The following is a 144,179-nucleotide window of genomic DNA, read 5'->3' as shown; positions in this document are numbered from 1 at the left end:
AGATTTAGAAAACATGACCTAGGACAGTGGTGGGCAACCTGCAGCCCATCTGAGTAATCCACTGTCTGGCCACAAGACAGTTTGTTTACATTGGCCGTCCGCAGGCATGACTGCCCGCACTCCCCAGTGGCCGTGGTTCACTGTTCCTGGCCAATGGGAGCTGTGGGAAGCGGTGGCCAGCATGTCCCTGCTGCCCGCGCTGCTTCTTGCGGCTCCCATTGGCCAGGAATGGCGAACTGCGGCCACTGGGAGCTGCGAGTGGCTGTGCCTGTTGGCGGTCAATGTAAACAAACTGTCTCGTGGCCCGCCAGCGGATTACCCTGACGGGCCGCAGGTTGCCTACCATTGAGGAAAGATTGAAAAAATTGAGATTGTTTAGTTGGGAGAAGAGAAGACTGAGGAGGGACATGATAACAGTTTTCAAATAAGTAAAAGTTTGTTAGAAAGAGAAGGGTGATAAATTATTCTCCTTAACTGATGAGGACATGACAGGAAGTAATGAGATTAAAGCCTGGTCTACACTAGGCGTTTAAACCGGTTTTAGGAGCGTAAAACTGATTTAACGCCACACCCGTCCACATTGAGAGGCCCTTTATATCGGTATAAAGGGCTCTTTAAACCGGTTTCTGTACTCCTCCCTAACGAGAGGAGTAGCGCTAATATCGGTATTACCATATCGGATTAGGGTTAGTGTGGCCGCAGATCGACGGTATTGGTCTCCGGGCGGTATCCCACAGTGCACCACTGACCGCTCTGGACAGCAATCTGAACTCGGATGCAGTGTCCAGGTAGACAGGAAAAGCCCCGCGAACTTTTGAATATTTCCTGTTTGCCAAGTGTGGAGCTCCGATCAGCACGGGTGGCGATGCAGTTAAAAATCAAAATAAAGAAAGAGCTCCCGCATGGACCATGTGGATGTGATCGCTGTAAGGGCAGGCAAATCTGTTCTATCAGCGCTCCGTTACAGAAGACGAAATTCAAAATCATTTTAAAAAAATCTCCAGACAGACGCCATAGCAGGGGCTCAGCGCACTGCTGCGTGACAGGCGTAACGGAAAGCCAAAGAATCAAATGGACGCTCATGGACTGGAGGACTCCAGCTATCCCACAGTTCCTGCAGTCTCCGAAAAGTATTTGCATTCTTGGCTGAGCTCCAAATGCTTCTAGGGTGAAAAACAGTGTCCGCGGTGGGTCAGGGCATAGCTCGGCAATCTATGCACCCCCCCACCCACCCCCAGAAGTGAAAGGGAAAACAATCCTCTCTTGACTCTTTTACATGTCACCCTATCTTTACTGAATACTGCAGATAGATGCGATGCTGCAGCACTCAACGCCAATATCCTTGCTCCCCCCCCCCCCCGCCATGGGTGGCTGATGGTACAAAACGACTGGTACCCATCCTCATCATCAGCCTATTGGCACATGGGGCAGTGCAAAAGGACTGGTAACCATGCCGACTAGCATCGGTAAGGTCAATCAAGTGTGCCTGGTCCTAATTTTTCCTGGTAGATGGTACAGTATGGCTGATAACCATCGTCATCATAGCAACAGGGGGCTGAGCTCCATCAGCCCCCACCCTTCATGTGTAAAGAAAAGATTCAATTGCCCCTGGACTAGCAGAGGGATGCTGGGCTCCTCTCCTCCACACTCCTTACTGTCCTGTCTGGACTATCATAGCAGCTGGAGGCTGCCTTCCACTCATTTCTCACTAACAAGTCACTGTGTCTTCTTCCTGCATTCTTTATTACTTCATCACACAATTGGGGGGACAATGCTACCGTAGCCCAGGAAGGCTGGGGGAAGAACGGAATCAACAGGTGGGGTTGTTGCAGGAGCACCCCCTGTGAATAGCATACAGCTCATAATTTCTGCTGGATCTGACATAGAGCAGCTGTGCTCTCTGGTTCTATGATACAGTGGTTCTCTAGTACTCTTGCCCAAATTCTAGACAGGACTGATTCTATTTTTAGATACCAAAAAGGAGGGATTGACTCAGGGAGTCATTCCCAATTTTGGCTTTTGCGCCCCTGGCTAAGAGCAGCCAGGGGCACTTATGACAGCAACAGATGGTGCAGTGCAAAAGGACTGGTAACCATGATCATCTTTTTACCAATTTATGGATTGGTAGATGGTACAGTACGGCTGGTAACCATCTCTGCTGTCATGCAAAAGCAAAAGCAAAAGCATGCTGCTGTGTAGCGCTGCTGAATCGCCTCTGTCAGCGGCATCTAGTACACATACGGTGACAGTGACAAAAGGCAAAACAGGCTCCATGATTGCCATGCTATGGTATCTGCCAGGGCAATCCAGGGAAAAAAGCTGCGAAATGCTTGTCTGCCGTTGCTTTCCCAGAGGAAGGAGTGACTGACGACATTTACCCAGAACCACCCGCGACAATGATTTTTGCCCCATCAGGCACTGGGATCTCAACCCGGAAATTCCAAGGGGCGGGGGAGGCTGCGGGAACTATGGGATAGCTACGGAATAGCTACCCACAGTGCAATGCTCCAGAAATCGACGCTAGCCTCGGACCGTGGACGCACACCACCAATTTAATGTGTTTAGTGTGGCCGCGTGCACTCGATTTTATACAATCTGTTTTACAAAACCAGTTTATGCAAATTCGGAATAGTCCCGTAGTGTAGACGTACCCTAAATTGCACCAAGGGAGATTTAGGTTAGATGTTAGGAAAATCTTCCCAACTGTCAGGGTAGTTAAGCACTGGAACAAATTGCCTAGGGAGGTTGTGGAATCTCTATCACTGGATGTTTTTAAGAGCAGGTTAGACAAACACCTGTCAGGAATAGTCTAGATAATACTTAGTTCTGACACGGCACAGGGGACTGGATTAGATGACCTATTGAGGTCCCTTCCAGACCTACATTTCTATGTTTCTATAATTCATTGTAATTGTACAGCTGGAACAGAAGCCAGAATTGGACACTAGTGTGTCAGTCTAGCTGTCAGTTAGACCTGATCCAAAATCAACTAAAGGCAATGGGAGTCTTTCCAATGATTCCAATGGACTTCCAATAATTGCCTTATACATTAGTACAAATCTGGAGTGACTGTTGTGAAGTTACATCAGATTGACATCAGTGTAACCGAGTGCAGAATTTGGCCCAGTGGGCTCCATTGTGGAGTTACTCTGGATTTATCCAATGCCCCTGCCGTGTGGGAGTCCCTAAGTGTGTGTGTTGTAGAACGAGCCCACCCCACACTCATGCCTCCCTCAGCTCCTGTCCCCAGTTCCCCACTCCATACACTGTGATCTGGCACACAGGATCACAGCGCCAGCCAGGTTTGGCAGAGGAGTGGCTGGGCCAAACCTGAGGTGTGCTGCAACTCTGTGTGCCAAGTCACAACAACTGAAGTGGGGAGCCGACCACCACCCCATGAGACAGGAGCTGCGGGAGCCACCGCTTGGTGAATTTTTCTTTATGGTTTTTTTTAGAACTGTCATTTCATATTTTTTCACATTTGTGAAAAAACAAAAAAGAAAACGGAGCTCTACCAACATCCCACAGTAGGGTTTTCTAGTCTGGTAGTTTGCAAGATGTGAAACCTAAAATAATTTTACGCAGTGTTGTTGTAGCCATGTTACTTCCAGGATATTAAAGAGATAAGATGGGTCAGATAATATCTTTTATTGGACCAGCTTCTGCTGGTGAGAGAGACATGCTTTCAAGCTACACAGAGCTCTTCCTCAGGTCTGGGAAAAGTACTCTGAGTGTCATAGTTAAATACGAGGTCAAACGGATAGTTTAGCATAAGTAGTTAGCACATATTCTAAGGGATGGCCTGTTAACACCCCTGTAGTCATAGGACAAAAAGAGGAGGGTTAGTAAGTTACAGATAGTTGTAATAAGCCATAAATCCAGTGTATTTATTAAGACCATGATTTTCAATGCATTCAAACAACACCCCCAACCTCTCCAAGCTCATTATCAGAAGCAAACTCCGCACAGATCAGGACATACCAACTCAAAGAGGCAGCAGACCTTGCCAGAAAAACAGATGCAAAACCTGCAGCCCATATTTCCACTGCTACAATGATCAACACCCCCCAAAATACATCTTTCAAGATCCATAGGTCCTACACATGCCTATCACAACAGGTGGTGTACCTCATCCATGCACTAAATGCCCCAACAACAACAATGTGGGTGAACTGACATGGGAAAATGATAAAAGACAAAACCACCACATCACCTGTGGGTGAACACTTTTCTCAAAACAATCATTCTATATCTGACCTGTCAGTCCTCATTCTCGGAGGAAACCTGCACAACACTTTTAAAAGATGAGTCTGGGAGCTTAAATTCATAACTTTGCAAAACACTAAAAATCACGTGACATTCCGAGACCTGAAGAAGAAGTCTATGTAGCTGAAAAGCTTGTCTCTCTTGCCAACTAACGTCGATCCAGTAAAAGAGATTACCCAACTCACCTTGTCTTCCTAAACTTAAAATATTATTCTGATTACACTCTTTGCTTTTACTCCCTTAGGTAAAATTCTAAAGTCTAGCGGCCACAGTCTCCCTTCCTGTAGATCAAGAGCCAATGATGTACATCATCTGAGAACTAATAATCACAGTTTTCAAACATTATAATACATTAATCTCTAAGAATATTGGCTGCTAAAAATCTTTCTGGCAGTGTGGATGGGAAAGCAATCACAATGACTTGACTTTAAAGAGTGGATGTCATCTAATTTACTCCATTATGTTGTTTCTGAATTTTAATTACATAAAACTTCACAGTACTTAAAAATATATAGAGAAATTATTAGTAGTTGCACCTTAGCCTATATTCTCTCTTTCAGCAGTCTGCTTGTGTTCCATCATAAGAATTTCCTACCTTTTTATCTGACAACTGCCCAGTGAAATAAAAATCTAAATCTGGATCATACCCAAACAGTGGACTAGATCCTCAGCTGGTATGAGCTGGCGCAGCTCCATTGAAATCAATGCCAATTTAAATCCGCAGAAGATCTGACATAGTATCTTCTTATCCAACTTTACCAGTATCTGCTACCACTTTCAGTATATTTGGGCAAGACAAGCAAACTCCTGTTTAAATTCTGAAATATATTTATTTGCCAAATTATTTACTTGCTCATGCAAAAACTGTAGGATTATCAGACAATGGTGTAAATTTGTAGTTCTGCACATTGTAAACAACTGTGGATCAATTTGACTAATGAATTTAACTGATGTGGAATAAGAAGCTGCTTTGCATTGTGAGCTGGAACTATACCAACTCATTTACTTAATAAGCAGCCTTAATTTTGACGAAATGCCACAGGTTGTATGAAATTACCAGTAACACACACACAAAATCGGTTGTGTAGTTTGTTCCTTCGTCTGCCGTGTTGTTGCATCCTTTAATACAGGCAAGGCAAAAGGCAAAGCAAAAGAAAGAAAACATTGAGGATGGCACACTAATGCTAAAGCAAAAATAAGCACCACAGTCTCACAGGATTTCTAGGCTACATTACAGGGAATAACTACATTATTAAAATTTTCTGGGCATCTATCAAATATATGTCTGAACACCATCTTTATGTACTATGTAGTCTGTGTCTGTTCAGAGAAGGTAAAGCTTATGGGTAAAACAAAACAGTAAATACTGGAAATCCTTGTTATTAATTCAATCCTAATCTTCAGCAGTTTTGTGCTCTGCCTGATTCTGGCCAGCCGTGTGCCAGTCATGTCCTGTAACTCAGGTCAAAACAGCCTAAGGGTTGCAGCATCAGGGTTACACTGACTTATGAGGAGAGGCTGAGGGAACTGGGATTGTTTAGTCTGCAGAAGATAAGAATGAGGGGGGATTTGATAGCTGCTTTCAACTACCTGAAAGGGGGTTCCAAAGAGGATGGATCTAGACTGTTCTCAGTGGTAGAAGATGACAGAACAAGGAGTAATGGTCTCAAGTTGCAGAGGGGGAGGTTTAGGTTGGATATTAGGAAAAACTTTTTCACTAGTAGGGTGGTGAAGAACTGGAATGGGTTACCTAGGGAGGTGGTGGAATCTCCTTCCTTAGAGGTTTTTAAGGTCAGGCTTGACAAAGCCCTGGCTGGGATGATTTAGTTGGGTTTGGTCCTGCTTTGAGCAGGGGGTTGGACTAGATGACCTCCTGAGGTCCCTTCCAACCCTGAGATTCTATGATTCTATGGTTGCTAATGGCCCCAAAGGTTCATAGGGCAGCTGGAGATTGCCAGGATTTAGAGAGGATCTGGTCATACCCCCTTTTTCAAAACCACACCTCATATGCCATTTGCAAGGAAGGGCTGGCATAGAAACCATAATGCTGGCCTTCTACCATCTACTATCATCACACTAAACTGGAGTGGTTCTTCTGCTGCTGACTATGCCAGCACTAGGAGCAATTTGTTTCAGCAGAACAGGACATGGGAGAATCTGGACCTTAGTACAGAGGAATTCTTGTTTGTATAACTTACTTTATTTCTAAAGTGTCCCCTTCCCACCACCACCTGACAAACCACTGGGAGTGCCAAACAACATCACAAAGGCAAATTAAAATACAGGGAAACACTCTGTATGAGTCAAACAGTTACAATCAAATAAGAGGGACCAATATGGAAAAATGCTGCAAAAAGTTAGCCACAATAAAAAACATATTGAATTTTAAAGTCTTTGGTGTTCTTTAAAGGTGGGGAGAGATGGACAGAGATGGAGTTTTGGGGGATGAAGAGGAAAGAATTCCTACCACAACAAAGGAAAGTCACCTGCCAATTTTCTGAGCATTCAAGTTGCATGAATGCTTGGAAATAGCATAAAAAGCGTGAAAACTGGCCTTCACCACAGTAACTTTTTAAAAGAGCCTTCATGGGGTTCTTTACTATGCATAACATGTTATCATGTACCCTAAATTAATTTCATGAGAAGCCAGCTGGTTCCTTCCATCTTCAGACCCAATCTGACTTCTACATAAATACTGAGAATTCTAAGTGCTTATTTAACCAGAAGGCGCTGCATGAGACATTCTGGGAAACCATAGTATAAAATACTGTATTTTTACTATTCTAAAAAACTTGATTAAGTCCTAACTAAATAACACCAGAACACCACCACCACTCCTCTTGAAAAAAAGGAACATCCTTGCTCTATTATACCGGCTACATAATATGTTTTTAAAATATTGCATTATTATTATGATTATATAAATTGAGTTAGAATCTAGGAGCCCTAGTTGTGCTAGGTGCTGTACAAATACAAAAGAAAAAGGCAGACCCTGCCCCAGAAAGCTTACAATCTAGTACACATATTCAATCAAAGAATCTATTTCATTATCTGAGATGGCTGAATGTTTATAAAGAACCATCCTGGATGTTTGGCAAATAGTAAACATGGTATCATCTTGAACACATTTTCTTCAATTCACTGCAAATACATTAAACACCTAAAACCTAGGAAATTCAAAGATTTCAGAGCAGGTTTAAAAAAGTTGCTTCCAATTTTGAAAAATTGGTATAATTTAACTTGGAATTACAATAAGTGCCAAGAAGACAAAAAGGTTGCATCTTGAGGGACAATAGAGAGAGTACTGAAATTCAACAACGGTGAAGTCGTAGAACAAAGTAAAATCTTTTGTGTACCTAGGAAGCTTGATCAGTGCCAATGGCTCCATCAAGGATGAGGTATAAAAAAGATGTGCGTTAGCTACAAAGGCTGCAGAGAAGTTGATGAAATTAGGGATTAATAAAAACATTACATTTGGCAGCAAAGTGAAAATTTATGAAACCCCCTACTAACACTATTACTCTGTGGTCTGGAAACAGTTGCAGTAAACGAAACAGACATCAGAAGGCTGGAGGCAGTAGAGATGAGAGTTCTTTGGAAGATGGCAGGTGTAAAGTGGAATAATATTAAAGCAAATGAAAAAGCTAGTAGGATGTGGGTACCGGATTGGCTTCAACTGAAAAGATTGTGACAGTGTAGATACAACAGAAGACAGCTGATAGCATGGTAAAGAAAATAATGTGACCACAACCAAGGTCAATCAGACTTAGAGGCCGGCCACTGATTAAGTGTCAGGATGTTGTATGCAGGGACATGACCAAGCAGGACTTAATGGAAGAACAAGCCATGGACATAAATGAATGGTGACCACCTACCGTATCCCATATCTGTAAAGGTGCTTTGTAATGAGAAATGATTCCCCTATTACATACAACTCTATGAATACCTTAATATAGTTCACTGTATATTATTGTTACAACAGCAGATTTAACACAGGTATTTGTGATCCTTAATTGGTTTTATGAGCTGTAAGATCACAACAAAGTATGCAGTACATACTGTACCGGAAAACCCGTTGACCCACAAATAGCCAACTGGCTCTTAATATGATATATGCATTGCACTATTTAGCTCTAGCAGTTTTGACTGGAGTGTAACTTAAATGCAACTCTTGTAGCCTGAAAATATGTCCATGTCCATCGGGGCAAATGTGGAAATACAATTGACCTATTTCAAAGCTTTTATTCCAAAGACAGGTGAGAAATGATGAAGTCCGCTGAGAACAATGTTACACTCTGCTGGGCTCTGTAATTAAGGGAATTTATAGAGCTTACTTTGTTGATATAGTGGAATGTAGCACTGTCATATGTATTAGTAAATTCTCTCTGTTTGTGTAGATAGATGCAGTGAGGAACTATACTTACTGTGGTGTAGTTCTAGGCCACAAGATGGCTCCAAGCACATGCATTCAGGGTTAATAAATTTTCAGCATGTGCACTTGACATAATTTAATTAAATGAGGAGTAGTGAAATACACCGATACTTTAATGTTCAGAATAACTGTCTAATTAGGCATAATCATGAGACAACTATAGGCAGTAACTAAAGAGAAATGTTAACAATTTTCTTGCATAGAGGTTTAAATATGATATTCATACAAGATAATTATATGATTACATCAAAAGACTGTTTGTAATTCTTTTGAGCTGTATTCTTCGAAGTTTCTTTTGCCCATTAGAGCCCTCTTTAAGGTAAGAAACCATCACCAATGGACTGACTAGTAGTTCTTTAGGCACCAAACCCTCAATAGTTGCACTCAGCATATCCAGACCAAAAGCCAAATTCGAGCTGCCATGTGCATCAAAACATTTTCTACCTTGATTCTGGTTCCCTGTACAAAAGTCCTTCATGACCAGAGTAATAGAGGAGATGTTCAAAGATTATGTCTAAGGTTAAGGATTATGTAGTATATATACACTTGTGCCTGTGCAATGCAATATATAGACTCTATGATCCAGCAGTGGCAATTAAGTGGCTCTACCTCCACAGGATATTCTTATTCCTAGCAGGAAAAAACTGTGTGTGTGGTTGTGGTAGATTTACAGCCAGAATAGAGGTGTTTTTTCAGTGATGTGGCCATTTAAAAACCATTTCCATAAGGAGACAGCTGTCCTGAACTATGCGAAAATGTATATACTGCAAGAACATGCAGCCCAAGAAACAGGTTTTCTTGGCAAAATTTTGCGTGTTTTATGCAAAATTAATTTGCTAGATACATAAATAAACTTGTATGCACAGCAGACAAAATCACTTGATAGTGTCTTAAAAAGTTCTGTCCCATGGGAAATTCTGTAACTACATAGAAGTCTTTAGCTAATTCAGTAGGATAAATCCCTCAGTAAAGTAAACTGCGAAAGTCTGAGGTACAACTTGTTTGCTGCCATTTCTCCTAGAATAGATCCCTAGGGATCCTTCTGTCCTGATTGCCACATATGTCAATCAGCACTGGAGGGAGTGATGTCAGGATGTCAGGGAATCCTAAATATGAGGTGGGGGGGATGTGAGTAAGAGTGAGGTTTCCCACAGTGGCTGCTCAGATCGATTGGTCAGGCAGCCATACAGAAGAGAGTGAGGGACAGTAGTCCCAAAGTTAAAGAATGAATAGCTCCAGTATCACTGAAGGCAAGAAGCCCAGGGAGAGAAGGATTGCAAAATAATGCAGTTGAAAGACATGAGTTTGGTTCAACTGGCCATTTTCTTTGTTTCTAACCTGTCAGGGCTCACCCCAGCAATTTTTTTGCTTTGTGCCACATTCAAACAGACCTAATGCCCAAAGAAGAACTCATTTTGCATCAAAACTGTTAAGTTTTGTTTGATTCAAATGAAAAGCTTGGCCCAAGTTCACTGAAAATATTCTCAAATTTTAGCAAATTATTTGACAAACTTGGGCTGAATGAAAAATCAAACCAGGTGAGACTTTGGTTTCAGATTTCATTCCAAACATCTTGCATGATTTTGATGGAGAATTGATATTCTTGTCTTCTGACATTTTTTTGCTCTGAAGTATACAGGTCACTTATAAGTAGCAGCAAATAGGGCTGTATGGCAGGCCTTCTTAACAATGGGCCCATTTTTCCCTTTGTGAAAGTACAGTTTCCATAGCCTTTAATAACAGTTGCACCAGTGTAAACAAATATAGAATAAATTCAGCTCTGTTATGCCTATATATAACGAGAGCAGTTTAAATAAAGTAACTTTCATTTGGTGGCTTCAGTCGAGTGAAGTAATTAAATGGAAAGGCTTAGTGAAATGATGCCACATTTACGTAAGTGCAAGATACAGCAAAGTATGTCCCATAGGGAGCAAGATTGTCTCAGGTATTCTAGTTGTATTTGCCAAGTCTCTCAATATCTAGGCTTGGCTTTCCACTCTGGAGGACCTCTTTGATATGCTCACATATGCTCACAACTAAGTTATACTTGCAAATATTGTATTGGTCACTTTTTTCTGTTAATTAACAGGTGGTGCTGGCTCTGGCCCACTTCCTATGATATAAATGTATAACCATATAGTTTCTCTTCACAACCATCTGAAACCATACCTCAGTAAGTATGCTTCCTCTCTATGACCTTATATAAGCAAAAATACAAGTTAGTTCATTCTAGAGTGAATTTTAGTAACTAAGGAATGACTTATATAGGTCTGAAAGTTCTCCCGTGAGATATTTGTCCATAAACATAAGGATTTAGCCAGAAATAAATGACATGAAGAAACGTATTCCACATTTTCCATAATTTTCACTGCTTATAGTTCTGGTTTTGATAAATAACTTGAACTAATAGATGGTACATTGTGTTAGCCGTGTTTCATCTACAAGGCTATGCACAAAGTTCATTCCCAGGCTACAGTGACAAAATTGTTCTAGGATGCATGTGAAATGAGTTGGTGGTGGCATTCCAGTTCCTAATGCCTGGGTATTCACATCACTTAACATCACCATCTCAGATCCTGGTCTTGCACTGAGAAGGTGTGGGTGGATTCCTGTGGCCAGACCTTGACTTCAAGGCTCTGGGTGGACACAGGGGTCTGCCTGCACAGTTCTCAAGGCAGGGCCAAGGTCTCAATTTGCATTTATTGGTACCCTTGTTGGCAAGCTCACATTAGAGGCCTAGGGCCAGGTTATGAAATCCCTCTTACCCCTCAAGATGGTCCCTTAACTCTAGGTTCAATCACATTAGCAGGGCAGTGTAAGGAAATTTACACTGCTCCTGCCCAAGCGGTACATGTTCTGTGCATAAACTGGCCTTGAATTTCTAGTGCTATCAATCCCTTTCACCCTCATTAAAATCACTAACTATATAATGGGAGAGGAAAGGCCAGAAAGTAGACTGGAAAAATGCTCAACCTTCAGACTACAGAATTTTTCAACAAATAGTTTTTCTGTTAAAAAAATGCTGGTTCAATGAAAGCAAAACTTGGAATAGTAAAAGGACAGTTTTTGATTTTTTTTCTAAAAATTTTCATTGAAAAGTTTTGAAGTTGTTAAAGTGTGACATTTTAATGTTTGCAAAGGGGAAAGTTTTCTTGGTTCAAAATGACTCTTTGTTTTAAAAATCTAAGTTAATTTACAGTTAAAAAATTGTGTTTCATAAGAAAAAAAGGTCAACATAAAAATGAATACTTCAATTGACCCAAACCTATCTGTGTTTTTTGGAGATTTTTAGTTTGAGAAAATTTTTGAGATTTTATATTTTTGTTCCATTTTGGGATAGGATTTTTTTTTTTCAAAATCTTGAACATTTTCCCAGAACAGGAAAATAGTTTCCCATCTAAATCTACTTAGGACTCAGTTCCTCAGATGAAAAAGTTTTCACAGTTATGACCTCCCATGTTTATAGCCATGCAGTGTGGACAAGGAGATAGTAATTTCTGTTTAGTGGTAGGATATTAGCAGAAACCACAGGGTCAAATACAGGAACAATGCAATTGAAATCAATGAAATCTCCTTAAAGCAGGGCTGAATTTGATATATGAACTTTAATGACAAACTTGCGTTGTTACCCAAAAATCAATGCTAGTGGAATCTGACAAACTTTTGGCATTATAATGAAAAATATCAAGTATGTTTAAATCTTCATCACATAAAACCACCATACTGTTAAAGAACTTCTGTTCATGGTGCTTCCAATTTAGAAGAAGTCAATTTACTGAGAAACAACACCTTGTCAGTTGCAGAGACGTGAAGAGAGAGAGAGAGAGAGAAAAAATGGAAATTAGAGTATTTGTATAGCCCTCAATTGTAAACAAGAGTATCCTTTTCATTTTATTTTATTTATGTATCTGTTTATTGTTATTGATTTGACCGTTTTTGATTCTGCTCTAAGACTCGGGAAGATAAGACAAATCCTCCCCTGAATTAACCCAAATACTGATACCTCAAATCTCCCTCTCCTGTAGATAGATTTGGTGAAACCACAAAGAACTGCTGGGAGCACAGCACTGAGGCAACAATACTAAAGCAAAAACTGAAAGAGCTGTTTGATTCTGATTCCCTGTATCACTTACAGCAGTTAGTGTTTCATTAAGGTTGAACTACTTTATTCTTGCTTTCTACTCAAAGGTGATTTTTTTTAAAGTCATTTACTATTTACATTGCAGTCATGGATCAGGACTGCATTAAGCTAGGTGCACATAGAAAAAAAATGGTTCCTGCCCCAAAGAGCTTTGAATCTAAATATAATCAAAATCCACAAAACTGCTTTAAATTATTCAAGCATGAAGAAACAAGTCACATTTAGGGTGACCAGAGAGCAAATGTTAAAAATCGGTCAGGGGATGGGGGGGAGGGGAAAATAGGAACCTATATAAGAAAAAGACCCCAAAATTGGGACTGTCCCTATAAAATTAGGACATCTGGTCACCCTAGTCACATTTCACAGCATAAGATATTTTCATTTATTTACCACCCCTTCCTTTTCCAACCCCATTCTGAAACTACCAAATGTGTAATCCCCATTCATTTTATTAGCCATCCTTTGTTTTCAGTACAATAATCCTAATAATGAGTCACACTGTGGCATAAGTTTTTAAGCAGAAACCTTTGGGCAGGCACAATGACAAGGAAAATACATTACTCAAGATACCACTGATAATGTGGATGCCTGTTCATTCTACAGCAATGTGTAAGGTCCTGATGCAAAGCCCGTGTTGATTCCAGCCACTGGAAAGATTCCCATTGACTTCAATGGGCTTTAATTCAGGCTCTCACTCTTTTGCAATGATGTGGAGATGAGAGTAGCTTTGAAATAATAAACTTCATTCAGAATTCTGGGTGCTCTTATCTATGATTCACCATTACCCTTCTTGCCTCCAGAGACAGAAAGATTCGCTTGCGCTTGATTGGATGTCAGCTCCCTGACATCACCAGTCTGTTAGCCACCCCAACAATCTCCTCTGCCAGCCTTTACTTTGCCTTGCAGGTTAACAGTAGATGAACTTTAGCCCCTGAATTCTTCTGAAAGCAGCCCCTTGTAGTATCCATCCCCTGTCAATGGACATTCACAGAAATTACCAGGTTTGCTGTCCCCAAGAGACCAGTATATGCACAACTTGGGTGGTACAACTCAGGATCAGGCCCTTTAAAACATCATAGCACTGAGATATAGTTATAGTGAAAACAATCATAAGTTTATTATCAAAGGCTAAGATTTAAGAGATAGTAAATAAGAATAGAATCAGAAATTGTTATATATAAAACAAAAACATAAAATGCAAACCTGAGTCTACATTTATCATTAGTTATCTTTCCTATATTATAAAGTAGATTTCCCCCCCCAAGGATTCAGTCTTTCATGGAGTTAGCTGGTTTTCAGTTAGCCAAGATTCATGAATATCAGTGAATGGATAACAAAATGGTTTTTTTTTTTGCTTCTCCTTTTTGTCCACAGAATCAGCATGGCCTTCCCTCCCTCCCTACTCCATGGTGCCCTTCCTGGTGTGCTGGCTCCAAGGTGCCTTTCACATTTTCATGTTGAGTCCATATGCAAAACAGGGCTTTGATTGTGTTGGCTTACTATGAACCAAGGCAGACAGGCGATTCTACATTCCTTTGTCGGGCAAAACCTGCTTGTCCTCCATGCCTAGGACACAGATTTTAAAAAATCTTTTTGGTACTGTAGAGAGCGGACTCACCCCTGCGGCGCCTCCTGCTGGTCTCTCAGTGAATTAGCTCATTCCAGCATCCAGAGCGCCCTCTGCAGGCCAGTGATCTGCCAGTCCTCTGGCTCCTATGTCCTTCCCTGGACCCTGGTGCCCTTTTAACTGGGGTGCTGCCCCCTGGCAGTACCCCACCAATCTGGGTCTCCCCTCCCTGGGGAACCCCCAACCCACTATCCCCACTTTGCCTCAGTTTTGGTTACTGCCCAGTCTCTATCTAGCCCCTGTTCACTGGGTTAGACTGCAATATCAGCCACTCATCATAGGAAAAGGTCCTCATCATAGGACCTACTGCCTTTTCCTACCCATGGGCTGCCCCCTGCAACCCCCAGTACCTCTTGGCCTTATGCTAGGCCACAGCCTGGGGCTTTCCAGGCAGGAGCTCCCCAGCTCCTCTGCCTTTCCCCAGCCCTGCTTCACTCAGGTACCCTGTGTCTAGCTCCTTGCAGCCAAGCCCTTCTCCCTTCTACAAGCAGAGGGAGACTGTTTGCTCCTGGCTTCCCTGGCCTTCTTATAAGGCCCTGTTGCTCAGTTTGGGGCGTGGCCCCAGCTGCAGCCACTTCCCCCAATCAGCCAGGGTTTTACCTTGCCCTCTGCAGGGCTTTTCCAACCCCTTCCAGGCTGGAGCGGGTGGTCATCCCACTACAGGTACATATACACAACTCCTTAAATATCATCCGTACATACATCTTAATAATTGAATTGGTACCTCACATGATATTTTTTACAGATAAATACTAGGGAAAGTGGTGTGCTAGGTGCAGTGAGTTTGTCAGGCCTGTTAGGAGTTGCTGACACAGAGTAGTGAACCCTTTACCAGCTGGCACCAATGGGCCTTTGTCTCATAAATTCCTTTGGGAATTGGGAATTGCTCAACTGTGAGAATGTAGCTTCCAGTTCTTCATGGAAGACAAACTCTGATTTTTATCTTTCAAAGAAATATAAAAACATTTATATTGATTATCCTGCAGACTGGATACTTCTTCTTGCTTCTCGTTAGTTATTGTACATGGCAGCGGTTTAATTCTCCTCTGGCACAGAAAGTTTCAAAATATGTAGGATGGCGATGGTGTTGTCATTAACTAATCCAGGCATGGTAGGTCTATGGTTTGCTTCCTGACCTACATAACTACCAATGTGTAATTATCTGCCCATATAAGAGCAGAAAAGTTAGATTTTCTACAACCTTTTCAAAGGCTCTCGAATTTCTCTGGGCTACATTATGAAAGAGATACACCTTCTAGCCATCAGTCCATGAAACCTCTAAGGGATGCAGAGCTACTGCAGGGCCTAGGAATGAGCCAGGCTATATTGTACTACTTTGAAATGTTTACTTCTTTAGAAGCCCAGGCATGTTGCGCCCACTTGTCATGGTCAGCAAAATGACTCTGCCAAATTAGGATCTAGATGGGCCATGTTAAGGGCTGAACAGTGATGGGCCTTGGTGCAGGTGCACAGTTGTGAGAAAGGCACCAGGATCCTCCACCTTTGTGCCCCCAAGCAGGAGCCACGTACAATTAGAAACTGTGACCATTCCTGAGCAAAGGGACCAAGTGGGGTGTGCCCCGTTAAGAGCACCGGTAACATGAGAGCCACTCTAAAAGAAGAAGAGAGAAATTGAGATCTTGACCTCATTCCTCCACCATACTAGCTAGCTGAACAGGGCAGCCATTGAGAAAAGCACCAGCTGCACCCCTTTTTAGGGGTAGGGCAATGGCCAAGCTCCCACAGCAAGCTGAGGCACTCCAACAATGCCTTTCAGAGGCTCCATGCCTGTAGGAAAATCCTGCTAGTGTAGGGGGGCTTTGCACCACACCTAATTCCAAGCTGTGGCTTAATGACTCAATGCGGACTTTATTATATTCCCACCAATTGTCCCTATATCTAATTTGCATGATTGAAAAGTTGAAAAGTCAGAACAAGTTATATCCAGATTCTAGCACTGCAAGTTCAACTTGGTATCAGAAAACCAATCTAAGATATTTAGCTGTAAAAATTTTGGAATCAGACCTTAACGAACAGATAACTGCAGTAGGACAACTTTTATTTAATTTAAAAATTGTTATTTTATGTTCAAATAAAGGTTGACTAACACCAAATGAAGACATATAGATAATATGCTGGTGAGTAAAAAGAACCCCTGTGCTATACACAGAACACCCCCAGGCAGCAACAAAGGTAAGGACAGGAAGTAGCTGCAGGTGAATGAGATAAAAATGTTTAGTTCCAAATATTACAAAGGGGGTGAGGGGGAAGAAAGAAAGAAAAGAAGAGGAAAAATAAACTTTTCTTCTGCCCACAAATCCTATATACTTTGGGCCAGATCCTCAGCTGGTTTAAATTGGGGTGACGCTCCCCAGAAGTACCCAGGGTTGTGAGACACCTCACCCCACCAGTCCTTAGGGTGAGGAAGTCATGTCTGTGCCTGCTGTGGATCAGTTTCCTGAAAGAACCAGCCTCTGGCAGCATAAGCACTGCCTTCCAGGCATGGTTCTCTCTGTACAAGCCGTGATAAGCACACACCAACCCTTGAATCCTCAGAGCTTTCCATGCAGTGTTCAGCCCCTTTTCGACTGAACAGTCACAGAATTACAAGCCTGCTGTTACCAAAGGAAAATTAGCTTGTAAGATTCAACTCAGAATCACCACTTAGCACTAGAGGACTTTGACATATTTACAGTGAAAACAAGACCAAATGTATTATCAAAAACAGAGATTCAAGTGATAGTGAATAAGAATAGTGGAAACAACTGGTTGCACATAAAACAAAATCATAACATACTTTTTTAGATGCTAAACTAACAGGAGTTACCTTTGTATCTAAAGAAGCTCATCTCACCAAAGTTCTCTCCAGCATTTTCAACCAATCCTGGTTGAGTGCCCTCTTTCATGAAGAAAACGTAATATCTGTTCACTTCCTAGGTGAAGGATGACAGGGTATCTTCTTTGTGCCCCTGATATATTAGAGCAAACCTTTGACATGCATCTCAAGATAGGATTCTCTTCCCCCCTCCCCATTGTTTGCTTCTTCCTTACTTTTCTCTTTTTGAAGTTTTTCACAATCCTTCATTAGCGTTCAGTTCAGTTCAGATGGGTTGGAAGAGACCCATTGTGAAATAATACAATACTTAACTGACACATAAACAACCAGACAGATAAACATGTCTTGTCTGACAGAAGACCTTCTTTTCACTTCTGCTGGTGACCAGTTCCTAACAAAGACTTTAACAAAAATAATTTTCAATGTATATACACATGACTCCTTAACCAACATACACACGAGTTTCGCAATGATAATGATGACCAGAGCAACACCAGTTTTTAGTCATGACACTCTTTGGTGAACTAGAATGTACATGACAGACTAAGAGATCCCTGTAACTCCTCTGCACCCCCTTGTCAATTGGCATTAAGAAGTTATTGTGTCACAATTAGCTTAGCTTTGTTGAAGTCAATGGAGCTGTCCGACTCCCATCACTACAGTTTGTGTGGAATTGTAGCATAGTCAGGAAGTATTACATTGCAATCCTGCAATCTCTTGCTTATCTGAGCAGCCTCATTGGAGTTGATGAAACTATTCACATAAGTAAGGATTAGTATAGTATGCCCATCAAGATCTTGACGGATGAAAGGAAACACGATGAAACCAGTCAGTCAGTGGTGCACCAGTCTTAACCCAGCTTCTCTTTCTTGAGACCTTGCTTGACTTTGTCACTGTATCGAAGCTTTAGCCTTCCTCTGCATCACAGGCAGTTCTTGAGTTGGCCATAGAGCACAGCCTCCAGCAGATGATCTTGAGACATATGCTCCACATGGCCCTGTCAGGGAAGCGCATGAGCATCCAGCATAGCCTACATAGACTGTAGGTGGGTTCTCTCAAGGATCTCGTTGTTAGTGATCCATTGATCCCAAGTGACTCAAAGGATTTTTCTGAGACAGTGAAGGTGGAAGCTGTTCAATCTCTGCTCCTACTTGGAGTACCTGACCCAGCTTTCACAGCCGTAAAGGAGGCTACTGAGGACACAAGCCTGATAAATGGACACTTTTATGTTCAGGGTTAGCAGCTTGTTGCTCCAGATACATGAGGTAAGTTTGCCAAAGGTGACAGCTTTGCCGATTCTCACATCAAGTTCTCTATCAAGGCTAAGAGAGCTGGTTAAAGTTGAGCCAAGATAGAAGAAGTGATCGACGTTGTCTAGCACTTCATTATTGACATAGATTTAAGGTGGGATGTTGGTGCCCTGTGACATGACTTCTGTTTTCTTGATACTGATTACCATGCCGAACTTGATACATTCATCAGAGAACTTATTCATCATGATCTGTAATTCATCAGCTGAGTTAAGAGGCAAATGCAGCAGCATCTGTGAAGAGCAGATCTCAAACAGTGAGTTGGGTGACAAACCTTTTGATATGAAATTGTCTGGTGTTGAACAAGCTGATGTTTGTCCTCGATTCAATTAATGCTCCAGATTGAACGTTTCTAAAAGCATACTTAAAAAGAATAGAGAAAAAGATGCCAAAGCCATTAGGAATGAAGTCACAGTCTTGCTTTATGCCAGTATCAATGCTAAACTCATTGCAAACAGTGCTAATCATGTTGAAGGCCTTTTTGAAGGTTGACAAATGCTACATAGAAAAGTGCCTGTTGTTCACAGCTTTTTTCTTGCAACAAGTGCATTGTGAAGGACATGTCAGTCATGGAGTGTCCAGCTCTGAACCCGCACTGGCTCTCGGGATAAACTCTCTCAGCAAGGACTTGAAGTCTTTTCAGCAAAACCCTTGCAAGCACCTTGCTGACCACACTGAGCAAAGATATCCATCGGGAGATGTTTCCCCTTTATTTTTGTATAAAGTAATTATAAAGCTCTTTCTCCTTTATTTTTGTATAAAGTAATTGTGTTTGCATGTGGCTTTCTTCCCAGAAGGTGCAGAGAAGTGCAAGGATGTCACTCACAAGCTTTCTCCTCCCCTGCCTTTAGGAGTTCCAGAGATATGTGACCAGATATGAGTAAGGATTACTCACATGAATAAGGATTATTCATATATTCCACCAGCAGTGATGCACCTACACAACAAGTATGTTATCTACATCAGTCATCTAGGAGCGAGGTTAGACAAGGCACAAATGTTTGACAGTGGAAGACATATCAGTTGAGACTTTTCAATGGAGAGGGAGATGAGCTTTATTTAAAAGGACAATCAGGTAAAGAGGCCTTATTGGGGCTACTCATATACTCATATAATTACGCACGTTTAAATATCTTGCTGAACTGGGTCATAATTATTCAAAATTACAGGGAATGTGGAAGGCAGGCCACCAGACCCGATTTCCCATCTGTGACCATGCAGGGGACACGTTCTATCCTTAAGGTAGACCACATGCTTCTGAAACTTATTTTATGGCCCTAGTTGCAGCCTCTCTCAAAGATCTGCACAGCTCACTTGTTTAGGCACAGGGAGCATATTATTAGTTTGTGCAAGGACCAAAGATAGAAATGTGAGTATAGTGGAAGTCTAACGACATTATCTCCACCCAAAGCAACTCTGATTGTTATTGAAAATCAGTGCAAGTCACAAATAGACAATAATAAAACATGAGATGGATCTTAGCTAAGTAATAGAAATCTCTTTTCAGTAGCTATGCACAAAAGTGATTTATCCAAGTGGGTCCATGTTCTAAATCAGGACGGCCACATGCACTGTGCTTCAAGTAGAAGTATAGTTGTTGTGCATTTAATCAAGTACATATCAAATTACTACCTAGAATATGCTAACTTGGTAATTTATGTCTCTCTTAGGCCTGATCCTCCACAACTATAGATCAATGGGAGTTTGACTATATGGTAGCTCATACATAGAGCAGTCACCCGAAATGTGGAGGCACTAGGAAGAGGGACATATGTAGTATACATGGACCTGCTAGGGTAAAGATCACAACACAGATATGAATAATCCAGAGCATACAGTTAGTTATCTAAATATGAATATATTGAAGTGAGTTGGTGCCCACATGTTGCAATGATGTTTACTTTGTAACTGTGTGCAGTAATCATAACCATGTACACTTTCCAAAGAACACATTTTTCAAAAGACCACATGAAAGTAGGTTGGGAGTTTATGTAACTAAATGTGAATTACTCTTTTGCATTAAGTGTGGTGATCCCGAACTTTCCGCACAATAAATATGCTAAAAATAATTCAAGTTCCAAGTACATCCAGGAGAGGGGAACCTAAGTGAGGTGTGTGTTTGCCAGTCTGCACAAAGACTTTGAGCCAAATACGCATGCATAAATCTAATCTCAGATATTAGTTGGACACTGTCCACATGAAGAAATGCAAGTCTGGGAACACACCCCATCCCCGAAGCTACAAGAGAAGAATTCAGACTAACTCTCTGCCTTGGGTGTACACAGAGATCCATAGGCAATAGGGAAGTTTCCCTTGGATCAATTTACAAGGAGGATTTCCTCAGTGATTAGGGGTCAAAGGAAAACTGCTGGGTCTAGATTATCACAAACTGAGATGTGGAACAATAATTTCATTGCTCAAAACGCAGAACTACTGGTCTGAAAAATGACCACGCATTACCAGCTGCTTTATGGAACTGAAATACACATAATACTCTATTAATATCACTGACGTTACAATGGACATAATGGAATACATAGTGGAAACAGCCTCATGTTGCATCTCTTTGTTTGTTCATTGCCTATTTGGGGCCAGATTCTGCCATGCTTGCTCTACAAATCCACTGAAGTCAATGGGGCTACTCACTGAGCAAAGGTGACACAATTTAATAGGCAGCAGGTTTAAAACAAATAAAAGGAAGTTCTTCTTCACGCAGCGCAGTCAACTTGTGGAACTCCTTACCTGAGGAGATTGTGAAGGCTAGGACTATAACAGCGTTTAAAAGAGAACTGGATAAATTCATGGTGGTTAAGTCCATAAATGGCTATTAGCCAGGATGGGTAAGGAATGGTGTCCCTAGCCTCTGTTTGTCAGAGGGTGGAGATGGATGGCAGGAGAGAGATCACTTGATCATTGCCTGTTAGGTTCATTCCCTCTGGGGCACCTGGCATTGGCCTCTGTCAGTAGACAGATACTGGGCTAGATGGACCTTTGGTCTGACCCGGTGCGGCCGTTCTTATGTTATGTTCTTATGTTCTTAGCACTTAGATTATAAATACAGAAGTTGTCTTTTTACATGTCTGTAAAGTATCTAACACAATTTCTAGTGCTATATTAAATAATAAATAATAATATACACATGATCAGAGATTAAGATGTTACTTGCACTGAGGGCAATAAATGCAGTTTAGAAAAAATATCAGTGCCTAAGCTTGGTAGAAAACCTACTATACACACACAATATGGTGAAGAAAATATCCAAACACTGTTAACCCATTAGGCAAATATTATCCCATAATGTTGCCAAGCACAGTATCAACATGAGTTGTTTGGCCTGTAACTGCCAGCTGCACAGGTTACCAGCAACAATATCCTCTGCTCTCTCTCCCCCTGCCCCTTTTTGGGGGGTGTGTGTGCTCCATTTCATAGTGCAAACTCCTTTATGAGCCAGTTACAAGCAATGAAAGTCAACCTCCTGAATCCTGATCTTAGATACTATTTGTTTAAATTACACAGTATCAGAGGGGTATGTCGTGTGAGTCAGCCTCCTGCAGCCTGTTCCATGAGTAGATTCCCCAAGGATTAAATGGACAATTGTTAATTTCTTTCTCACTGAGGATGCAGATTTAAATTGAGATGTCAGAAGTATTATAGCTTCACTCACTTAACTTCAGTGCAGCACGACTATGCGGGAACATTCTTTCCGAGCGTTACCCAAATAAGTCAATCCAACTAGGGGGTCGTTCCATGATTTTGAACAATCTTCACTGAGCCAGTCGCACTCCTAGCAGGGGCGGGGGATTTGTGCTAGCGTCCTCACCTAATATTCATTTTGATTTAGACCTAACAGCCCAGTGTGGAATCCCGTGCGAACGGGAAAGCCCCTAGGCCCTCCCTTCGCAGAGCTGTCCCAATCCACCGAAATGAGCTGCTGCTCCGAAAATCTTTCCAGACCGCAGCGGAGAGTCCTAAGCACAGCGCCTGGTGCATGCATCCAGGTGGGTCCAAAGGAACGAGGCTTTGCAGGTGTCTGTCTGGGAGCTGGGATCCCCGTTTCCAAGGAGCGTGGGAATTTCCCAGTTCACCGAACCAGCGGGAGAGTCTGAGCGAGGGAATCTAGTCTGTCGGGGACGGTAACCCCCTCCCGGGGGAGGGGGGCTGTCTGGGGAGGCAGCGGGGCGTGGGCTGTGAAATTCCTGCACATCAGAGACCGGGGGAAACCACCGGCAAGCCTGGGAGCTGCAAGCTGAAGGGTGGGGTGGACAGTGAGCAAATGATCTGCGAAGCACCCAGCGAGCTGGAGGCGGCGGGAGTTCCCGGGGGCTGCGGGGCGGAGCTTGAAGAGCCAGAGGCAGGCAACAGCTGGGTACCGAGCAGGAGGGCAGGGAAGGGGAGTGGAGATCCCCAGGATTCTCCCCCGCCCCCGTCTGGAAGTTAGTCCCGGGGACCCTCCCCGTCTCTGCGCTTGGGCACCGGCGGAGCAGTAGCAGCAGCCGCCGCCGCTCGGGTGGAGGTGTCAGTCTGGCGGCGCGGGCTGGCAGTCAGCACAGCCCAGCGCCAGGTGCCCGCAGCCCGGCCCCGTTGCTCTGCGGGGAGAACATTGTCTGCGTCCAGCAGCTGCGGGAAGAGAGCCGGGCCCCGCTGCTGACCCTCCGCCCGGGCGGGGCGGGAATGGACAGGGCGGGTCTGGGGCTTGCTCGGGGCCGCAGATTTCCCCAGCGCGTTGTTCCCGGCGGGGGTGGGGACGGAGCGGGCTCCTGGCCGATCGGAAGCAGCTGATTCCCCCCACCCCGCTCCTCCCGGTTTTGCGGATGGAATTGAAGGCGGGGTGCTGAAGTTGCCGAAGCCTGCCTGGATCCTCCCCTCCGCCCCTCGGACAAACCATGCGGGATCTAGCGATCGAGATCGGGATACGAGTGCTGCTCTTCGGTGTCTTCGTGTAAGTACCCGGCCGAGGGAGAACTCGCTCCTGGCCCTCCCAGCTGGGGCTTCCGCCCGCCCGAACTTTTCTCTGCCTCCCCTTTGAGTTACCTGGCTCTTGACTTTCTTTAGTATCGCCTCCATTGCTTTGATACATAGCCGCCCCCCCCCTCCATCCTTTACACACACACACACACACCCCATTTCTAGATATGAATACATACACGCTCCGTGCCGATGGCAGGTTTAATGGCTTATCATGTCTGGGCTGCGTGTTTCTTGCTAAATTTCCCTCTCTGCCCCCTCGCCCCATTTGATTTTTAAAGCACAGACGGTTTTGGTCAACTGCGGCAGCTGGGATTGGAATGGCACTAAGGAAACCAGGGCTTGAGGAGCGGGGACTGCAGGAGTTGGACATGCATGCCAAGCGTCTGTCAGTCCCCCTGTCCGTCTGTCCTCCCTCCGACCTTTGTCCAGCTTCTTTCTTAATAAGCTTCTGGCTTTAGCTGAATGATGAAGGTAGGAGGGGCGGGGGGACTGCAAATAGAAGAGTTAATCACCCCTGTCAAAATCGATGCATGCTCCTAACAACTATTTCCTCACAGCCTTACTAGCCTGTGACTGAGATCTGTAGTTTTGTGCTTGTAATAGGGAAGCATTCCGTCTAGCTGTGCACAGTCCTTTCCAGCAGTGTTTTCTGTTTCAGTGGCACACACCGTAGCTGTAAGGAGATGGATAACTGTTGCTATTCCCCGAGCTAAGAAAATAGGAACGCAGGATAGTAGGGACGGATGGTTCGTATCCCTTTCTTGTCACAGACGTTTTTAAAGGCTCCAAAGCTGCTGCAGTGAATTTCATTTTGTCCCCAGGATAATCTTCTATAAAGAACATGAATAATGCCCAGTCTATGCTGGGACAACAATGATGTGTCAAGGACCTTTAAAAGATTGCTGTAAACAAATTCCCAATTTGTGTCCGAGGGGGTGTGTGTGTGTGTGTAATTCCAGCAGGTATAATCTTTTAGAGCAGTGTTATTTTCAGTTGCATAACTAATATATCACTGCCTTGAAACAACTAGCTGGGTGTTAGAATGTCATGTTTCTTTCAGAATCTTCAGTGTGTGCTCAACATTCCAAGGAGAGGCAGTCATGAGTAAAGAGCAATATAATGTCATGATTCCTAAGACAGACATGAATATCAAAATATTGTAGTTTAGATTGTGAATCATGTGTATATATATTTGTATAAAGAAAGCTAAGGAGTTGGAAAACTGACTTTTAAAGATTCTGAAAGAAGTACAAGTACTTCTATACCTACACTATTTCTTTAATTCGTACTCCTTGTCAAATAGTGCTACTCTAGTAGAAACAGTCATGCAGTAATTTTCTCTGTTTATGTTATGCATCAAACATCAACCCAATAAAATTTAATCCTTTTTTCCCTTTATGGTAGAATCCTTCAATCCTTCAATGAAAACCTTAGGTATTTTAAATGAGTTCATATTTTAGCTGCTAAAGATTTACAGATTTGTCTTCTCAAACTTTGTGATCTCTCTATGCTGCATTAGAAACTGCAGCGGTTTCTTCGATCAAATAAAGGTTACAGCCACCGGATGGAATTTTTAAAAGCCCTGTTTACTTCTTACCTCCTTAACTATGGATCTAGTTTGACACAAACACATACAGAAATAGTACAGGGTATTCATTAAGCCATGACACTGCCTTACAGCTAGTAATATTTGAATCCTTTGATTTTTATTTCTATCTGTGCCTGTCATTGCTAATGAGTCATTTGCCTAATATATTTCTCGCCAACATAGTCTTCAAAGCTCTTCTTTTTTTACTTTTTAAATATTGAGGCAGATCTTTTATTAGAAATGCAGCATGTTTGATAAATGTGACATCTTCATTTTGATCTAAATTCTGATACTTTTCATAGACTCATAGAAGTGTAGGGCTGGAAGGCACCTTGAAAGGCCATCAAGTACAGACCCCTGCACTGAGGCAGGGCCAGGTAGACCTAGACCATCCTGGGCAAATGTTTGTCCAACCTATTATTACCAATTCTCCAGTGATGGAGATTCCACAACCTTCTTTGGAATCCTATTGCAGAGCTTAAACTACCTTTATAGTTAGAAAGTTTTTCCTGCTATGTAACCTATATCTCCCTTGTTGCAGATTAAGACCATTACTTCTTGTCCTACTTTCAGCTGACATGGAGAGCAATTGATCACTGTCCTCTTTATAACAGTCCTTAACATATTTTAATACTGTGAGCCCCCCTCCCCCCGAGTCTTCTTTTCTCAAGACTAAAAATTGCCTTTTTTTTTTAAATCTTTCCCCATCAGTCAAGTTGTCTAAACCTTTTATCATTTTTGTTTGCTCTCCTCTGGACTTTCTCTATTTTTTTCATATCTTTTCTAAAGTGTGGTGCCCAGAATTGGACAGAGTACCCCAGATGAGGCCTCACCAGTGCTGAATATGGTGTGACAATTACCTCCTGTGTCTTATATATGACAGACCTGTTAATGCACCCCAGAATATTAGCTTTTTTTGTAACTGCATCACATTGCTGACCTATATTTCATTTGTGATCCATTATAACCCTGAGATCCTTTTCAGCAGTACTATCACCTAGCCAGTTATTCCCCCTTTGTAGCTGTGAAGTTGATTTTTCCTTCCTAAGTGAAGTACTTTTCACTTGTCTTTACTGAATTTCATCTTGTTGACTTCAGACCAGTTCTCTACTTGATCAAGGTCATTTTGAATTCTAATCTTGTCCTCTAACATGCTTGTAACACCTTCGAGCTTGGTATCATTTGCAAATGTTATAAGCATACTTTCCACTCCATTATCCATGACATTAATGAAAATATTGAATAGTACTGGACCCAGGACTGACACCTGTGGAACCCATTGGATACGTCCTCTCAGTTTAACATCAAATCATTAATAACTACTCTGAGTGTCTTTCAATCAGTTGTATATCCACCTTATCGTAATTTTATCTAGACCACATTTCCCTAGTTTGCTTATGAGAATATCATGTGGGACTGTGTCAAAGCTTTACTAAGATCAAGATATATCACACATACTGCTTCCCCCCATGCACTAGTCCAGTAACCCTGTTAAAGATATAAATGATTTGTTTTTGACAAATCCATGCTGGCTATTCCTTAAAACCGGCTATTATCCTCTAGGTGCTGACAAATTTATTGTTTATTAATTTATTTGTCTCCTTTGGGTTATTGAAGATATGCTAACTGTTCTATAATTCCCCAGGTCCTCTTTTTAAAGATAGGCATTGTGTTTGCCCTTCTCCAGTCCTCTGGGACCTCACCCATCCTCGGTGAGCTCTCAAAGATAATTGCTAACGGTTCCGAGACTGCATCAGCTAGTTCCTAGGATGAATTTCATCTGGCTCTGCCAACTTGAATACATCTAATTTAGCAAAATAGTCTTGAACCTGTACTTTCTCTAGTTTGGCTTCCATTCCTTTTCTTTTGTTATTAATATTAATTGTGTTGAGAGTCTGGTCACCATTTACTTTTCTAGTGAAGACTGAAGCAAAATTGGAGTTAAACACCTCAGCTTTCTTGATGTCATCAGTTATTGGCTCTCCTTTCTTGCTAAATAGACAACCTACACTCTCCTTTCTCTTTCTCTTGCTCCTAATATACACCTGTACTCTGCTATAACTCGATCGTGGGGAGCGAAAAATCCCTACCGTGTTATAGCTGAAACCCCGTTATATCGGGGTAGGGGCAGCAGGGCTCCGGCGGTGATTTAAAGAGCTCCGGGCTCCAGCCACTGTGGGGAGCCTCAGGCCCTTTAAATCGCCAGTGGAGCCCCGCTGCCACAGCCTCGCAGCAGCCGGAGCCCCAGGCCCTTTAAATTGCCGGCAAGCCCTGCTGCCATAGCCCCAGGATCAGGGCCGGCTCCAGACCCCAGCGCTCCAAGCACGCGCTTGGGGCGGCATTTTGCCGGCAGGGCGTCAGGCGGCTTCGGCGGACCTTCCGCAGTCATGCCTACGGGAGGTCCACCAGAGCCACGGACCAGCAGAACCTCCGCAGGCATGACTGCGGAGGGTGCGCTGGTCCCGCAGCTCCGGTGGACCTCCCGCAGGCATGACTGCGGATGGTTCGCTGGTCCCGCGGCTTGGGTGGACCTCCCGCAGGCATGCCTGCGGATGCTCCACCGGAGCTGCGGGACCAGCGCACCCTCCGCAGGCACGTCTGCAAGAGGTCCCCCGGAGCTGCAGGACCGGCGACCGGCAGCGCGCCCCCCGCGGCATGCCGGCGTGCTTGGGGCGGCCAAATTCCTAGAGCCGCCCCTGCCCAGGATAGCGGCGGCAGGGCTCTGACGGTGATTTAAAGAGCTCTGGGCTCTGGCCTCTGCGGGGAGCCTGGGCCCTTTAAATTGCCGGCGAGCCCCGGTGCTGCAGCCCCGGGGTAGCAGCAGCAGGGCTCCAGCGGTGATTTAAAGCGCTCGGGGCGCTGGACCCTTTAAAGCACCGCCAGAGCCCCGCTACTACCGCATGATACGCGAACCTGTTTGTGTTATATCGGGTCGTGTTATAGTGGGGTAGAGGTGTATTTAAAGCCTTATAGCCTTTTATGTTCTGTGCATTTGTACTTTAGCCTTTAAGATTTTATCTTTACATGCTTATGTTACTCTTTTATAGTCCTCCTTAGCAATTCATCCATGTTTCCACTTTTTAGAGGATTTCTGTTTGATTTTCAGATCTTTAAAGAACTCCTGATGGAGCCATATTGGCCTCTTATTATTCTTCCTATCTTTCTGTCACAACTGAATAGTTAGCAGTTGTACATTTTTTACTGTCTGCTTGAAAAACTGCCAGCGGTCCTGAACTCATTCATCCCTTATCATTTTCTTCCCAGAGAACATGGCACCTTACCTATTCTCTGAGTTTGTTAAAGTCCGCTTTTTCAAAGCCCATTCTCCTTACTCGGCTGCTCTCACTTCTTCCTTTTCTTAGAATCATGACATTATCATCTCATGATCACTACCAGCCAAATTGCCTTCCATCACCTTAAGATTTGCTATCCTGTTGGTCAGAATAATAGACTCCTACCATGATGTCACTCCATTCCCCCCACTCTTATCTTTTACCCAGTGACTTTCAACTAGTCTGCCTCGCACTTGCTTCTGGACCTCAGAATAAGTATGGATATATATATTCTTGATGTATAATGCAACACCTCCTCCCTTTTTCCTTGCCTGTCCTTCCTGAACAAGCTATACCCCTCTATACCATTATTCCAGTCATGAGATTTATCCAACCAAGTCTCTGTAATGTCAGTTAAGTAACAATTTAGCTTGTGTTAATACTTACAGTTCTTCCTGTTTATTCCCCATTGTCCTTGCATTTGTGTATAGACGTCTAAGATGTCGAGCAGCTTTTCCTCTGATTTCATTCTTCCAGCTCCTATGACTCTATTGTAATTTTCCATGTCCCTCCTCTGCCCCCCAACATTTAGCTTTCTGTCAAGGTCCCCTTTTTTAATGCTTATCTGTGGGCTTTCGTCACCTGTCCCCTTTGATGAGTCACTGCACGAAGTGTTCTTCCCCTTCTTGGTTCGGCGGACCTCATCTCTTCCCAGCAGATCTCCTTCCCACAACAGCATCCCATGATCTTCTTGATTCAATAGCTCACAGCTTTCAATGGTGGAAAGAAATGCTTTATGTAAAGTCACCAAAACTCCAGATGCATAATAACTTATCAAACAAGTCTAGCTCTTTCATACGGCTAGTCTTCCGCTCTTGCCTTCTGGAAGTTGTGGAGATATATACATTATGAAACTTTAGTAGGTAATTTTCGGCATCCGTTTGGCAAAGAAGAGATCTTGACTTCTAAAAGTACAGAAGATTTATCATTTGCAATTCACATCTGGGTAGATATTTTGTTTTATGAACGATTGTACATCAGATCGTAATAGTTATAAGGATACAATCCCTGGGTAGAATGAGAATATACTGACTTTGTATTCTGGTAATCTTAGCCTCAAGCAGCTCTCTGCTGCTATGATGATATATCGTGTTTTCCAATCTCTGTTTTTCCTTTCTAAGTTTAATTTTTTTGCAGTGAGAGGAGAAGGGGGAATTCTGCTTCTGAAACTTCTTTGGTTCATACATCTTTTTTTTTTATGTTACATCTTCTTTTGTAACACAATGGTGGTGTTATGGGGAGGAGAGATCTTTGAGATATATTTTTTTTAAACCAATAATTATTATTCTATCAGTGTTAGTGAAATCTGGCAAATTGACAGTTCCTGGAGTCTGAAGCCCTCTATCTATCCAGCCAGCCGCAATTCAAATTATCCTATGCTGTCCCACAATCCTGGCATGGAATAACCATCTAGGATTGAGAACTCTAGGACTGAGAGGGCTGTGTGGTCTCCATCCTTCATTAGGGAAAGACTCCTATGTGCATTCCGTTTATGAAGATGCTGTTGATTTTGGGTCACTACTAATTTTCACAGAATTAGAATGTTGACTTTAGGAGAATGGTTCCATAGGTTAGTACCAATCTTCTGAGAGCTGTTTGTTCCCCCCCAGGTGGCTTTTTAGCTTCAACCTTCTGACTAACTCAAAATAATATACTGGAGCATTTTTCACTATGAGACACAAAAGAGAAAGATGCACTTTCTGTACCATAACATTGGCTGGTGATGAATGTCACATTTCATAAAGTGCTGAAATATGTATAAGTGGAATATTTAATTTAGTTGTTCAGGTAACTTTGCTGACAGTTGTTGAAATCCACTATATTTCCAGTTTGAAAATACACTGTGACAACTGTCTCTCCTGTACTTAAAAGACTCTGTGCAACTTTTTCTTTTTGCAGTGGTGGTAATCACCATCTTTGATGCTTCTGATGATGGCAAAAAATTTTACTCTTAAAGGTTTTGAAAGTTCTTTTTGATCAAATGAATACCACAAACTACCATAATTTTGCACCTGGTTGAAAGTTATGTATTAGCATGGAATAGGAATAATTCTCAAGTCCAAACTAAAAAAATAATAATGATGAGGCAGTCTGAGAAATCATTTAAGTTGGTATCTTTATCTATGCTTGGTAAATAGATAAGGAACACCTTAGTTATTAAAATCCAAGTAACAAACTCCTGTGCCTTTATAAGGACCATGCGCTGAAGGTTATTTTACTCCTCAGGGTTTATTGCTACTGAAGGAGAGATGAGTTCAATAATAGTTATTTGAAGATCTCTGCCTGCCTACAGTTCTGAACCACAACTTGCTAAATTGTTTAAAAGGAAAAATGTAGGATGATGCACGCTTTCCAGGAAGCAAAGAGAGATTTTCTTTGAGTGCATTCAGTGAAACAGCTCTCGAGCCATAACTGCAAACAGAAGAAAGTGTAGTGTTGTTTTGTTATTCCATACAGCTTTTCCTGGATCTCATCTGATTAACTAAATCACTTTCCTTTTTGAAAAATATTCAGCATCATAAAATGGGCTGTTTGAACCCATCCTTCTGTGAATGGATGTGATGACTTGTAGGCAAAGAAATGCTTTTAACTGTAGGAGTTCATCAGCTTTATAACTTAAGTGTAGGCAAATTTTATATATGGTTCTACAAAATCAAATACCTTTTAAAATCAATTCAACCAATTTAATAATTAATTTGAACTTCATGATGCTTTTTTAAGTTACTCTGCATTAAAAATAAATACCATATTGTGTTTACTAGGCAAGATTTTTAGGGTAGTGGTAGGACCATTGTTTGATATAACAATCGTAAGAGTTTAATCTCTTATTCTTTCAAGAATTAAAAAAATAGTTTGGACAGATCCATGATCTGAACATATTTTTGTGCCTCTTGCATTTTGCAGTTATTCCTATGACTAAGAGTATTTTTGATAGTGCCTGATTGATGCTAAAGCATGTTAAATTTAACCTTTCAGCCACTACACAGTGACTGACTTTTGCCAGTCATTGGAGATTGACCTGACTGACTTGACAATTAGAGGAAACTACAGAAACATCTCAGGGTATATTTGGTCTTTTTCATTAAAAAAGGAAGTGGTCCTGGCAATGAAATATGCATGGAGTGTGGCTATTATATGTTAAGGATGATTGCAGATAGGCATTACCTAGTAGGCTAGTTGACAAGGTCAATCTTCAGTCTAAGCTATATCTTGAAAGGGGGTCCTTTTTAACCATTTCTTGGACATTTCAGAACATCACAACATTGGCTTAGAGTGATGATATGAGTACTGGTCTCTACTGTTGAAGGTTTAGCATGGTGACTATTAGTATCAACAACATATCTCCAATGATTCTAGAGCTGCTTCTAACTGATTAAAAAGAAAGTTTTCAGGACTGCTTCATCAAACCTTGAGCTCTTCAATGAATGTGATGTAATTACAGTATAAATGCTGCTAGGGATCAGATATTTTTCCAACAGCACAATCTTGTTAATAACATCCCTTGAAGATAAATGTTTACACAAATGCTTCCCAAACTATTGGTTGTGATCCACTTATGAGTCATAAAGGTTTACAGTGGAAAGTGTCGGTGTATTCTACATAATGTTAGAGCAACTGCTTCAAAAATGATCTGAATGCAATTGTCTTCATTGGAGCAGACAAAATGACCAAGTCTTTTGTGGCACTTGTATTTTCAATAGGTTTTCAGGATTTTTACATTCATGTTTTGGGTTTTTGTGCAATTAAATAGCATATCAGTAATAACAGCACTAGGTATGCAGCCTTCTTTTTTTGACTCATTCCTGTTCAGGAGATTTTACAGATCTGGATAATATTTCTAATGTCTCTAAATAAATAGGATGTTTTCTGGTTGTGAATCAGACTGTAACATTTATTATGTATATTGTATTTTACTGTCTGTGATGGGTTGGACCCTTCTGTCCAGGATGCCACCTGATGTGCTGGGGTCCCACATCACAGTTCTGCCTGTTCTACTACCCTGGGTTTCCTCACCCTATCTTAGCTGTCCCAGGTCCTCGAGACTTCTCTGGCACACACAGAGGTAGGGAAACACCCAGCTGCAAATGGACAGAGGGATCAGCTCTGTGATTCACCCAGCACACACTTGCACACCTCCTTTGGGGTATAAATCCAAAACAATATTGCCCTGCATAGTACAGAAATCTATACAATGTAAGCTCATAAATTCACCCCCTCCCTCAATGTGGAGAGAGATATGCATAACTTCTTCCCCCTTCCCCTTCCTTCCCCCTCAGTTATACATTGTACACACTGGGCTTTATATTAAACAAAAACAAGTTTATTAACTACAAAAGGCAGATTTTAAGTGATTATAAGGGATAGCAAACAGAACATAGCAGATTACTAAGCAAATAAAACAAAACACGCATACTACGCTTAAGATCTTAAAGAAATTGGTTACAAGAAGTAATTTCTCACCCTAAATGTTGCAGAAATTCTTGAAGGTTAGCTACCCTGACTGCAGCTTAAATCTTCAGACACCATATTCACAGACCAGATCCCTTTTCCAGACTGGGCTCAACTCTTCCCCAACCAGGTCTTTGTTTCTCAGATCCTTCCAGCTGTCATCCTGGGTGGGGCTTCAGTGAAGAGTGAACCTAGACCAACTTACTCCCTAGACTTAAATATAATTTACATAAGGCGGGAACCTTTTGTTTCCCAGTCTTGACCTCCCCCTCCTTTTAGTGGAAAATCACTAGAAGTCCAAGATGGTGTTTAGTACCAGATGACATGACCACCTGATCTTGTAGTATCAAAGCAACATCCCAGGATGCTTCTCAGGAAGGAGAGAGATTAGTATCTTCAAAGTCTTATTGTTTCTTCCTAATGGCCCATCAAGACTGATGGCCTGCTGTCAGGTGGGTGTTTCCCAAGTACACACACAATTGTAATTATTACATAGTCAATATTCCTAACTATAGATACAGCAATGATACATGCATACCCACTGGATAATCACATTCAGTAAATAATAACCTTTCCAATGATATCTTGCATGACCCATCTTGCACAAAACGTATCTTAGCTATGCCATATTCATATCCTAACAATATTTCTATAAGGAATATGGAGTGTAAGGTCACACTATATATTTTCATTCTCTGTAAGCTTCAACTGCCCAGGTGGTCAAATATTCATGTTTGTTAAAATATTATGTGTTCATTGACTTTTGATTATAATGAAATGGGAGACAAAGAAACCAGAGTAACTTTGAATTGCATATGCTAGGGGTTAGGGCCGGGGTAGGCAACCTATGGCATGTGTGCCAAAGGTGGCACGTGAGCTGATTTTCAGTGGCACTCACACTGCCCGGGTCCTGGTCACTGATCTGGGGGGCTCTGCATTTTAATTTAAATTTTAAAAGCTTGTTTAAGGTTTTTAAAATGTTTAACAAGCTTTTTTACTTTACATACAACAATAGTTTAGTTATATATTATAGACTTACAGAAAGGGACCTTCTAAAAACGTTAAAATGTATTACTGGCATGCAAAACCTTAAATCAGAGTGAATAAATGAAGACTCGGCACACCACTTCTGAAAGGTTGCCGGCCCCTGGGTTAGGGTAACAGTATTTACAAGCTGTGTTGTTGCTTACATTAAGATTGCTCATGCAGTGAAATGAATCAAGTGGTAATACAGCTATGAATCAGAAGTGCACCCCTAATAATAAATCCTTAGCTAGTATAAATCAACTTCAGTGGAGCTCCTGTGACTTGCCGTAGCTGAGAACTGACACAATATGTATAAACCTTCAAAAAACCTGAAATTAACTAACAGCAACTTCTTGTAAAAGAAATATTATTCACATAGATGGGTAGTGGAAGGCAAGGGCAGTAGTAATACGCACCCTCCTTGGGTGAATGCTGAGCAGGTTCAAGAATGGAGCATGAACTCACAAGCAGGCCTGTATAGATATGAGAAAATCACTGCAGTCAGAGATCATCATTTAAATATCCCTCGTCTGGAAGTTAGTGTGGGAAACAGAAATCCCAGACTTGGCTAAACCTCTATTTTATGTTGTAACCTTGGGGTCGAATACTTTAACAACATTTTGAATGAACAAGAGTTTTGCTGTTGTCCTTGAAATTTCCAGCAAAGCGGTAGCTGTCAGCTGAACAATATTTCTTCTTTGGATGGATCTGAGAATGCTTATGGGGTCCTGTGAGGTGTGTTTGGGATAGCACCTTTTCTCTAGAAACAATGGACTAGATCCTCACTCAGAGTAAGCTGGCATATCCCGATTGACTTCCAGTTTATCTGGCTTAATGTCTTCATAGCCCAGATTGGGAATTATTATTAATAATACATTTTATTCCTGTAGTACCCAAAGCACTTTGTCAGGGTGGGTAAGTACTGCTAGGAGAGATTGGTGAATAGTGCAGACACTGAATTCTGAAAGATATAGCCATCTTGCTCCTGTTCAGACTCCTTTTCATTCGCTATTAACGAGCCTCTTTGTTCACACTGATGTCTGCAGAATGGCTAGTCTTGGTCTACCTGGATTTGCTAGTGAACAAGTCTATTTGTTCTTCATTAGTCTACTCTTTCTATTGTCCAATGAGGGAGCAGAAATAATACCATGCGATTAAGGTGACTGATTACACACCATGAATAATAAAGCATGAACACTCAAAATGAAAATATCACGAGTGACTCATAGGTTGAAAATTGTTGGCCAGGTCTAGGAAAGAGATGGACATAAAAGTAGCTATGTTCATTTCTCCTTAGCTGAGCTTGAAGTCCTTATCGTGTGGGACTTTGAAGAGAGGAAGCAAAGGGGGCAAATGATGGAATGTCATCCCCAGTATGTAGAAAATGTAATTGTTAAAGCAGATGATGCCCCAGGACAAGCTGTCAGAACTACACAGCTCCTTGTAGCTTGTTAGGACTGGGTGAATGGAAGCCTATTGCTTGAGTAGGCAGAGTTCTGTTAACACAGGAATGACTCTTGAGGAGTTCCCTTTTTTGCTGAAAGGTTGTAATTGATTCTATCTAACCTATCTATCCATCCATACCGTGCAATCTGTTTACATGCATTCAGAGGATTCCCTAAACTGCATCAGTATCTTATTTGTTAAAGTTCACATGATGTTTCTTACAAGGCTTGTTCTGCTGGGCCTAGTATGACACAATTGTTACTGCTCCTTGACATGGCATGGACTCTACCTGCCTTTTCCTATTTATCAGAAAATCACGCTTCTGATCTGCATCTGTAGCAGAAGAGTGGAAGCTGAAGATGTAATGACATATCTAAGCCTTTTCATTCACCCTCATAGTTATGGCTACAAAAGGAAAATGTTTTGATAGACCAAAAAAAGAAAAACATAAAATAACACACTCAAAAGGCTTAACGTGTGTCAACAGAGCAAACTGTACAAAGCTCAGCTGTTTCCCTGCACAGGGACCTATGTAAAAATGCAGATCTCTCCTTCAGTGTTGATATCTGCATGTTGACGCCACCTGAGTTTTGAAACTCACTCAAAATTTTGTCCTTTCACTTCACATCAAAACAAAAGGAAACCATAAGCTATAAACTGAAAAGCCCTAAGCTTCAACCAATGGCTCAAACATGGCATGCAACAGAAATAGATCAGCAGTGGGACCCAACACAGTTGCTGCCACAGCATCAGTGCCCAGCTACTGGGTTTTAAAGAACTGACACAAGAAGGGGGGCGGTGTGTATCAACTTAAAGGTTAGCATGGAGATGACAGTGAAATACAAAGGGACCTTTAGCAGGGAGGTACTGAGAGAATGAAAGGAAGTGAGAAGGAAAAGTTATGGTCACCAACAGAAACCAAATATCTTTGTTAATCTCCCCTGTTGTTTCAGTTTCTCATTTTATAGCCAACAAGATGACAATATACAAGTAAAGTTGGAGTGTGCGCTGTTTTATCAAACGATCTGTGAACATTAAGCAAATGTTCTAGGGAATTCTGAGAGTAATTTGGTTGAAAACAAGGACTCCTTGAGGTATAAGAAAAAACAAACATTAAGAAGTCTCAACAATAACACTTTTTGGCTGTCTGCGATATATTTGGATTGATTATTAGTGTAGTTGTGTGATTAAGTCTTTAATATGAATTATGTTTTTCAGTTAGTTCTGAAGAATAGAAAACTGCCTGCTTTGAATTAATCCACTGGCAGAACAATGTCTTATGAAATCTTCTACTACTGTGTCAGCATTTTAACTGCTTAGGGTTGTGTTTATTCTTCACAGAGATTAAAGGGACACTGTTAAGTAGCTTAGGCCCCAAAATTAAGTTTTGTACATAAAAAGAGTGCGTGGGCAACAGTACTTAACATAAATCAAGAATTGTTGTATAGAATGAAAAATAATTCAGTACAAATATTAGCTGGTAGGATGAAGAATAAGGTTTCACTTTCTTGGTATCTGTGCTACCACAAGCCTTCCATTATTATTAGTTATTTCTGTTACACCAGTGCAGAGATGATACATTGGGCTAGGTGCTGTACATACACATGGTGAGAGAGTGCCTGCCTCAAAGGGCTTGCACTTAAACAAGACATAGGGTCAGAGGAGGAAGTATGATCCTCATATTGGCTGAACTAAAGCACAGAGAGATTAAGTTATTGCATAGAGTCAGTCAGGAAGTCCATGGCACAGCTGAGAATTGACCCAATATCTTCCTGAGTTCCACGGCAGTGCCGTACCCACAAGGCCATTCTTCCTCTCTATTAGCATGTCAGTCATGCACAGAATCTTGTAGAAAGAAAACAGTAAACAAGACTGTGGCAAATTGCCAGCACTATTATGATCGGTCTCGCGCTTTCTCTTCTTTGGGGGGGGTTCAGGGCGCCATTTCTTGCCCCTGAATTGGAATATTAATTGCCCCACTAGTGTCCTTGAGGAGGGGAGTGGAGAGGGAGGGACCTGGGCCCGCCCTCTACTCCAGGTCCCAGCCCAGGGGCCCTGAGGATAGTGGTGAACCACTTGAACTGACGGTTCCTTCCCCAGGTTACTTCCCTCTCCTGCCCTTCAGCTTGTGGGGGGGCTTCCTGCCCTCCCTCTGCACAAGCCAGGTGCCCCTCGGGTCTTGGACTTCTTAGCCCACTGCAGCACTCCTCCAAACTTTCCTCTGCTTCCCTTCAAACTCTTCTCTGCTCCAACACCAATCCTTTCTGCTCCAACTCCCACACTGTCTGATTAAAGCAGGGGGTTTTTATCATGTGACTGACTGCAGGTGCTCTAATTGGCTTCAGGTGCTCTAGTTAATCTATAGCAAACTTTCTTCCCCTTACAGGGAATAAGACTCCCATCTAACCCTCTCCTGCTGCCCTCTGGCCATGCTGTATCACAAAGATCTAAATTAAAAAAAAAAAAAAAGCCTTTGAGGTCTTCTTTATATATCATAAAAACAAGCAAACAAATAAACAAGAAGGCACAAACTCCTCCACTTTCCAGGTCATGTGCATGACTATATCTTGATGAAGGCCCAGAATTAGGGATACGTGAGTCAGTTTGGGTAAAATAAGAAATAACCAGAACTTTTACCCTAAATTTTACACTTGCTTGTTTTAATCTTCGCCCCCACCCCCATTTGTTTTCATTTTTTTGCACCTCTGCTTTCCCAGGCTCTCACCAGGTCTGGAAGCAGAAATGTCAGGAGTAGTCTTAGAAGATTTCCAGCCTGATCTTGTTGACTTCAGATGTGATGCGACTCGATATATGCATCTGAACTTCCAGATGCTATACGAAACCAAACCTCTGAGCTCTTCCCTCATCAGGAGCTCACACCCCTCTCAAGGCTTACATCCTGCTCACATGGGGCATGTTGCTTGCGGCTTATTGGCAATTCAATGGGTACAGAGCTATATCCCTAGTCAGTAGTGAGCTTTAATGTTCCAGACTCAGGTGTACTTGAAGGATGAGGGTTATTTTGTTACTTGCCAAATGAGCGGTACATATTTGCTGGAGGAAGAGCTAAAACCCCTTTATGAGATTTCAGCCCATTATCCTGTTCCTTCCAAGTTTTAGACTATAGCCCAACGTAGACCGTCTGTTACAGAAAGGAAATGAGATGGCTGTGGGCTATTTATTTATTGCTGTCGATTTTTCTCAGTGTATCAGTCTATCGTGCTTAATCTCAGATAATTCTGACACTTGGAAAACATCAGATGTTTGACAGACTTTAGAGCTACACTGTCCCCTGTCATGTGTTTTGATGTTAGGACTCTGGACTAGATTGTAAAACGCAACAGTCGATGATTTCAATTTACTAAAGCATTTACCTCATATCATCCCCATAATGTCTGTGCTATTAAGCCCATTATTAGGCAGCCACAAGCACATGAAATTATATTATGTATCACCTGATCAAAATTAATTGTAATTATAATTATTATTATAAAAGGGGAGTGATGACTGTTCAGAGTCCATAATACATTAACTCATCCCACGTACCATTCAGTTAACAATTTTTGCAGACATTTAAGGTACTGTAGTGGCTCTCAACCTTTCCAGACTACTGTTCCCCTTTCAGGAGTCTGATTAGTCTTGTCACCCCCAAGTTTCACCTCACTGAAAAACTACTTGCTTACAAAATCAGATATAAAAATACAAAAGTGTCACAGCCACAGTATTACTGAAAAATTGCTTACGTTCTCATTTTTACAATATAATTATAAATCAGTTGGAATACAAATATTGTACTTACAATTCAGTGTATAGTATAAGGAGCAGTATAAACAAGTCATTGTCTGAATGAAATTTTAGTTTGTACTGACTTCGCTAGTGCTTTCTATGTAGCTTGTTAATCTAGGCAAATATCTAGATGAGTTGATGTATCCCTGGAGGAGCTGAATGCCAACACGGGGATGTTTTTATTTTAAAATGAGTCTTACATATTGAGATGAACAGGAAGCAAATGATGCAACGACAGAATTAAATAGGTTAAAAGAAATGACAGTAGAATAAAAGAAGCAAAGAGAATCAAAAATATGAGAATTGGACCAGTTCTGCGGTATTTTTTCCTATTTCTTCATAATCACCCTGTCATCTGCTACCTTGTTCAGTGTAGCATTATCCAAGTTCCCCCCCTGCTTCTTTCTTGTCACTTTGATCATTATCCTCTATAAGGGGGAAACAGTTATGAAAAGGTCAGAGTAAAAGTTGTCTAACTCCCACATAAGAAATCTCTTTTGCTTTTCATTGAATAGAGGTTTTCTTGGTCAAATTGTTTCCCTTTTTACACACTGGGAATTATGATACTTAGCAAGATACAGTGCTATTCATGTTCCATATGCTTACCAAACATTAGCTAATTAATAGGAAGAGCTTCTAGGCTTTAGGAACTCAGATTCTTTTGGCACATGTAAAATAAATGTTAGATCCATGCCAATGAAATTATCCTGCTGTGTTTATCAAATGTACTTGTGTGGTTCATGCATGTTCAGTTAACCATTGCCTTTTCCTAACATAAGAATATTTCCTCTTAGGCGTGATAGGACTGTATGAGTACAATCATGTAGTCAGATTGGAATCATATTTTAGGGCTTGAGAAAGCAGTGGACTTGTAACTTGGTGGTGAGAAACCTCCCACTGACTGATTAAACTTCCAGCTGACATTCTTTCATAAAGATTTTGGACAGAAATAAAACTCAGGCATTCACCTTTAGAACCTTATTTGAACTGAACTTTGTCAAAAAACAGCAACATAGAATGCCCCTTGAAACTTTCCAACTCCCATTCCTTCTGTGTTTGTGTAGGCGTGTGTGTGTAGCAGGTCCTGAGACAAAAGATCCAATCTCCAGGCACAGATCTAAAGGCAGATACTTATTATTATGTACTGTATGTATTATCTTATGTATCTATTATCTGTTAAGCATCAAGAGGCCCAAACACCATATCAGGACAGGGACCAGTAGCTAGATACTGATGATAGATACAAGAATGGGGATCAAAAGGACCACCATCATCCACAGTCTGATCAAGAACTCCATCTGGCTTGCATCACTGGGATAGCCTTCTGGCCCAGTGCTAGTACAGTACACTCCTATTAGGCTACTCAGTGAAACAGTAGACCAGACAGTGAAAATGAGGAGGAATGGCCATTGAGATGTAGAAGATGCCCCAAAACATACACCCGGTATGTGAGTTGAGGGACAAGGCCAATTTGGAAAACCTGCTGCTAAGAATCTCTCAAAGTCCCATTGTCTTTCTACCCTAGTCCAGTGCTTAATTTGTGTCAGGGCTTGCCAGGGCTGAGGCCCAGCACCTCTAGGCATAGCACATCAGTTATGAAAATAAAAAACTTGCTTGACCACCTAATTGCTGCTCCTCACCTCTTTCATTATAAATTGAGCACTGCCCTAATCCAACCATCACCTCCTTCAGACAGTTATCAGGGCATGCCTTTCTGTCCATCTCGGAGATGGGACAATCATGAAGAGCCACACCTAGTAATTGAATTGAGTGAGCTTCAGAGGGCTCTGATAGCTGAGAACAGTGTCCAGCTATAGGATCAATGGACTGATGGACTCATAAGACAATACAACCAGCTGCTGTCCACATCCATTGATGCACTGGCGACTATCAACCTCACAGATCGCCTGTGTTCACAGATAGCTCACGTCAGCTAAAGCGTAGGGGCAGGAGATTAGCATGATGATGGCATAAGGCCCAAACCAGATATGACTGACAGCAACAGAAAAGTCCTGTGGCTGCAAGCGGTTTCAAGAGACCCAACATTGACCTTACAAACTCCCAATCAGTGGAGATGTCCTAGAATGTTGACTAATCAATCCAGAGTGCCTGCAATGATTCCCAGGCCCAAGTCAAGTTGGTGGTGAACATGACACCTGCCCTGGAAACATTTGACCCAGTTAATTTTCTGTTCCCCTATTTAATGGGTACACTATAACTACACACCAAACATTCTCCTCTTGGCCACAAAATAAAAAATGGAATAAAGTCATCTGTGTTACCAGCTTTGCCAGTTACTTTGGGATATGCTCATTTATTAGGGTTACTCTTCTGTGTGTGTGTGGGGGGCGGAGGTGGTCTGTACTTCTATCAATGTACTGCTTGTGTCACTTGTGTTCTCATACGGAGTTCTACTTCTCCCTGCTGCAAGTTTCCTCCCAATGGAGCTATCCTGCAGGACCTAGGTTCCCCAGGGCTGGGTTCTTCCAGCTCCAGAATCAGACTAACATGCACGCATGTGCACGCGCGCGCACACACACACACGTACATCTGGGAGGATCAATTTAATCAGCACTCCCAAGCTGATCCCTTATATGTCCCTGGACTCAGTAGGCTGGGTCAAACAGCACCTCCAAGCTGTCATCCTCATATGTCATCTGTACCTCACCAGAATAGAGCACGCCTGAGCAGGCTGGGTTGAACAGTATTTCCAAGCTGCCACCCTTATATGTCCCTGGTTCAGCATGTCTCTATCCCCTGTTTCATGTTACAATTGTTCTGGTAGTAATGCACTTGATGAGCAAACCCCACAGGATTTTTGGGCTCTGCAGGGATCTTGTCGCTTAGGTACAAGGAGTGTTGCAGAGCGAATGAGGAAACCAAAAAACACCCTTGGGGAGGAGAGAGAAGCAACCAGCTTAATCATGAAAGTTATTTATTGCCAGGTAATAACCATAGGGGAGCCAAACAAACAAACCAGTGATAATATTAAATCTAACTTAAATTTGATTATAAAAGTCAGGTTTAGAAAACTATAACTGATCACACAAGTCAGGGTCAGAAGGCTACACCTAGAGAGAGAGAGCTGAGTTCTCCCCACTCCATGAAGCTTGAATCGATTGGGGGTCCCAGATGGTGGTGGTAGCTGAGGGTCTGGAGTGCTGGAGACAGGCAGAGCCCCCAGCACGATCAGTCAGGAGAAGATGAAGTCCCAGTGGAACTGATGCAGATTTTGGATCCAGGCATCAGAACAGTTACTTGAGCATGGGTAGGAGTTTTTGTAGAGAAACAACAGTGGTTCAAGGGAGAACACTAGATTTGTGTGTGTGTAAACAAGGGGGTATACCAAAGTTGTTTTGTTCAGGCTAGACCAGGGGTAGGCAACCTATGGCATGCGTGCCGAAGGCAGCACACGAGCTGACTTTCAGTGGCACTCACACTGCCCAGGTCCTGGCCACCCATCTGGGGGGTTCTGCATTTTAATTTAATTTTAAATGAAGCTTCTTAAACATTTGAAAAACCTTATTTACTTTACATACAACAATAGTTTAGTTATATATTATAGACTTATAGAAAGAGACCTTCTAAAAATGTTAACGTATTACTGGCACGCGAAACCTTAAATCAGAGTGAATAAATGAAGACTCGGCACACCACTTCTGAAAAGTTGCTGACCACTGGGCTAGACCATGGAAGCTGATTATTCCTGGCTTTGGGCGGTGTTCCTTGGAGGGAGCTCACAATGCAATTAGGGAGCTTCACTGTTTTGGATACCAATAAAGGATTTATTACTAGAATTGGTCTGAAAACTACTGAGCTGGGTATGTGCAGGAGTGGGTTCATTAACATCTGGAGCAGAGATCCCCCATCATGCAGTGCTTTCCTGCTTTTCTGGTCCCAGAGTTCTGTGCAGTTCTTGCCTTGGAATCTCTGTTCTCCATTCTGTATGCTAATGGAAATGCCTCCTTGTCCCATCTTTGATGCAAATGAGGCTAGGGGAGTTTCCTTAATTCTGTCATCTTTATCCCAAGAGTTTAGGTGTGTCTCCCACTGCCTTTTCATTGCTTGTTGTAAGTCTTTCTTTTGATGCAGATTTGGTTCAAGCAGAGGCTGGGTTGTGTGTGTGTGTAGGGGGGTGTCTTTCATGAGTCAGACAGGCTGGGTACTGCGTCCTGGTTCCCCAAGAACACATAGCTGCTAGGTAACATCTACATTCCCTTTTTAATGACTGTGTGGTTTAAAACTCATGTTACAACTGATTTTAAATAGAATTTTAATCAAACTGAGGTTCCATAAATGTCAAGGTCTAGTGGGGTAGTGGTGTATGCAGTGATTAAATTTAGCACGAGCGCCTCTGATTTAAAGCATGGAAAAGTCTTTGGCATCAACTGCAACCTATTTATCCTAGCCAGATCCATGACTTGAAAACCAGCATTCTGATTTTCAGTGGCATTAAATAAAAATATTCCTAGCAACTCTCTTACCTTTCCACTCCTTGATTAGCATAGGAACAAATTGCTTTTATGGTCCTTCACCCCCAGTCCCCAATTCACTTCTCTTTTGGTTCATAATTATTTGATGCTTTCCCTACTGATTTCCTTCAAACATCTCCTGGGCAAAAACATGCTGAATTTTTTGATGTTTTAAATGGAGCAAAGTTTGATGCTACAGAGGAAACATTGTTAATTTTGTATAAACATTGTAAGGTCACTGCAGTTTATTTATTCAAGATACCCAGGAGAGTGTGAGGACTGCAAATTATGGGGAGGCTGAGTACACACAATTTCTCAGTAATAAAAGATCATCTGATCACTAGTCCAAGGCCACAGCTTAGAAAAGTTTACTGGTCTTGAAAACATCTGTACCAGTCTGTTAGCTATATTCCTGTCACAAGGCGTCAGTGAGCAGCGCGATCTAGCCTGTTGTCGTGGTCTCTCCAATTAAGCCTAAATCCTTCTCTGTGCTGCAGCAACGTCAGTGGTGCAGTGCCTGTGCAACTTTCTTTCCCACATGGTTTTAGCAGCTAATTGTTGTTATTTATTATAGAGGTTGTCTTATTGCTCATCATATTCTAGGTACTTTCTGAGTGCGGAAGAAGTCACTGTTCCTGCCCCAAAGAGCATACAGTCTATAAAAGGAAGGACAGTTGAGCGGGGTGGGGGGAGAAAGGGATGCAACATGCAGGGGGCTCCGGGTGATGATAGGCACACAGCTAATTATTTACAAGTTCTCCTCTCCTCATCTTCTCTCTACCACTAGGCACTTTACATTTCAACACAACAATCCTCAGTCAATTTCAGTGACCTTATGGCCCTTTCGTCCAACATTTAACTCCTTCCTTTCACACAAATGAACCATTCAGTGGTATGCAGTGTTGTTGTAGCTATGGCGGTCCCAGGATATTAAACAGACAAGGTGGGTGATGTAATATCTTTTATTGGAATAACATCTGTTGGTGAGAGAGAAGCTTTTGAGCGTACACAGAGCTCTTCTTCAGGTCTTGGAAACTTACTCTGACTCTCCAACCGCACAATCCTAGTTGTCACCTACTGCCTCTCACTGGAACCAATACAGGGTATTTTCAAACAATTACAACCTATACTCATTGGGGACCCCATCCTGAAAGAAATTTTCCTGAACCCCCTCTTGTGGCCTTCAAACAACCTCTCCAAGCTCCTCCTCAGAAGCAAGCTCCCCACAGACCAGGACACACCAACTCAAAGTGGCACCAGACCCTACCAGAACAACAGATGCAAAACCTGCAGACGTATCTCCACTGCTACAATGACCAATACCCCTCACAACATATCTTTGAAGATCCGTAGGTCCTACACGTCTATCACAATGTGTGGTGTACCTCATCCAGTGCACTAAATGCCCCAATAACAACTATGTGTGTGAAAGCAGACAATCACTATGCTCTCAACTGAACTCCCAAAGGAAAATTATAAAAGACAAAAACACCATATCACCTGTGGGTGAACACTTTTCACAAAGCGTTCACTCTATATCTGACCTATCAATCCTCAAATGAAACCTGCACAGTTTCAGAAGATGATCCTGCGAGCCTAAATTCATAACTTTGTTTGACACGAAAATTCATTGTCTGAATAGAGACACTGGACCTATGGCTTATTACAACAATCTATGACCCATTAACAATCCCTCCTAGCTCCTCCCCACCTCCACTTTCCTCCCTATGTCTGAAGGGTTGTTAACTCACCATTTTATCTTGAATGGTCCCTTGAAACATGTTAACTACTTATGCTAAACAATCTGTTCCATCTTGTATTTAGCCATGACACTCTGAGTAAGTTTCCCAAACCTGAAGAAGAGCTCTCTGTAAGCTCAAAAGCCTCTTGAAACACATACAGAAATAAGTGGAGTTAAGGGGTCACCAACCTGAACAGGTAGGGAAACACTGCCCTGCAGGTATTGGTAGAAGCATGAAATTGTGGGAGAATCAGAAATGCTAAAGTTAAAGATAAAAGGAAATGGCATAAAGCATTTTGAGCTCTGTCTGCTCACAAGCTATAGGACCTTAAAAATACAATCAGCCTACACTGATTCTTCAGTCTCATGCTGCCCTATTGGCCATTGATCCAAGATTGGTTATAAGAAGTCCTGTACTTTGCAGCAGTGTGATTTCTGGTTTCTTTTTTTCTGTTGCTGTCCCTATCAGTCATAATAAATACCAGCCCATAATCACAGGGTCACTGTGAATAAAGTGAGGCATCAGGTTTTTCGTTTCTGGAATAATAAAAACAATTTCTGAATTATCTTCATACAGTGTTACTGATTAATATTAAATAGCCTGTGTCCCTCAGGACAAGCAAAGCCAGTCAAGTTTCACATCAGGATTATAGATTGTTAATCAAAAGTGAGAGTAAACATTGCATATTGTTACACTAATAAAATAATACCAACAGGATCTTATAAGAGGGATAAGGCAAAATGCCACATTTACTGCAAATATAACAGACAGTTGTTACATTCATTCATTCACACGAACACTCACACAGGTTCTGCATTAATCAGTTAGTTACCAGCCTGGAAGTTGCTCATGACAGAATACTGGCCAGGTATCCTGTCCACGAGAGTGGAGCCGAGTCTGTGTCAGTCTGTGTCAAACCTGATGCTCCTGGAGGGTGGTAGCAGAACCAGAGACTCAAAGTTCTTAGTCTTTAGAGTCCATTTTTATAGGAATTTATTCCTATGTCAGTCTATGGGAATTGCTTCATCCTGCTGTTGCATAATCAATCAGCAGGTGGCACATTCCTGGTAGCTCCCTGCTGTCAGATGTTGGTTTTTTCTCATCCTTTGAGATGGTGGGGTGGATTATAGTTTGCTCTCCGGGGGTCATCTGGTTGTTCCCACTTGATGCCTTTTCGAACGATGGATACTGCATTCCTAGGCTGGCACCTCCCTGATCATTCATGTAAACCAAGCTTTCATTCACATACATTCCTTCTTTTAATCACATTTATTTTACTGTCTCCACCACTTTCAGGGTGTTACTAATTTATTTGAGACTCCCTGCCCTTTGATTACAGAGGGAGGGTTTTTTTTTTCTGTGCTGCTTCTCCTAAGAGCAGTTGCCCTTACAATGTATCGTTTTGAGTGGTGAGTTAATTAACGGCTCATTGCATTTGTTTACACAATATCAACTACAGAGTATGCCCAGAGAACAGCATCAACTGACTGTTTGCAAGTTTTACATAGCAATAAAGTATTTTTCTGAGAACAGATGCAATCAATGGCTTACAAATTTTACACAGACAGTAGCTTGTAAATTAACAATAAATCCAAGAGATCTTTTACCTGGTAATGCTATGAGATTTAAATTATGGATTTAAATTACGGGGGAGCAATTATGGGGAATCACTTTCATTTCTAATATAAACCTTCTTTAATATCCCTACAATATCACTGTATGTGGCAGCATATAATGCAGCATTTTAGCTGTTAAAATGGAGACAAAACTCCCTTTGAATCAATATAGCTGTTTCTTTATCTCCTTTCAGTTCAAGTGGAAATTTGATATTTATTTAACCTATTTGTTTCAGCGCGGCTATAACATGTTATTACAACAACCTTCTATCAAATAATCAAACAATACTTCACAAACATTAACAACTGAATCCTCACAACATCCTTGTTAAGGGATAGATATAATAATGCCCCCATTTTATAGATGAGGAAACAGAAGTTAAGGCCAACATTTTCATACTATAATATCAGTCAGTTGTGGATACTCCACAGGTGTGAAAATTAGACCATTAAGGCCTTGTGTACATTGCCACTTTCCAGCCAGGGCCGGCTCCAGGCACCAGCATTCCAAGCTGGAGCTTGGGGCAGCAATTTGAAAGGGGTGGCTGTCCCTGTTGTTTTGCCCCCAAGCAGCATGCTGAATTGCCGCCGCAGGTGGCGGGGGCAGTCCGTGTGCCCTTTGGGCAGCAGGTGCGTTTCCGCGGTGGTGGCAATTCTGTGGCAGCTTCTATGTTTAGCTGCTCGTGGTGGCTTCAGCTAAACATAGAAGCTGCCGCCGAATTGCCGCAGCTGCGGAAACACGGGTGCCGCCCTAAGGGCACACGGACTGCCCCCACCGCCTGTGGCTGCGATTCGGCACGCTGCTTGGGGTGGCGAAAACTGTAGAGCCGGCCCTGTTTTCAGCACTGCAACTTTCTTGCTCAGGGGTATGAAAAAAGTTTCAGCACTGTAAAGTGGCAGTGTAGACAGTGCACCAATGCTGGGATCCAGGCTCCCAGTGCTGGTAGCTACTCCCTTGTGGGGGTGATTTTTTTACAGTGCTGGGAGAGCTCTCAACTACACAGCCAGTCTTCATGCTTCATGCTTGTGAAGACATACTTTCATTGAGGTGCCCAAATACAGACTTAGGTGCTTAGCTTTCTGCACCAAACTTTTGACCTAAGGGACTTGAGCAAGGTCTCATTGCAAATCAGTGGCACAAAGGGAAAGGATCCCAGATCTCTTGACTCCCAGTCCTGTGCTTTAATCACTAGGCCAAGCACCCTTTTTCGAAATAAATAAAAGTTTAATTGATTTAAGATTTATTGATGGTGTCAGGTTTCTTTTAATGACATTACAGATCATCATCAATAATAAGACTTTAGTCTTTTCATTGTACTTCTAACCTATAGTTCTCTTTTCATTTGCTTTCAGCTAAGGAATTCTTAGTCTCCCAAATGACTGAATAAAAATCTAATTAGAGTCAGAGCTCCCTCCTGAGACTAACCTTTATGCTAATATAAAGTCAGGTTATCTCCCCAATGGTGACAACTGTTCAGCATCATTTTAGTAGCTTTGATAGAATTCTTCCAGCTTCCATGTGGCGAGCAGAATAGCAGTGATAAACCACATTCATCACTTCTTATCTTGCCCTGCCACTGCCCCAACTATCTACTTCTGCTCTGTTAACTCCACTGTACATCACAGCCACAGTCCATCTCAGGCATTTAATATTTGCCCTTTATTTGCAGAAGTCCACAAAGTGACCAACCCTCCTTCCAAATAAATCCCCAAATCTGTGTTTCCTTGAGTAATATTAAATGCATAGAAGAGGTAACATTTTCATACCATGAATGAAAAAATCTACAGTTATTCAGTAGGGAGTTGGACAAATAATGTCATACCAGTACCTTTGCAGCTGGAGGGGATGATTTAGTAATCTAAGCCTCACATTCAAACCCTGGCAACTCATTCCATACAATGGAAAATAGAGTTCATTACAATTTAACAACATAAGGTTCTACCTGCTCTGCAGACAGTAAAGATCTGAAGGAATTTTTTCTAAGAGTAAACATTTGCCCAGTGGCCTTTGGCCAGCATTTTCCTCTCTCCCCACTTGTTGCCCGTTGTGCATGTGTAAAAAACACACATGCATCCTGTAATCAAATAAACCCATACAAAACCACCTTGACTTCAGGGGGTTCCCCCCACATGGATCCAACTGCAGGATAAAGGTCACAATTTGCAAAATAGTTTGAGGTTAAAGATGTGCTCTAGATGCTTTTATTATTACATTCAGCTACTGAAATGCACAGTGGTTGTGAAAATATTCAGGCAGAGAGGTGTTCATATAATCCCTAATTCACTGAAAAGGTAATGAGGCCAATACATTGCTAGTCTTTGCCAGTAAGGTAAATATTGAGAAGTTAACTCATCCTGAGAGTTATGAATAATATTAGATAGCCAACTCATTTTCAGAGAGTGAATATTTATCATTATTTTAACTGAAATTACTCTCATTTCCATTCTTTTATTTTAAGCAGCCTTCTTGTGTTTTATGTGAGAGATTCATTGACCTTTGTAATTTTGCTGTTACCTCTCTGGTATTTAGTAGGGCATATAGGGAACTATATTCAAAGCAGTTACAGGCTTAGATCCACTTGCCTACAGGTATTGCTTAAAAGAAAGGAGATCTAGTCTCTTGGTATTTGAGGATAAAAGATTAATCAGCAACAAAGACCTGCCACAACCACATACCAAAAAAAAATAATTATTATTTCCTATTTTATTTTTACATTACTCTATTTCTAATGTTCTTTCTTCCTTTCTCACTTATTTAGTATCTGGCTGGACTTCCTTTTGTTTCTCAGCTATTGTAACAGGTGGGGGGTGGGGAGGGGAGAAAGAGTGGTCACCAGATTGCACCAGGGGATGGAAAACAGGAATCTGAACACTCCAGTTCAGTCACAAAATAAAGGCTTCAAAGTAGAGACAAAGAGGTTGTGCTTCCTGTGGCTCACAGTCAGTAAAGGGGAAGCTTCCCATGCCTTGAAGTACATGAGCAGCATTTATGAGTAGTAGACCCATCTGCCCTCCTCAAATTCTCAGGAGCAAGCCCTTCAGTCCGCTTCCTGCTGGGTTTATGTTCTCTGGGAACACAGCTACCCATTGACAATTGCCTTTATAACTCCATCAGGGGCTTAGCAACCTAATTGGTGGGAGCTGTGGGAGCTGCCTGGGCCAGAATCTTAACCTCTAATTTGCCAGGCATCATGCTGAGCCCATCCATTCTCTCAGAGTTACTATTACTAGTTTTATATATACTGATATGTATGATACTACCCAGAGGGATACCATTTTGATGACATTATTTTATGATGTAGACACGTCTCTGTAATTCCTTTCAGAGACTAGACTTTATTTCCTGACATCCAATCACATTATCTGGGGTCAGGGTGACAAAGGTCATATGACAGGGATATTCCCAAAACTGTTCCTTCTGCTTTGGCTTGTTCAGCTGCTAAGATTGAACTTGGGTTTGCTTCTCTTTGTGTTCTGCTTTGTTGGTTACTATGTGGGCAGGTGTTACATCTTCCAATGTAGGAGCACTGCCAATACCATCCTGGATAGCAAGAACCTGGGAGCCAGTGTCCTCACATGACTGGGATCAGTATCCATTGACTCAAGTGACTACCATTATACTGTCCATTAAGAGCTGGACTGAGACCAGCAGATTCCTCTTACATAATTCACCAAACAGCACATAACCACTTTCATTCCCTACCAATCTGGGCAGAAAGAGGAGCCAGCTTGGTATATCATTTTTAGTCTCTTGTACCAAACACTCCTTCACCCGAACATTGTTGTCTTGCAAGGTGCAGTAAAAGATGCTACCTCACCCACCTTGTCTCTCTCGAATATCCTGGGACTGACACGGTTACACCTATGCTGCACACAAGTATATGTGACTTCTATATTTGGGGGAGGAGCAGCTGGGGGAATTTCACACCTGCCCAAAACTTGTGGTTTGGAGGGGCAACGTCCCCTACTTTCCCCCAAACTGCACCCATGCATACAGCATTTTTTCTTGCTCAGTTTATTTGTTTTAAATCCCTCTGCCTTAGTCTATATCTCTTCATTCTGCACTTCAGATTCCTAAACTGTGTTTTCCAGAGCAGTGTTTTTATGGCTCCTGGTCTCACTATCATTGATGGCAGATGCAGTTCCACTCCTTTTCTGTTTCTTCCTCTCTTTCTGTTTCTCTCTCCTTTCTCGTCCTTTTCCTTTTTTCACACCCAGTTCTTACTTTCCGCTTTTTCCCCTCCCCCCAGTTTCTTTCTTTTTCTTGTTATCCATGTTCTCTTCCACCTCTGTTGCTAGTCGTTTCACTGCCTCCAATCCCTGCTATCTCTCTCTCCTTTTCACCTGCTGTCCTTCGGACTTCACATTGGAGTCACTCAGCACTCAGACATAGCACCATGGGTAGAAGAGGAGGAACTAATATGTCATTTTGTCTTCCTGATTGACGATGGGCAGTGTTCACCTGAAACATGTTAAGCTCAACATCATGCACATTCGGTAGGATAAGTAAGTGGATGATGAGTCCCAGGTGTGCAATGGACACGTGTTTAAATTGAAGTTGGAGGGGGACCTATTTCTTCACCCATTTCTCTCTTGATATGAACTTATTTGCTGGCAAATAAAACTCATTCACCTTTGTGAATATTTAATTCTTCTGGAGTCTTAACTCATGTTAGTTTGTGCACTTATCCATTCAGAGTGGGATCCCTTGCAGTACGCTGGAGTGGAAGCCTGCTCTAGTGGTTAAGAACATAAGAATGGGCATACTGGGTCAGACCAAAGGTCCATCAAGCCCAGTATCTCGTCCTCTGACAGTGGTCAATGGCAGATGCCCCAAAGGGAATGAACAGACAGGTTATCATCAAGTGATCCATGCTCTATCACCCAATCCCAGCTTCTGGCAAACAGAGGCTAGGGACACCATTCCTGCCCTTCCCGGCTAATAGCCACTGATGGACCTATCTTCCATGAATCTATCTAGTTTCCTTTTGAATCCCATTATAGTATTGGCCTTCACAACACCCTCTGGCAAGGAGTTCCAGAGGTTAACAGTGCGTTGTGTGAAAAAAATACTTTCTTGTCTTTGTTTTAAACGTGCCACCTATTACTTTCATTTGGTGGCCCCTTTTTCTTCTATTATGAGAAGGAGTAAATAACACTTCCTTATTTACTTTATACCACTCATGATTTTATAGATCTCTATCTTATCCCCCCTTAGTCGCCTCTTTTCCAAGCTGAAAAGTCCCAGTCTTATTAATCTCTCCTCATATGGAAGCCATTCTATACCCCTAATCATTTTTGTTGCCCTTTTCTGAACCTTTTCCAATTCTAATAACTTTTTTGAGATGGGGCAACCATATCTGCATGCAGTATTCAAGGTGTGGGCATATATAGAGGCAATATGATATTTTCTGTCATATCATCTATCCCTTTCTTGATGATTCCCAACATTCTGTTCGCTTTTTTGAGTGCCGCTGCACATTGAGTGGATGATTTCAGAGAACTATCCACAGTGACTCCAAGATCTTTCTTGAATGATAACAGCTAATTTAGACCCATCATTGTATATGTATAGTTAGGATTATGTTTTCAATGTGCATTACTTTGCATTTATCAGCATTAAATTTCATCTGCCTTTTTGTTGCCTAGTCACCCAGTTTTGTGAGATCCTTTTGTAGCTCTTTGCAGTCTGCCTGGGACTTAACTATCTTGAGTAGTTTTGTATCATCTGTATCACCTCACTGTTTATCTCTTTCTCCAGATCGTTTATGAATATATTAAATAGGACTGGGCCCAGTACAGATCCCTGGGGGACACCACTATTTACCTCTCTCCATTCTGAAAACTGACCATTTATTCCTATGCTTTGTTTCCTATCTTTTAACCAGTTACCAATCCACGAGAGAACCTTCCCTCTTATCCCATGACTGCTTATTTTGCTTAAGAGCTTTTGGTGAGGGAGCTGGTCAAAGGCTTTCTGAAAATCTCAATACACTATGTCCACTGGATCCCCTTTGTCCACATACTTGTAGACCCCCTCAAAGAATTCTAGTAGATTGGTGAGGCATGATTTCCCTTTACAAAAACCATGTTGATTATTTCCCAACAAATTATGTTCGTCTATGTTAAGCTACTAGAGTGGGTGTTTGGAGAGCTAGGTTCAATTCCTGACTTTGCCACAGGCTTCCTGTGCACTGTTGGGTGACTCAGATAAGGCTTGATCCTTCACAAAGTCAAGCGCCTCAGTTACCATAGAAATTCATTACCTTTTGAGTTCTGGTGTAAATTCACAAACATTTAGGGGATGGAGGTTTCATTTCCAAGAATTTTTGTAAAATGCAAATGCTAGCAGGAGGAAATAGAAGCAAATGCTCTCAGACTGGAAGAGTTACCTCTGGCCAGCTTGCATAGTTCTTTTTATTCCCCAAAGATTTGGACAAGTGCTTTTGATTTATTAATTTTGTGGTTCATTAGCTTTGGCTCTGTGGGTAAGACAGCACAGCTAATGTTTCTAGGGTGTGTATTTTTCTGGAGCACAGGCATTTTAAAAATTGGATGTATGGACTGATTATAATAAATAAATACAGAAATAAATATGAATAGTGGACAAATTCCTCAAACTCCTGACCAGTTTGCAGGTAATTTTCAAATGGCAATGGACTCCTCTTGTTTATAAAGTTTAGGTTATTGAGTTAAGGAACAGAAAAATAACATGGATAAACTTTAAAAAAAGCACCTATGTGACTTAGGAGCCTGACTTTCAATGGGGCTTAGACTGCTAAACCATTTAGAAACTTTTGAAAAATTTTACCTCATGTGACTCATCGTGTGGCAGGAAATGCAAATATCAAGTACAGTTACTAATTTATGAATAAGCCATAGTACATGTGAGTAGACTATGTGGTATCCTATTGAAGTCAATGATTTCCTGCACTACACATTTCCACTAGTTATTAGGTGAACAACTGCAAATTGCAACCAGTTTTTCGACTATTTGTGAACAGAAAAAATAAAGATCTAAATTCGTCAGAAGAATTTATTAGCAAGAAATAATCTGATGAGCTCTAGTCATAGATTCCAAAACAAGACGGGACCATTGTGACCATCTAGTCTGACCTCCTGTATAACACAGGCCATAGAACATCCCCCAAATCATTCTTAGATCATATCTTTTCAAAGAACAACCAATCTTGATTTTAAAATGGTCAGTGATCTATGATGACCCATGGTAAATTATTCCAATGGTTAAAAATGTATGCCTTATTTCCAGTCTGAGTATGTGTAGCTGCAAGTTCCATGCACTACGTCATATTATACCTTTCTCTGCTAAACTGAAGAGTCCAAGTTCTGCATGTAGATACTTACACCCCAATCTAGTTACCCCTTAACCTTCCCTCTGTTAAGTTAAATAGATAAACTCAAGGAGTTCAATCACTATGAGGCATGTTTTCTAATCCTCTAATCATTCTCCTGGCCCTTCTTTGAACCCTCTCCAATTTATCAACATCCTTTTTGAATTGTGGACACCAGAACTGGGCACAGTATTCCAGCAGCAGTCACACCAGTGCCAAATTCAGAAGCAAAATAACCTCTCTACTCCTACTTGAGATTCCCCTGTTGATGTATCGAAGGTATCGCATCAACTCTTTTGGCCGTCGTGTCATACTGGGAGCTTATGTTCAGCTGATTATCCACCACGGCCCTCAAATCTTTTTCAGGGTCGCTACTTCCTGTGATAGAGTCCCCCATACGCTAAATATGGCTTACATTCTTTGTTCTTCAATGTATACATTTACGTTTAGCCATCCTAAAACATGCAGTCTCTGTCCCTAGGTGACACAGTTAATATTTGGGTAGCAGAAGCCACACATTATTACAAGTTTAGTAGGCTTTGGGCTCTTTTTGATTTCTCTCTGCCTTTGCACTCACTGTCACTCTCCTGAGATGTTTTCCTGATTGCTGTTCTACTTTCATCTCCACTCTTTCTGATCCCAGAAACTTTCTGATGTCCCTGGTTCCTTATGACTTCACACTGCTGAATGCCAACACATATAAAACTTAGTCCTACCTTGAGTGCAGGGGACTAGACTAGATGACCTCTCGAGGTCCCTTCCAGTTCTGTGATTCTATGATTGCAGATACCCTATGTAGTCAATTTGAAACAATAAAAGGTTATGATTCAAAGAGCAACCTTAGTCCTTATTTGTGGTTTTTAATGCCAGTGGCAGTGGTTACAGTGGAGGCACAATTCCCAGATTCCTTGTGGATATTTTGGTGATGCGCATAGGAAGTTTGGTTAATTCTGTATCCCTGGATGTTTTTTATTGACAATATTATTTAGAACAAACATTTTAAACCCTAATATCTAACTTTAGGCTCTTAAATCTATAATTAGGCACCTACATATAAGTGGTTTCAGTTTTAGAAATCCCGAGCACCCTTAAATCAAACTGAAGTCAATAGGGACTGTTGGTGCTCAGTGCCTTTGAAAATCAGACTCCTTTTATTTCAGTGCCTAAATGCCAGTTTAGGAGTGGATTGGTTAGACCATAAAGCTGGGATTTTCAAAGAAGCCTAAGTGAACTTGGCACCCAATTTCAGTTGAATTTTAATGGAATTAGGTATCAGAGGGGTAGCCATGTTAGTCTGGAGCTGTAAAAGCAGCAAAGAGTCCTGTGGCACCTTACAGACTAACAGACGTACTGGAGCATGAGCTTTTGTGGGTGAATACCCACTTCGTCGGATGCTCATGCTCCAATACGTCTGTTAGACTATAAGGTGCCACAGGACTCTTTCCTGCTTTTAATGGAGTTAGGGTGTCTAACTCCTTTAGGCTTCTTCAAATATCCCAAGGGCTTGATCCAAGCCAGTGGGAATCTTTCCATTCACTTAAGGCTTTGACTCAGACTGTTATCATAGAATCATAGAATCATAGAATTCAAGATCAGAAGGGACCATTATGATCATCTACTCTGACCTCCTGCAAGATGCAGGCCACATAAGCCGATCCACCCACTCCTTAAGCAAGCGACCCCTGCCCCATGCTTCGGAGGAAGGCGAAAAACCTCCAGGGCCACTGCCAATCTACCCTGGAGGAAAATTCCTTCCCGACCCCAAATATGGCGGTCAGCTGAACCCCGAGCATGCGGGCAAGACTCTCCAGCCATACCCTCTGGAAAAAGGCTAACAATATCCTATCATTGACCCATTGTACTAATTACCAGTGTGGCACTTAATTGACCTATTGACTAAGGCCGTCAATTAAGTGCCACACTGGTAATTAGTATGTTTGAACATTGTGTCTTTTTGTCTGTTAGACTAGTACTATCAAATGTTATATATTTCCCAAAACCTATAAAAGTACGGAAAGGGAAGGAAAGAGGAAAGCAAAGTAAATCCTATAATCACTCATAAGAATAAAGTGTAAACTTTCTAAGTTACAACCCAGGAAACACGAGATTTTCTTTATTCAAGGATGGCTGTGGCTATGTTTTGATTTATGATACAAAGTATCTACAAACCATTTTTCTTTATGTAAGACCTGGCAAAAAAGATTATAGCCATCTCTTACTAATATACATACTCATCCCAACTTGTGGTAGCTTCTGAATAGTAATAGACTGCACTAACAAACGACCAAGGAACATAAATCATTCATTATCAGGAAACTTAGGAAACCAGTGTATCCACATGATTGTTTAATAGGACATATGCATTCAAAGCTAGTGAATTCTTAGATCCTGTTGCCCACCGGTGATGTGAACTGGTATGAAAAATAATTGGTCTTTCTATAAAAAAATGTGATCTTTTTCTTGTTTTTTCTGGTACCGTCTCTTTTTTTCCATTCCCTCTCGTTCTATTGTTTCTTTCTTTATTGCTCACACAACAACATCCACCTCCACTTCTGCTTCCTTTTGTTCAGTTACGATTTTTTTAATTGATTCTTGTTCAAGTTCAGCAAATTGCTTTCCTTTTTGTTCATTATGTTCCAATGCAGTTCTTGACCATATTTCATAGAAACAATTAAAGGGAAGCAAGATATTCATAAACAAATTCAATAAGCTATGTGGACACTGCATTGTTATTACAAAATATATAATTATAATTGTTGGTTAAGTGCTGAGACAAAATTAAATCTGTCCTTAGAAGATTACAAAGATTAATAATCAGAAAATTCAGTTATGATTCTGCCTAGAGCCAAAATATGCTAACATTATTTATTATAATTTGTTCTCCTCTACATATGTAGTACTTTGCATTTCTTTTAAGGGGGTTAACTTTTATGCCTTAATATGTATTTGCAGTGTGGTTGAGTGTTGATTCCCATGAGAACTATACATTTGTTTCTCTTTACATTTGTTTAACTCCTCAAACAAATGTTTAATGAATACTTTTTGGTTTTAAGAGGAAAAAAGGAGACAGAAGGCAAAGAAGCAGAAAGCCCCCAAACCTTTAATTGTGCTGTCATTTGTTCATATACCCAAATGTGTGTGTTATATAAATGTGTGGTCTAATGTGACACAGTTCAAGAAGTGCACTAATGCTCATACAACTAGATGCACTGCCTTGAAGCATCAGTGCACATGTATCCATTGGTCGTCATAGCTTGAGGAAATGCATCAAGGCCTAGAGTAGACATATCAAAGAGTGTGGGTATGTCTACACTACGAGATTATTCCGATTTTACAGACACCGTTTTTTAAAAACAGATTGTATAAAGTCGAGTGCACGCGGCCACACTAAGCACATTAATTTGGCAGTGTGCGTCCATGTACCGAGGCTAGTGTTGATTTCCGGAGGGTTGCACTGTGGGTAGCTATCCCATAGCTATCCCATAGTTCCCGCAGTCTCCCCCGCCCATTGGAATTCTGAGTTGAGATCCCAATGCATGATGGAGCAAAAACAGTGTCGCGGGTGATTATGGGTAAATGTCGTCACTCAATCCTTCCTCCGTGAAAGCAACGGCAGACAATCATTTCGCGCCCTTTTTCTCTGGATTGCCCTGGCAGACGCCATAGCATGGTAACCATTGAGCCCGTTTAGCCTTTTTTCACTGTCACCGTATGTGTACTGGATGCTGCTGACAGACGCGGTACTGCAGTGCTACACAGCAGCATTAATTTGCCTTTGCAAGCAGAGACGGTTACCAGCTCTATTGCACCGTCTGCTGCTTTGGAAATTGGCGATGATGGTTACCAGCCATATTGTACCGTCTGCTGCTGTCATGGGTGCTCCTGGCTGGCCTCGCTGAGGTCGGCTGGGGGCGCATGGACAAAAATGGGAATGACTTCCCAGGTAATTCCCTTTTTTATCTTTTGTCTAAAAATAGAGTCAGTCCTGCCTAGAATATGGGGCAAGTCTACTAGAGAACCAGAGAGCACAGCCGCTCCGGGTCAGAGCCCCAGATATCCCGCAGAAATGATGAGCTGCATGCCATTCTAGGGGGTGCCCCTGCAACAACACCACCCATTGCTTCCCTCCTCCCACACTCCTCCTGGGCTACTGTGGCAGTGTCCCCCCATTTGTGTGATGAAGTAATAAAGAATGCAGGAATAAGAAACACTGACTTTTTAGTGAGATAAAATGAGGGGGAGGCAGCCTCCAGCTGCTATGATATTCCAGGCAGGACATCTCCATTACTCATTAAAGGGTGGGGCGGGAGAGGAGCACAGCCTCCCGCTGCTATGATAGTCCAGAATCTCCATTAGACATGAAGGGGGGGGGAGGGGAGAGAGGAGCTCAGCTTCCAGCTGCTATGATGAGGACGGTTACCAGCCCTATTGCACCATCTGCCAGGACTGAATCTCCAGGACACAAAGCTTAAAGAAGGGAATGACCGGGAGTCATTCCCATTTTTGCCCAGGCGCCCCCGGCCGACCTCACCGAGGCCAGCCAGGAGCACTCACAGGATGATGACGAGGACGGCTATCAGTCATATTGTACTGTACCGTCCCCCACCGGGGAGGGGAGGGGAGAGGATGCTGCTGTTCAGCGCTGCAGCACTCCATCTACCAGCAGCATCCAGTAGACATACGGTGACATTGAAAAGAGGCGAGAAATGATTTTTTTCCCTTTTCTTTGAGGGTGGGGAGGGGAGGTAAATTGACGACATATTCCCTGAACCATTGGCGACAATGTTTTTGACCCTTCAGGCATTGGGAGCTCAGCCAAGAATGCAAATGCTTTTCGGAGACTGCGGGGACTGTGGGATAGCTTGAGTCCTCAGTCCCCCCTCCCTCCCTCCATGAGCGTCCATTTGATTCTTTGGCTTTCCGTTACGCTTGTCACACAGCACTGTGTTGAGTCCCTGCTGTGGCCTCTGTCTATCATAGCCTGGAGATTTTTTCAAATGCTTTGGCATTTCGTCTTCTGGAACGGAGCTCTGATAGAACAGATTTGTCTCCCCATACAGCGATCAGATCCAGTATCTCCCGTACGGTCCATGCTGGAGCTCTTTTTGGATTTGGGACTGCATGGCCACCTGTGCTGATTAGCGCTCCATGCTGGGCAAACAGGAAATGAAATTCAAAAGTTTGCGGGGCTTTTCCTGTCTACCTGGCCAGTGCATCTGAGTTCAGATTGCTTTCCAGAGTGGTCACAATGGTGCACTGTGGGATACCACCCGGAGGCCAATGACGTCGAATTGCGGCCACACTAACCCTAATCCGACATGGCAATACCGATTTCAGCGCTACTCCCCTCATCGGGGAGGAGTATAGACATTGGTTTTAAGAGCCCTTTATATCGATATAAAGGGCTTCGTTGTGTAGACGGGTGCAGGGTTAAAACGGTTTAACGCTGCTAAATTCGGTATAAACGCGTAGTGTAGACCAGGCCTGTGTCTGTGCTTCAAGGTGTTCCTTGGCATGTCTGTCTTTTCCAATGCCTTGAAACACATCCTTGAGTCACTGAGACCACTAAATACACTGGGGAAGGTGTCATTTAAGATGTGACATTACAATAACTGCATTCGCTGAAATTCTAGTGTAGCGATGCGTGACTCACTTCTGCGGTACCTCCTGCTGGTTATCCAGGGAATTAGCTTTTCCAGCCTCTGGAGCACCCTCTGCAGGCCAGTGTCCTGCTGCTGCTGGCCCCCATGTCCCTCCCAGGACCCAGTGCCCCTTGTGTTTGGGGTGCTGCTTCCTGGCAATGCCCCTGCAGTCTCAGGGTCTCCCCACACAGGGGAACCCCCACCCCCTCTATTCCTACCTCGCCTCAGTCGTAGGCTACTGCCAGTCACCAACTCGCCCCCGCGCCCTGGAGCAGACTGCAGTGTCAGCCACTCATCATAGGCAAGGTTGGGTCTGGACCTGCTGCCTCTCTCTGCAACCAGTGCCTCTATGGGGCCTTGGACAAGGCCCTGCAGCCTGGGGAGTTGCCAGTCTGGAGCTCCCCAGCCCCTCTGGCCTTTCCCCAGCCCTGCCTCACTCTAGGCACCCTGAGCTTCCCAGCAGCCAGGCTCTTCTCTCTCTGAAGGCAGAGAGAGTGTCTATGCTCCTGGCTCAAAGACTTTTTATAGGGGCCGGCTATGGTCTGTTCAGGGCATGGCTTCCAGCTGTGCCTACTTCCCCAATCAGCCTGGGAGCTGCTTGCCCCAGCCAGAGCCCTCTGCTGGGCTGCTCTAAGCCCCTCAGGGCAGGAGTGGGTGACCACCCCGCTACATCTAGCTTTTGTTTGGCTATCCAGACAGATGTGCTTGTCTATATATGTATGTCTGGATAAGCACTCTCAGGAGCAATCCTTGCCCTCCCCATGCCACTCCACTTTTACAACCAGGGTTGTGAAGTGCATTAGATACAGTAGAACTGTGATTCTTGGTGGCCTTCAACTTTCCCAGAATGACACTCATGACCGTACTGGTACCCTTTCCAAACCAAATAGAACACCCTCAGCTGAGAATGCTTCACCTCCAACTCTCATGCATTTTGTCTTTGGCTCTGCCTAGTGTAGAGGAGTTTACTTCTCCAGCTTGGCCACTGATGGCGACGTAATCCCTGATATACTCATAGCAGCCTGCTGAGGAGGCAGGCAGCCACAGTCTGCACACGCTGGCACCTTTGCATATTTTCAACATTCAGTCTCAGGTGCGGTGAGTTACAGTAATCCAGCGTGGGCATGACTAGCATATGCATCACTGTGGCCAGATCCACAGTCCAGTGGGAGGGTGGCATTTCCTACAGAGCTGTGGGTGTGGTAAGGATTTTTTTTTACCACTGAGAGTAGGTCTTCATTGGCGCTGGGAGGTGCAAGTCCTATTTTACATAGATGTACCTATGAGAGCTCTGCTTGAGCTAGCCCTTAAAAAATAGCTGCAACTATAGCGGCATGTGCAGCCGCTTGGGCTAGCTGCCCCCAAAACAATCCAGCCCTAACCCCCTGGGTACATTCTCAGCTGGCTAGCTCAAGTCACTGGCTATGCTGGTGTGGACACACGGCCATTTTCAGGTACTATATTGAGCAAAGCTAGCCTGGGTATGTCTACACGAGCTGGAAATCACACCTCCCAGCTCAAATGTAGACATACCCTGACTCTACCTGATAGTTGGCTTAACAATGTGTCAAACTGGACCCCAAAGCTTCGTGTGTGTGTGTGTGTGTGTGTGCGCACATATGTTTTCAACCAACAGGAAGACAGGGCCCTGGCTAGTTATCTGAATTTTTTTCACAACCACTAAGCAGCAGCATTGTATCACAATGAGGGTTTCTTAACTGATCTTTTTCAACCGTAGCAAAGCACATATTTCTCAAAGAGGACTGCACACCTGTGCAGCACATGAGGAGTCAGAAGTTCTCAAACAGAGCCAGACTTGAGTTATCTGAGCACAGAAAAATCATCTGTAAAATATTTTTACAACAAAAATCATCTTTTTCTTAATCTGTTTAGCTCAAACAGTGGAATGGTATCTTAACAGACTTGATTAGGCCCTACCTAACCAACAAGAAAAATATTGTATGGAAAGTATGTGTGTTGTTTGTTTTAACCTTAGGGTGCCATTTGTCCCTTTGAAAATTTCCCACTGAATCTAGTATATAAAATATTTGTCTTAACAGAGAACTTTTAAAATCTGACTTGAAGCAGTTTTTGTTTTTAAGAATGTCTCAATATTTATACAGCTGATAAACTCAAAAGAAAAGAAAATTTGCTGGAAACAATCATTTAATCCCTTTTTTAAAAGCAAAACAAAACAAAAAAGCATTTCACCAGGCACATGAGAAAGTGTGTTGTTTTTTCTAGACCCAGCAGATTTCCTCTTTTTAGGAAGTAACCTAAAGGGAAAAGTTTTAGTATTTCTAGCCTTTTTAATATTCTTGGGTTTATTGACCTTGATAATAGAACTAGCAGAATCCTAAAATTGTTGCTATGATTCATTTAAATGACATAGTGTTCGCAGCCCTTTGAGAGTTTCTGGTTTTCTAAAGTATCAGTATTATTTCATTTAATTTTTGGCCCACAATCGTAAATGGGGCTCAATATATTGTGTGCCACAAATTTGTAAATTATTCTAGATTTCTATTCAAGCTTTTAAAAGAATTTGTGTGGTAGTGGGGAAGAAAATGTGGAAAGAGGATTCAGACAACAAATTAAGGTGGGTTTTTTTTTTGCATATATTATTTGGCAGCCTTTATTGTATCAGGCTTTCTTGTAGCCTTAGTCATGACATTTACCAGAAGTTTCAGGTGGATTTCTGAAGGAGCTATGAGACCTGGATGAGATTTTCTGTTTCAGAAGACTTGTGTTCCTATGGCCCAGATTTACAAAGTTATGCAGATAGATGCCTGATTGGACTTACAAAAGTGACTAAACAAGGTAGGTGCCTAACTTCCATTGACTTCAATTGGAGTTAGGAGCTTGAGCACTTTTGTACATCCCACTAGGCACGTAAATACTTTTATAAATGTGGCCCTACATTATTTTAGACTATCCCATTTCCTTCCAAATCCTGCTTTTCTTAGTTGGTTCACATCCCCACCTCCACCTGCATTTCCCAATTGTAAGATAAACATCCTTTCTTCCTCTTGAATTTTTCCATCTTTCTAGCATCTCACTTTTGCCTTAAGATAGAGAGGTCAAAGGACATGGAGGAATGATTTTAGACTGACATATTTGCAAGAGCTACAAATAAATCTAGACCTCCAGGTTGTCCCCAAAATTCCGTAGGACATTTCTACCCAATTAAAGTATTCAGACTTTAAAAGACAACCAGTCAAAGTTATCTGAACAAGAAAGAAGGGACTTACTAGCTTGACTTCAGTAATAGCTCTTTCCATTTTCAAAGGCTGGACACTGTCACTTGTCCATATTCCAGATCTAAAGAGCTCACCAGCTGGGTCTTTTTTAGGGGACAAGTGTCTTTTGGAAAAGATGTTTTGTAAATATTATCCTGTTCTTTCTGTCAATGGGAGAAATTCTCTTCATTGTATCTTTCTATCTGCCTAATGACTATAGGACTACTAGTTTTTGAACCCCAAACTTTGTATCCCGAGACTTGAAATTTGGATGTCATGACTTTTATCAATTAATGTTTTTCTTTTTCTGTACATGGCACCTTCTTCCCATGGTATCCTGTTCTAGTGTTGTACTTGGAGCAAAAATAATGGTAATTTATCCCCTGGAGTGCAGTTTAAGATACTCTTTAAAAAGATGCAGTTCATGCAATTTTCAGAACCATTTTGCTGAGTGTATATGGATGAAGGTTATATAACTATAACAGTGGTGTAGGGTGGCAATATGTGTGGATGATTAATGACTGTAGTGTCCTAATTACTTTGGGGGAGGGGGTTCTGCAAGGCTATTATTTCAATATCCATAATCTTTTTGAACTGGAAAAAATATCTTTTATTGTTATGTTTAGTTTTACAGAGTTTTTGGATCCATTCCAGAGAGTTATCCAGCCAGAAGAAATCTGGCTTTATAAAAATCCTTTGGTACAATCAGACAACATACCTACACGCCTCATGTTTGTAAGTACCAGAGATTTAATGGATCATTTGACAGCTTTATGAACTGTAAACTAAACACACTTTCATTTGATAACAGGAAAACTTGTGTAACTATAGCCTGTTCCTTGGGTTCTGATTATGATAAGATTCAAAACTATGTAAGCCTGAACTTATTTATAATATGAGAAGTGTTACAGAGCATGCTTAGAAAAAACAAAACGAGCAGTGCAGGAGGAGCAGAAGTACTGTATTCTGAATTCTATATTGATGGTGCAGTTTCAGATTTAAGCAGGAGTTCACTAATGGATGTGAGGAATGATCGAAAGGCTCCTAAATTAGGTGTCTGGGCACTTTTGAAAATCCCAGTAGGCATCTATCTGCATCTTTAGGCACCTAATGACCTTTCTTAGTGCCCACAGCACCTTTGAAAATTTTACCCCAAATCTCTACATTGTGATTTGCTCATGTTTACAGCCCCTTTGTGTTGGTTTTCTGTGAACAGTCAAGGGGTTATTGGGAAACGAGGGTGCCCAGTATATCACAGAATCAGGCTCTAAAGCATCCTAGCACTAACCTGACATGACAGTGCTATTGTTCACCCTGTCACGCCCAGCAGAGTTCATATGGACATGCAGGAATGGTGTTAAGCTAGTGGGAGCAACTAATATCAATACTATCTCTCAGCACTTATTGTGGAGAGCTACTGCATTCATTTAAATAAGGCCCTGCCACTGAGTACCCCCATCATACCAGTTACCTCCACATATAGAGCATATATTTTTAGAAGTTAGTGGATATAATTCTATGAGTGGATTCATTCCTGTAGTATCTCCACCAGCTTGAGTGATATTATCTCAGGGATGAGTGTGGCACCTAGAATGAACTCCTGGTTCCCTTGAAGTCAAAGGGAGTTTGCCACTGACTTCAGTGGGGCCAGGGTTACCCTGTGAGTCTTTTATCTTTAAGGACAGCGGCTTTAATTCAGAAGGAAGGCAAAACAAAAGATGTAGTTTGATGATTTTTGTCTTTGGACAAGAGAGTAAATCCAAAGTTAATAAATATATTTAGTTATATAGCTGATAAGTTGAGCGTGCTTCTTCTTTACGAGATAATAGTCCTATTCTGAGCAAACAGAGTCAGAAGCTGAAGGCCAAGATATTTAATCGCCCAGGATACAGTTATTACTGAGTTAGGAGGAAGCCTGATTAAGTATTTCCCAATCACAGTAGGGTGAAAAAGTTAAATGAAAAGCAGGCATTTTGAACAGTGTAAAAAGATAGAGGCAGATGTAGCCAGGAGCCTAATTCTGCCGACTTTACTCACACAGAGTGGTATCTTGCTTCATAAGTAGTCCCATTGAAATCAGTGGAGTATGGTACTACTCTAAAAGTGTTTGAGGGTCACAGAATCCTGCCTAAAATTTGCTTTGGGCATACAGTTGATGAGTTCTTAGGGCAGTAGTGAATGTGCAGGGGGTTGCAGCAATGTGGAAATCACATTAAAAAAATAAAATGGTCGTGGGGGAAGTAGGAAAGATAATGCATTAGATGTCATAGGGGACATCCAGTGGTTGGTAAATAGCAAGGATGTAAGGAAGGTACATTTGATCCTTATCTTTCACCTACCCCAAATGCCAGTTTTTGCCATACTGTATGGCAGCTGAAAGCTCCAGTGGAACTGTGAGTCAGTAACCTGACCATGAGTCAGTAACCGTGTGCTCGGATTGGCTTAGACTATTCCACTCAGTAAAAGGCAGCTCACCTGTGAGTGACTGCTTGAATTAAGAAACTATAGATAATTTCTAATTGGTTTGGTCTTATTTCTTTAATTAAAAGAAAACAAAAGACACACACACACATCTGTTATTTGCTTTCATAATTTAAGGTGCTTCCTGTTACCAGCACCATAAACCAATTTTAAAAGGAATTTCCAAACAAAGAATTGTTTAGCATTTGTTACAAAGTCTTACATTTAGAACACTGGGAGATTTTAAAGTCAAAAGGAAAGTCATGAATAATCTAGCTCTAGACTCAAAGTAGGCTAAATCGGCATGTTGGCAAAGGGGAAGAACTGGAAGGGACTTCCTCACTGTTCTGTTTCTTCAAGAACAGACGTGCCTGGTACTATTCATGGCTTACCCTGCAAAGTGCTGAGTACCCTCAGCTCCCACTGAAGGTTGAGGGAGTGCCCCTCCCAGGAACTGCTCAGCACAGCACCATGTGGCTTTAGGCATTTACACAGTCCATCATATCTGCTAACAGTTTAATAAGACAAGTGAGTGCTTTACTCAGTACTAGGTGTTTGCTCAGGTGGATTTCACTCTAGTTTCTGTACTATAGAAAAATATACCTTCCCCCTTCCTCAATCAATGGTTCTCAACCTGCAGCCCATGGGCCACTTGTGGCCCAATCAGCACCAAGCTGCAGCCCATGTGACATCCTCAGGGCCATAGAGGTAGCATTGGATGCGGCCCAAATAACGCATTGTGAGCCACATATGCAGCACACAATGGTAAATAGGTTGAGAACCACTGGATCATAGCCTGACTAACCCATGTGCATGCTTCTCTGCTTGAGCTCCTGAACCTTGGTCCCAGCCCCTAAACATGCCAGCCAGTGGGGCTAAGCTGGTGTGGTGCAGGAAGGGTAGTATTCTGGTATGGGTAAGTAGCAGATTACTACCTCCCTGGAATAAGGGGAGAGCATGACTCCTTCTCCACGCTGCTTCCAGGGCTGCACAGCTATACTGCGCTTTACACAGGCCGAGAGTGAACATACAATCTAGCCCTAAATCATTAAAAAATGCTGTCAAGCGATAAAACAGCTCGCAAGTGAAAAATCAGTATTTTTCAGCATACAAATTAAATCTTGTGTGCCAGTGGATTTTATTGAAGTAATCGGAGACAACAAGAAGTGCTTTTCTGGGGGATTTGTGCAACTACCATTTATCTTTAGGCTGACAAGATGAATAATGAATGTGCTAGACTTTTACTGGTGTCTCACCCATCAAAGCAATATTAGAAGATTTCACTGTAGGAAAAGAAAATGATACTGAATCATGAGGGGGATGTTATTATCTAGACCCTTGCGACATATAATATATATTATAGATGTGAGCCCTGCATGGTTCTGTTGTGGAAGAAAAAGGGAATCTCTTGTAGGTCAGGCTTAGCTTATACATATATTGCACTGATGAGTAAATTGACCTCCTAACATAAGAACGGCCATGCTGGGGCAGAGCAATGGTTCATCTAGCCCGGGGTCGGCAACCTTTCAGAAGTGGTGTGCCGAGTCTTCATTTATACACTCTAATTTAAGGTATCGCGTGCCAGTAATACATTTTAAAGTTTTTAGAAGGTCTCTTTCTATAAGTCTATAATATATAACTAAACTATTGTTTGTATGTAAAGTAAATAAGGTTTTTAAAATGTTTGAGAAGCTTCATTTAAAATTAAATTAAAATGCGGAGCCCCCTGGACCAGTGGCCAGGACTCGGGTAGTGTGAGTGCCACTGAAAATCAGCTCGCGTGCCGCCTTCGGCATGCATGCCATGGGTTGCCTACCCCTGACTAGCCTATTATCTGTGGTGCCAGATGCTTGAGAGGGAATAAACAGAACAGGGAAATTATCAAATGATCCATCCTCTGACGCCAGTCCCAGTTTATGGCAGTCAGACGTTTCGGGACAGCCAGAGCATGGGGTTATCAACTGATGTTTTCAAATGAGCAATAACAGCAAACACAATGAGTTGCAGATGTGAACAGTTCTGAACCTCCATCACAAATCCATCAGTTTGTTAAAAATATATGAAAATCTGCAGTGTTACCAGATGGATTGTGCAACATTCTGGATTTAGTTTCTGTTTTACTTCTATCCTTTGTTGATCTCTTCTGCTGCTCCTGCCTGTTCAAAAGATTTCTAACTCCCTTGTTTCATCTGTATAAGCTATAAGTCTGTCAACGAGGCTATAGTTTGACATGTTCTTCAATAACGGAAGATAGATTTTTTTTTTATTTTTGGGGGGGAATCCTTCCTTTTAATAATAAAATAATAATAATAATTCTAGATTTTACTCTAACCATTTTTTTCACTGTCTCTGATAACAGGGTTTAATTTCTGTTTTCAGAGAGAGATGGAGAAATTTGCATTCCTAGGGTACAAGAAATAAAGTCCATTCTTAGCACTATTTCGCCACCAAGCCACACAGGAGATTCAACTGGAACGAAAAATGTTCTGCACAAAAATTGATGGCAAGCTTAATAAAATGTAAAAATAGGGAGCCATCTCCTGTCCTCAATTTCACCCTTATTATTCACTCAAGACAGCGGGGTTGCATGGATGCAAGAGAGTGTGGAATCTGGACCAGGATATATTATAACAGCAGTAAAACCTTTGCACTTTTATATAGCTCACTACCTCTGATGATTTAAAAGAGCTTAATATTGGCTCTGAGCATTGGGTATTATTTCCGTTTTTCAGCAGGGTGAACTAGGACACAGAATCCTCTTTGTCCTAGTTCCCCAAATCTCCATCAATTTCTCCATTTTTTATTTAAACGGATTAAGCTACTACTCAGCGTAAATAAAGGTAGCACAATCTGGCCCAGGTTAAATGGCTTGCCCAAGCTAGCATGGCAGGCAAATCAGTATCATAATGTACAGTTTAATTTTCAGGTTCTCTAAAACATCCCAGCCAGCTTATTTTCACTTTTCTCTACTATACAATATAATTAACTCCCTGCAGTTGCAGAGCTGGACGAGCAGCAGCCCTGCTGAAGGACACTCCTCGCAAAAATCTAGACTGTGTTACAATCAAGCATTTATTGCAACGTGATCCATCAGCTAAAGGCCAAATTATTTCTTTAATGGGAGTATCATTAAGGTCCATGGGAGTCATGCACATGCATCCAAGGTAGATTTTGACTACAAGTTCCTTTGCCAGACAAGAATGGCACAAAATATGCTATTGCTGTACCTTGCTCCGCTAGAGTTTAGTTGTGGATGTTTGAGAGCTGTTCCCCCCCCGATTTTTACCCAAGATTAAGCAACCTGCCATTGGCTCCACTCCAGTACAATTGTTCTGTACATGAAAGAATCATAAGGCTCAGGTCAGCCAATGCACTTTTACAGATTTTTGGAAAATATTAAGAAAAGATTTAAGCACCCCCAAGCACCCCCTTGAAAAAGTTTGTGCTGGATTCTTCTACCCTTATTCACACTGAGTGGAATCTTACTCCACAAGTGGTCCTATTGAAGTTAATGGGTTTTCTTATGAAGAAAAAGCACTATTCAACACAAGAACATCGAGGACTGAATGAGGTTTTTTTTAACCTGAGGTAGTAGTAAAGAATGGTAGCCAATTCCAACACGAATGGGTTTTGTGAGGTTTGTAATAAGTATGATGGGATATGTGTCAGACTATGTGTTTCACAGCAGTGAGCCCCTGCATTTCCAAGTATTTAATCCCTAGACTGTAAAGTGACCCATAGTCCTGTTTATGGAAGCCAGGAAAAGGCTTTATTTTTCGATATATGAAGCAAGTTAGCACAGTGAGTTCAGTTAGAAGTATTTTTCTGTTAGGAATCTGTACAGAGGAAAACATTGGATCAGCAAAATAGTAACTTGGCCTTTGCTTTTGTGTACCGCCAGTTACGTATGCTAAATAGTTCATTCTTTTCAAACTACAGTACAGTATATTTATGGTGAGTTGTTCACCAAGGATGGTAACTGTGACCAGCCTGCATGAAAAACAGCACAAATAATGCACCTGTCTGACATGCTTTGTCACACTGAGTAGTAACTTTCATTGTCAATAGCCCCACTGAAGAAATTAGGTTCAAAGGAATTACCAACGTACTGAGACTATTCTTAATACAAGGGTGGCGGAATCAGGTCCAATACTATTTTCTAGTGTATAATTTGCAAAATATGGTCCGGACTCTACAGGCACTTAAGCACATGAGCAACTTTACTCAATAAATAAAGTTATCTACTTGCTTCTTTGTTTGCAGGCTTAAGATCTACAACCTGACATGTTTTACTCTATTAAACATTACATTGTTGTGCATGATATATGTGTTTCTTAATAGATCAGAAAAGTGAAGAATTTGCTTATCCACTTCTAGAAAACAAACATAAAGAGATGTAGTTGTTGGCAATACTGAGTCATGATCTTTATGCACTGTTCTTTTTCATTTACAAAACTGACACTTTAAATGTAGCTCCAAGTAATTACAAATCAATTATAACCCACAATTAGGTTACAATTTTAAAGTATATTAATTGCCCTCTAGTTACAGATATAAATTGTCCCACTTTGCTCAAGGTCAGGAGTTCGATAAAGATTATTCAGCCATCCAGTCTAAATGGCACTAACTGGAACTAATTATTAATCCGTGGGGATGACAGGGAGTGGATGCTCTCATACATGATTATTTGTTATCTCTCCCAGGCAATTTCATTCCTCACACCACTGGCTGTCATTTTTGTGGTGAAAATAATCCGGCGGACAGACAAGACTGAAATTAAAGAAGCCTTCTTAGGTAAAGTAGACTGATTTTTAAGATGACAAGTGCATAAGAGTTCCTACGATGATTGTTCTAATTAGTATTCCAAGCCCTGAAAAATCTGTGGGTGAAATGCTGGTTCCACTGAAGTCAAGGAAATCTTTAAAAAATCTCTCTTTTACATACATTTCTAAGCCTATGAGTTCCATGACTTGATTCTACATTCTATTGATCAAATCAGATTGTGGAGCTTGCTGGGTAATGAAACTCAGCTGAGATTTTTCTAATGTTGATTGGCTAGAATCTGTGGCAGTCACTCCTTTACTCTCTATGCCACAGTGGATACCTGTTTATTTCCAAGTGCAATTTAAGGCAGTGGTGTTAATTTTTAAAGCTCTCTGTGATCTGGGTCCTTATTGACTACTACAAGGGACCTTCAAATTGTCTCTGTATGCTTCACCCCTACAAAAGGCTGAGATCAGCCAAAGAACTTTTGCTAACAGACTATGGTTTCAAACGTTTGGAGCTTAGTGGCAGGGTATTTGTAGTGAAGAGGCCATGACTGGAATTCTTTCCCCTTTTGCTGGTGAAGCAGAGCTTGAGTTTGTTGATTTTCAGATCACAGGCTAATACCCATATATTTGCCCAGACTTTTGCCTGTGCTAGACTGGATGTAGAGGGTATTAGTGCTAAAATCAATTTTTGGAAGAGTGGAATTCTCTTTGAGTTTGTTCATCTATTCTGGTGTTCTATCAGCTTGAGAAAAGATCTTAGAGATTGTTTTTTGATGCTGCCAGTACTTGGCAGTTTGTTGTTAAATTTATCATGAACGATATTTTATTGATGGAAAATGTATTTAGTAGGCAGGGGGAACATGCATTTATACATATAAAATCATATAGTAATGGTGCTGGTTTTCATTCTCTCTCTCTCATTTCAAAAGCAAAGGAGCTCTGGATCTGTCTTCATGGTTTCTTCTCCCTCCATGACTCAGGGATACTTTAATGTTTTACAAAATAGCCCAATGTTCAATATTTGCATAAATTCGGACCTTTTGTGGGCTGGTCATATTCAAAAAGATAATTCAGACTCAAAATGGGCATGATCTTCAGCTGGTCTAGATCCACTGACTTTGATGATGCTATGATGATTTACACCAGATGAGGATCTGGCCCAGTGCATTCTGCCCACAAAAAAAAAAAAGAAACTCTTATTCTATAGCTGTTATTTTCTTTTGGAACTCTTTGATTCTGCATGGAAAAATGTTTGAATGGAGAGGAAGGAAATGCTGGTTCTGATTCTCCACTGCTTTGCCCCTTGTGTAGCTATTAACATACATGTTAACTGAATGCAGGTCTTAGTTCTCCACCCACTTACACCAGTGGTAGCATTTTATAGCCAGATTCCACTGACTTTGCATAGACATAAATGGCAACACAAGATGGAAGGATGTGTGGATAATCAGACCGTGTAAGTCAGGAAATCTCACATATATGTTTCTCACATATTATTACCATTCTCTTAAAAGGGAAATACAGTGCTGTGATGCTACTGGTCAAAGGTATTTGATCTTATAGAAAATTTCTATTGAGCACATGCAATCATCATAAAAAACTGAGAGAGTAAGAGATAGCAAATGACCAGAGATGTTGAAAGTAGAAGGTAGGGGACTGTGTTGAACAGTACTGCTGTCCTTGGTATCAATTTGTTCCTTTATTTCTGCCAGAAGCTTTGTAAATGGCTGGAAAAACACCTTTCCCTCCCTTCTCTCTGAAAGGCTTAGTATTTGACTTTAAAAAAAAGGAAAAAATAGACAAATCTTATGATGTACAGAGCCATCAGGCAAGGATTTTGTGGATACAGAATGATAAGTGCCAGTGAAGTACTGGAGTACAACTATTAAGACATTGATACAACGAGATAATAGCCTGATATCATCTTCTTCTAGCTTTACTCACATCTATATGGGGTTGGCCTTTGAGTCCTTCCTTTCCATTCCACTCTTTCCATAATAGCCTGATGCAGGTGTCATAATCGTAAGAAACATTGCTTTGACTGTTCTCCAAAAATAAGAGATCTTCCTGATAGGCTTGACAAGAAGAAATACAGTGCAATGGTTCTTGTATTATACCATGTAGCTATAACATAGACTGCAGCATTAAAGCAGTTTAAATCCAAACAGAAAGGAATAGATGAGCCTGATGGAGTCAATGAAAAGGCTTCCGTGGGAATTAGATCAGGCCCTTTGTGAATACTAGTGAACTTTTGCTTAAATACAGTTAAAAAGTAGGATATTTTCATACTGTAATGGAATGACATTTAATTAAAAAGTTCCTCATTTATTATGAATTATTATTGTTTATGTCAGCACTGTAGCTGTTTGGAAAACAGCAATGTTTTTCATTATTTTTTGGCAAAATGTATTGTTCCTTTTTTCCCTTTGGCACAACAGAATCAGAGCAGGATTATTACCCTGTTCTGCAGTTTACTCTCAGCCAAAATAAGAAAAGAAACAATGGGGTTATTAAAATCTTTCAGCTATACTGAAGAATCCAATTTCAATCTGTGAAAAGTTTCAGTTCATAAATCAAACGCTGTAACACTAGAATTTATAACTTGTTACCTAGGTTGTTGTTATTCTCTTTGTTCATTTTGTTTTTTAGCTGTTTCCTTGGCTCTCGCTCTGAATGGAGTCTGCACAAATACTATTAAATTAATAGTGGGGAGGTAAGTCATGTCATGTTCTAAGTGATGGCTTAAACTGTCAAATTAAGATTGTCTATCTATAATCCATTTTAATATAAAGACTAAGCAAGGCTCCAGAACACATTGGATTAGCAGAGATTCCTGTTACCCTGTCCTCACCCCTGGAAAGTATGGTGCATATCTTCTTTATGTGACATCTGACTGTTGCAGGATTCTTTGCTGTCAACTTTTGGAGTTTGTGTGGCAGGTAGGCTAGTTTGAAGATCCAGACAAGCAAGACAAGGTGTAAATTGTAGTCTATACATTTCACTGGTGATACGTAAGGGGAACAGTCACAGTGTGCAGGGGTTTAGCTGCCAACTCCCACTAGTACAACTACATTGAAATCAATTCATGTTTTTGCATTTTATATAATGCACGCTACTGTCCATGAGATCTTCCATCAGTAGCAGCATTCATCAGGATTACCAAACCCAGGAGTGCGGTAACCAATGGAGTCCTGAAAGGGCTGTCTCTTATTGTTTCAGGAGTGCAGCATGCAGAGTATCTCTGCGTATATTTTGACACACACCCTGCTCCCATCCCAACACTGCTCTGTTGGCAGTCACAATACTTAGCACTTTTCACTTTAAAAGTGTTTTTATCAAACATAACGAACTGATCCTCGCAAGAGCCCTGGGAGGTGGGTAAGTATCACTTGCTCCATTCTACACATAGGGAAATGGAAGCAGAGAACTTAATTGACTTGTCCCAGGAGTCAAACCCAGATCCTCATAGGTATTTAGGTGCCTGACTCCCGTTGAGTTGGGATTAGAACTCTAGTTCTTTCATCCCAGTTCTTTAGTCTAACCAGCAGGCCATACCTCCCTCTTATAGTAACAGGTAAGGGTGTTACTGAGCAGAGTCAACAAGCCCTGTGCAACCTTGTGGAACATGAGTGGTCATTATTGCTCTTTTGGATAGCCTACTTGATCACTGAGCATGATGTGCAGGTTGGCTGAGTTATGGGATATGCAATGAGTAGCCCTGCATATTCCCTTTCAGGATCGAGCCTATATATGTCCATCAGGAATGAGCCTGTCCAAATGCAGAGAAGCCACCATCCAACGGCTGCTAGCACACTCTGCTGGAAGTTTTCCTACAGACAGCATGTGTGCAAAAGTTTGGCAGGAAGGAATAAAGAACATATCTATTGCTACCACATGCAGAATAAAAAAAAAGGAAGTGAACTCTCTCTATGTGATAGTAAATTTAATAATCACTTTGAGGTTCATTTATAACTACAGCTCTTATATTTCAAATGTCCATGGTGTTTTTTGTAGACCTCGTCCCGATTTCTTTTACCGCTGCTTTCCAGATGGAGTAATGAACTCTGAAATGCACTGCACAGGTGATCCAGATCTGGTGTCCGAAGGCAGAAAGAGTTTTCCGAGTATCCACTCTTCTTGTAAGTTCATTCAAATACCACTCATCTTTGGCAATGTTATCTTCATCTGTGTGTTAGCATTGCTATTTCTGATGGATCGTGCACCTGGTTTTAGCTGGAGGGAACAGCACTTTTGTAGAAAACACCTGGCTTGAACTTTTTGACATCATCCCTTTTAAACACTAAGGCTCTGATTCTGTGACCCTTTCTTACCTTGAGCACTACCTCACTCCACAGGCAGTCCCTCTCACTCTACAGACAGTCCGGATGAATTAAGGGACTGCTGAAGGTGAGAGAGGATGACAGAATTGAGAACTGTATGTAAGATTTGTGTCACAGGTTTCCAGCATTATGGGACTCCAGCCTCTGACTGGGGCGGGGAAAGGTGTCTACAAATACTAAATCATGTTTTATTTCATTAGTTATAGTCAAATGAAATATGCTTGACTTGAGCAAGAGTTGATTAATTTACTTGTTGAGTTTTGAAAAAATTGCAAATAATGCGTAGTTAGTACTTTTGTAGCACTACTTCATGAACACAAAGTTGAGTCATGAAGGTGGCTCATCTGTACAGGTTGACATTTATCCATATCTTTACAGTTTCACAGAGATGTTTCCTTGCAATATTCCATATCCTACAGTTTTTACTTTTGTTTCAGTGTTATGGGCTGGCCTGTGAGGGAACAAAGGGCTGGAAAATGGAATGAGACTGCTCCCCCATCCTTACATTCTTGTCTAGTGTCAATGGCTCTGAGCACACACAGGGATAAGTGAGAGCTGTGTGCTCATTCCAAGGAGGTAGATGGGCGAGCTTTGACTCCACCCTTAATGTGCTAGCACAGATGATTCATCATATAATGGGAGGCAGTAGCTCAGTAGGAAATTACTATCTGCTGGAGCACAGTTCTTTCCATTGGCTGCTCCTAGAACAGTGTAGCTTCTCACCACCCCATAAACAGGGCTTGTGGCAGGCCCACAATCTAGCTCATATATGGTGAGCAGTGCAGGCATATAGTACATATGATGTCACAGTCTAGTAACTTGTAGTGTTTGCAATACATCCCCAGATGCTGGTTCCTTACATCTGGTTGCAATCAGCTTGGTTCAGCATAGTGAAAAATTACACCTATACAGATTTAGATAACTGCATGCTTACTTCAAGTACTGTAAATATACAGAGATGTACTACTAAGGGACCCGTGCTGAGAGTATATTAAAAATATAGCACCACGTCTACAGCATAATGTTCAACACTAATGTTATATGAATTACAGTGTGACTTCCCCATGCTGGAACATATTATGTTATAAATTGGGGGCTGCAAAACTTAGGTACTAGAAGACATTCAGTGTGCTTTTCCCCAGATGCTAAAAACATCATGACTGTAACGTGCTTCGGTCTGTATTGTCACACAGCCCAGGAGCCGACCACTGTTCCCACACCAAGATTCCCTGTCATATAGCAAAAGTACATTATTGTGCCCCTAGGCCAGAGTGTATGTTTGGGATCAATTTTTAAAAAAAAACTAGATTGGATTTATAAGCACTGACTTGTAAACTGACTTTATGCAACACATAGACCAAAATTATGAGAACACCTTTTTCCTTCACTGGTTAACATAACTTTATTATACAGTTTAGATTATTATATTTCCAACCACAAAGACTTTTATTAGCAAGCAATACGACTGAGGGGATATTATATACACAGCAATTTTTATCTGTTGATGATCCTAGGCTGAAGTGCAGCAGTTCAGAATCTGCTACAAATCCTTAGTTGTTTCCAATTTGATGCCATTATATGTCCGTGTTGTATGCTCTGCAGACTCAGAATGCAGTTTATAATAAATATTTTATTTCCATACAGGAAAAAGAAACTATTCTAAGATGACATTTTTACAGTGGTACTCACCAAACTTTCTACATAGCAAGGGGTATCCAGATTATAGGAATAACAAGAGTTTATACAATTAAATTTAAATAATCATAATAAATATAAATTAATTTCCTTGCTGCCACTTCATCCTTAACTTACGCCGCTGGGCCTAAGTGTGGGAAGCAGCAAACATCATGTAAAATGCAGCATCACACCATGTTATTGGTATGATTTAAGCACTGGGACAGGTTACTTAGGAAGATTGTGGAATCCCCATCATTGGAGGGTTTTAAGAACAGGTTAGACAAACTTCTGTTAGGGATGGTCATGTCTATTTAAGACTGTCTCAGTGCAGGAGAAAGGATTAGATTAACTCTTTATGTCCCAACCAGCTCTACATTTCTATGATTCTGTGAGTTCTCTTTAGAGCTGTTACTATAGCTATACATTTCCTGGCTTTCTTCAGTGTAACATGGTGAACTCCCCACACAACTCCTAACAAAAAAACCACGCTCATGCTAGAGTCAAAATGCTAACCCTCCTGTGTTCTGGTGTTATTAACATGAAGTTATTTCCAAAATTACCAAACAAGAGCCAAGCCTAAGACTTCTCCCTAGGCTTGGCTGTGTTCCTTCCCTTGGGATCTCTCTTGGTCAGAGGACTACTCCCACTTCCCTTTCTATAGAGGGTGGAATCTAATCAGCCACACCAACCCAATGAGTTACTAGTAATTAACCAGCAGCTCCCTGCCTGGACCCAAGACCTGCCAGCAGGATAGGCCAACAGGAGAATCCAGCCAACTTGTTACAGACGTGTAAATCTAGCTCTTAGGGCCAAATTCTAATCTCACTTACACCAGTGTAAATCCAGAGAAACTCCTCTGACATTAGTGGAATTGCACCATATTTAGAAAGGGATAAGTGGAAATAGGATTTAATGTTGCATTAGCCCCTTCAATGTTATGTTCCCTTGCAGCTTCTGTGCTGTAACGTGTAGAGTGGATGGAGCAATAGTGGAGGTGAATTTTACCCCAGGTCCCTTTCCTTTTAGGCTGCATCAAAGAAGCTTATAGTTTTTCCTATGGTTTCATGTCTTTCTGGTAGTAAAAATAAATAACTCACCCTGGGAAGAATGAGAGTTGACATAATAAACCATAGCACCTCTCTTGGAATGATAGTTAAAAGTAGCCCACTGCAGTTTGGCATTTCCTTTTTCATTTGGACATATGAAGGAAATAAATCACAAGCGGAAGTAACATGCTGCCCAGCAGCTGGTAAAGAGAGATTAAAAACCTCAGTCAAAAGCTATTTTCATCTTCAAACCAGCATTCTTTCCAGTATTCCTTGGCCAGGCTGTCAATCAAACGCCTTGTTGTACAAGAATCTGATTCTGAATCCATGCAGAGAAGACTTTTGACAGGAAGATTTGTTTGTTGTGGCTGTGGTGCTACATAGATGCATAGCAAGGTTGGTCTCACTGACAGATCAGCAATGGAGGAACCTGACACTACATGTGCAGTAACACCATATTGAATGCCACCCTACTTGCACTCTGAGGTTAACTGGTGGCTTTGCATGGCTTGCTCCTGCACTTGGAGAGTTGAACAAGTTTTATGATGCTTAAGCTGCCTGGCTATAAGTGTGTATCCCATAAAAACCTGATTCTCCCTGGCAGGGGTGCAAACTGCTAGGAAGCTGTAATTTGCTTATGTCAAGTCAGAAAAGGGTGCCACATACAGAAAGCCCTTTCCAGAGTCATATCACTGCTGAGTACAACTGATGAAAGACAATCATATGACTTCACTAGAGGAAGCACCATTTTCAGGACTGATATTTCCTGGAGTAATATGATTAAGAATGACAGTGCGATACCCAGGATAAAAACTGGGCTCATGTTACTTTGTTCTAAGGGGTAGATAAGTCACATATGGTGATAACCCTGCTCAGGGGGTTTAGAGGATGAGCAATAAAAATTGTACCTAGGGTAGAGTGAGACGGTTGGGGGAAGAGTATTGTGTTGGATTCTGCTGCTGGTTTGGTGTTTCTTGCTGATTAAGGTCAGGAAAGAAATGGGCACCAGAGAATTCATGCAGTCACAGCTGTGTTATGTTGGTCATCTGTGATTCCAGTGAGACTGTACATGGAGTCAGTTATTTCTCCAAGTGTCTAAGGGTGTCAGACTGATACCCTACTTTGGAGGTACCCTTATCATACAGGAGGGTGTTTAAACAGGGTAAAGGATTTGACTACTATATTTAGCAGCTGAACTCAAAAGCAGGTGACAGCAAGAGCTAGAAGCATGTAAAGTCTTTTTTCATTGTAAAATACATTTCACTGCTCCTTGCAAGCAGTGCAGAATTATTTTTAAATGCGTCTAGAAGGTTTATGCAGCTTGGGTACTTTTTTTTTTTTTTAATCTCCCCCAATTTAACTTTCCAGGTTGAGTGGTCTTTTCTTCTTGGGTACAGGAAATAGTCTAAAATGACAATAATAGTCACCTTCTTTTTGAGCAGGTTGGTGGTGCTCAATGGGAATGCCAAGAAGCTAAACATTTTTGTGGTAACAGTTTTGGAGGCCAGTAGTAGGGTTGTTTTATAATTTCAGAATTTAATATCACCACTCTGTGGTTACCGTATTAATTTATGAAGAAATGGAATAATATACAAAAGCATCACAAGCTGTGTTTGGCTGACACAATCTTGGGTAAGAGTGGAAAGATTATATTTGATCTCCGTATTTAGAACTGTAGAGATCACTACAGGAGTACTGTATCCAGTGCTGGTGTCCACAGTTCAAGAAGGATGTTGGTAAATTAGAGAGGGATCATAAAAGCCACAAAAATGATTAAAGAATTGGAAAACACATCCTACAGTGAAAAACTCTGAGCTCAATCTGTTTATTGTAACAAATAAAAGGTTAAGGGGTGATTTGATCTTTACTAATATGTACCTACATAGAGAACAGAAATTTGATTTAGTCAGCTCTTCAATCTAGCAGAGAAAGGTAGAATATGATCCAATGGCTGAAAGTTGAAGTCAGGCAAATTCAGAATGAAAATCAGGTGCAAATTTTTTAACAGTCAGCATAATAAACCATTGGAACGCCTTACCAAAGGCGGAATTGTTGTGGTGCAGTTTTCTATAACAACCTATTTTTAAATCAAGGCTGGATTCTCAAAGGTTCTAGTTCTAGGAATTAATTCAGTGAAGTCCTAGGGCCTGTGTTTTACAGGAAGTCAGATGAACTGATCACAATGATTCTTTCTGTCCTTATAATCTATGAATAGTCACCAGCAGAGGCAAAAGACACTGTGACTGTCATAGTGGAAAGACACTAAATTGAATTTACCCATAGACATAATAAAATTCTCCTGATTCATTGCCAGGAAAAAAAAAAGAAGCTTTAATATTGTTAAAGATCCAGAGACTGGGTTAGGACTAACCCCAAGTGCTGAGGTGGTTTGCCAATGGGCGTGTGGGCAATATTCTGTCCATCCATTCTGGGAAGCAGGCAAGGCACTGAAATATATAGGTGGCAGGAATTTTGTACAGTCAACACCCGTGAGTTCTCACAAGAATGGAAGGATGGTGGGCACAAAGCAACATGTACCAGTCCTGAGAATGACCCTTTATGTATTTGGAAATCTTGGTGCCTGCCAACATTTGGGAAACCAGAGGTTATTATTCTCTTTTATTCAAGAGCAAACACAACCACTCTGGCAGCAAGTAAGGTAAAATTAGATAAATTTCTTCACAAACAAATATTACATTGCTTAGATAAGCAAATACTACAGTAAATCACCACAATGGCATTGGCTCAGGGCAGCTATACTGCAGACTAATTATATGCCAATGTTAGAATATTTACAGCTTTGAAGTAGCACACGCCTGTTAACAGCTGGCTGAGAAGTAGCACTGGCTACTGCTGAAAACTGCTGTCCTTCCCCCTCTGATGGAGGAATAGGTACTGGGCAGTGCAGCTGTTGGAGAACAGTCTGTGTTCTCCAAAGGTTTCCTTTTTCTAAACTCTTGACTGAGGCTTTTGTAAGTGATGGGCCAGATCCAGAGCTCACTGCAGACAATGGACTTCAATGGAAACTGCTGGCTTAGATCCTTTAGACCCCATGGCTAAAATGATGAACAAAAGCTGATACAACCATATCATGCATGATGAAAGAGCATGGTTCCTATTGTGCATTTAAACATCAATTTTATGGTTTTTTAGGTGAGTTGGCTGATTGCAGATCAAAATACAACTCACAACAGGTCTGGAGAAAAGTTCCAACAACACAATCCTTTGCAAACAGCTGGTCAGATTCACTAGTAGTGCAACAGGGAGGTGTAAATTATGGCTGCTTGAACCAGTAAGGCTATTTGTGCCCAGAGTGGGAGGAGTGGGTTGACCCAAAAGTAGACAATGATACTGCTACCTTCTCTGAATGGGGAAGCTTTGATTTATGGTTAGAGCCTCACCTGTGAAAGATGCTGAGACGATGCTTGGAATCAACACAACCCCAAGAAGCCCTAATCCCCACCCCTCTCCTATGCTATGCCTTGCGTAGGACAACTTAGGTTGTGGATTCTTTATACCAATGCAACTGCTTACCCTGGAGAACGTTTCATCTGGGGGTCCTGCTCTGGAGTTTACCACCAGCATCGACCCTGCACCGAATGTGAGCAGAATCCTTCTGAAATGCAAGGCTACTCTTTGAATTTGACATTCCAATGCTGCTATATTTTATTGGCTTTTTTATTTACTCTCTTCCAAATTACTACCTCTAAAGATATGCCAAAGCTCATAGGAACAGAATAAGTTACAGTACACTTGGAGGTAGCTGAGGTGGAGGAAATCAGCCATGCCACTAAAGATGGCTGTCAGTAATGTGCCTTTCAAAGGCATAATTCCTGCTCAGTGATGGGTGGACTGTGCTGGGAAATACCCTTTATCACATCTGTTTAACAGATCTAGCTAATGTTTCCCCTCATCCCCAGTGCAGCCACCCCAGCGTAATGGGGAGAAGAATCTGTGTCCCTTCTGGGGTCACTCCTCCCAGTGCTAGGAGGCAGATTATTCCTCCTTGTGAACAGGTGACCTAAGAAGGCAAAAATGCTCCTTTTCCTGTTTTCTCTCTCTCCTAGTACGAGGCCTGATTCAGCCCTGTAATGTAGCAAAATGAAAGCCGAACAGAGTAAAGGACAAAATGCACAAACATTCAGACTTGATGCTCTGGTACGTTTAGCACAACAAACAGCATGAATTGGGCAGAAATCAGTAAAAGCTCTTATAGTCAGAATAAATTGGATTTAATTATACCTATAGCAGAATGATTATCCGGCATATTGAATGGGGGAAAATACAATGTATAAATAAAGTCCACTTAATTGATTAAGCCATGCACACAGTAGTTGATGACTGAAAAGCACACTGAACTTGCAGGCATACAGCATACTGATGGGGTGGACAGAAAGCCTCCTATAATTGATTTCTTGCCCTTTATCATATGACTGATGTCATTTTGATGTCTGTGTCAGGTCCACAAGATCCTTCCATAAGCAAAGTGTGAGCCTGGATTTCTGTCATGTAATTTATTGAACAGTCAGTAATGTCTGACTCTTTGAATCTCTGTTAAAAAGTTATCATCTCACAAAAGCTCCTTGTTAAGTTTCATTATTGCCTTAGATCAATGTTTCCCAAACTTGTTCCGCCGCTTGTGTAGGGAAAGCCCCTGGCGGGCTGGGCCAGTTTGTTTACCTGCCGCGTCCACAGGTCTGGCCGATCGCGGCTCCCACTGGCTGTGTTCGCTGCTCCAGGCCAATGGGAGCTGCTGGAAGTGGCGCAGGCCAAGGGATGTACTGGCCGCCACTTCCAGCAGCTCCCATTGGCCTGGAGCAGCGAACTGCGGCCAGTGGGAGCTGAGATCAGCCGGATCTGCGGATGTGGCAGATAAACAAACCGGCCCAGCCTGCCAGGGGCTTTCCCTGAACAAGCGGCATCTCAAGTTTGGGAAACACTGCCTTAGACAATGGAGTGCACAGAAAATAAACCCTTCTAATGACAGTTTTACATGCAGTAAAGCAATTCTAAGCAGACCAGAGGGCCGGTGATAAAGACTGGAAATGTAATCAGAAAGGTTCTTTTCAATATCTGCCAACCCTTTGTTACTGTAAGTAGCGTTGTGTGTTTGCCAGTTCAAGAGAGATTTCTCAGAGCATCAGTTTTGTGTACTATGCTTGCAGTGAATATTTGATATTAGGCTTCAGCTAATACTTGGAGGGAAGAAGGGGAATCTGAGTTTGCTTGGGTTACAAAATTTGGAAGAGAAGAGCAGAATACAGTTGTTCAATAATTTCAGTGACTCTAATTTCCAGTGTAATAAATGAGTGGCCACAGACATTTATGACTAACTAAAATAAGTATGCTTTAGTAGAAGGACATCCTAAAATAGCTTTATTGCATTATTTTATCACTTATGATCACCATGAGACTATGAAGAATGAAGTCAATTGTCCAGCTCTCTGTTTCCTCTTCAATGCAAATAAACTGAATAGCTTGCAAAAAAATAACTCTCCATGACTGCCACTGCTCTACTCTGGAAGTAAATTCCCTTATTTAGGGAATATTTCTGAATTCCTTGTACACTCAAAACTCCTGTTGAATTCAGTGGGAATATTGGATCTGCAAAGCATGCGGGATTGGGCTCTTTGTCTTTCCTCCCCGTATTAGTGAGCTTCAGTAGTACGACAAAGTGTCTGACTTTTTGCATGATGGAAAGGTGAGTGGCCATATCACAAGCACCTGGTGAACCAATGTGACAAGAATCCAGGACAGGTTCTCCACCATGAGGCCTCATGTTTCTGTAAAGGAGATGCAGGTCACAAGTGAAACTGCAGGTCACCTTTCATACAGAAGGCAAAAGAGAAGATTAACCTGACTTCATGATAGAAAGCTTCAGGGGTTTCTTAGGGACAGACTCCCAAAGAGAACTGGGAGAGATGCAAACGCTGAAGGTAACTATTCCTGCTAAATTAACATAAAGTATTGTAAGACATACTTACAAGCTTTGTTTTAGATTGCATCCAAATTCTAATTCACTTCCTTCTCTGGGCTTGGTAAATCTTTAAAAATGGGTGCAGTCATCATGGGGGCTGCTCCTCCTTTATACTGGGGGCTGAACCTCCAGTGACACTTCTCAAGAAGAGGAGACATCAGAAAGCCTAACTATTATTTCTCCTCTGGACTCTACCTCCAAGTCATTGTCAAGCATTAGTAGTGGCTGTAATGTTGTGTCTTGGTGTCTGCTTGACCTTCAGTGGTATTCCAAAGGGAAAGATGGAGTGGACTACCTAGGTCACAGGCCAGAAAGCTATGCTCAAAACATAGGCCACTTCAACCATTTCTGTATTATAGAGCAGGGCATATCATCTGCATTTGTATTTTTCTAAAACGTCCATCTTCAAACCAGCAAGGTCAGTTTGCAGCAAAGTATTGCTGCAATTAAATTGGAGGAAAATCTTATTTCAACCGATAGGATTGCAGTAGGCAAGTGAATTGAAGATCATGACAATATGTGAGAGAGAGTAAAGGGGGAAAAAAGAATAGGAGAGCTAATCTAGTTCTGATGTCATAATGCCACCAGTCAGCAGGCCATAATTCAGTGAGGGCAGGGAGCAAATGGAAGGGGAAATTCTGTCTTGATTTAACAATCCCACCAACGTATCTCAGGTACAGACTAGTTCTAATATAACTGATCAGCGTTACTTGTAATGGGCCTAGCAAATCAATGGGTATTTAACACTCCAGAACTTTGAGGAATTTGGATTTAGAGTTTTAACATGAACTTTACTGTTGACCCTTTTCCAGGTAGGATTCTATATCCAAATAACCCTCTTTCTGAAAACTTCCAGAAAATTTGGATCCAGAACCAAACTTTCCAGATCTGGTCCATCCTGAGTCTAGATGTATTGAAGCTGGAGATGGAAAAGCCATATCAAATTATTTACAGTAGATTAGCCCCTTGCTAGTGGAGAATTATTCCCAACAAAATATATTTTTTGAGCTTTTCTCAGCCTAATTTTATGTATTTTAACTGATAGGGTTTCCAGCAATTCCTTAGGAATATTATTATACAGTTTACGAGTTCAATATAGGGCACGTATTTCTCTCTGATCTAATCTTGAGCCATATAATTGGATATTTCTCTTTTGGACTTGATGCATCATTTCAGAATGCTCTGAATTCAGTGCAGTATGTTCTCCTCTATTAAGCTATGCTGTGTTACATGCCAGTTTACTAAATGCTGCAATTATTTGTTACAAAGTCTGCTTTTTGCTCTTGTGGAAGTACAGCATATGCAGTTACCACAAATTTCCTTTGTAGCATGTCACATGTTCTTGTCGCCTGAACAAATAGTAGTTCAGAAACTAAAAGTTACAAACACTTCTCGACTGATCTATTCAGGTATCAAGCTCAGTGGGAAAAATCCTGCCCTGACCCAAAAGAGCCAGGTGGGGATTGGTGCAGGGAGCAGAGCTGGCTACCAACCAGTACAAAAACCATCCTGCAGCTTCTGGGTAGAATGGCTCAGAGAGGGGCACAGAAATATATAGCCAGAAGCTATTTATAACTCCAAATATACTTCCTAGACCCCTTTAGACTATTATGGAGACCTGTCTTGTTTCTTACATAGAAAATAATTCTCCCTCTAATCATCTCCCACCAGGGCAGCACTAGAAAGGATTTAGGGATAGATTTTCAAAAGTATTTAGGAATTAAAAATGAAGATAGGCATCTAGCAGGAATTTTGAAATTTCCTTGCGCCCAGATCCTCAAAAGTATTTAAATGCCTAACTCCCACTGATTTCAATTCAGCCTGGGCCTAAGTGAAAATCCCATTAGGAATGTATCTGCATCTTTAAGCACCTAAATATCTTTAAAAATCTGGCCAATGTTTCCTATTGTGATTCTCTTCTTGTAGATTTCTTTCAGGAAGAGCAAAATGTCACCCCAGAAAAATTGTAATTGAAACTGTTGTGGAGCTATTTTATGCAACATAATTGAAAACATATTTTATAAGAGTAGGTAAAGTTTTGAAAATAACTGATACTTGAATCTCTTGAACAACAGAGTAAGATGTTTCCAGAAGAAATTTCCCCCTGAAACCTGCCAGCTAGAATTACAACGGATATTTTTAATATTCATTTCTGTGAACTTAGCTAGAGAGGGCCCTGATGTCTGAAGCCTCTATCGCGATCCAGTGTTTTCTGATGTTCAGTTTTGGGACTGAGGCAGGGCCAGCTCCAGACTCCAGCGCGCCAAGCACGCGCTTGGGGCGGCGTCCCAGCGGGAGGGTGGCAGGCGGCTCTGGCGGACCTCCTGCAGGCATGCCTGCAGAAGGTCCGCTGGGACCGCGGCTCCGGTAGACCTCCCGCAGACGTGCCTCCGGAGGGGCCGCTGGTCCCGCGGCTCCGGTGGAGCATCTGCAGGCATGCCTGCGGGAGGTCCATCGGAGCCACGGGGCCAGCGCACCCTCCACAGGCATGTCTGCGAGAGGTCCACCGGTGCCGCGGGACCGGCGACCGCTAGAGCGCCCCCCCGCGGCGTGCCGCCCTGCTTGGGGCGGTGGAAACCCTACAGCCGCCCCTGGACTGAGGTCTCAGCCAAATGGTGAAAGGCCTGACCTCTGAAATTTAGACCAAGCTCTGTGTGTGCACTTTCCTGAAAATGCAGATTCACAGTTTTGATTTAGGCTAATCTCTTGTAAAACATTTCCATGTTAACTTTTAATTGAGTCTGTACCCAGTTAGTGTCATGGTTTGTGTCCCCACACACAGCATGGGTAATACACAATTAGTAACCATAGCAGCTAACAGCATGTCACCCTTGCTAGAAACTTAGGCTAGCTCGTGAAAGTCTTTCTGTAACACTGTTACCTTGCTGTGTAGACAGGATTTCTCAGCAGTGCCTGTATCGCCAGTTCAAGTTTTTTTCTTTCCTCCCAGCTCTCTGGATGATACAACATCCCTGAGGGCTTTGCCCCGTGCAAAGCTGGTCCTGCTCTGTGTATGTGTCATAAGGGCACTCTCTCCCCCACTGAAGCACCATGGGATAGCTGCCTAGATTTTCTCAGAATGCACTGATACAAACATGGTTGGACAGTATAGTAGGTGTGGACACAAACATAGTTGTGTTTTGAAAAAAATGTGTGCTGTGTTTGTTTTAACCACATCAGATAAGAGCAGCATGATGTGTTCCCAAAAGTTGGATACACTTGCAGTCTAGATATAGCCTTAACAAACAAGTGCTCAGATCCATATAGACCAATCAAGATTAAAAAAAAATCAGGCACACTTGAACAGGCTGCCAGCACCATTGTGTCTCTGATCTTCCCACTGAGTAGCTTTGCTGTCTTGGTTCTGGCTCTGAACTTCATGAATTATAGCTGCAGGGAAAGCTAAGGGAAGCATGCGATTCTGTTTTTCAGACTGTGGGACTGCTGCCTTCTTCACATGGTTTAACTGTTCACTGGGTAGTTATAAAAGCCGAAGAAACTTTTTTTCAGACTAGCTTTTCAAACTAAGATAATTTACCTAGACAAATGCTATACAAAGAGTGTATGCAGGTCTATAGACTATCCACAAGGGCCCGGCCCTCTCAGCTTAATAACCAAGAGGACATTTTGAGTTAGCTCGAGCTTTGTAGTATCAGCAAGAAACATCTTTGTAAACATATATCAGTTCTTTCCTTGCACGTTGACATACTTAACACATGGAGGACTGCTAGGAACAGTAGCTAGCAGGGCCGCCCAGAGGATTCCAGGGGCCCGGGGTCTTCGGCGGCGGGGGGGCCCCGCTTCGGCGGTAAGTTGGCGGTGGGGGGGTCCTTCCGTTCCGGGACCCGCCGCCAAAGTGCCCCAAAGACCCACGGCAGGGAACCCCCTCCGCCGAATTACCGCCAAAGCGGGACCCGCCGCCGAAGTGCAGCCCCCACCGCGGGTCTTCGGGGCACTTCGGCGGTGGGTCCCGGAACGGAAGGACCCCCCCGCCGCCGAATTACCGCCGAAGACCCGGCTGCACTCCGGCGGCGGGTCCTGCTTCGGCTGTAATTCGGCGGCGGGGGAGGGTGGGGTCCTTCTATCCCGGAGATGAAGGACCCCCCGCCACCGAAGACCGGGAGCGAAGAAGCTCCGGGGGCCTGGGCCCCGCGAGAGTTTTCCGGGGCCCCCGGAGCGAGTGAAGGACCCTGCTCCAGGGGCCCCGAAAAACTCTAGTGGGGGCCCCTGCTGGGTCTGGGGCCTGGGGTAAATTGTCCCACTTGCCCCCACCCTCTGGGCGGCCCTGGTAGCTAGTAAAAGCTTTTTAGGGCAAGTAAATACTAATGCAAAATTACTGCAAATGCTGTTTTACTATGGAGTCAACTATTAGAGCTGATTAGACAATTAGATATCAGTGTCTGGCAAGCAGGCCTGCTGACAGCAATTCCTGGGCCCCAGGGCTGAGAGGGAGCTGGGCCCAAGGTGGAAGTGACGAATCCGTTACTTCCAGGACCAACTGTGCTGACCAATTGCGCTGGCCCGTGGGGGCCCCCAAAATGCTGGGCCTGGAGCAGTTGTGCGTCCCTAGGAGCCCTGTGGCCCACACGGATGATTTAAAAGGGCACGGGGTTCCCGGCTGGTGCCGCTGCTGCTGGGCCCTTTTAAATCACTCGGCCCCCATGGCAGTTGCCCCCTTTGACACCACCCCTGTCAGCAGGCCTGCTGGCAAGTCTGTCTTCTCCAGTGGTTTCCTTTTTTTTTTAAATCTTGGAGGAATTTGTAGGTGATGGTGCAGACCCAGAGCCCACTGAAGACAATAGACTTTGTTGGAAGCTGCTAGATCAGATCATTAAAATCTTCATAGGAGTACATAATAGCACTGATACAGAACCTTTTATTCCAAAGGCACCAAAAAAGCTTTGCAGATAACATGTCAAATTCTAGCCCTATTTGCTTACTCAGTAGAAATGAATGACTAATTTGTGATGAATAATTTATTCCTCTTTTTAGCCTCTTTTTCCTGCTCAGAAATAGCTGCGAGTAGATTGCAGTTGTTTCAGAATTTATTAATTATTCTAATTCATTTACTGAATGTTTTTAAATGTTTCACTTATGGATTGATCAAGAAGATTCAACCTTTGAGCTGTGTTTCTTAGGTAAGAAATCTTTCTCATACAGTATGTGATATTGTTTCTGCTCCCTGTTTGATGAGCACAGACGTACTTTTTGTGTGAATACATAAGCATGCACATTTAAAAGATTTGGGGCCTGACTCTTCATTCTGTTACATCTGTTCTCTTCTGGTTTTATTCTCTAACTCCATTGAAATCATGTTTTGTGGGTGCAATTCTGGTGTAACAAGTGGAGAATCAGGCCCTGGATTTCCATGAATACTCATATGTGCAATTTTGAAATTTGCTAACTTCATTCATTGTTACCAGTAACATTCAATCATGAAAGGAACTATTTGTGTAAGTGCAGCTCTCACCAGCTTTACTGGCTGGACCTGGTCTAAAAGTGATTGATCCTAATGGAAAGACATCAGCTGACTTCTGTGGGCTTTGAATCAGGCCTTAAATGAAAAACAGAACTGATACAAATAAAAGTTGTTAGAGAGAAACAAAGTTACAGGCAGGTGATGTTCAGTTTATTTATAGTGATGCTAAACTTAATAGAAAACATATTGTTTCATATGAAACAGTCCCACATTGGCAGGAACATGAGTGAAAATGTCCTGATAGGTCTTTTGCATATGCTACTTCTGTGATTCTATTATTTTAGCTTGAATTCAGTAACCTAAATGAATTTGAGATGTTGACCTTAGGCCATATAGCCCATGAAATCCTTATTTATTTCAAAGGCTCCTTGATTCCAGAGTAGGTTTTAGTAGCATCTCAGTTCAACTTGATCTGCTTCCAGCATGAATCTTAAACTCCTGCTGTACATGAAACCATCTCTTTTCTTTCTGTTTATTTTCTTCTATCCCTGGATTGTATTATACTGGCTGAAAAATAGTTGTAGCAATTACTGTTGAATACAGCTGAAGGATTCAGAGAATTTAATTAGAAATCTGAGATGAAGCATGTAATCAGCGTAGTTGGCTGTAAGTGCAACAACAGTAGCTTTTGTGTCATATGCTTTTTGAATTAGTTACTCCCTATGAATGGAGGGCTTGTGATATGTCTGAAAGAATTATGACCCTCTGGAAGTGGAAAAGAAATGATCTTCTCTCTTTTCCAAAGTAAGGCATACATTCACCTCATCATCACAACAGCAAACAACTGGAAAAAAGTTAATTGATATATATAATCCTAGCATGACCCTTTCTTCTGTAGGAAATCAATGCTTTTAAAAGCAAGTCTTAGAATTGTACGAGTGAAAGTTAAACAGTCCCATTCAGGGACTACTTTTAATAACCTGAAGTGGCATTTTTTCATGCAAAAAATTCTACCTGATAACATCCCCCAGGATGTTTTTAATTTGTTTTTGATCATTTCTGGTGAGACTTCAAAATTTGGGTGGGATAATATTGGGGTGATTTGGGGTTTTGCATCACCTCATCATTCATGATTACGTTTTGCAAAATTAAACTTAAACCCAACTGGAGTCTGAGTCCAGTTCCCTCTTGGAGGGTGATCTTGCTCCAACTGAAGTCAATGGCAAAACTGAATTGCTGAGTTTAATATGAAAATAACAATTTATAATTAACTACTGCTAATGGTTCAAAAAGGAATCAGTAATTGAAGTCAGTGGCAAGTAATAACAGAAGAATCAGACCCTTTAAAACATGCTTAAAGCACTTCAAAGAACCACTGGATTCCATGAAAGTTCTGTGCAGTTACTGAATTGGGCCCTTGCGTGATATAGATTACTTCCGCATTATGTGTCTGAGCTGCACAGTGGATGCTATTGGGCATTAAAACATCTTTGCTCAGACTTGGGAGAAATAAGAGACTATCCAAGAAGAGGGATGAAGACAGTAATTGAAAAAAATCCATGTTACTTTTACTGCTGGAAAATTAAGAGATAACATCTCAAGATCACAGTTTTGAATAGCAATTCCCCACTTAACATATCCAGATTCTGTGCAACTGCAGTTGCTTACTTCAGCTATTGTAACAACCTTAAATATATTTAAGTAAAATTCTTCTTTGGAGATTCCCCCCCGCCCTCCCCTCCATTGGAAACTCCATAGAAGGGGAACGTGTGAGAAGAAAACTCCACTAGGCTCCTCTCACAGGTCCTCCTTGTAAGGTACCTCCCTGCAGAAAATACAGGGGTTCACCCCCAAGACCTCCAGATCTTAGGGAATACACATTGCGTCCACATAAACATCAAGGACCTCTGTTCTGATGTCTGGCTTCTAGACAGCACAGCTCTATTCCCTCACCAGTGACTGCCTCTGGAGCCTCCCTTTAGAGGGATGCTCCCCAGCATGTAGGGTGGCTATGATGAACAACGAATGCATCTTTATTCTCCTTTTACTTTTTGGTGCATTTCCACATAGAATGATGATGGTGGTGGTGGTGGGGACCATGTGCATCCAGCACTGACCCCACCTCAACACTTCCCTTTCCCTCTTTCTACAGAGGGCTTCCCATTGGGTCCAGGAACAGAAGGATGCTGACACAGGTGCACTGTGGAAAGTGTAGCTCTGTTCTGCAGAAACTGGTAGACTTCACAGAGAAGGTCCCCTGTTTGTGTGGATCCTGTGGGTATGATCCCCTGGTGACTGGTCACAAAAAATAAACGTATACTGCTCCATGTTACTATTCAGCACCTGCCTGCAAACAAATGAGAGTTAATTTCCATGGGCTAGTAAGTTCTTGAATGCACTGGACCAGTGCCAACCAACAGCTTATTAAGTGGACATAATATGTATTACAGTGGTAGATAATGTGTGCAGTGTAGTTGTAGCCATGTCAGTCCCAGGATATTAGCGAGACAAGGTGGGTGAGGTAATATTTCATTTTCCTGTTTGGTTTGCCGTTAACTATTCTCCTCAAACTGGTGACATTTTCCACAGTATAGTTCATCATCATCATATTACCCCTGGAGTAGTCTACCCCTATTATGATATCAAAGCCAAATATGCTAGCACCATGTTTGTCTTGTGAACCATTAATCATATAGTTTGTTGCATGTCTTGCTGTGCCACTGAAAAGAAAGGAAAATGGATGACTGAAAAATATGGCACAGCAGAGGTAAAAGGACTACAAGATCTTTGTTCCTTTTTGTAAAATTGGAATGCTACTGAATTGTAGACAAGACAATATTTTTAAATTTTAAAACAAATTAATTAGTTTTAAAATTTAAAAAGTGGCATGTTGTAGAGTGGAAAAATATTTAATTTTAATGGGATTGTTTGCTATACTCAGCATTTGTATCAACTATTACTCCAGCTCATGTAATTATAGTTGGATATCTGAATTTGAGCTGTTAATTATCTTTCCTTAGTAATTTCATGGAGGATAAGCATATTACCTTCTGCAATGAAAGTTCACTTTAAGTAATAGTATAGCTACAAGCTCCAGGTTCTTTGCTGTAATTACTGCAACTTCCATATTTTCAAGATAAATCTGTTAATTAACAACTATAAAGCAATGTGTGTCTGAAATATTTCATCCTCTTAAAGAAGAGTCCAGGAAAATAAGGAAAGGATTTCTCAGATATGCAGAAAGAAATCTCCTTTAAAGCCTATCAGCTTGTTAATTTGACCCTAGGAATATGCAGAAATTTTCCTGTTGTACCCATATTTGCCACTGAAATACGCAACAACTTAGGGCTGTTTGAACTCGAGGGACTTGTAAGTTAACATTACAAAGTTTAGTTCTCAGGGACTAGCAACGAACCAACTCCAGCAGATCTATATGATGTAAAACTTCTGGAGGAACCCACTCCTCTCTCTGCACAGATGCCTTGCCTCCACTAGGGAAAATGTGTGCTTTTAACAGCGCTTAATTTGTGCCAGGGCTGAACCCCGGCACCTCTAGGCTTGGCAGGTCATAGCCTTGGCCCTTGTGGGCTTGCTGCATTCAAAAGTTATGAATGTTAAAAAAAATTGCTTGAGCCCCAGCACCTCTTACATGTTAAAAGCCAGTGCCTAATTTGTAATGAGTTAGCTGCTTAAAGTAAAACCTAGGGTCATTAGAGATTACCTTGACCAGCTAATGTGTTAAAATTACAGCTTGCCTTGTCTACAGTGGAATATTACACATGTGAACTAATGTGTTGCAAATACACCTTTTCTCAAGTGTAGAAATGACCAGAGAGACTCTACCTACTTCTAAACCTACTGTTCGCATTTTTTTTGTTTGCCTCTGTCATAGGTCTTCTCCCCCACTTGGAGCTTTTGGGTTCCAAGATGGGGACCTCTAAACTAATCGTAGTCTAGATCCGGTTCTGCTGCCACCAGTTAAGTTTAAGGTGGGTAACACACTGCCTGTCCCCAAACTTCTCCTGGGGAACCCAGATTCAAACCCCTTGAATTTCAACACAAAGGGAAACAAACCATTTCCCTCCTCCCCTCTCCTAGCTTAGGAGAGATACCTTGATTCAAACTCCTTGAATCAAACAAAGAGGGATTCCCTATCCCCCCATCCCTTTCCCCTAGTCCTTAGGAAAAATACCTTGATTCAAACTCCTTGAATCAAACAGAGGGATTCCCTATCCCCCCATCCCTTTCCCCTAGTCCTTAGGAAAAATACCTTGATTCAAACTCCTTGAATCAAACAAAGAGGGATTCACTTTTTCCCCCTCCCCTTCCCCTGAAAATCCAAACAAGGGAAGAAATCAATCAAGTTCTAAAAAAGAAAAGATTTTATTAAAGAAAAAAAAGTACACTATCTCTGTAATACCAGGATGCAAAAATACAGGGTCTAACTTATAAACCTGGAGAGGCTCTTCCCCCCCACCCCTTTCTCAGAATAATCAAAGTAACAGCAAACAGAAATAAAGATATTTCTCCAGCAAACACACAATTGCAAATACAGAAAGTAACTCAAAAAGACTAATCCGCCTTTTTAACTAATACTTACTATACTGGATAGTAGGAAAATACTCCAGGAGAACTTGGAGACATGTCTGGCCTCTCTTAGATCCAAAGAGAGCACGAACACTCAAACAAAGAACACAGACAAAGCCTTCCCTCCACAGAGATTTGAAATTATCCTGTCCCTTGATTGGTCCTCTGGTCAGGTGTTCATCAGGTTACTGAGCTTGTTAACCCTTTCCAGGTAAAAGAGACCTTAACCCTGATCTGTTTATTTATGACAGCCTCCTTCTATGGGTCTGATGTGCATTCCCAGATCTTGTTCCCTCACCAAGACCTTAGGGAAATAGTCCACTTCAAATGTTTTTTTGTTTGTTTTTTAAGAGAATGTAGTGCATCAGGAGTTGGTAAAACACTCTTTCTTGTGCTGCAGTGCCTCACTGAATTGTCTTCCACATAATCCTTCCTGCAATAGCTAAGTGCCCTGTGGAGTTCCCCTAGCTTCTTGGATTATGTACAAACTGCATCAACACTGATATCCCAAAAGCACTTCTGTGGTTTCTCCCATTCTATGTCTGATGTCTGGTATGATCACCCTGGCCCCATCTCATGCAAAATTCCCATCTTCCGCATCACTCTTCAGAATCTACTTTTGACTATCTTTCCAATACTAATCCACATTTCTGCCCCAATTCAACGCAAATAAATTTTAAATAAAAAACCCAACAACATTAAAGCACACACAGCAATGAACTAGCATGAAGAATATGGTGCAAGTAACTGAAAGAAGAATGAGATCCATCATTGCTGGTTGCTAATGTGGAACATTTATTGTCTTACCAGGCAGCAAAAGTTCCAGGCTGTTCCAAGGTATGAAATTTGGCATATTCAGTTCTGGAGCAGAAAATTGCTGCTTGACAATGGTTGTTTGAAGTCCAATAGCTCACATTATCCTAATGCTAGTAACTAATGTTGTATTCAGTTGGAAATCTGGTAACCTAAGCTTTTCACTGATGTACATTTGTGTCAAGGGCCAGCAGCACTTTAAAGACATTTTGTTTACAAGTTTTCTTTCCTCTTTAATTCAGTTCCAGCATTTATATGGCAATCAACATTTTGAGAATCAATAGGCAAATCAGCAAATAAAATACAGTCACGACCAAAAAACTTTTCTATGCATTGATCTTGGATCTGGGATCAGAAAGGAAAATTAAATCTCTGGTTATCGTCTCATTTGATAATAAGATGTCAGGGAGAAAAGGCTATCTTAATTAGCATTGTAAAACTTGATTTCAACTTAGGCAAGTCTGATAAGAAACTGGAGACAGATCTTTGGGCTATATATTATAACTGGAGATAGATATACAAATCTGTACAACAAAAATATGCTGCCAGTGCTTTGTATCTTAGATGCCTGCAGAGAACATGATTCATTATTGAGGCATTGCACCTGTTCTTCTCAGCCTTACCAGGTATAATCAAGGACTGATTGTATTCCCATCTCATCCTCTCTTAGGTTGTTCCTATTAGAATCTGATATTGGTCAGTTGGAGAGATCCTGGCCTAATTTCAGCCACTCTTTATGTCTGGTGTAATGGTGAAGCACCAATATCTAGGAGGGTGAAAAAGATGCTGTCTGACGACCCAGTAATTCTATTAAGCAATTTAAGTAGATATTTTGAAACTAAATTAAAAAGGTAGAAACCCCAAATATCATTGTCTGGGAAGTCTATGAAGCAAGCATAAAAGGAAAATTCATGAATATTGCTTCTAGGGAAAAAGCGAGGGAAATTGAAAGAAAAGAGATTTTACAATGAAATTGAACCATTAGAAATAATACATGGAAAAACCCCGCAATCCCCATGATCCAAAAGAATCTTAGGATGCTTGTGATCTCCAGAAGCCAAATTCAATAACTTTCTATAAGACAAGATAGAGATATTCCATTGCTAGCTAAAGGAATGTTATAATGTGGTAATAAAACCCACATTTTCTTTGCTTATAAACTCAGACAGGAAAAAGGACAAAAGATCAATATCAGTTATCAGCTACAAGGCAGGCTTGATAAAATATAAATTTAAAGAGATTTGTTAACATTTTCCAGTTTGGCTCTCCCCACTATTCTAGTGAAAGTCGATTTCTGAAAAGAACATGAAATAAAACATTAACCAAACAAATCTACCTAGTCACTCAAAAGGTCTGAGGACAAAACTGGAAAGTGGCATTGAAATTGAAGAGGTAAAATGCTTAACCTAGATGGCTCATCCTCTTTTAGTGCCCTTCAAACAAATGGACTGGCCTCTCAAGATCTTTTGAGACAGTGAGTGACTCCCTTCTGCTATGAGGGAAGCAAATATTTTGTCATTCTGGACCAAGGATATTGTGTAGAATGTTTCCCTTAAGATTCTGTTTAAGATTTTTGCCCCTATTATGAGATGGAAAAGAGGAACCAGATTGGCATGTCCAAGGGCATCAGACAGTTTGGAGTGACCCACTTGGCTCAGTCATAATTCATTCCTAAAGTAGATGTATACAAGTCTTTTGACAGTGTTGAGTGGAGCTATACACAGGGAGTTTTAGGGTGGTTTCATTGGAGGTAAAGATAAATGGGTTGTTCAAAACTCTGGCCAAATTTTGTATTGACATCTCATATTTCTTTTTTGAAATCACTGGTCCAGTTTCTCTGGTCTAGCCAAGTTATGCTCAGTGCAAGACGGGGGTTGGGGGTAAATGTGATTTTAACATACATTTATCCTGGGCTAGCTTGGGGCTTGGACTGTCTCTTACTTATGCCCGGCTTTCTAACCTTTCTCCTCTCCCACAACCATGACTTCAGCATCTGGGAATCACTTGGACAGTGGTTCTCAAACTTTTGTACTGGTGACCCCTTTCACATAGCAAACCTCTGAGTGCAACACCCCTCCATAAATTAAAAAAACACTTTTTTTATATACTTAACACCATTATTAATGCTGGAAGCAAAGCGGGGCTTGGGGTGGAGGCTGACAGCTTGTGACCCCCCCATGTAATAACCTTGCAACCCCCTGAGGGGTCCCAACCCCCAGTTTGAGAACCCCTGCACTAGGGCATAGTGGATCCAGGCTTGCATCCTTAACCTCTGGGGCTTTTTGTGAAAGGAGACTATCAAGTGAAAAAATTTAAGCTTGTTTCTCAATGTTGGTAGCAGTGAGATGCTCCTTAGTCATATACTAGAAAGAAAAAGATCCTTCAGACATGATGACTTGTCTTAAAAGGTCTGGAACACGTTTCTGAAATAAGTTACAGATTTAAAAAACAAAAACAATGAAAATGATCTTAGTATAACTTGGTTCTATTTTGTTAGCAGTTGAACAAAACAATCCCGAAGAAACAAACCAGGGACTAGACAACTCTAACATCTATCCTTTATGATTATATAGGTACATCATTTCCCCAATATACCTCTGTCTCAGATATCTTCCTCCCTTTAGTTTTATATATATTTGCATATGTAAAACCAACAAACCCCAGTCATCGGCAGGCAGGATCGAACCTGGGATCTCTGGAGCTAAATGCATGAGCCTCTACTGTATGAGCTAAAAGCCACATTGCTTTTAGCAAAATCTGTGGCAGACTCATCAATCTCTAGGTGGTCTAGGTGCCACTAGAGAGGGACAGAGCACCAAGTGGGCATGGGTTACACATACATTTGTTATATCGGTATGCTTACTCTTTAGCATCTCTGCCATGTTGTCCTTACTATATTGTCTTTCTTTGTTACTTCTGAAAACAAATAAAATAAAACAAAAAGAAAGATGGTCGACTATCCTGCTTATTAAAAAAGCGTTAACGCCTGTGACACAGAGCTCAAAATGTTCTCATGAAAATTTACTTCTATCAAATTGTCTTTGCACTGAGTTTCAGCATTAAAATTTACTCTACCATCTGGTACCATACATTTTACTTCAGGAAAGATAAATAACTATTCTCTGAACAGTGTGAAACTGAAAACATACACCAGTTGCCCCAGCTAAAATTGCAGCAGGCTGCTGTGCAATTCCAGAGATGAATGGTATCTGTTTGTATTTGGAAAATATACAGTAATCCTTGCAAGTATAAAGTGTTATAAACAAAGAGATGGATCATTTTCTCTGATTGTTATATAGGCAGTTTTGTAAATTGTTGTTTTGCAATTTCATAATTTGTTGCTATTTAGATATGTTGAGAGTTTTTCTTCAGTACAAAAGCAGCTTGGAGAAAGGAGACACATAATGCCAGGTTTAGTAAAGCGGGCATTGAAACTTCATTAGATTAGGATTCTGGATGGGGTAGTTTACTTCTCAGCAAACACCAACAAAATAATGTTTTTCTCAGTAAACTTCCATATAATATTAACTTAATACTTGTATAGTGCTTTCCTTTATGATTATATAGATACTGTGGCAGAGTTCCAACCTTGTCCCTGTGGGTCCTGCACTTCTAGGCGGTTTATGCTAGCCTCAGGGGCTCACTGTGACCCTCCACGTAGCCCTTCTCTCTCTAGGGCCAGGATTACAGTCTACTGAGCCCTTTTCATCATAAGGCAGCAAGGAGGTTGGTGAGAGAACTCCCACAGTCTCTGTTGTCCCTAGGGCTTATTTCAGAACAGTTTAGCCTCCTGTCCTGACAGGGGCCTGTCTTCCCTTCCCAGGAGGTGTTTCTGTAGTGGCAGGTTGGCGGGGGGTGGGGGAGACCTGGACCCACCCTCTACTCCGGGTTCCGGCCCAGGGACCCTAATGGGAGCAGCTGTTGGCAGCCAACCTTTCACTGCCAGAGTTGCTACATTTCCCTAGGCCACTTCCCCACAGCTCTCCTGCTTCTCCCTTCTACACCCTTACCTTACGGCTCCCTTACTGATGGCTTGAGGGTGTCTTCATTAACCAGCCCTTCAGCCGCACTTCCTCTCCCCTGGCTCCCTAGCTCCTCCCAGCCTGACTGGAGTGAGCCCTTTTATTGTATCAAAAGGGCCTTAATTAGAGTCAGGTGTTCACATTACCTTAATGGCCTCACCTGACTCCAATTAACCTGCAAAGAGTCAGGTGAGGCCATTAAGGTAATGTCTGGAGCAGCCCCTGCTCTGGTCAGTCAGGGAACAGAAAACTGCTAATCCAGTGGCCAGTATATCTGCCTTCTACTACTTTGTTCTACCCAACTTGCCTGGGTCTATCACAATACATACCTATGAACTAAATCTACCAAACTCATGGGTGATAGGTGGTTATCCCCAAGCAGGGATTACTGAGATTTGAAGTTAAGTGACTTCCTCAAGGCAATACAGCACATTAATGGTAAAAGGAGGGTTAGAATCGAGCTGGGACATGATCCAGTACCAACTGAAGTAAATGGAAAACATCCCATTGATTTTAATGGGCTTTAGATCAGTCCCTTGTTCCTCGCTTCTAGTTTCATGGGTCTTAATCCTGCATTAGGATCTGTGCAGATGGCTCTTTGCACTCATGCAGAGCCACGCTGGCTGCATGGATCCAGTTGCAAGATGGGGCACATGGTCTCTTCACTAGAGCAAACTGCTCCTACATCCAACTTTTCCTCTCTAATGACCATTTGGGGAGGGTGGAGGGAGGAAATTACTGGAAACAAAACAAGAACAAACACCACTGTGGTGTATTGTTTATTGTGTTAAAATTACAAGCTGTCACTTTAAATGTAAGGGGTTTCCTGATCCTTGGGGGTTCTGTAAGGAAGCATGCCATCAGAGTCAGTCTGCAGAAAGCCAGTCTATAGTAAGGGGGTGGTGAGTGTGCATGTCTTGGAGCAGCCTGCTTTGTGTTTCACTGTTTTTAGGTTCTTGTTTGTTAGGCTTCTGAATTCTAAGAAAAGAATTAGTGTTACATTGCAACTTTCCAACACGATCATTTTGATTTTTTTTTAAATCTAACTGTCATAGGTCTCACCCCCACTTGGAACTGTTGGGTTTCAATGTGGGGACCTGCCTTAGTTTCCCTCTAAACTAAAATCCTAGTTTAGGTCTGGTTCTCGCTGCCACCACTCAATCAGATATGTGGATTGAGACACAGTCCTTCCCCAAAATCCTAGGGGATTCCAAATACCTCAAATCCATGGAGTTCTTACACCCAGGAGAAATAAACCATTCCCCCTGCTTCCTCCCCCCTCCCTTTTCCTAGGAGAGATACCGGGATCTAACTACAGAGGGATACCTCCCCCTTCTCTTTCCCTGAGAATCCACCCAAGGAAAGACCAAACAAGTCCTTAATAGAAAAGAATTTATTAAAGAATAAAAAGAAAGTAATTTGTCTCTGTAATCCAAGATAGAACCATACAGGGTCTAAACTTATCAATCTCTGGAGAGAACCCCCCCGTCCCCCTTTCTTTCTCAGTGAAAACAAAGTAACAGCAAACAGGAATAAACAATTTCCTTTAGCAAACACACAATTGCAAATGTAGAAAACAACTTAAAAGACTAATTCGCCTTTCTAATTAATACTCACTATTAACTAGTAGAAACTACTCCAGGAGAACTTGGAGACATGACTGTCCTCTCTTAGATCCAAAGAGAGCTCTCTGAGCAAAACAGGGAACACAGACAAAGGCTTCCCTCCACAGAGATTTGAAAATAATCTGTTCCTTGATTGGTCCTCTGGTCAGGTGTTTCTCAGGTTACTGAGCTTGTTAACCCTTTCCAGGGAAGAGAGACCTTATCCCTGATCTGTTTATTTATGACACTAACTTCTTTGCATATATCCGTGAACACAACCCTCACAAAAGGCTGAATCTAGAAAGATTTTATTTATGTGATTCAAATGTCAAAAAAGAGCTGCCTAGCCACGCCTCCGCCTGATTTAAACCCTGATCCCGCAATCAGATATGTAGGGGTGAACCTGCACCTGTTCAGAAACTCATTAGCTTCAGTGGAGCACTGCATGGAGGCAGGGATCTGCCTGTTCTGATCCAACTGTAGGATCAGGGCTCACACTCTAAATTCCTTGGGCAGGGACCTTGTCTTTCCCCCTTGTCTCTAAAGCGCCTAATATACCTTTATAGCTATAAATAAGAAATAAGCATATTTAATCATTTCCGTTCTATCCGTACATGGGTATAGTGGCTCACTGATGGCAATGGAAAAGAGTGATACGCTGTCACTCTCAGATCACTGTCACTAATTATTCCCCCCCCCCCCGCTGTCATCAATGATCTAAAAATTCTCAGAGTTAAAAAGGAAGAGAGACATCTCTTTTCAAGCCTCTTTGGAAACACCTCTCTGTTTCACAGCCAGATCGACACATAAATATTAACAATCTACCACCTCCGGCGAAGGCATCTGGTGACATCTCAAACAGACAAAAATGCCAGTCCTAGTTTTCTTCATGTTCCTCTACGCTATTAAAATAAGATAGTCCTAAATAAATTATTGATTGTTTAAACACTCTATCTTAAATAACAATAGGTTCTGCAAGTCCAAATGTCTCAATCTGGATTGACACGTCATTGCATGAGTGGGATCAAGCAAATCACCATAAAGATTTTGGCACTCTTACTCCTGCCTTGTCTCTTGTTTTCACCTTGTCTTTCACTCTGCTGCCCAGAGAGCCGAATGCAGCAATTCGCAAATACTCCCATGTACGCTCATGGAAAGGAAATATGTGAGGATGTCAACATCGTCAAGCTGAAACTCGCTCCCTGGGTTGTGCTGCTGTGCAGCAGCCACCTTAGCTGCATATTAGTGGTTTATGACCTCAGCAAAGCCCCCATGTGAATAACAGCCTGGTGCTCGTTCACATCTATTATGCTCCTTTACTGAGTCAAAAGTACAGAAATACATCAGGTCTGTAAAACATAATGATGTAAGGTACGAATAGACAGCTGCAGCGGCACAGGAGCCAGCAAACAGAGCTGTAAACGGGGGAGTCTGAGTGCGAGTTTACAGGGGGAGTTTAGAGGAAGACTAAGAGAGGCAGGCAGAGGAACACACAGGCTATTGAAGGGAGTGTGCAGTGTTCTAGCAGTGTCTTGGTGCTTGATGAGGGTTTGTTTTGCTGTGGGTGGTGGTGTTTGGGTTGGTTTGTATTTCCCAGATTTACAGGATTTAAAGGGTGAGAAGCTGTAACGGTTTTGGACTCACCACCTGGCGCTTCCTGATGGTGGTCTCTGGGAATTAGCTCTGTCCAGTGGAGCGCCCCCTCCTGGTGGTGTCCTGTCTGTCGTTCCACCCTCTGTTGGCGTCTCTGGACCCGCGTTGCTCCCTGCTCGGCAGTGTCCTCTTTGAGGCCACTGCCCTCCGGCAGTGCCCCTTAGTCCCTCCACACCCCCTTCTGGGGGGGAGGGAGTTGATCAGCAGTCCTACACACAGTCCAACCACACCCTCTGAGTCTAATCCCTCTTGTCAGGGATCTGGCATAGTCTATAATGGCTGCTCCCTATGGCCAATGGCTGGGTGTACTGCAAGGGGGGGGTCCCAGCACAGGGACCCTCTGGTGGCAGCCTCACTGCCCTCCTTCTCTTCCCTCATCTGTCTGCTTCCCTGGGCCGCTTCCCCTATGGCCCCTTCCACCCGCTAGGCCCTTCCCTTCAGGACCAGCAGCCTGGCAGGCTCCAGGCTAGAGCTCCCTTTTGCTCCGTGAGCCTGGCCAGCACTGCGCTGTCCGTGGTGCTAGTCTCCCACCTTTGGAGACTGACCTTCCACTCTCAAAGGCCTGGGATAGACTGACTGCTCCCTTCCTGGGCAGCCTTCTTATAGGGCTGAGCCTGGCCCTGATTGGCTGTCTCCAAACTGGACCCTGATTGGCTCACAATAAGCCCTTCTTTAATTGGCTCCCTGTCTGCGCAAGCGCTCTGGCCTGTTGCAGCCCACATTCTGAGGGAGTGGGGCAGTTGTCCCACTACAGAAGCCTATGACAGATACAGAGAGCAGTTGTAGTGACCCAAGCAGTGGAAGACACAATGAAGATGACTGGATGTGGAAGCTGCAGCATGTACATGACCCTGGAGGGGGTACCTGAAAAGAGTTTTGTCTGCATGAAGAAGGAGGAGAAGGACCTCGGAGTATTGGTTGATCACAGGATGACTATGAGCTGCCAATGTGATATGGCTGTGAAAAAAAGCTAATGCGGTCTTGGGATGCATCAGGCGAGGTATTTCCAGTAGAGATAAGGAGGTGTTTGTACCATTATACAAGGCATTGGTGAGACCTCATCTGGAATACCATGTGCAGTTCTGGTCTCCCATGTTTAAGAAGGATGAATTCAAATGGAACAGTGTCAGAGAAGGACTACTAGGATGATCCGAGGAATGGAAAACCTGTCATATGAAAGGAGACTCAAAGAGCTTGGCTTGTTTAGCCTAACCAAAAGAAGGCTGAGGGGAGAGATGATTGCTCTCTATTAATATATCAGAGGAATAAATACCAGGGACGGAGAGGAATTATTTAAGCTCAGTACCAATGTCACACCATCAGAGGAGTGAAGTTCTAGAACAGCCTTTCAAGGGGAATAATGGGGGCAAAAGACATATCTGGCTTCAAGACTAAGCTTGATAAGTTTATGGAGGGGATGGTATAATTGGATAGCCTAATTTTGGCAATTAATTAGTCTTTGACTACTAGCAGTAAATATGCCCAATGGCTTGTGATGGGATGGGATCTGAGTTACTACAGAGAATTCTGTCCTGGGTTTCTGGCTGGTGAGTCTTGCCCACATGCTCAGGGTTTAGCTGATCGCCATATTTTGGGTCTGGAAGGAATTTTCCTCCAGGGCAGATTGGCAGAAGCCCTGGGGGTTTTTAGCCTTCCTCTGCAGCGTGGGGCACGGGTCACTTACTGGAAGATTCTCTGCACCTTGAAGTCTTTAAACCATGATTTGAGGACTTCAATGGCTCAGACACAGGTTTGAGTGGGTGAGATTCTGTGGCCTGTGTTGTGCAGGAGGTCAGACTAGATGATCATAATGGTCCCTTCTGACCTTAAAGTCTATGAGTCTATGAATAGCATATACCACTCTCCTAGAACTGGAAGGGACCTTGAAAGGTCATCCAGTCCAGCCCCCTACCTTCACCAGGAGGACCAATTTTTGCCCCAGATCCCTAAGTCGCCCCCTCAAGGGTTGAACTCACAAACCTGGGTTTAGCAGGCCAATGCTCAAACCACTGAGCTATCCCTCCCCACTGATCTGATCATTTAAATGGTAAGTTAAATACACACTGAAATTTGCTAGGTAAAGAGAGTCAAGGTGAACATTCTGAAATTTCTTAGATGGCCAAAAGGCTGGAGATTTTGTTTTAGATATTCTTCCAGTGTCTTAGTATCATGTCAGAGGATATGTTTCTGAAGGGAGCAGGATGTTCACTTTATACCAGTAATACATTCAGCTTGCACTTAAAATAAAAGGAGAGGTTATTCTTTTTCAACAGGTACCTAAGAGGGCCCTCAGAGGGCACCAGCTGGGCCTTTGTTGCAGAATTAGGCCCTATTAGCAAGGCACTTAAGCATACATGTAAGGACGCATGTGAGTAGTCCTGTCAAGGTTGTGCATGTACTTCATTACTGTGAAGTAAGACAACATGTATTGATATGTTGTACGAAGGATTTAAGGGATTATTCTCTAGTTCGTTGCTGAAGCACCTGGAGTATGTCTGTTCTTTCTTTGGTCCTATACTAAGTACTTTGCTGAATCGGGGTCTTAGATAATAAGCAGAAAGAGCCCAGAGTGGTCCTGATTTAGTCTTCTTTTTGGTCAAACCAAGACCAAGTCATGTGTGGTTTGTTTCTGACTGAGTCCTGCTGCATCTTCACCTTAGATGTTCAGGAGGAAGGAGTTAGATAAAAAGTTTCTCTTTCATCCTATCTCTAGTATTAATCACGTTACTATAATATTATTAGCATCAGAACAGCAAGTTGGTAGCAAATCAGGAATGCAAGCAAAAAATGAGCCAGCTTCATTGAGCTAGCTGACTCATAAAGTCTATGAATATAAGAGGTTGTGTTTTGATCAAAGGAGACTCTTTTACAGATTCAGGATGTTTGTGGATGTGTTAGTTCTGAGTAAATACCTGTTCTCTCAGATTGATATTCCTAGGACTTGCTCATTTGCGGATAAGGAGCACGGAATCAAAGTGTTCATCTCAGTATCAGTGTTTTGAGAGCGGGATGGGGATGTGATTGTGAGAAAAGGAGTGAGAAAATGTACATAAAGCATCGTATAATTTGCAGATCATTTCACACAGCAACTGTATTGACATACCCAATCAGACAGAAACATACTAAAGTAAAAACAAAAGACAAAGAGGAAGCTTTACTGGGAATTTTATAAAGAGCTCTGTTTAGCTAATGAGATAGGCAGTGTTCTGAGCAACATAAGTCACAGGGGGCTGTGTAAGCTCAGTGTGCACTGGTCCAATCTAAGCCAGTGACAGGTTGGCCCAGTGTGTACTGGGGGCTGGTCTACACTACGGGGGAAAATAACGTGAATAACGTAGCTGAAGTCAAAGTATCTTATATCGAATTACCTACCGTCCTCACGGCGCAGGATCGATGTCTGCAGCTCCCCATGTCGACTCCGCTACCACCGTTCGGGTTGGTGGAGTTCCGGAGTCGACAGGAGCGCGTTCGGGGATCAATATATCGCGTCTAGCTGAGATGCGATACATCGATCCCCGAGAAATCGATTGCTACCCGCCGATACGGCGGGTAGTGAAGACGTACCCTGGTACTCAAAAGAGACTTGTTCTGTGCATAAGAATAGGGAATTCCTATGATGAGCAGAGAGATGAGTGGTCAAGATTCCTTTGTAACATCACTTAGGTATGGATTGTTTGATGGAATACACTGTACAGTAAATAAATGAATAGGTTTGCAACCATACTCAAAGGAAAATCAGACAGACACCTGTAACGATCTTGGGGTTCATTAAATAACAAACGAACGAGAAAAGAATAACATTTAATAAAACAAACTGGAGAGCTGTAGTGAGCTACTGCACACAGCCATGCGGTGGTCCCAACCCCTGCCTCCAGGGCACATCTCCAAATTCCTATGTTCATAATACCAGCCCTTATGAGGGCATCTCTAAATTATCATCTTCTACAAACGTATCTCTACAACACTTCTGACTGCATAACCCATAAGGCTGTAGTAACAAAAATAAAAGAAGCAAAGTATGTATAGAAAAGAATGCTAAGGAATTTAATTAATCATCCAGAGAAGCCTAAATTAATAGCTGGGCACTGAGAATATTATCTTAAGAGCAATATTTGCTAATGAACGTTCATTGATAGTGGTAGTTTTGAAGAAAATCATTTTAAATATAGAAAACAAATTTAGAAATGGGAACTATCAGGGTTTACTTTTTTAAAAAAATGCTTGGCAGGCACCACACATCCCAGGATTGCTTAAGCTTCTATTCCAAATGGTACAAAAGTTTTCAAATACAGAATCTTTATTGGAGCTAATGCAGCCCTGCAGTCCCCAATGCATTTCTCTAATGCTATCAGCGGAGCTAGAAAATGTAAGCTTACCATAACTGGAGGAATAGAGTCTTGCTAAATCTATTTTCCTCATCACTTTTGGGTTATTGTTCCCTGGATGTCAGCATATAGCAACCATTAGCAGTAAGAACTAAATTCTCCTTCCTAATTCCAATGCTCCTTCACCCCTGGAATATTTTATGACTAATCCCGCCCATTTAGAGAGAACTCTTTTATGAATACTATTCAAATGCAAAGTGAAGCTGTTTGAATGTTGTGAGGCAGCATGAGTCAGTGGTCAAAGCACTGGCCTGGGTCTCAGGAGACTAGTTCTGGCTCTGCTGTTATTTCTGGTTTTGGCAGTGTGTGTGACCTTGGACAAGTCACTTCTCTTCTCTATGCAGCTCTGGTGCTCCCACCCTTTGTCTGTTTAGATTGTAAACTCTGTGGGACAGTACCGTAGTGAGTGTTTGTACAAAGTCTAGCACAAATAGGGACCTAATGCTGCATTACAAATAATAATAGCATGCTACACATTTTAAACAGTCTGTTTTCTTCATCCAACATGTGCCAAGTTCCACACTGTTTTGCAACATGGGGACCAACCCAGTAAGGTGCTGTTTGCCTCCTTTGAGGTGTTGACTAGGGTTTGAGAGTGCAGCACCGTGCAGGATAAGGTGCTTGATTTGTATCAGCGATACCAGAATGAACAAAGGGCAGAGAATTGTCACATGTTCCTGTGATGTGCATTTGGATCATTCCTTTTCTCTCTCTCATTCCTTCCATAATTTTAAAGACAGTTAAATATTTATATTGAGACTTTACAACAACATCAACCTTAGCTTTAGTTACACAGTTTTAAGCTGAATCAAACTGACTTCTTCATTTTTGTTTGTGCTGTCTGTTTCCCAGAAGGGCTTGCTGGGATTTTATGTCACTCCTTGTCTTCATTATGTAAATGGTTCAGGATATGAATTACTCAGGTGCAAGGGATCAAAGCAGCTCATAATGAAGCAAAAATATAAATATAGGTCAGGGGCATGGTTCTATTGATTGTTTGAAATCTATCTTCTGGTGCAGAATCATAAGAACTATTTAATGTGACACCGGACGGTTTTATTTCTGTGTTTAGTACTAAAGTGTGTGTGTGTGTGTGCATGCACCTGTTCTGTACGGTACAAATAAGCTGTTGACTTTTCCTGGAGCTGGAAAAAAAATACGCACTGAAATATATGCAGTTGGTTGACTGGTTCTTGAATGTGAATCACACGTACTCCCACACTGATTTCCCTTTTTACAGAGTGAATTGCCCATATTAATGTTGTTGACTGACCACGTCTTAAAAATATAGTTAGCAAGCAAAGTAGCAGCCTACACAGAGTGCACATCAATCCAATGATGTCAGAGTCTACCCTTACTTCTCTATGTGATGCTCCTCCATCTGAGAGCTGTTAGCTGCTGAGTCCATGTTCTCCTCTGTTGCTGCCAGTACACACTGAAGCCAGGGGGAAAGCAGCTGGGTTCTGGATGTACACATTCCAGGTTTCAGAAAGTCAATCTCACGACACTGTAATGTAAAGCTTGGCTGGAGACTATTGGTTTCATGGCCACAAGCTAAAGCATCATTACTTCACTTTTTCTTCTTTAGTGGGGCATAAATCCCCCCAGGAGAGTTTGTGAGTCAATCTTTATTTCTGCCTTGAGTTCGGAGTTACAAGCTAACAGCCTAAGGCAAAATTTGTCTCTCCACCTATACTGCAAATATAGATCCAATGGTGTATTGAGCATTCTTTTATGATAGGAACTTCCATCGACCTCAATGGAAATTTTACATGCTCTGAACAAATACAGAGCATGGGAAAGGAACCAGTAATGCCATGAGCATTTTAATTTTTTTTTTGTACCAGGCTCTTTGATTAGACTTGATCCAGGCCTCATCAAGATAAATCTAGCACTGGATTCCACCACCCTTTTAAAGGGATGATCTTTTATGTTGTTAAATTCTGCCACCAATCTTCAGAAAACTCTAGCACATCAATACAGTTCTGGACATTGCACTATGGATTAGATTGAATAGAACAGCGTACAAGGCAGACGTGGAAGCTCCTTAATAAAAGTAGGGTTGGCTTTGCCTACATTCCTTGGAGTCAGTTACAGTTTGCTGTGACTTGGCCTCTTAGCCTACACTTTTAATTGCCTTCTTGCTTTCAGAATTAAAGGCATGTAATTTATAACACCGTCAGACACCCATATATTGTTTATATGGAGTACGTTTAGCTACAGCTCTATCTTCTTTTCATTTATTTATGTATCACCATGAAGGGAATTCTACAGAAGAATCCAAGCCCAAAAAGTGGAAATTCGCAATGGAAAAGATTTTACGTGTAGGAAGGTCTTTAATGATCTCCCTAAAGACTTCACAGTGTGTCCAGAGATTGTGTAAAGTATAAAAATGTACATGGATCCTTTGACTAAGGGGCACCTGCATGATGATAACTGTGTTTCTTCAAGTTAGAGCTGGGCAGAATTTTTCATCCAGATTTTTTTTTTTTTGGTTGAAAAATGTAGATTTGAGACAATTGAAACATTTCACAAATTCTATGTCAGTGATATTTTTTATTGGAAAAAAACGGGGAAAAAAATTCAGAAATGTCAGAATCATAGACTTCTGACTGGAAGGGACCTTCGAGAGGTAATCTCGCATGGCAGAACTAAGTATTATCTAGACCAGTGGTCACCAACCGGTCGATCATGATTGACTCGTGAATCCTAGAGGATCTCCAGTCGATTGTAATCTCTGGTGGCACAGTGTGGATCCTGCTAAGGCAGACTCTCTGCCTATCCCGGCCCCATGCCGCTCCCGGAAGCGGCCAGCACGGCCCCAGGGACGGGGGGGCAGTGGTCTCCCTCCACGCGCTACTTCTGCCTGCAAGCACTGCCCTCGCAACTCTCATTGGCTGGGAGAGCTGCGGGGGTGGTGCTTGCAGGCAGGATCAGCACACAGAGCCACGTGCCCCCCATCCTCCCCAGGGGCTGCAGAGGTGCGCTGGCCGCTTCTGGGAGTGGTGTTGGGCCAGCGTAGGCAGGGAGCCTGCCTTAGCCTTGCTGCGCCCGTTGCCAACCGGGAGCCACCAGAGGTAAGTGCTGCCCGGTGAGAGGCCGCACCCCAACTCCAGCCCTGAGTCCCCTCCCAGAACCCCACCCCATACTCCCTCCTGCATCCCAAACCCCACCTTGAGTCCCCTCCCAGAGCCAGAACCCCAAACCCCCTCCTGCACCCCAACTTCCAGCCCTGACCCCTCTCTCAGAGCCAGCACCCTGTACCCCCTCCTGCACCCGAACACTCTGCCCCATGCCCCGGAGCCCCCTTCCAGAACCAGCACTCTGTACCTCCTCCTGCACCCCAACCCCCTGCCCCAGGCTCAGCCCAGAGCCCCCTCACACACTGCAAATCCCTTGGCCCGAGCCCAGAGCCAGCACCCCATCCCGAACCGCAACCCCCTACCCCAGCCCAGTGAAAGTGAGTGAGGGGGGGGAGAGCGAGCGATGGAGAAGGGGGGATGGAGTGAGTGAGGCGGGGCTTTGGGAAAGGGGTGGGGCCTTGGGGAAGGGAAGATCCTGGGTTGCCCTTGGATTCAAAAAGTGATCTTGGGTGTAAAAAGGTTGGAGACCACTGATCTAGACCATCCCTGACAGGTGTTTGTCCAGCCTGCTCTTAAAAATCCCCAATGATGGAGATTCCACAACCTCCCTAGGCAATTTATTCCAGTGCTTAACCACCCTGACAGTTAGGACGTTTTTCCTAATGCCCAACTGGAATCACCCTTGCTGCAATTTAAGCCTATTGCTTCTTATCCTATCCTTAGAGGTTAAGGAGAATAATTTTCTCCCTCCTCCTTGTACTTGAAAACTGTTATCACTGTTTTCTCCCTCCTTTTATGTACTTGAAAACTGTTATCACATCCCCACTCAGTCTTCTCTTCTCCAGACTAAACAAACCCAATTTTTCAATCTTCCCTCATAGGTCATGTTTTCTAGACCTTTAATCATTTTTGTTGCTTTGTCTGCACTTTCTCCCATTTGTCCATATCTTTCCTGAAATATGGCACCCAGAACTGGACACAATACTCTAGCCGATGCCTAATCAGCACAGAGTAGAGAGGAAAAATTACTTCTCATGTCTTGCTTACAAACTCCTGCTAATACATCCCAGAATGATATCTTCTTTTTTGCAACAGCGTTACACTGTTGACTCATATTTAGTTGGTGATCCACTATAAGCCCCAGATCCCTTTCCACAGTACTGCTTCCTAGACAGTCATTTCCTATTTTGTATGCGTGCAAATGATTGCTCCTTCCTAAGTGGAGTACAGCACAGACCCGTGTCATAAACAGATAGTAAGGGTTAAGGTCTCTTTTACCTGTAAAGGGTTAACAAGCTCAGTAACCTGAGGAACACCTGACCAGAGGACCAATCAAGGGACAAGATAATTTCAAATCTCTGTGGAGGGAAGGCTTTATCTGTGTCCTTTGTTTGGATTGCCATTCTCTCTTTGGATTTAAGAGGCCAGACATATTCTTCAAGTTCTCCAAGGTTTCCTGAAGTATTTTCTTCTATTCAGTATAGTGAGTATTAGAAGGCAGTTTAGTCTTATAATTGATTTCTACATTTGCAATTGTATGTTTGCTGAAGAAATATCTTTATTTCTGTTTGCTATTACTTTGATTATTCTGAGGAAGGAGGAGAGAGGGAAAAGCCTCTCCAGGCTTCTAAGTTAGACCCTGTATTTTTTCATCCTGGTAATACAGAGAGAGTGTACTTTTTTTTCTTTCTTGAATAAAATCTTTTCTTTTTAGAACTTGATTGATTTCTTCCCTTGTTTGGATTTTCAGGGGAAGGGGAGGGGGAAAAGTGAATCCCTCTTTGTTTGATTCAAGGAGTTTGAATCAAGGTCTCTCTCCCAAGGACAAGGGGAGGGGGAAGAAGGTGGGGGGAATGGATTATTTCCCTTTGTGTTAAGATCCAAGGAAGTTGGGGTCTGTGTTCCCCAGGGAAAGTTTGGGGGAACAGGGAGTGTACTAGACACTGGAATTTCTAGTTGGTGGCAGCTTTACCAGATCTAAACTAGGATTTTAGTTTAGAGGAGCCTACGCAGGTCCCCATCTTGTGGACGCTAAAGTTCAAAGTGGGGAATAAACCTATGACAACCCGTTTACGCATGGATGTTGGGAGTCAAGCCGTCACGACTGCATGTTTACGGACTGCGGGTTAAGAGGGCCTTGCTGAAAAAAGTGGCTATGATTCACTTTGAAAAAAATGCCGTTATTTCTGGCTCGCATTTTTTTCTTTTTTATGAAGTCTGTCATTCACCGCAGATGAATGATTTCGATATTTTCCGCATTTTGCTCCTCCATAAATCTTACCACGGTTTCTACAGCACTAATGGCTTCTGTGGGCGAAATTTTGATCTTTTCAACAACATCGTCATCATCATTGTCATTTACGCCTGCGTTATTAGAATTCTTGCCATCACTTTTGTTGACCGACATGGCCTCGTATCCTGTTAATATTTCTTCCTCGGACAGAAATTCTGAAGTTGGGCAATCTTCATCCATCTACAGCCAATCGGTAATGATTTCCAGCAATGTATCCAAACTAAAATCTTTTATCATTTGAAAGAGAAGTTTACCTTTATCTTCTTTTGTCTGCATGTGTGTTTGTAGGACGTCTTCTTCTGAAAATCCTTCAAAGTCTGGCTCTGAATCAGTGCCACTGCTGGAGTTTTCTGAGTCTGAGCCATCTTTGACAGAAAAAGCATCACTGAGAGCCTTCATCCAGCAGTTTTCAATGGACTTTTTAAACTAAATAAATAATTTCCTTTATGTTTAACTGTTTCAGGAATTCAGAAAGACAGGCATGACACGATTGCCGAAATCAGCTGCTAATGATAATTGTTTTTAAAATTCTGAATAATGCCCTGGTCTAAAGGTTGAATTTTTGATGTGTTGAATGGTAGGTATAGCACGCAAATGTTTCCATCGCTTGATACCAGTGATTCGGCTGGAGGATGGGCTGGACAATTGTCAAATAGCAAAAGTGCTTTGGCTTCGAGTTTCTTTGACCACAGATACTTACGAACAGCTGGAACAAAGCTGTTGTGGAACCAGTCATCGAAAATGTCTCATCATCCAAGCATTTTTGCTGTTAGCGTATATTACTGGCAGTTTGGCTCTATTGAGGTAATTAAAGCAGCCAACGAAAAGAGGGGAAAACTTATGGCTGCCCATTTTATTACTACAAAAAAGAAGAGTCACACAATCTTTTATCTTTTTAAATCCAGCTGTTTTCTGTGTCTCGTAATTAAAGGCTAAAGTCTTATCAGGTGGCAGTTTTGCAAATAAAGCTGTTTCATCAGAATTATAAAGTTGATCTTCATGGTAGTCTTCATTTTATAAAACAGATTTTAACTCGGCGGGAAATACGTTCACGGCCGATTCATCGGCTGATTGGCTGTCTCCAGAAATCGATACCTGCGCTGTGCCATGACACTTTTTAAAATGACTTATAAACCCCTCGCTGGCTTGGAATGATTCATCCCCCATTAAATTTCCAAATTTTGTCACTTGGGCTTGAAGAATTGACCCACTTAGCGGCATTCCTTCCAGCCTTTCCTGAGCAAACCACGTGCGCGTGGCTTTGTCTACTGTGGGTTCTGCTGAATAGTGCATACGTTTTCGCTTAGGCCCCGCGGCAGAATCGATATTTTGTACAAAGTCATTCAGTTTAGATTAATTTTTTAGTCATCCTCGGAGAGTAAATTCGGCAATCCTAGTATCATTTGAAACTTTGGCCTGGGTTTCTCCACTACTTACTCGATCTATTGCAGCTAGCTTTTCTTCTACAGTGTAGGAATGCTGACGCTTGCCCTCTGCCATTATATTAGGCCTACGGTTAAAATTTCCTAATGTAGTATATATATTACTATATAACTACTATATATTGTATATCTTTCTGGCGTGACAATGACTAAGCGTGTGTGATACATCTTTACCAATATCAGTAAAGACATACAACACGTTTCTGCTCTGCACTTCCTGTCAATTTCTGTCAGTGAGTTAGTGAGCAAATCTATAGCGTTACATAGCAAGTTCCTGTACCGCGTGTTAACGAGTCTCGTATGTTAAATAGGTAGCACTGGGAGGCATGGCGCTACCGCGCTTTAAGCAGATTCGCGTGTAAACGGGTCTGTACTGTATTTGGCATTTGTCCTTATTGAATTTCATGCTATTTACCTCAGACCATTTCTGCAGTTTGTCCAGACCATTTCTGCAGTTTGAATTTTAATCCCATCCTCCACAGTGCTAGCAACCCCTCCCAGGTTGGTATCATCCACAGATGTTATAAGTGTACTCTCTATGCCATTATCTAAATCATTGATGAAGATATTGAACAGAACCAGACCCAGAACTGATGCCTGTGGGACCCATTTGATATGCCTTTCCAGCTTGACTATGAATCACTGATAACTACTCTCTGGGAATGGTTTTCCAATGAGTTATGCACCCACCTTATAGTAGCTCTATCTAGGTTGTATTTTCCTAGTTTGTTTATGAGAAGGTCATGTGAGACAGTATCAAAAGCTTTACTAAAGTCAAGATATACCACATCTATCGCTTCTATTGTTCATTTCAACATTTTCAAAGTGAAACATTTAGATTTCCCAGCCTAGATTCAGAAGGGGTGCTGTTCACAGCATTGAGGAGAAGGAGGGTTCTCCCTCTGTTTATATTAAATAGACTAGTGCACTCAACTGGGATATAGGAGAAGTGGGTTCAGATCTCTCCTCTAGGGTAGTGACTATTCTAGGATGGGTCTTAATCTCTCCTATTGAAGCCGTTCCACTTTGTATAAATAATTAAATATTCACTGGAGCAGGGACTGAAACCCAGGTGAGTGTGTGGAACACCAAGCTACAGAATCATTCTCACTCTCTGGCCCACTTTCATATAAAGTGTGGAGATTTGAATCTGGGTTTTCTACATCTCAGGTGAGTGAGGAAATGGGGGACAGGGGAGTGCACCACCATCATGGTTTTGGGAATGGTGCCTAAGTCCCCTTGTGAATCTAGCCCTAATAAAAGCAAGTTTCCTTTGCTTTTATTAACTAAAATGCCCAAAATTGAAACAAAGTATTTTATTTTCAAGGAAGCATTTCGTTCAACCCAAAATGATTTTTTTCTAACTTTTTGACTCGCTGAAAATTCTGAAAATTGTTTTTTATAAATTTTCAAAAAAATTGGAACTGCCAGCAAACTTAAAAATCAGTTCTTGACATAGCTGTAATATGCATTGCAACAGCCTGAACGTTTATAATACACATGGCCTTCCATGACTGAGCTGTTCAAATGAACATCAAATGTCTCTGATGCTATGTGCGTCACATTGCCCATTTAATCCAGCAATATATCATTTCAGTCCAATTAGAATCACTGTCAGTGTTTCAAAATTACATTTTCTCTTCACAAAAGAGAAACTTTGGGGGAATTCCATATTAAGAAGGTTTTGAACCTCAGCTGATGAGTTGTTTCCCTTTGTTTTACTTTGTAATGTATTTTAAACTAGGGGCAAGTCTATACTACAGCATTACATCGGCGCAGCTGCAGCACATCTGGTCCAGACACTATGCCAATGGGAGAGCTCTCTCCTGTTGGCATAATTACTCCACCTCTGCGAGAGGTGGAAGCTTTGTCAGCTAGAGAGCATCTCCTGCTGACGGAACGCTAGTGTGGAAAGTGCAGAACTTGCATCGCTCAGGTGATGGGGAGGAGGCTTTTTCACTCCCCTGAGAGACATAAAGAATTTGACTTAGGCTGTAGTGTAGATCTGCCCAAAGACTCTCCAAATTTTGATACCCCCCCTGTCATTAAGTTCCCTGAGAATCCCCCTGAGATGATACAGCCTACGCAAATGATAAATATCAAGGCAGTTCTGTACTTACCCTCTCCTTTTTGAAACTAATAATGATCTTATCTAAAAAAAGCTTTGGTTAGGTCCTTTGTCTTTAGGGGCTAATTAAGTTAATTGAAATGCAATGTGATGCATTTTTTATTTTATTTTGCTGGGTACTGCTATGCTATGATTAATATTTGTCTCACTGACTTTGCAAAAATCTATGGCCCTGGAGCATCTTGATAGAACCCAATGTTTCTTGCACTATGAATGTGAAAATTACATGCCTGAAAATAAAAAGGTTTAGATTAAAGAAATTAAGGAAGAAACTCCCATTTTTTAAATTGCATGATGTATGGAAAGTAAGACTGTTCCTGCATCCCCTTATAATGTGCAAATATTGAGGCAGTCACCCAGAAATCTGTTTTTCTGAATACCAGGTGAATTGTATATTCTCATTGCAATAATAAAATATAGGAGTTGACATTAACATATGCACATATTTAAATTGCTGGGTTTTTCCCTTCAGTGTTGGTCGTGATCCTAAGAGATGCTAACCAACACCTCGCTGGAGTTTTCACTGTGGGAAAATATGTTGCTCCCCAGAATAAAATGTAAATTGTGTTTGCTGCTTTTTTCTGCATTGGAATTGTCTTTCAAACCACAGCAGTTCTGAATATGAGTAGGGGTGACCTGAAGACCTACATTACAAAAAGCGATTGCTGCTGCACAAGGGTACTTTTCCACTGTTCAGAGGCTAGGTTTAGAAGATCAGTACAAAATTCAGATGTTTATCCAAACTCTCTGAACTGCTAGGGGCTGCAAATCTCACAAGTGGAGGCTCACTGGTGAAATTTATTACATTTTGTGCTTCCAGATGGATTGAAGGAAATATATTGTCAACATATTTCAGCTTTTCCTTTTGCAGGCATGGAAAGAACCAGGAGGTGCAAAGGCACACAGGAATTGGAGGGTGAGGGGGAGAAGGAGAGACATGGGGGAAAAAAGTTAACCTACTTTTTTATTATTATTTCAAAAAAGAAATGTGGTTACATTTGAGTGGTGGTGAACATCTGGATCAGATTCTGTTTCATACCCTGCTAGTCCATACCTATCATTACACATCTCACTTAGCTCATCAAGTAAAGAAGATAAAAAGCATGCACCAAGTTAAGACTTGCTTTGAACATGGGAGGAAACCACCACAACACCTCCTCCAGAGCAGGGAGTTCTCAAACTGCAGAAAATCGGGGGGGGGGGGCACATGATCCCACATACCGCCTCCCCCGCACACACACACACATTTTGCCTCTGTCAGGACTGCCAGATGCTTTTGAACAGCCCACAAACTCTTTTTATTTACTTATTATTATTGTTATTATTTTTGTATTATTTTCTCTGGAGTCTGGACTTTGACTGTTTCTTGACCAAGAAATTTGGACCTTGACAGAAAATAATTGATTGCTCCTGGTTTACACAGTGGATATGGGCCTGAGCCTAAAGAGTGCTGGGTGCCTCCCACCAGGTATTGTGCACCCGTGGCTCCTCCATATGGTCATTAGAGTTTATCTGGGTTCAGGATGCTTGGCCTGTGCTTTTTGTATCCTTCTGGTTCTAGTGGCCTCTAACCTAAAAGGTGCTGCTGAGCACCTACTAGGACCAGGAACTTCTTGCAGTGGAAAGATACCTGTTATAAAGTCATAGGCCTGGTCTACACTGGGGTGGGGGGAGGAGGATCGACAACTTCAGCTACGAGAATAGTGTAGCTGAAGTCGATGTATCTTAGATCAACTTAGATTGACTTACTTCGTGTCCTCGCGGCGTGGGATCGATGGCTGCTGCTCTCCCGTTGACTCCACTTCTGCCTCTCACCCTGGTGGAGTTCCGGAGTTGACGGGGAGCGCGTTCAGGGATCGACGTATTGTGTCTAGATGAGACGCGATACATCGATTCCCGATAGATCAATCACTATCCGCTGATCTGGCGGGTAGTGTAGACATACCCATAGAGTTTAAGGCCAGAAGTGACCACCCACTCATCTAGTCTGACTCCTGTATATCAGAGGCTTCTCACTTCTCTGTTAAACCTCACAGGATCACACTCTTACTCTAGTTGTTAATTACATGATTCTGTAATTTTGTGTTTTTCTTCGGCAGTTGCATTTTCAGGCCTTGGCTTTACGACCTTCTACTTAGCTGGAAAGTTGCACTGCTTCACTGAAAACGGCCGAGGGAAAAGCTGGAGGCTTTGTGCAGCAATTCTGCCTCTGTATTGTGCCATGATGATTGCCCTGTCACGCATGTGTGATTACAAGCATCATTGGCAAGGTGAGTCATGGTGATGCCTTTCCTTTTTATTGTCCTTGTATTTCTGCAGTGAGAGCTCCAGAGATGGAGTGGTTATAGCTTGTTTGACTGGCAGCTAGTTCTAAGCGTCATTTTAGTTCCGACAGTGTGTGTGAATATGACAGGGGTCCAGTATATCTGTGTGTTTTTATATATGATTGAATGCATATAAACATGTTTTGGCCCATTACTGTAGAACAGAAAACTACAGAACCTTTTTGTAAATGTTACTAGGTGGATTGTGGCCTCTTAATATATATAGTATAGAATACAGATGGTGACAACTTTTGCCCAAGCTCAAAGCTTTGCTGCAAAGCCTCATGTCTTCAAGCCCATTAACATTTTTTAGTAAAACAGATGTTTGGGTAAAAGGCTACGGTCATAATGGCTTTAGAGGAATGAGAACCTCTGTTTCCAAATTAATCACCTAATTTAGTAAGGAAACGATATCATATTCACATCATGTCCAATAAAAAATAAAATTGATTTTCCATAGATTCTGGCAGATATTTTTGATTCCAGTATTTTACTTCAGAATGGACTAATTCTCAGACGTTAGCTGGGTGGATTTAATATGTACAATGTACGTTGTACCAGTGTATGTTCACCAAGTTGCAACTGCTAATTAAAATATTCATAATTTATTGTATCATGACATGTTCTTTTTTGCAATGCTTTCCTGATTCTGCAATCAGATCTCAGAGTCAGAAGATCTTACCACTGTCATATTAATTTACATGGAATAAATGGGTCAAAAGTCTTAACATAAGCCAGTCACCATCCAACATTAAACAATCTTAAACAGATTTTGCTATACAGAAACCTGAGCCTGCTTAGTACCATGGCAAACACACCATTCAATTTTTTTTAACCTTTTATTAAAGATAAATAAAAGTAGGAAAAACAGTTAAAGCATTTGAAATGTAGAGTATTAAGTACGGCTTCCATTTTAACAACACCCCTTCACTTTCCCTTTAGCTAAAGAGAGTTATTAGAAGGGGAAAAAACCCTTGTTTGACAATCTTTTAGATGGTATTAAATAGGGTGACCAGATAGCAACTGTGAAAAAACAGGACAGGGGGTGGGGGGTAATAGGTGCCTATATAAGAAAAAGTCCCCCAAAACAGGACTGTCCCTTTAAAAACGGGACATCTGGTCACCCTAGTATTAAAGATAGTAATAACTGTCCTTTGGGTTAAAGAGAAGAAGTTAGCTGAGATGAGCTGGAGCTGGTGTTGCTGCTGTTGTTAAAGTCCTATTTAGCTTAATCTTAGAGGTGTTTAGGATTTAGTGCAAGCAGGTAGGGATACCAATGCCATCTGAATCCCTCTCTCTGGCCCTGTCTGGTCAGCACACCCCTCAGGATTAGGACAAAGAAGGCTTGGGGTCCCAGGAAACAATGGGGATGGCAGCCATGATGGTGCAGCTCGCTCCAGTAGCTTCATCTGTGCTTTCTAATTTTTCCCCAAAAAGTCTTTCTTTAAGGTTTCCCCCCCCCCAAAAAAGAGAGTGATGGATGGAATAGCCCATCCCCTCATTATTCTGTTCACCAATTAGACCTAATGTCCAGCACACCAATTGCAGTTCATTATAATCAAGTTACATATCTTTTGTCTTTACTAAGCATGATTTTGTCATAGTCCTTGAATTATATCAGTAGACTTTTCTGTTTTGACTAATTCTGGGGTTATTTTTATCAGGTTTTTTGCACCTGTTCCCATTAACATTTACTATTATAGGTTATAGTGACATTTTATGAACTTTCACATCTTTTACAGTTGAGCTCACAATTAGAATAAATTTGTAAGACTAATTATCATAATATAATCCCTCTTTTTTTTATGACCGAATTCCGCCTAGGATCAGACATTTGTTCATAAAATCACAGTTACTAAGAAAAACCTTATTTTATCTCAAGCATATAGGAAGGAAAAAGGTACTTGATTATAGTGTAGGGTTTGCAAATGTCTTATTCCAAAACTGGGATTTACAAATGTTATTTGATTAAATGTTACCAAAATTGCAGTTAAATTTTCCAGATGTTAACTACACTAAGAATTTAGAACTCACTTAATTTGTAGCTAAAACTGCTGCTGTTATATGTTTGTAAGATGTTGAAGAACAAACCAGTTCTTATCACTTCTTTGTATGCCCAGGATGGATAAAGGGGTGTGTGTGTCTGTGTGTGTGAGAGAGAAATCCCCTCTTTTGCCACTTACACAGTTAAAGCTGTACATTTACACAGACCATGAACATTTTATGCACTAGTGGTTAAGCTTGGACACTTGGAAAAAAATCATTAACTCTGATGGTGTTCTTACCCAAGATTGTTGTCTCTTTTTAAAAGAAGCAACAAATTGATGTTCTTTTGGAACTACATTTGCATTTCTGAGCCCTTTGCAACCCCCAAAGAGGGCAAAAACAAAACTACAAAACATTTTGAAAACAAAACAATCAGAGAAATCACCAAAAAGTTTGGTGTTGCAAGAGCCCTTCATTCTGGTGGCTTGATATTCAATTCACAGTCAGTGCAGTAGCAGCCCTGAATTAAGCTGGTGTTTTGTTAACAGAGAGGGATTACCCAAGAAGTTATTTCAGAAAAAAAAAATCTGCACTTTAGCGACTTAACTGTCAACAATTTAAAATACTTCAATTTTGCCATTTTTGCTTTTTCTTAAAAATACCTTTTTGTTAAACCTGCAAAATTATTGCCAATCATTGATACTACAGATCTCAAAGTAATAATTAAAAAAAAGTATCAGAGGGGTAGCCATGTTAGTCTGGATCTGTAAAAGCAGCAAAGAATCCTGTGGCAGCTTATAGACTAACAGACGTTTTGAAGCATGAGCTTTCGTGGGTGAATACCCACTTCGTCGGATGCAAGTGGACGAAGTGTGTATTCACCCACGAAAGCTCATGCTCCAAAATGTCTGTCAGTCTATAAGATGCCACAGGATTCTTTGCTGCTTTTAATTAAAAAAAAAATGAAAAAGTATTTGTTAAAGACATTTTAAAAATTGAAAACTTTAAAAACAATTGTTTACCTCTTTTTAAACAAAAACAGTAATGGTTTGCTTTGCATGCTTATCTCAAACAACCTCAACACATTTAAGAATTTTAAAACAAAATGTGGAAGAGTGGGTTTTTCCTATTCAAAACAAATTTTTTCATTGTACTTTTTCTGATTAGAACATTTTAACTATCTAGTCAAAATCAACATTTTCCGACAGAAAAATTTGATTTAGATGAAACCACATTTTCTGACAGAAAAAAAATATGGTCAAACAACATTGACCAGCTCTACAAATAAGCAAGAAAGTACAGTAAGATGGCAACAATTTCAAGTGTAGACAGTCATTTTATAGCAATTTGTAAGACATATTAAGGATGGTGGACCATTCCAAATCAATGAAAAAATATAGAAATTAAATTTTTTTAAAAATCAGATAACCACTTGAAAGTGCAGACTAATTATTTCTGCAAATTCATGTGCATAGAGATAGATGTGCTGTGGAATGTAGTATTAAAACTGTGTGGGTCTGTCTGTGAGAAAAGATTCAGTAGTTATTCTCTAGCTTGGTCTATGCATGTTTGTAGTGTGTTTTATCCTGCCAAGAGCAAGAATTATTTATGGACTAAAATGTGTGCTGTGAGGCAGATAATTATGGTGTGTTTTATATGTTGTGGAAATAGATCACACCCAATGGGTTACCATCATGTCCATTACGGCTGCATATGTGTGTCTTTGAAGCTTAAGTAGATGATGCTGAAAACTCTGCTGGCTGCTAACAAACCACGGATTATTCAGGCAGCCATGTTATCCTGCAAGTGACCTTAGCTCTTACCTGAGAAAACTGCACTCTCTAGGGACTAAGTCACTCTGTAAAATTTAGCATTGTAGCTCAGCCCCTATCTTTTGTGCTTAGTGGAGGCAGCCAATTGTGTTAAATTACTTTTGGTGGCTTTGTGATACAGCCTTAACTGCCCAGTGGGGAATGAGCAAAGACCATCAATATACTGTACAGGACTCAGTGAACTGTAGGTGAAAGAGGAAATAGCGTAATCTTACATTAAACAGCCATAGAATGGGATCTTAGAATTAATATTATGAGCATTCTCTGAGCCCTCCTTCAGTTCTGATATATAAAATATCATGTTCATAATCTTTGTGTTGGCATCGGTGAACTATAACAGATTGGCATATTCCATACTGAATCCCAGATACATTGACTATTTTAAGACCCTAACTTCACACATGGCTTTCTCTAATCTGAAAAGATTTCAATGAATTTATTAACTAGATAAATGGAAATATATAGAACCAGGGGTAAACAAGGAGTCTGGAACAATGTTCCCTTTCTATTGTTGGTAAATAAATTAAAAATAGCATTTTGCAAGGCTTTTTCCTAGGATCTCAAATTAAACACAGGCCTCTTCTTGGGGAAAACCAGAGTGAAAATGCTTATTCTAATTTTGCGGACTACATGGGGCAAGATCAGCAACCCACAGATCTAATGCACTGTAGTCATGTGGTTAGTTTGTATTATGGTAGTTTCCACAGGCCTCGGTCAGGATCAGGGTCCCACTGTGGTGGATGCTGTACAGACATACAATAAAAGCAGTCCCTACCCCAAAGAGTGTATGAATGGCTAGATTGTGAGACACTTGGTCATACTGGTGAGCATTTACTCACACAAGGATTTACTCACACAAGCAATCTCTTTGACTTCAGTGGGGCTCTACATGTCAACTTGGGCTCACCAGTGTAAAGGTTTATACAATCTAGCTCTAATTAAGGAGATGTAACAGATGGGAGTAATGAACAGTATAGAGTAGTAGGAACACATGATTGTGCATCCTCACTACATATAGCAATTTGCTCATGTGAGTAGTAACAGCGAAATCCATCAGAATACTCATGAGTAAGGTGCTACTTACTACATGTAAGGCTGGCAGAATTGAGGCCTGAGTTATCAATCATGCCATATCAAAGAAAAGTTACTAAAGAAAAGTTACTAATCTTCATAATTCAAAAGCCTCCAGGAAGGGTGAGCTCTTTTTTAAAGGATACAGAAAGGACCAACACACAAGGTTTCCCAGGTGCTCTTGTTTGAAGAACCTGAGAGAAAGTAAAAATAATCATGTCTGATCTGTAAAGTCTAATGCTGTCAGGAGAAGTCTGAGTCAAAAGGAGTTCATTATGCTGAAGCTAACTGTGTTGATCACAGTGGAAAGGACATTACATAGTTAACAGTGTGCCTGCAGCTCTGGATACTCTGGGAGTCCTAGTACCCTCTCTAAATGAGAAGGGTGCTGTTCTCTCATCTTCATCAATATAATGAGAGTTGCCATTATATTGACACTTTCTAGCAGGAGTTCTAATGTGATGCTATCGATTAGGACAGAGGGAATGGAGATCACTGTGATAGCAGTTTATAAAATCATGACTGGAATGGAGAAAGTGCATATGGAACTGTTGTTTACCACTTCACATAACAGAAAAACCAGGGGTCACCCAATGAAATTAATTGGCAGAAGGCGTAACACAAACATAAGGAAGTACGGTACTTCACACAATGAACAGTCAACATTTGGAACTGTTTGCCAGGGGATGTTGTGAAAGCTAAAAGTATAACTGGTTTCCAAAAAGAATTGGATAAGTTCATGGAGGGTAGGTCCATCAATGGTCAGGGTCGCAAACCCATGCTCTGGATTTCCCTAAATCTCCAACTGCCAGAAGCTGGGACTGGATGACTGGGATGGATCACTTGAAATTGCCCTGTTCTGTTCCCTCTGAAGCCAACCATTGGTCTGACCCAGGATGGCCATTCTGAGATTCTTACTAAGGCCCCAATCCAATGTCACTTACACTCACTGGGACTTTGACTTTAATGTGATTTATATGAGGCACCAACTGACAAAAGTAGCCTTTCATATAGCTGCAGAGTAAATTATTTTATTCTAAACAATATTTGTTAAATTTAACCAACTTTGAAAGCCTGTGTAAAAGCACATATTGGAGTCAGTGGATAGTGACTTCTGCCATGTGACAGGGGTATTGTTAATTGTTTTGTACCCATGACCCCTGGCATGGGACTGAAGCCAGGAAATAAAGATCAAAGGTGGGATTTTCAGGTGACTTTCAATGGGATATATGCTAAATCACTGCACCACTGTCAGCCTTCTAGAATAGCTGTTCTAAGCCCGCAGGACAAACTCTCCGCTGGCAGGACAAACTCTCCCACCAACATAGCGATGTCTACACTGGTGCTTAAGTTGAGTGACATAACTTATGTCCACTTAAGCCACATTGTGGCCACAGCTCTAATCTACACCAGACTGACAGAACTAGAGCTTGATTTCTAAATTACTCTTTAATTAAAGTTAGGAATATAAAAGCTATTTATTTTAGTGATTTACTCTTCTTTGTAATTAGATACGATAATGTCACTATTTTTTATTGCACTGTCATTTCTGTTAAAGTGAAAAAGAAATCAGAAAGGTAATTGGACCCTTTTTTGATCAGTGCTAAAGCTCCTGAACAAAATTAAATTCCTCATGCCATTTAATAGTCAGTGTCTTTCACTATTGTTTACGTTTGAATATACAGGGCCTTTCGGAGCCAATGTGTATTTTCAGGGATTTTTTTTTTCCAGCTTAATTCAGGGCTGCTACTGCACTGACTGTGAATTGAATAACAAGCCACCTGGTCAGACAGAGAATAACATCCTACAAAAAAACCTAAGGAAGCAAATCCCTTTGTGTTGCAAAGAAGTATGTTACCTTGTTTGTTGTAGTGATGGCACCTATGGAGAGGAGAACTACAGGCAGAAACTGTGATGACCATGCTCCCTTTAAACCAAAGCATGCTGTGAGTGAGTCATATCCCAGTGTCTGCAGGACTTCAGAGTGTTTTTGTCACTAACCATCACTGCAGGCTTGGAGCAGGAGGTGATGTTAGAAAGAAGCAGAAAGACAAGACCAAAAAGCCAAACTGTTTAATTAGGGTTTGTCTTTCCAGAGACTTGTGTTAGTTTTCAGATTAACTGATTTTTTAAAAAAAAATATAAAAATGCAACTGTAGTCACTATAAATCCTATTTTGTGGCTAGAGTATCCATGTAGCTTAGCAGCTTTGAGAATATCTACTCTGGATTTAGAAGACAATGGTTAAAAGATATTAAAGGTGCAAAATATTGTTAGGGCCCAATAGTGCAAGGAGCTGAGTGGCTCTTGGATGCAGGGGCTCTGTGCAAACCTCAAATACATTGGTTAGTACTTAGTTATAGATAGCAGGCTGGGGGCCAAAGGGGGACTCTTAAAGCCAGATGGATTTGGCAGCTCAAAACTCTTGTAGGGAATGCAAAGGGGCAATGCAGAATTCCATCCATCTCACACCACCTATGGCCTTCATGATGTTCCCTGCACAAAGGGAATATTTTGTAAAGACTTCCTCACAGGGACTCCACCCACCTGCCCCTGGACAAGGGTGCCATCTCCTGGGCAGCAATTCATCGAGTTTATTGTGGGTCTCCCTTGTGAGTGCTCTGCATGAGGATAAATCCAGGAGCAGATTAAAGGATGCAGGGTGCTTCCACCCAGGGAAACATTCTGCACCTCTTGGATGCAGACTTTAATCCCCCCCATCAAGCCCCATCAATAGTGGCTGCTATTTCAACACTAACATGCTTGATTTTTTTGTTGCTTTTCCTACCTAGATGCTTTTGTCGGAGGAATCATTGGCCTAATTTTCGCTTATATTTGCTACAGACAGCACTACCCACCTTTGGGTAACATGGCTTGCCATAAACCTTACGTCAGCCTCCTAGTTCAGACCTCAACGAAGAAGGAAGAGAGACCCACAGCAGATAATGCTACCGGCCTGCCTCTAGAGGGAATAACTGAAGGACCAGTATGACTAATAAATGTGCACAATGAACTTCTAGCCCTTCTCACATTCCTCCAAACTGGTCTCTTAACATGATGTTTCCTACAGTACATTTGGGCGATGATTTTTTTTTAAAGATATTATTTTTCATACAGTAACATCCTCTTACTTTTAAGGTTCAGTTTTCAGTACATACTGTTTTGTCCAGCTGTCTGTTTTCAGTCCGTTGCCAGAGCAAAAAAAAAAAAAAAAATCCAGAGAGGAAACAAGCGTCAATAGAGAGAACATGCCAAATCCAAGTTAGTTAACTGAATAGTTTTGAAAGAGAGGTATTTGAAGATACAGTCAATCTGAAAACAGTGGATGTAGATTGTCCTCAACTGTCGGTGACTTCAGTGGGTGTTGAGTGCGGTCCTCACTTTCAGGAGGTTTTCAGCAACTGCCATAATCAGCCCTTGGTCTGTTTCTTTATATAATTTGATGTGTAAGGGGCAACCTCCTTATGTTTATGTTGTGGTCTTCTAACATAATAAATCTTCCACATGATGTGAATGCTTTGTGCTAGTTGTCAAGTTTTGGCAGGGTTATTCTGAGCTGGTAATTAAACAGTTGCTGAAGTGTATGAAGAGCAAGAGTCTGAAAAGAGCCAAGTCTACTCACATCAAGGGTTTTGGAGGATGAAGCTGACAGCAGAGTGAGCCAAATCTGTGGAAATTGTCAGCTTGCAATAACATATGTTCATAGGCTGGATTAGAAACTGGGTAGTAAAATATTAGTATTTTTTTCTGAGAGCTCGGGCAGTAATTATTTTCAAAATTGAATGAAACCGCAGCAACTCCCACGACATACAACAAGCTGCAATCTTAAAAACAAACAAACAAGCAAAAATCTTAAAACTGCGCAGTTGAAGAAACACCATGTTTTCTGTGAATCTCAATGTGCCACAGCTGTCCTGGTAGAACTGTCTCCAATGAGACACTCCAGCATTGGTTGTGATCTTAAGGAATGTTTAGACTTTGGTTCATGAGCATTGGTTTCACATGTATGAATGCTTCCATCAGTTTCCAGCACTGTAATATGCCTGGCTGAATTCTGAGAAAAATATTCCACTTGCTCATTTCCCCATTTTCAATTCATCATATTCCTAAGCCTAGCGTTTGTAAGGGTCATCTTGCCGCCTGATCCAAAGCCCATTAAGTCAATGGGAATCATTTCATAGTAATCTAGTAGGCTTTCGATGAGGTGCAGAGGAGGTAACCATGTGTCTGACCAACCTATGTTAGTTTATTTTTTTTAGGTTCATGTTTCCATTCATTATTCATGCACTATGACATATTAAAAACATATCACACTCCAGTGAAATGATGTACCGTTGAATGGCAAAGTGTCAGCTTCCAGCATTTCCTTTAATAGATGGATTAGAAAAGAGCAGGTAAAATGTTCTAAAAATCACATCCTGACAGTTGAACATTTCTGAGCTAGATCAGCTCGTTAAGGTGATCATAACCGCTTTGATCAACAATATCCATTATGGTGCTTTAGACTGGAGGAGACCGGTGCCATAGCTACCTTATAACTGTGTTCCTGTTGGAATATGTATTGGCCTTGTAGGCGTTTTGTGATTCAAAAAAGCTGTGTGTCTCAGTGTAAAGGCTTGTCATTTATTTTTGTCAAAGGTACACTTTGTAGATTTTTTGAGAAGAGCTATTCCCTGATTGGCAACACTTGAATTTTTATAGAAGAAAAAGAAGTTATGAACCCTTTTTCTAAATAAAAAAAATATGCATGCAAAAGAATACTGCCAAACTCATTTAATGAAAACATATACAAAATTGTGAAATATACATGAATAGGAAATTACCTTATGGAAAAGCCATAGAAAATGTAATAGGGATGAGACCAATAGGGGTTCTATAGAAATTAGGCCTGGTCTATACTGGTGCTATAGGCCCTAGTGTAGATACAATTATACCAGCATAACTGTTTTTATATGCCACTATAGCTTATGCCAGTTCCTTAAACTGACATAAATTAAACCAATATAAGCATAGCTGTGCCGGTTTAACTGCATCCTCACTAGGAGGGTTTTCCCAGTATAGCTTTATCAACAAAACCCAGTTATGGTAGACCAGTCATTACTCTAGAAACCTAGGCAAATGTAATAAAGATTTCTCTCCTTGCTATAGAGTTTTTACACCATTCTATAGAATTCTGTATCAGGGATATAATTTTATATAGGATGATTGAAAAAAACTAGCAAAGTTATCGTTTCTATAAATTCTGTATGATTTTTCCATTAGTTTTGTCTTTTAATGGAAAAACTTGGCCTCTGGCATGTATGCAAATCTTAAAAAAATTCTTAAACTCAAATTGAAAGTTTATTATTGAGGTTTAGTGCATTTTACACATTTTTATATAAATCTGGTGTATTCTTAAAAAATGAGTAGGGCCTCCTAAATGTGCTGTAAAAATTCCCACTATTTTAATGAACTTTGATACAAGTTAGCTATATTCCCCTTGTTGTTTGGGATGAGAAACTGACACAGCACTTAGAAGAAACACAACTGTGAAAATGCTGGAATATGAAATGTGCACCATAAATACTTATATTGAAAGATAAATGAGTAAAAAGGACTTTGCAATGCAGCAAAGAAAGTATTTTTAATGAATGTAATTAAATTGAAAGTAATAAAACAGACCATGTAAAAGCTTTGATTAAGGTATAATTAAAATTATGAAAAATGTAATAAAATGAAACTTGCAAAAAGGTCCATAGGAGCTATAATTACCAGTACATGTCAGCGTAAGGAAAGCATTTTTGTGGATTGGTGTATTTTAATTTCATGCTTTCTTAATGTGAAGGAAATGTAATGTTGTAATGCACCAATAAAACTGCACATGAATGTGGGTTTTTGTACATCTGCGTGTTATCATTTTTTTGGTAAGGAGAAAGGTCACCAATTTGGTTTCATTAGTAAACCATAACGAGTGTTGCAAACGATCAGCCCTAAAATAACTGCAGTCACTTAGGAGCAAGGAACAGTTCCAAGAGTTAGTTACTGTTGGTACAAGAAAGGAGCTGTCCCAGCATTCAGCTAGTACACATTATCCAATTTCTATGCAGGAAAAAAAATACAGTTTAGATCTTAGAATCTGAAGTTCATCTCGGAACATCCAACCAGCTGAACTACAACATGCCTCTCTGTGAAGTTTAGAGAATTACATACTTCATAAAAACATCTGATTAGTATAAGAGGAATAATAAGCTGCTATGGAAAACTATGGAGTAATACTGAAACCAAGAGCAGCTAAGAGTCCAGTTGAGAGTCAGATGAACTTGGAAAATGTCTGCTAGGGTGGATGAACATCTCAGACTAAAAACCAACATAAGGGGGTTTAAGCCATTTTTTTCACATTTCCTTGACTGCAGATCTCTGCTTTTTCCAAAGCAGTACAATAAGCCCTTGGTTTCTAACATGGTGAGAATGTTTGTAATTTGTTAGGAGGTAGAAAATACTGTGTCAAAGATACAAGATAGAAATTAGGGGCCTGGTTCTGGTTTGACTCTGGTATAATTCCACTGACTCAGATTTATACCAATACCAGCAAGACCAGAGTCAAGCTCTTAATCCAACTTTTGACCACATATTTTACAAATGGTTTTGTGGGTAAGGGTGAATCTAATTAGATTTGACTGCAGTTTTGGATTCTTGGAATTACTTAGAGCTGGTCTAAGAGCAGCCCTGCTCTGACCTGGTGAAAGGGGAATAGCCTTGAACAGAGCAGAAACAGGAACGGGGGAGTGGTAAGGTCAATTTTGCTCTGCACAGATGAACCCAGAAAGTCTGCTGTTCAGAACAAATATGGCATGATCCATGCACTGAAGAATTTATCCTTCTGTGCTCATACGAATTCACAAAGAGCCAAATTCTGCTCCTAATTAAATCAGTGTAAATACAGAGTAAATACAAATCCATTGTATTACTCCAGAATTACACCATTCTAAAACAGCCCTAAGGCTTCAGGCACCATGGAAGTGCTGACACAGTCATTTTGTGAAGCAAAGTTATAGCATACATACAGAGCAATGTCTGAGACGACCTGAGAGAGAGAGTAGGAACTTAGGAAAGGCACATCTTCCAGCGTTAACAAGTATGCATGGGGATTATGCCTAGTGCTACCTCCCCTTTGGGGTGGCTAGAGTCTACAGGGGAACTTGGAGAGGTAGCCATTGTATCTTATCACTGTAGAGGAGATGCAAGTGATGCAAAGGCTTCATGCATCCTTTGCACACCTGTGTTGTAACTGGGTACCATCTAGCTCTCAATAATTACCTAAGAGTGTTCCATATACCAGGGGGTGGGGAGGTGCCTTGCTATCAAATGGCCATTGGCTGTGGAACCTCTTGGTCTAATGTAACTGTACGGTAAATACGCTGCTATGAGTGTACAGTTTACAGTGCAGGTGTTCTGTTTTATTAATGTGCCATAGGTGTGCATGGCTCTTTAAAAAATGGGTCCAATCTGCTTCCAGGGAAATCAGTGGCAAAACTTCCATTGACTTCTGTGGGAGCAGAAGCAGGCCCACGGTACTTTTCCATGGTGCGTGTGCTTGTTTGTTGCAGTGCAAACAAGACTGTAATAAAAAAATGGAAGTGTTTAATACTTAGCGCTGGAATTTGGTTTCACACACAGTCAAATCCTGAACTAATTTAACCCTGGTACAACTGCATTAAATTCAGCGAGTTGAAGGGGGTTTACATCAGTGCAGAACTTGGCCTGTTCATTTGTAAAAGGACAATTTATTCTTATATCGCTTAAGACCTAATTGTAAAATTAAACAATGGATGTTACAATATAACTCACTATATCATCTTTCATCGGCCTTTAACGGGGTTTTAATATAATCAGATGGCTGCCAACAACAGCCATGTGGAGGGGGATGGTAGAAAGGAAAACTCAAGGAGGAAAAGTAGCTCAAATGGAATGCGAGAGGGCAGCAAAAGAAAGAAGCTCCCTGTAAGCCAGAGAATAAAGAGGAAGAGCCTCAGAGGCAATGTGAGTATTGGCAGCAGATGCAAGAACATCTTCAATTTCAATAGAAGCCATTGCCTAAGTGGGGAGGGAGAGGAGGAACTGCCAGAAGAAATGTAAGAAAAGAACTAATAGACGGAAGAGGAAATAAAGAAGAGGTCTGTGACCCAGTTAGTGCTCACTTGTAAGATGTCAGCATGGAATTAGGCCTGAAGAATACATGTGAATAAAAGTGAGAGGAAGGGAAGGTGATTTTTTTTCCCCTCTGAACTGTACCATGATCATAGACCCCCTAGGAAGGAAGGAAGCCTTAAGTACTGCAAGTTCAGTTCCTTTCTCGTTGTTCAGTGTACAGCATCACCGCTGTCTGATCAAAGCCATAGGGCCAAATTCATCCTGGGCCTATGGCCAAGGACTTACTCTAGGATGAACTAAGCCCATAGAAACTAGAAAATTAAGGGCTGGCTCATCCCCTCTCATAGAGAATCCCACTGGAGAATGGGGAATAAAGGGGCCAGGAAGCAGCTTGTGATTGTGCTCTCAGAGTCTCCAGTAGGTTTTCCCTCAGGGGGAGAGGCTTTGTGGCGAGTGCAGTAGGTGCAGCCTGCAGGCCCCGTCAGTGCTGATGAGAGAGGAGGAAAGTGAGGACAATTGTACCAGGGCCTCAAGCTCAGGGCCCCCTCTCCCATAGGTCTGCAATGTCTGTATAAAGTGACATGGGGAGGGGGTAGTGAACCTAATGTACCAGGGCCCCAAATTTCACCTGTAGCTCTTCAGATACAGTTGGCTAAGATACAGCAACATCTGTGTGGAGGGTTGCTCAGCCCATTTCCTCACTGATAGCTAGGCTTCCAATCAGCAAGGCTCCTGTGGCAGCAACGACAAATAGGACCCCAATAAGAGTTAATGCAGCTACGAGTAACATCAGTTCCTAAAAGCATATTCACTTTGATATCTGTAGACTCGGCCAGGAATGAGCTTTGTTTCTCTACCCCCAGCACTGCCCCCAAAATTTATGCAGGGGAAACCAGGAGTGGAACTTTTGCAGGATCAATGCCAGAAAGATGTGACTTCTTTTCTGCTTCTGAGAGCAGAACGAGGACAATCCAGCCCATAGCTATTACACAGAATACATTTAACTGCGCTTCAAACTTACATACAAAAAGTCTGTAGCTTCACATTCAGAGTCCATCTGTACAACCGAGAACAACTACTTGAGAGAGGTAAAATCTCCATGAACATCTGTTCCCACTCCTGTACCTTTTTCTAATGGAGAAAAAATTAGCTTGCAAGAGAAAGTAGCACTGAAGTTCGGATAATTTTTTTTCCAAAAATTGCCACCAGTCATGGAATCCAAACAAATCTCCCCCCCCTCCAGATGTTTCAGTGATTTCTTTTTAAGGTCTTCTCAGAAAGTTATCCATATGTTCAGGGATCTCCATTTATTTAGTACATGCAGATTACATAAATACATGATACACAAAAATTTAAAATAACCATTTAAATCAAAGTTGCTAAAAATGGTTTTAAGACAATTATAACACAATTTCATGTTAATAAAAATGTTCATTAAAACCATCTGTTATGCATAATAATGTAGTTGTGACATTTGGTAATCCTTGACAAATACTTTAACAATAACTTAACACAGTGCTAACATACTATAACTCCAAAAGGACCAAACAAAACTAGTTAAATGGGCAATAGGATCTCAGATGAAATAGACAATACAGAAAGACCAATTTGAAATACTCATCCTATGTGCTAATCAGTTCTGAATCATTTGGTTTAGATTTAATTTGCTAATTACTGCACGTTATTTAAATACACAATGAAAACATTTATAGAGATTTTCACAGTTATCTAACAGTTGCTAAGCATCACTATATTTTTGAATAATCATGCTGCTGTATTATCGTCATTATTCCACCTTTTCATGATCTGCCTTCTTGTCTGCTTTCATGTACATTCTGCATGACCTGATCGGAATGACTCCTACATCCTTCTTCCAAAAGGTTAGAATTAAATTAGATATATCCAATATGTGAGAGCCCTTTACAAAAAAATACTGTCAGACATTTTCTTCTCCATGGAGAGTCAATCATTTTCCATTCCACCACAGGAAAATACCCAGAGGAGTAGAAACCCCATGAGTTCCATCCTAACTGATCTTTCCATCAAGAGGTAGAAGTTTGCTCCATCTCATTGAACGGACAGGGGCCATTGTCCCAAAAGGCCAAGTTAGAAATGGGGGCGTGCAGGAACAGGAAGCAGAGCACTAGATTGTGCTGTCTATAGTTCTGATCATTTCTGAAGCAACAGACTGGGATTTCACCAAATGTCAGCAGAATACAAATATTAAATGTCTAAAATTGCAATGGCAAGGCTGTGTGGAGACTCTGTGATATACTAAAATGAAATGAGACTCCTTCCCCTTGTGCCTAGATTTCCCAGCAGCTGCCTCAGTGCTGTGGGATTTTGGATTAAAGTCTCAGAGACAACAAGAACGTCCTCAAACCACCATTTACACCAGGGGCCAGATTGTCATAGGGTGTAAATTCAGTATAATGGTATTGAAGTCACTTGAGTTATTCTGGATGTACACAAGACCAACTGAAGTCAGAATTTGGCCCTTGCTTTATGCAGCCAACTGCTGAGAAAACCTTCCAAAAAGAACAAAAAAGGTATAGCCAGGTAATATATGGTAACGTCAGTTTCTGAAATCCAAATTTTGAATGAGGCATGAAATGGAAAATCCCTGTCTGGTGCAGTGACTAGATACAAACAATTATGTGATTAAACTGAACTGGTTTGTGTGTATTACTGGGTGTCAAGCACAAATTACAATTAAAAAAAACCAAACAACTAACCTCCTAACCTCAAAGCACTTAGGATGCTGTTTTCCTATTAGCTGAGATTTTCAAAGTCGCAATGGGATTTAGAAGCACAACTCCTATTAATTTCAATGAGAACAGTAGGTCTAAAACACAATGGCACCTTTGAAAATCTCATCCATTATGTGTTAGGCTCACTACAAATGTATTATACTCATCCTGATTGGAATGAAACAAAGTTTATTGTCAAAACTTTTTAAAAAACCCACTTTAAATATTTTTGATCTAGCAGTCACAGATATAAAAGCCAAATTTAACCTCTCAATGCTCCTTTGGGTACCGCTCCACTCAGTCTCCAGATCTTTGTTTCTGATGCTGAAGGAAGGAAAAAGAGAAAAAAGTTCTTTGAAGCCTGAGAATAAACTCTTTCCTTTCTTGGTGTTGCTCAAAGGATTTTAAAGAGCTCTTTTTTGCTGCAATTCAATCCATGCTCTCATTCCCTTGTCATCTCTGTTTTGCTGGTGGCCTGATCCACATTCAAAAACACCTCTCTTTTAGTAGGAAAACCCTATGTAGTGACTGTACTTGAATGTTATGGCCTAGCTTCAGCAGCTCCATTAGCTTCCACACTTGGTGAAGTCCATCGGTACTGAATTTAAAGTAGGCTTTTTAAAAAAAAACATAACCAGAAACTCACTCTCTTTTTCTCAGATAATCACCACTGAACCTGTCTGCTCATGTTTGACTGGTGAATAAGCTTACAGCAGTGCAAATATAACTCATAGGCAAATCCTGCCATGCTCTTCATTGGTGCTTCTGACCCAGAACTGGTGCAGGTCTGCTGTGCAGCAAATCTGCACGGGGAGTCCTTGCCCCTTAAGCATCATAGAGCACTGTTCTGTGGGGGTTTGCTCCACATTAGCGGTAGGGGAGTATGGCTGGTATATCTGAGATTACCCGTGTTCACGAGCCAAACCCTTTAAATGGAGTCTCCAGTGAGGCTGCAGTTGTGGCCACAGAGCCACTTTCGAGCTACTTTACAGCTGGGGAAAGCAGGTTTTCCACTCCCTCCTAGTCCCCAAGCATTCCCCTATGCACAGCCCATGTACCAAAGCTGGGCACAGGGACCAGGGTTTGCAGCTTCAAGAATCGGAAAATCTGGAACAAATGCAGATAGTAAAAATAATGTACTTAGAAATCATGACATTTGGGTGATGTTGGCTGTACAGGAAATAATTATGAATAAATAATGGGAAGTCATAATGAGAAAAACGTCTGGAACATTCAGGTTTAAATACATAAATATATTTTATAAACCATTTCCCTGGCTGTGTCACTGATCCTGGAGACAGTGATGCCATGTGAGTGTATGGTTTTCATTTTCAACATTCAGTACAGACAACTTTTGTGTTTACAAGGGATAAACTACAATTAATTCAATTATTATACATTCTAAACAACAATTAGCCTCAAGATGTAATTGTAGCTCATGAAAGATGAGGTATCCCTCTAAAAACCATTAAAAACCCAACTCCTTATAAAAAGAAAGTCTTTATACACCCCAGAAGACAACTCATCTGACCCCTAAGTCCCTGAAATAGTCTGCATCTGGCTCTTCAGCAATGTATTGGAAAGAGGCAGGTTCACTTGTACACTTCTTAAAACCTCAATGAAAATTGCTGATGAGCAAGGACAGGTGCCTAAATGTGGCCCTGTTTTGCTCTCAAAGTCCAAGGGAGTCTTACCACTGACTTCAACAGGAGCAGGTTCTTGTTCTTCACATTTATGATCCATATTCTGCCACCAGGCAGAGCAGAACACCTCTGATCTACCAGACATATTGGACAATCTATAATATGTATTTCAGGGCCTTTATGGATAGGAGTATCTCAGTTTGGAGACAATTCTCCAGATGTAAAATCAGGATCACCTCAAGCCCATAATGGACTAAGACACTAAGACATTAATACCAACCCCTCCCTCTCTCTCTCTCTCTCTCTCACACACACACACACACACACACACACACACCACATTTCCTCATTCTTAACCAACCTGGCAGATTCTCATCTCTTAATGTACCTAACTGTAGAAGGGATAAAACATGTCCCATAAAACTGATCTCTCTTGGCACATTGCTTGCCATACTAAAATTATATTTCTAGCATTATTGCATGAAATACAGAAGTTCAGTAAAATAATTAGTGTGTGATTCCAATGGCTACTGCCAGCTCCAATTTTCCACCGCTTGGAGATACTGCAATTAAATTTTACCTGGCTCTAGTTTCTCACTCTGTGATGCCTGTGGAGTATGGAACCAATTCGGGGGGGAAGGGGGTTCTGTGACCTTTCCTCATTGGAACCCTTTTTGCATAAGAACCATTCTGTGCACTCTGGTATGAAATCTGCCACCTTTATGTTGAGTAGTACCTTACTCTGCAAGTGGCCCAACAAAAGTTAATCAGAAGCAATGGTGCTGGAGCAATTTTTATAGTGGGAGGTGCTGAAGACAGACACCATGTATTTAGGTTGCTATTAGTACTTCAAGACAGGGGGTGTTGCAGCATCCCCAGCACCACAAGAGATCCCAGTGTTGAGAAACACAGTGCAAGACCCCTTGTACATCCAAAAATGTATTTTTTATTTACCTCAGTCAGAGAATCAGTCCATGTTTCTTGCCATGCACACACAATGCACTGGTGACTAGCAGTGATGTTTACTCACACAGAGGAGCTCTGCAGTCTTCCTGCTGTCACAACTCTCCTAAAAAAAAAAGAACTCCTGTTCTTTTTGCAGATACAGACTAACACGGCTGCTACTCTGAAAACTCTCCTCAGTTCTTTTGCTCAGTAACATGTACTAGGGGCATTAGGTCAAAGCAAACCTCGCTTTATTCCTGGCACCATTCTCATTTGTAAATCAGGGAACATATATTATTCTGCATTTGATGTTTTCTAAATAGCTATTTAAATATTACATGAAACAGATTAAATGGAAGATGTGATCATATTAATCTGAATTTGGTATCTCTCTTTTTTATCGGCATTATGGCACCACACTGTTGAACTGCATCTTCAATTTCAGGATCATGCTTCAAAGCCACAACAGCAGATTAAGATTGTAATCCCTTATTGAAGCCCTTTGTAAAGCTGCAAAAGAGAAGGGGAAAAGGAATAATATGGCAATATAATTCTTTAAACGAACACTCTTGGTATGAATTAATCTATGAAGCTGAAATTCATATCTGCAGCATTCTCCAAACAAGCAAGAATAAAGCATTTTAATACATTCTCAGTGCCACAGTGAATATACAAGGCTAAACACTCTCTCTCTCTCTCTCTCTCACTCTCTCTCTCTCTCCCCCCCTGTAATAGTTTCATAAAGCAAAGAGCTAAAATGTGTTCACTCAAGGGGCAATTAAATATTAGAGTCCATTGAATGCATGTTTATAGAACTCCAATTACTGTTATTGGGAGCTTACCAAAATATATACCATTACAGTAAGAAATTATGCAAAACTATTAGGGATGTGAATACAGGTTTCTGTAAACCAGGAACACTACTTAGCAATTCGCTAAAAATACAGAGGAAAGTTTGTGCAAACCAATGCCCCTCCTGAAAAATTATAATCATGTCATGGCTGTTCACTAAATTACAGCAAAATCCTGTGCGGTATTTTGCAGTTGGGGGCTGAAATATTTATTACCCAGTAAACTCTTTTATGCAAAGAAAATCATGGAAACACTGCCTCATTATTTTGTGATAATGCAGTAAATAACTGGAGTCACTGCTGTAATTAGTATTAATGTTCAACCATGTGCATAACTTACATGCAGTAGTCCCAGAACCTTGTGAGGTGTATCAAACATTAAGCACTATAATCCTGATTTTCATTGTGCTAAATCTTTGCTTGCAAAAGTGCTGCCATCCACTGAGGAACTTGTTTAAATACCAGAATTAACAGGCATAACACAATCTGAAAAAATCCTGTGAGCTGAATTTCAATGGTCTTTGCCAAAAGACAACAGGGAAAAAATGCATCTTGCTGTCAGTTGGACTCAGATAAAAAGCTTTTATATCATGTCCTTATTGGGTGGAATTTTCATTTTGCTCCAAGAGATGGTGGCAATTATAATGAACTCTTCCAAAGTTTGTTGAGGGAGTTTGTTGAGATGGAGGGAGGTGGGGCTCACAAACTGTTTAGAGGAGCAAAGAAAAATTATTAAGAGTGAGGAATAAATATACACCCCACCACCCAGAAAACACCACATTTTACCTGCAACGCTGTCCAGTGATGCTCTTTCATTTAGAAGTTTAAGTGTGCATATACCTTTCCCAGACAAAAATTGTATGTTTATATCTTGGGGTCATTTCAAAATGCGGATACTAAAAGCCCCAGCAACTTCCAGCAGTTGCTAAAATTTGTATTCAGCAAAAAGAGCTGAAAAGGGGATTTCACTTAGATCAGGGGTTCTCAGACTTATGTACTGGTGACCCCTTGCACACAGCAAGCCTTTGAGTGCGACCCCCTCCCCCATACATTAAAAACACCTTTTTATATGTTTTACATCATTATAAATGCTGGAGGCAAAGTGGGATTTGGGGTGGAGACTGACAGCTCGCAACCCCCCCATGTGATAACCTCACAACCCCTTGAGGGGTCCCAATCCCCATTTTATGAACCTCTGACTTAGATTAAGGTTTGTTTTCATTGCTACAATGTTTATATTTTTGTGCAATGATTGGTCACCATTAATAAACACACATCCCCAAAGGCCCAACTCATCCTTCTTCTGCATAGCACAGGCCTTTACCACTTAAGTTCAACAAGAACTTATTGTAGCTATCAGCTGTACAGGGCATGTGACTTCCACTAATGATCAGCCAACAATGTCAACCTCTATTCATCTACTGTACAGCTGATAGCTACAATAAGCTCTATGTAAATACCTGCAAAACTAACTCATTGTCCTTCTTAAAACTATGCTTTGCTGCATGGCTTACAAATAACTTGACAACAGCTAGGCTGCTGTTGTGCTGAGACCCTAGCCTATCATGCAGACCAGTATTGTCTCATTGTTTCCTTGTATTCCACTATTGATATATCTGTGTCCATCTGTTGTCTCTTTTCTTATACTTAGATTGTAAGGTCTTTGGGGCAGGGACCACCTTTTTGTTGTGTGTTCTTTGTACAGCACCTAGCACAATGGGGTTTTGTAAGCATTATGATAACACAAATACATTTAAAAAGTCATTAGTCATATATCTTATAGGGATAATAGTTTCATTGTTCTTCACTAAATGAGTTTATTATTGATAAATGAAAAATACAGATATAAAACAAACTATGGGCCATATGCAGAACTGCCTTTGACCCACTGTGGAAATCCCATTGATTGAGAATGTGGTTATATACAACATATTTAAATAGTAATAGAATTATATACAGAAAAGGAAGTCATTTTTCTCTTAAACTATGCCCCCTGGTAACGAGAGGTGGAACATAACAACATAACATAAGAACGTCCATACTGGGTCAGACCACTTAAAGGTCTTTGCACTTAAAGGTCAAACAACCGCTTGATAAAAACAAAGCACCAACGAGGGAACAAGCTTCGGGAGTAAAAAGAGAATGCAGGCAGAAGTCCAACAACAGAGTGGGAGCTACCCAGTTTATTGCACCCAATGCAGCATGTATGATTACCTGCCCTATGGACTGGTGGCATGTGTGCGCATTCGGTGCAAGGAGCTCCTGGACCTCAGAGACTTTGTATGGACTTTGGAGACCAGGGTGGCTGAGCTGGAGGAGCTAAGGGAGACAGAGAGGTACACAGATGAGACTTTCCAGGACACAGCAGAATGGTCCCATCCCCGGTCTGACAGTCTCTGTGCTGTTGAGGGGGATGAAAGCCTCAGGGAAGGAGAACATCCAACTGGAGCAGAGGGAAATGATCCCATAGTTGGGACCCTCCTCCCAGATGATGTTGTGGTATCCTCTCGTACTGAGGCTACTTCTCCAGGGGAGGAACTCCAGTTATTAGGAAGAGATAGGTATTAGTAGTGGGTGATTCGATCATTAAAAACATAGATAGCTGGGTTTGCAATGACCAGGAGAACCTCATGGTGACTTGCCTGCCTGGTGCGAAGGTTGTGGATCTCTTGAGACATCTAGATAGGCTTATGTGTAGTGCTGGGGAGGGGCCGATGGTCGTGGTACAGTTAGGTACCAACGACATAGGGAGGGATAGGGAAGAGGTCCTGGAGGCCAAATTTAGGCTGCTAGGTAAGAGATTGAAGTCCAGGACCTCCATAGTAACATTCTCTGAAATGCTTCCAGTTCCACACACAGAGCCAGTTAGGCAGAACTGCAGGGTCTCAATGCGTGGATGAGACTATGGTGTAGGGAGGAGGGGTTTAGATTTATTGGGAACTGGGAAAGCTTTTGGAAGACGGGGAGCCTATACAGGAAGGATGGGCTCCACCTAAACCAAAACGGAACCAAATTGCTGGCGCTTAAAATTAAAAAGCTCGTAGAACAGTTTTTAAACTAATGGCTGGGGGAAAGTCGACAGGTGCAGAGGAGCATGTGGTTTGGATATCCCTTAGGGGAGGATCTATAAATGGAGATTCCTAATATGGAGGAGAGGATAGAAAATGATAAACTACCGGGAGGATCTGATGAGAAACAGCCAAATGAAAAAAAGTCCCATTCAATTACATCATGCAATAGGGGACAGCCAAAAAATGACAAGTTTTTTAAATGCTTATATACCTATGCTAGAAGTCTAAATAATAAGATGGTGAACTAGAGTGCATAGTATTAAATGGGGATATACTGATATAATAGGCGTAACAGAAACCTGGTGGAATGAGGATAATCAATGGGACACAGTAACACCAAGGTACAAAATATAGGAAGGACAGAACAGGTCGTGCTGGTGGGGGAGTGACACTGTATGTGAAAGAAAGCATAGAATCAAATGAAGTAAAAATCTTAAATAAACAAAACTGTACTATAGAATCTCTATGGGTAGTAATTCCATGCTTGAAAAATAAGAATATAGCAGTAGGGCTATATTACAGACCACCTGACCAGGATGGTGTTAGTGACTCTGAAATGCTCAGGGAGATTAGAGATGCTAATAACAAACTCAATAATAATAATGGGGGATTTCAACTATCCCCATATTGACTGGGTACATGTCACCTCAGGAAGGGATGCTGAGACAAAGTTTCTTGACACCTTAAACAGCTGCTTCTTGGAGTAGCTGGTCCTGGAACCCAGAAGAGGAGAGGCAATTCTTGATTTAGTCCTAAGTGGAGCACAGGATCAGGTCCAAGAGGTGAATATAGCTGGACTGCTTGGTAATAGTGACCATAATATAATTAAATTTAACGTCTCTGTGGTGGGGAAAACTCCGCAGCGGACCAACACTGTAGCATTTAATTTCAGAAAGGGGAACTCCATAAATATGAGGAAGTTAGTGAAACAGAAATTAAAAGGTACAGCACCAAAAGTAAAATCCCTGCAAGCTGTGTGGAAACTTTTTAAAGACACCATAATCGAGGCTCAACTTAAATGTATATCCCAATTTAAAAATCATAGTAAGAGAACCAAAAAAGAGCCACTGTCATTAAACAACAAAGTAAAAGAAACAGTGAGAGGCAAAAAGGAATCCTTTAAAAAGTGGAAGATAAATCCTAATGGAGAAAATAGAAAGGAGCATAAACTCTGGCAAATGAAGTGTAAAACTATAAGTAGAAAGACCAAAAAAGAATTTGAAGAATAGCTAGCCAAAGACTCCAAAAGTAATAGCAATTTTTTTAAAAATAATTCAGAAGCAGAAAGCCTGCTAAACAACCAGTGGGGCCACTTGACGATCGAGATGCTAAAGGAGCACTCAAAGATGATACGGCCATTGCGAAGAAACTAAATGAATTCTTTGCATCGGTCTTCACTGTTGAGGATGTGAGGGAGATTCCCTACCCTGAGCCATTCTTTTTGGGTGACTGATCTGAGGAACTGTCCCAAATTGAGATATCATTAGAGGAGGCTTTGGAACAAATGATAAACTAAATGATAATAAGTCTCCAGGACCTGATGGTAGTCACCCAAGAGTTCTGAAGGAACTCAAATGTGAAATTGCAGGACTACTAACCGTCATCTGTAACCTATCATTTAAATCAGCTTCTGTACCAAATGACTGGAGGGTAGCTAATGTGACGCCAATTTTTAAAAAGGGCTCCAGAGGTGACCCTGGCAACTACAGGCCAGTAAGCCTCACTTCAGTACTGGGCAAACTGGTTGAAACTATCGTAAAGAACAAAATTGTCAGACACATCGATGAACATAATTTGTTGGGAAATAGTCAACATGTTTTTTGTAAAGGGAAATCATGCCTCACCAATCAACAAGCATGCGGACAAAGGAGATCCAGTGGATATAGTGTATTTAGATTTTCAGAAAGCCTTTGACAAGGTCCCTCACCAAAGGCTCTTAAGCAAAATAAGCAGTCATGGGAAAAGAGCGAAGGTTGTGTCATGGATTGGTAACTGCTTAAAAGATAGGAAACAAAGCATAGGAATAAATGGTCAGTTTTCAGAATGGAGAGAGGTAAACAGTGGTGTCCCTCAGGGATCTGTACTGGGCCCAGTCCTATTTAACATTCATAAACGATCATCAAGAAAGGGATAGATAAGGCAGAAAATATCATATTGCCTCTATGTAAATCCATGCTATGCCCACACCTTGAATACTGCGTGCAGATGTAGTCGCCCCATCTAAAAAAACCATATATTGGAATTGGAAAAGGTTCAGAAAAGGGCAACAAAAAAGCTTCCATATGAGGAGAGATTAATAAGACTTGGACTTTTCAACTTGGAAAAGAGGCAACTAAGGGGGGATATGATAGAGATCTATAAAATCATGAGTGATATAGAGAAAGTAAATAAGGAAGTGTTATTTACTCCTTCTCATAATACAAGAAAAAGGGGCCACCAAATGAAAGTAATAGGTAGCAGGTTTAAAACAAAACACAAGAAAGTTTTTTTTTCCCACACAACGCACTGTCAACCTCTGGAACTCCTTGCCAAAGGGTATTGTGAAGGCCAATACTATAACGGGGTACAAAAGGGAGCTGGATAGATTCATGGAAGATAGATCCATGAATGGCTATTAGCCAGGATGGGCAGGAATGGTGTTCCTAGCCTCTGTTTGCCAGAAGCTGGGAATGAGCGACAGGGAATGGATCACTTGATGATAACCTGTCTGTTCATTCCCTTTGGGGCACCTGCCATTGGCCGCTGTCAGAGGACAGGGTACTGGGCTTGATGGACCTTTGGTCTGACCCAGTATGGCCATTCTTATGTTCTTATGCTATATTCTTATTATTAGAGCATGGAATTACGATCCATAGAGATTCTATGGTAGTTTGGTTCATTTGATTCTACACTTTCTTCCACATATAGTGCCACTCCACGAACGGTACGTCCTATTCTGTCCTTCCAATATATTTTGTACCCTGGTATTACTGTGTTCCATTGATTATCCTCTTTCCACCAAGTTTCTGTGATAGTCCACAGCCCAAATAAAGCATGACAGATTACAAGATTCCCTGAAAATGCAATGTGGCTTAGGCAAGAAAAGATGTCCCATTTGTACAGAAATTATCTATAATTCACATCAATATCCAGCTCTGGTACAATCTCATACACTTTTCTACATGGAAAATGTGTAGGCTATATAGTCATTTTGGGAATGGGTCAGTTGAGCCTGGTGGGATTTCTTTTTAATGCACATACAAAAGTTAAAAAATGACCCAAAGTAGTTGTTTTGCTGTTCTCTAAAATCTCGAGTAAAAGACATGAAAAGGCTGTATCTAATAATGCTTCCTTTCTCATCTTACCCTAGTCTTCTCTCGATTTTAAACCCTTCGAAGTAGGGACTGTCCCTTACTCTGTGTGTTTTTACAGCATTGAGCATGATGGGAATCCTAAGTGCTACACTAATAATCTATTATCTAGATAGTTATATAACTGCATATCATTGTACTATCTGAGCTCAACTTCTCATTTTCAGTAGGATTTTTGCTAAGATAAAGAAGCAAAACCTTTTCAGGTGACATTAATATGGTGCCCACACATTCATTAGAATCATAGTTTTACAGGTTGTGCTGTAATAGAATGACAAGCCCTGTTTAACCAAATGTAAAACCAATTAGGTCTTGGGAGAAATGGACATTGCTAGCTGTAATGCAATTCTTTTTAGCAGTTAAGCCTATTCCCAATAAAAGCTTGTTCACTGCCTAAGTCTCTGACTAGAATCATTTTTAAGGTGGAGAGTGGTAGCCCCCAGAATATACCTATGCCAAGTAAACAAAAGATGTTACTTCACACCAAAAACATTACAAGAATATCTCAGGTACAGGGTGCTTTGGTGTTATTTTTAGATCTCTCTTTGCCAGCAAGTGGGTACAGTATTTATCATGAAAATTCCTTCAACTATCCTAGAATTTGCAACAGCCAGTCAGTGAATGGACCACATGAAGCCAAATCTGCTAGGGTCAGCACTGTAGCCATGTTCATGGTTAGACGTTTACCAATGTCTTTATATCTGGAAGCACGTTAGACAGTACTACATTCAAAAAGCACAAAATTAATCTGAAATTAGGGCTGTCAGTTAATTGCATTAACTTAAAAAAATTAATCATGATTAATCGCAGTTTTAATCGGACTGTTACAATACCAATTGAAATTTATTAAATATTTTGGATGTTTTTCTACAATTTTCATATATACTATAGTCTGTGTTGTAATTGAAATCAAAGTGTATATTATTTTTATTACAAATAATGTAATCTCTTTGTCATGAAAGTGCAATTTACAAATGTAGATTATTTTTGTTATATAACTGCACTCAAAAATCAAAACAATATAAAACTTCAGAGCCTAGAAGTCCTCTCAGTCCTACTTCTTGTTCAGCCAATTGCTAAGACAAACACGTTTGTTTACATTTACAAGAGATAATGATGCCCTCTTCCTATTTACAGTGTCACCTGAAAGTGAGAACAGGTATTTGCATGGCACTTTTGTATTTTGTATTTACGTGCCAGATATGCTAGACATTTGTATGCCCCTTCATGCTTCAGCCACCATGCCAGGGGCCATGCG

General features: G+C 41.4%; 1 protein-coding gene across 1 annotated transcript; it reads left to right on the top strand.

Moving 5' to 3' along the window:
- The first annotated feature begins 23,161 nt into the window (after positions 1-23,161).
- On the top strand, positions 23,162-127,768 carry PLPP4 (phospholipid phosphatase 4). The gene is made up of 7 exons (XM_045024844.1): positions 23,162-23,551; positions 63,894-64,002; positions 70,431-70,521; positions 73,149-73,212; positions 74,514-74,638; positions 117,068-117,238; positions 124,974-127,768. Exons 1-7 carry the CDS (start codon positions 23,496-23,498, stop codon positions 125,171-125,173), a joined length of 816 nt encoding a protein of 271 aa, XP_044880779.1. The 5' UTR covers positions 23,162-23,495; the 3' UTR covers positions 125,174-127,768.
- The last annotated feature ends 16,411 nt before the right edge of the window (positions 127,769-144,179 follow it).

This window comes from Mauremys mutica, chromosome 7, assembly GCF_020497125.1.
Source record: "Mauremys mutica isolate MM-2020 ecotype Southern chromosome 7, ASM2049712v1, whole genome shotgun sequence".
NCBI classification, from domain to species: Eukaryota; Metazoa; Chordata; order Testudines; family Geoemydidae; genus Mauremys; species Mauremys mutica.
This window is presented reverse-complemented; position numbering and strand designations above follow the sequence as displayed.

What these genes read in the sequence shown, in the direction of transcription:
- PLPP4 (XM_045024844.1), top strand. Translation starts at nt 23,496, where the DNA reads ATGCGGGATCTAGCGATCGAGATCGGGATACGAGTGCTGCTCTTCGGT. An exon ending in CTGCTCTTCGGTGTCTTCGT is followed by an intron (nt 23,552 to 63,893) that starts GTAAGTACCCGG and finishes TGTTATGTTTAG; the next exon opens with TTTTACAGAGTTTTTGGATC. An exon ending in ATTAAATTAATAGTGGGGAG is followed by an intron (nt 73,213 to 74,513) that starts GTAAGTCATGTC and finishes TGTTTTTTGTAG; the next exon opens with ACCTCGTCCCGATTTCTTTT.